The 109965-nt window shown below is 51.9% G+C and overlaps 1 protein-coding gene across 4 annotated transcripts; it reads right to left on the bottom strand.

Moving 5' to 3' along the window:
- Nucleotides 1-3506: 3506 nt before the first annotated feature.
- On the bottom strand, nt 3507-94479 carry Bace2 (beta-secretase 2). 4 transcript variants are annotated; one of them, XR_007110217.1, is made up of 10 exons: nt 93781-94477; nt 57762-57850; nt 49218-49434; nt 45684-45812; nt 44334-44468; nt 42640-42741; nt 39123-39272; nt 36004-36172; nt 7992-9247; nt 3507-6937 (listed from the first exon to the last, which is right to left on the bottom strand). XR_007110217.1 is itself a non-coding variant. In XM_047564321.1 (9 exons), exons 1-9 carry the CDS (start codon nt 94078-94080, stop codon nt 9040-9042), a joined length of 1419 nt encoding a protein of 472 aa, XP_047420277.1. In that variant the 5' UTR covers nt 94081-94479; the 3' UTR covers nt 3507-9039. The 4 variants fall into 4 exon arrangements, 3 of the variants coding, with proteins under 3 accessions (XP_047420277.1, XP_047420278.1, XP_047420276.1); XM_047564321.1 differs by having other exon boundaries at nt 3507-9167; nt 93781-94479; XM_047564322.1 differs by lacking the exon at nt 7992-9247 and having other exon boundaries at nt 93781-94478.
- Between the last annotated feature and the right edge of the window lie 15486 nt (nt 94480-109965).

Raw genomic sequence — 109965 nt, 5'->3', positions numbered from 1 at the left:
CCTCCCGTCCAGACAGGGTGGACTCTCTGGGGTGGACACAAAAGAGCCAGTGCAGATGATGGTGGCATTGCTCTGCTGGGCTTTCTTCCCGAGACTGAGAGGCGTCCTCCTGGGGGAGTGGGGATCAGTGACCTCTCAGCCGCTGCATAACCTGGAAATCACAGAGGCGGGCAGGGAGCTCGGTGACCGGGGAGCGCCACCTGGAGGGCGGGCACGTGGGCACCTTGCCGCCTGGCTCTCTGGGTGGCTGGTCATATTGTAGTGCTTCTCAGCACCCAGGGTGGACGCTGGCTGGAAACGAAGGGACCAGCCCTCCCCAGGGCGCAGTGACGCTGGCCACTGGTAAGGGCAGCAGAAACCTTCTCCCTCTCGGAGGCTGAGTGCATAGGCGGAGCCCCAGAGCAGGAGCCAAACAAACCCTCCCCTGACCACTGCAGCCTGGCCCGTCCGGGTGGACTCGTGGGGACACTCAGCCTGCTCTTGACCTCTCCCTGCCCTCCCTCCTTGGCTGGCAATGGGCTGAGCTGGGCACCTCAGGGACGCTCTTCAGGTCATCTCATCCTGTGAATGCTGAGGTCTGCGTGAAGCTTCTGGGCCCAGGTGTCACTGAGGGGACACAGGCTGGGCCTCCCGGGCCCTGCCCTGGCCTGGCCCTCCTTCAGCGCCTGGGGACTCGGGGACGGAGAGGAGAGGAGGAGCATGTTCTCACAGTGCCAGCTGGAAGGAGGCAGACCTGACTCTTGGCCGCCTGCGGCCCCTGAGATGGGGAGACGCAGTTCCCACCCGAGGCCAGGGCTCTGCCCGCAGAGGGCTCAGGACGCAGGGCAGGATTGCGGGGGCCTGGGATCACCCTCTCCTGCTCCTTCCACTGCGCCAGAGTCTGGGGACCCACGGCCCCGACACTCCTGCACCCCTTGAGCGTGGGGGCTGCGTGGGGGCTGCCGGGTCCTGGGGAGGTCCTTGCGAGGGGGCGCCCCCTCCGACTCTTCCCTCTGCTCCCGGCCCTCACCACAGGACACGGTTGACGGGGGTGGGTGACAGGCCAGCTGAGCCTCCTGCGGTGCTGAGAGCAGAGCCAAGGAGGGTCCTGCAGGGAGCCAGCTTCCGCCCAGCACCAGCGGGCACCAAGCAGGCCAGGCCAGCCGGGCGGGAAGGGGCTGCAGCCCTGGGAGGCAGGGTCGGCCTGGGCCCTCGGTGGCCGGCCAGCTTCCAGGAGCTCACCTGGGGGCAACTGGCTTTGACTCAGTGGGAAGAGGGTTGACACCCTCGGGCTCTGGCCCTGCACCCATCACCAACTTCAGGGACCAGAGCTCAGCAAGGGCTCATGCTGAGAGATCTTTTGGAGTCATAGAGCTTCCCCCTGGGTGCCAAGGGGCTTCAGAAATGGGTGGCCAAGGAATGCCCTAGGGTGGGAGCAGACCCATAGGCCTGGATGGCTGAGGGGACATGGCACAACATTTAGGGGCACTCGGGGAACCGGCAGAGACGACCAAGAGGGAGGGAAAGAAGCAGGGCAAATGGACTGTGGTTTCCATGGTGGGAGACCAGAGGCGAGGCACACTGGCTGAGGATGGGCTGGCCTGAGCATTCCCAGCAGGCTCTGGGGCAGGGGCTGTGCTCACTGTCTGGTGCCTGACCTAGGTGCCCAGGGCAGGGCTGGACAGTGGCCTGTGAGCCCACAGAGGCAGTGGCTGGGTGTGGCTCTGGGCTGGTTTGTATTTGAAAGGGAGACTCCAGAAGTAGCGACCCATCTCTAGGCATTAGCTGGACTCCAGCTCACCACGGCCCAGCTGTCAAAGCAAAATACTGAAAATAAGATGGGTTCGTGCAACCTGCTTAGTGGATGAGATGTGCGTGTGGGAGGACAGGGCCTATCGCTTGGTGCCATGGTGTCATGCTCAGGGCCTTGGCCTATGCAGGGTCGCCCTGCCAGTGGTCTCCCCCCAATCCCTCTTGTTTACCCTGGTCTGTCCTCTCTGTGCCCCTGCCTTCTACCCTAGCTTTTTAAAAAATATTTTTGGTAACATGATAGGGGTTGTTCTGAGGGTGAAATGTCACGATCCAGGGTCAGAATTTGCTGCTCTATAACTCTGTTTCTGTCCTTTCATTTGCTGCAAATGTTTCTCCCAACATTTTGACCTTGTAGCATTTGGTGTTTGCTAATTTTTAGTTTTTAAAAAGAATCTTCCTTTTAATGTCTCACTTGTAACCTTATAAAGACAGTGGTTGAGATCATGGGCCTGATAGTCAAACTGGCATTTTAAAGCCTGGGCCATCCCCCTGACAGGGAGAGCCTGGAGACGTTCTGACATCTCTCTGAGCCTCAGTTTCCCTCTCAACGTGAGAGCCAAGCAGACATGTCCAGAGAACTTTTGGAGAGCTTGGGCTAAATCTGGGGATCTGCGGAGGCTGGAGATGACAAATGGGGGTGGACCTTCAAGATTTACTACATAGCTAGCCAGCATACTCTCAGGATTCTGATAGCAAAGCTGAAAACCTGGCATCCCCAGGCCCTTCTGGAGACATAGCTTACACACACACACTGGATAAAACCTGCCTGTGAAAGCTGCAGAACATGAACAAATTTAGGAGCAGGAACCCTGGACCACAATGCTTCCCAACAGCGCCACCTGGTGGCACACTCCTGGAACCACGCCTGTGAGATCAACCACCCTTGAGCATTGTCAAGAATTCCACACCTGAGAGGGCAGCTTAGAGATGAAAGGAAACCCAGCAATCCTCATGGCTATGAGAAAGTACATGTCCTATTCAGTTTCTCCAGTAACTCTAGCTATGCCTTTCAATCAGGCCTGAAGGATTGGAAATTGCTTTGCCCTTGGGCACTAACAGGTGAGTATTTCCCTACTGTGAAGGGTGGGGTTGCAGCTGGGTCACGACTCTGACATGAGGTGGCCTTGCCCACGGAGCACCCCTGCTGCGTTGGAGAGGTGCCCTCTCTAGGGACTAAGCGGGATCACTAAGTGGGATCCTCACAGCACAAACGATGCCTCGGGCTCTGGGGGTGCAGTTCAGGAGGCAGGCGGCCGGAGAGTGTGGGGTGCAGAGAGGGGGACAGAGCTGGGTTCCACTCCGGGGGACACACTTTTCCAGCTGTTTCCTGGACAGGTGCCTGAGGACTGGTTTCCCACTGGCGACTGGGAGAGTGCGGCCTGCGGGCAGGGGATTGTGGGCGTGAGGACTGCCCATCCCCAAGACCAGGTAGCTGTGTGTTCTGCATTTCTTTTCCGCAGGTGCGTCCCCTCCACTCCCTCTGCGGTCTTCAGGGTCTAAAGTACCTAATTCTTTCCCATTTGGGGCACGTTCTGCATCTTAGTCGTTGAGCGTGTGCCCTCCTCTCCACTCAGCTCTATCTCTGCTGTTTGGCAGAAGCCCAGGTGGACACAGTGGGCATCACAGCCCATGACACACCACCTCAATGATCTCAGAAGTGTGGCCTGAGCAACACAAGTACCTTAAAAACAAACAAACAAACAAACTCACACCCAACAAGTTAGAGTATTATTTATTCAAATAAACCAATATTCTCTGTTTCTTTCCAATGGTATATATCTTAAATCAGTACAACATGTAAGTATAAAAATAAGATCATTTTAGAAAACTCCATTTTTTTGCACAGTAATTGTTTTGACATTTGTCCACGGCCACGGAGCCACTTCTAAGATGGAATGAATATCTTCTTGTTCAAATCACAACTATAATTGAAGTCAGTGTGCTGAAAATGGAGGAAAATTCCAAAAGGGAAATATAAAATAATTTTAAGCATTGCCAGAAATACAAGTTACACTTAAGAATCATGTGTTAAAGGATATAAATCTGAGATATGCACAAAATACATTTTGCAAGGTTCTACTTTTGGCATCTGTTTAGAATTCAGTACAGGCTGGGAGTTCTTCCACCAGAACCAAAACCTCGACTGCCCGTGTGGCAGGTGAGTCCGTCACTTTCAAGGGAGACGAATGGCCCCTTCCGAAGCCCGGACACAGGCATGCTAAACTTTAAGAACAGTCAACAGTAAAAATTAACAGAAATGGTAGGAAAGACATCTTTTTGGGTCCCATTCATTCTCTGAGCACTGAGCAATCGCTACACCAGGCAGAACTTCAGCCCTTGCTGATCAGAATGTGTGACATTGCATCCGCAGTTAGGAAAATGTGTGTGGGGAGAGAATGCCCAGTTCTATACCCCTAGCAGCAAAGAACAGAAAATTGCATACAATTTGTTAATACATTTTATTGTGATTTTTAATATTGATTAACAGACCCTTAATTAGCTCCCCCCTAATCTCAAAAGAAGATAACCTCTGAATGCCCTCTGAACACTTCACTCTGGGATGCTCACCTCAGAAATGTGACTCTTGTGGAACTTCTCTTCAGGGGACACCCGTGCTGCAGCAAGCGGAAACCCACTCACATCGGGAGGCTGCCCACGGAGTCTGCAGACGGCATTTACCAGGAAGAAAGAAGCCTGGCCCTTGGGAGACGCCGGGCTCCTCGGGGCTTGCCCGTCTGTGAGTGTGCTGTGGATCGGAACTTGTCTCCCCGCCCGCTGAAGACCCCAGACAAATATCAGTGTCAGAGAGGGGCTGGTGGCAGGAGAGGCCCAGGTTGCGGGTCTCCATCCAGTGGCCCCACAGTAAACACAGCTGTGTCAGCTTAAACCAGGTCTGCGTCCCACCCCAGTCCTTGGGGTGACACAGCAGTCACTGGCGACGCTCTGTGTGGCCGTGCTGTGCATCCTGTTAGTGACGGTCCCGCCTGCCCCGGCTCATCCTAAACACTCCTCACCCGTGGGGAAGGGCCCGGCCCTTCTCAGTCTGCCCTGGCTTCCAGAGGCTGACCAACACGGATCTAAGCAGGACTGGACGCTGGGATGCTGGGCCAGGGCCACCCTGGGGGCAGGGCCTGGGGGCTGCGGTTCCCCTCAAGCTCTTCTTTCAGGAAAAGAAGTGTGGTCACTCCTGCTGGACCATCCAGTGGCTGGGCTGGCCTGACTTACTCTGCCCTAGAACCCCTTCACAGGAGCTCGGACCCCACAGGTCACCCGGCAAAGTCCCCCTGACCTCAGACTCTTGACCCTGCCTTCCCCAGTTGTCAGGGCACAGCCCGCACCTGCAGCCTGAGGCCTGGGTCCTCTGGGCAGTTCAGGTCTCTCTAGATTTACTAGAACAGGCTTCTAAGTGGGCGACAGAGCAAGTTCCCTTTGCCTAAAGGCGCCTATCTGACAGCGATCAGTCTGAAGGTATCCTTTGGGACATGACTGAAGTGCCCGCTGGGCCAAGACTCTGGGAGTGTCCCTGGACAGCATCTGCAGTGGCTTTGCACAAGACTGAGGGCTGGCCCTCTCTTCTGGCCCCTTCCTGTCCTGCCCCTTCCCGGAGTTGACCAAACGCGGATAACCCTGCACTCCGTCTTGGAGTGGACAACCCTCCCTGGCTCAGGCAGCACACAGGCTACTGGCCCACCTTCTCTTGGGCCGTTAATGCTGAGGTGGACACAAGGCTCCAGGTGGAGCTTTCTTGAAATCTGGGGCCTGGATCCCTAAAATAAATCATGTCTCCACAGATCCAGCAACTGTAAGAGCGAGTTCTGAGGTGGCCTAGAATCAAAGCACAGTACCCCAAAGAATTAAACTGGCTTCCTCTGTCAGCACGCTTGAAATTGCATTATCCCCCTCCCCACTCCCAGAAAGCATTTTTCCAGTTTACTTTTTAATTGATAAAGAGCCATAAGTTCAAATCTAAAAAATTTTAAGCCCAATAGAGATGTGTGGAGTTTTCCTGGCACTAAAAATGTAGTCTCTCTCTTGGCAAACCCCACAAAGCTACCTTTCATTGTGTTGGGCTGTTTTTCTCAAAAAAAAAAAAAAAAATTAAATCTTAGGGCACGTTTTCCCCTGAATGGCTCCATAATCAACTCTAAATGGTTTGTGCAAGAGAAAACATACTGGGTTTCCACCCAATTATTTGGTTTCCACTAATAAGGATAAAGGCTGTGAAACTCAATTACTCCTGGTTATGAAACAGACAGTTTGGCAGTGACTTATTCCCAGGGACATGAAGCGGCAGGAAGCCAGAACTCAGGAAGGGATCTCGTGAGGCACAGCCACCAAGTGGAATGTGGCGTGAAGAATTTAACAGACCCCAATTTTTATCTAAATAATTAAATAACTCCTCTTCTTCCTCCTCTTAAAGGAGAGAGTGAACCCCCCAATTGCTGCCGCTTCTCCAAGCTCCTCCGAGTCCTTACCGCTGTCTTGCTGGGAATCACCTTCACAATTCTGATCACTACTGACCCCAAGGCTGCCTGCAGCTGAAACCTCCGGGCTCCAGGATGAACCAGGAGGCGTCCTGCCCGGTGCCCAGAAGTGCGGTGTCCAGCTGGAGCAGCCGGGGGTCACACGGCAGGGCATGGCTTCTTCGGTACCAGGCACTTGTTCTGGATTCAGAAGAAAGGCAAGAGTGTGTGATGTGCAGGCAGATCTGACGCCAGCGGTTCCTTTAAATTCCCGAGGGGGAAGCAGAATCAACCCCCACCTGGTTTCTTGCTGTTTTTTTTATAAATAGTTCGTTACTGAAGGCAGGGCTTCATTTCAGACTTCTGAGTAAGCGATCAAGACGAGGAAGCAGCCCGCTGCTTAAAATAAGCTGGTTCGCAGAGAACCTGCTCCCCTTCAGAAGCTGGCGAGGCGTCTGGCAACACGCGAAGGCTGAGCTGCCCCTTGCAGGCCAGAGTTGTTTTCCAGAACTTTCCATGGTGTATTGCAAGGTGAAAACGACACCCTCAAAGGGCTGCAGCTTCCCTTCCCGTTCAAAGCCAACCTCTTTGCCGTGAGCCAGGCCGTCTCCATTTACATAATTCGAGGAGGTGGGTGTCACTGTCTCAGTTCAGACTCAAAGTCCAATTTTCAGCTGCCAGGCCTGCCAGGAAAATGTCCCAAATTCAATTGTCTGTTCCACTCTTGTTGCTAAATTATCCTTTGGTAATTTAAGCATTCTCATTAAAATGTCACATTCAATGGCATCCGAGACGCAAAGGTAGGGAAATGGGATACGCAGTAAAGAGCATTATGGCAAACTCCAGCCAAGGCCCTCCTGGGAACCCGACCTGTTAGGCTCTGGTGTTCCCAGAGCGGGGCGTGCTGATCTGCCACGACAGAAACTGTCCCCACTCAGAAACCTGGGGAGCCAAGTGAAACAGGGGGCGCCCATCCCAGAACGGGCGGCCGAGCTTGCCGGCCACACCCTGTAACCCCTCTTGTTATTTCAGGGGTTCAGATTTTCACGGCAAAGGAGAGGTGCCGTCTGGCACTGCTTCACTTGGACACAAAGAGGCCCACAAAACAGGAATCCACGGAGAAGTCAATGAGACAAGACGAGACACCCAGAGATGTCTAGTGCTGCAGCAGTTTGCAAAGATTGGCTCTCGGAGAGCAGAGGCCAGCGTGCAGGGGGCACGTGAGAACACTCCGCTCCCGTCTGTGTGCCCAGCTTCCGCCTAAGGGCTAGCTCAGCTCTTCCCTCACGAGAATCTCACAGATGGTTCTCTGGGCTGCCCGTCTTTGAGCTCACCATGACCTGCCTGGGTGGCCCCCACATCTCTTTGGCATGGTCATGTATTTCTCAGTGTGGAGGTGACTCAGGGACCTCATGAGCAGAGCAGGTGGCTTGAACATCCACACAAACAGCAAGGACACGCCTGCCCGAGGGCTGCTTAGCACTGCTGGTGGGAATCCTACAGTACCTCCAATCCGCCCCGAGGGCAGCGCACAGTGAGTGCTGGACTTGGCACACACAGAAGAGAGAAGGGAGACTGGCTCGGGGCTCCTGATCGCGTGGGGGCACGTAAGGCTGGCTGCAGAGAGTTAAAGGCTCCACCTCTCTACGGCAAAGGCCTCAAATGAGTGACAGCAAGTGGGCGTTGCCCCCCAAATAAGGACACCGCTGAACACCTGTCACCAAAGCCTGAACGCACCCAAGGCCAGCGGCTTTGTCTGAGCGCACCTGGGCGGCCGGCCTGAGCCCCGGTGGTTCTGCAGGTGAAGCACGGGGTACACACAGGGAGCGTCGGGCTGCTCCAGGCCCTCACCATCCTCCCTGCGGCAGTCAGAGTGTGGCCTCCAGCCATTGCTGTTTCCCAGGGGGACTAACCAAGCCCCTTCCAGGGAAGACCTGGGAAAAGAAACAACGGCCAGCAACACAGCACGCGCTCCTCGCCTGAAGCCCCGTTCAGTAACCTGTGCTGAGAGGAGGCGCGCGGTCACGGGCAGGGGGTCGCAGAGCCCACCTCAGCACCTGCCCCTCTCACCTGGCATCAGGCTGCCCCACCCACCCGGGCTTGGGACCCTGGGCACAGTCAAAAGAGGTAGTGCTTTAACTTTCCACAGACAGTACCACAGCCTCACTGGGCACAAAAGAGCAGGCCCCTTTCCCATCTGCCTCAGTGGGAAGGAGACCCCATTCGCAGGATGGGCTGGCAAGGGCCAGGTGACGGCTTCTCCTGCATCAAGTTGGGAAGTCCTCCTGAACCACCCAACCCCCTCCAAGGCCTGGCACAAAATACCCTTAAATACTATTAATACAAAAGCTCCTGTAAGCTCTCGGGGGTTATGACCCATATGCACACACATTGTTCAAGAGGTTAGAGAAAGAAGCTAACTAGTCATGGCTTGCTTTTTTTTCGATGGCACACCTAGACAGTTTGTAGTTCCATAAAGCCTGAAGCCTGATCCACTCCGTTTTGGTTTAGAACGAGGTGTTTTTTTATTACCATTTTTTTCTTGGAAGTAGGAAAGAAGAACCGGAAGCTTTAAGATCAAGAATAATCAAGGTACAGTGAATCTGGAAGGCGTGTGGGGGCAGGACCAAGATTCCGGCTAATGCACAGGGGAAGAAGCCTGGCCCAACCCACACTGCACCCTGGACGTGGGTCCTGGGGAGAGCCACGGTCAAGGTCACCAGAATCAGACGTGGTCCCTCATTTCCACCGATGCCTGACAAGAGAGGACTCATCGTTGACGACCTCAGGGTCGCGGGCCGCGTGCCGGCACTGGAGGGGGATCAGCAGCAGGAGGATCAGGATGAGGAGGATGAGTCCACATACGCTCAGGAGGGCATAGGAGACGATCCACAGGATGGGGTCGTTCAGAGCCTGGGTGGGGACACAGTTGCTGGCTATGTCGTCGGTGGAGAAGGGCCCCGAGATTTCAGACACTGGAGCGCCTGCCACCTCTGAGGAGACAGAAGGGAGAGATCCAGAGCCATGAGCTCAGCGGGCCCCTCCAGCAGAAAGCACACAGAGCACCCCTGGTGACAGCTGAGGTCCCAAAGGCTGGTGTCCCAGTGCCCCGAGGAGGGAGGCCTCCAGGTCGCGAGCCTTCAGGGATCCAGCCACAGTCAGGGCAGCACGTTCCGAGGTCTGCAGAGACCGGGGCTACGCGAGGCCAGGGACCCTGCAGAAGGGCACCCAGGGGCACCACCTCCAGTGCCACACAGGAGACAACAGCTGGGCCTGGGCCCGGTAGCACAGCTAAGCCGGGTTGCTGTTCGTTCTCATGAGGAAGAGGAAGGGGTTCTAGTGGAGCCCACCGGGAAAGCTGCCCCTGGAGTCAGCCTCCCTGCCAGACTCCTGTCCCACATGTCAACCTTCAGCGTCTGGAGGACCCCGGCCCAAAGGATGCAGCAGCCAGTTCATGGCACAGTGGTGACGAGGAGAACCACGGTCTAGTGCCTGCTGCCAAAGACCTGGGTAGCCGGGGAATGCAGGCGGCGGGCCGAGCATTGCGCATCCCTCTCCTGCACTCTGCTGCCTCCCTGTCGGCAGCGGGGGCTCCTGAGCGCACCCGGAAATTGAGAGGGAAACAGGCCTGTTGTCCCCTCTCCTGTACTGACTGCAGAGGCCTCAGAAATAACACCGCCAGGCATTTTAATGTTTCTGTGATTAGAGTCCCAAGATCCTGGGGCCTGCTGAATATCATCCTTTCAAATGAGGAAAGAACAAGTCAAAATAAAAATGGAACAATGGTCTGAAAGGGTGGTTTTAAAACGAGGGAGAGAGCCTTGGCTCTTTAGCAAAGAAGATACATTTTCTGCCTGGTGGGCTTTCTAAGTGCCCAGGCAGAGAAAGGCAAAGAGCAAGGGCCTGCGCGTCGTGGCCCTCGGGCAACCCAAGCCCCAGGTGCCACAGCAGTGGCCAGGCCAGCCTCAGGCCAGCCCCTGACACTTCCTCCTGGGCACTGAGCCTCACTGGAACACGGTCACATCTGCTCATTTCTGTGAGGTCCTTGGTCATTCTTGTGCTGCGGTGGCCGAGCGGCCGCACAGACCGTGAGGTCTGCAACACCTCAGGAGTTCAGCAGCCGGCCCCTCACGGAGGAGCTGCGGCCTGCAGCACCGTGAAAGGCAACTATTTACGAAACATTTTAAACAACTGAAAACAACCCTGCTCTTTACCATGAAGACAATATGTGTCTCTGACAGAAAAATCTGAAAACAGGGAAATAAAAGCGCACTTATAAATTCACCAGTTGGAAATAACTGACTGATACTGGAGAGCGCCACATTTCCCGAGGCATTGATTTTTTTGAAACCAGGACGGGACTGTGTGGTACCTGCTGCTTTGTAAACTGCATTTTCACTTTACACGTGTTAAAAATCGTACCATTTACTTTTTCGCCAGGCTATTCTGCTGCCCACACACACACGAAGCCAATGAAGGGTGTACCACTTTGGTTGCCCACTCTCCCCCCTGTGGCCTTGGCCGTGGTTTTCAGCATTTGCGCAGCGCAGACCCTGGAACAAGAAAGTTGGTACCTGAGTCTGCTCGGACTCTCGGCTTCTGCAGGACGCGCGCCTAGGGCAGCACTGGGGCTGGGCAAGCACTTGCAGGCCTCTCGACGGCTGGCAGAGTGCCCACAGGAAGCCCAGCGGCATGAACGGCCACCCGCGCAGTGCGGAGCGCCTACTCCCCTCCCCCGACAGCACTGGGAAACGAGCCTGATGGCTCCCCACCCGGTTTCCCGACCCTTCGACCCTCTGCTCGTGAGTGGGGTGCTGTCGATGAACGTGGACCACTTACGTTTTTATCATCACGGATTTGTGAGGATTCTTCAGGTGGTAGACACCTTCTCCACTTGCCCGTCTTCCTCAGTAGTCGCGAGTGTATGTGTGTGTGTGTTTGTGTGTGTGTGTGTGTGTGTTTACTTTATGAATGGAGAAGTTTAGCCAGTAAGACGGTGGAAGGAAACGGGGCCCAGGGCAAAGATGAGAGCTCTCCGAATCCAGGAACGCACAGGCAGAGGGAGAAGGGCCAGAGCCGTCTGCTTCCCGAGGAGGAGAAAGCGGGCAGGCTGCTCCCCCACCTGAGACCACCAACACAGCGGGCAAAATATACGCAGAGACGGGTAGCCAGAGCGCCCTGCGCCTGCACCGGCCACCTGGCGGCCTCGGGATGGGACGCAGGCAGAGGCCATTGTCTCTGAGGAAACCGGCAGAGGCCCAGGGAGCCCAGGCTGTAAGCGCCAGGACAGTCACCTTGAGAGATGGCCTGTCTCGAGGGCCCCCTTGGGCCTCTGCTGAGCAGAGATGCCCTCCACGCCTGCGGGTTCTGCGTCCACAGGTTCAGCCCGCTGCAGGCCACAAGTACTGGGGAAAAACTGGCGTCTGTACTAAGCACAGACGGGCTTTTTTCCTGTTGTTATTCCCCAAACGATTCGGAATAACAACTATTTACGAAGCATTTACGCTGCAGTAGGTATTACAGTCACCTGAGAAGACCTGTGCAGTTCCGTGCAAATACACAGGGAGCGGAGCATCCTTGGAATCGGTACCTGTGGGGTCCTAGACCAGACCCGCATACTGAGGGACCGTACAGGTCAGAGAATGACCAAGGCCAGTGTCCACTTGGGGCGACAGGGCTGAGAAGAGTGCCTTCTCACCGTTTTCTGCTTCCTGTTTTCCTGTTTGCTCCTCTCCCCTGAGTAAAGGAGAAAGCAGCAAAGAGTTCCGAGGGCGTCTGCTGCAGCACTCAGAAGGGCCGCCCTCCCCAGGAAGAGAACGCCACCTCCATGAACAGCACTCTGCTCTCCCCGAGGAAACGAAGGAAGCAAGACAAGAAAGCACAGGTGGGGAGTTTCAAGATGGCGGGACAGACGAGGTCGCTTCCCTGGCTGCTCCGTGGAGGGAAACCAGGAAAGCAGACAGACAGCTTCTCCGCCAGGTGGATGAACCACACACACACACACACAAAAAGGTTTTGGGGAAGTTACTGGAATTTGAAACTGGACATTCAAAGTAGATCAGGGACTCAGGAGGCTGAACATAATAAACTCAGGAAGAAATCCCAGCAGCGCAGCCACTGCAGCCGGGCTGGAAGCTCCAGCCAGAGCAGCCGCCAGCCTCCCCCGTGAGCATAGCTGTGGGATAAGGGAATTAAAGGACCAGCATTTTTAGGAGACTTAAGGCGGGTCTGGGTACAGAGCATTTAGAGATCAAGGTCACTGCCCAACTAAACTGAAAGGCCCGCTACACAACATCCTTGTGTGGGATAGAAGCCACCATCTCTCCAGGCAGCATGCAGAGGACAAAAGAAGGAACCACTTTGCCGCTGTGGCGCAGGGGTTGGCAGCTGTGCAAGTCCCAAGTTTGGCCCAAAATACAGGACCAGTAAACGCGCTGCATGACACAGAGTGTGCTTAAGTGACCAGGAAAAAATCAAGCACAGAGAGAGGTTCTCACAGGGCACAACTGGTCACGGAAACCAACCCACCTCTCCCACTCCCCCTCTAAACTGGCTGCTTGCAGCTGGGAGAGATGCCTCTGGCCAGGAACTAGGAAGTGGGATGGTGGAAGCGATTGGAGATCGAACCCGAGACCAGGAAATGTGGGGTCCAAAGGTGATGGTGGCTAAGAATTGGGTCTCCCACCACACAAATGGAACCCAGGAGAGATCCCTGGGTAAAGTCCTCCAGCGTGGACCAGTATGACTGGGCGCTGGAGCTGTGCTGATTAAAACGCTCAGAGCAGCTGGCACTCAGCCAAGAGCCTGGATCCCACCTCAGCCTACAGCCTGCCTCCAGGAGCTCCGCCTGGACCACCGCTCACTCCAGCAGCCCAGAGGGGGCACCAGGCTCAGATCACCCGCCTGACACTGCTGAGAAGAGAAGCCGAGAACCTTCTGAACTACAACAGAAAGAATTCTTTAACTTTCCATCAAGATGTTTTTCTCCTCTTCTTTCTTCCCTTTTCTGTTTAATTGTGACCTGAGTGGTACGTGGACATTTATACGTACTCCTATTTGTTTTTTCTCATTTCTGGCATTTTTGAAGTCAGTTATTTTCATTTTTTGAGGACTAGGATGTTTAACTAGTATATTTTAGTTTTGTCTTATATTCTTTCATGTTTATTTTAATTTTTAAAAAATTTTCACTTTATACATATTTTTTTCTTATCTGTTTCTCTTGATTTTCTTTCTCTCTTTTCTTCCACTAACAGTCAATCTCTACTGTTCTTTTTTTCACTGTTCTCTAATTTTTAACTTCTATTTTCTTCTCCTCCTCCTTCATAACCATCACATCCTACACCACTTCTGTTCTCTCCCTGTCCACCATTTGAAATTGTAAACCCTTTTTCAAATATGCTGTTTTTACTGTGGAAAATAACTGATCACATCATTTCTGTCTATTGTGATAATTAACACTGTACACTTCATAGTAAGAAGTATTTGGTATAACACTGGATATTGTTTGCATTTGTCATTATTATTTGTCTCCCCCTAAATGGTGAGGTACTGGAAACCTTCAGGGACACTACAAGTCCACAGGGTAGAAACTCTACTACCTTAGATTCATACTGCTAGATGGGTAGACACACAAATCACATGAAAAAGCAAGGAAACAAATCACCCCAAACAAACCAAGATACTTCAATAACAGAATCTAATGACACCGTGGTGAAGAAATGTCACAGAAGGAATTTAGAAAGTATGTAGTCAAAGTGGTCTGCAAAGCAAAGGATAATGTAAGGAGTGAAATCAGGAAGAAAATACATAAAGTAAAAGATCATTTAAATAAAGAGAAAGAGATTTCAAGAAAAAAATCAGGCAGAAATATTCAAAATAAAGGAATCAATAAACCAAATTAATAATTCAATAGAAAGCATCACCAACAGACTAGACCACTTGGAAGACAGAGCTTTAGGCAATGAAATATAATCTTGAAAACAAAGTTGACCATGGAGAAAAGATATTAAGAGACCATGAACAGAACTTCTGAGAAATATGGGATAACCTGAGAAGACCAAATTTAAGATTTATTGGGATAAATGAGGGCACAGAGATAGAAACCAAAGGAATGCACCATCTTTTCAATGAAATAATATCATAAAATTTCCCAAAGAATGAAATGGAAAATCAAATACGGGAGGTATACAGGACCCCCAAATATATAAAATTACAACAGACCTACACCAAGGCACATTATTATGAAAATGCCTAACATACAGGATAAGGAAAGAATTTTAAAGGTTGCTAGAGAAAAATGGCAGATAACATTTAGAGGGAAACCAATCTGGGTCTCAGCTGATTTCTCAATCCAGACCCTCAGAGCTAGGAGGTCTCAGAATAATACATACTAAGCTCTGAAAAACAAAAATGGATGCCAGGCAAGAATACTGTACCCAGCAAAATTAAGTTTCAGAATTGATGATGAAATAAAAATCTTCCATGATAAAAGTTAAAAGAGTTCACAACTAGAAAGCCTGTACTACAGAACATATTTAACAAAATATTTCATGAAGAAGAAATGAAAATTAAAAGTGAAAACCAGCAAAGGGAGGAACTACACTGGAAGAATAGACAACCAAAGGAGAAACTAATTCAAAGTAAAAACCAGAAATAAATCAAAATGGAAGGGAATAAAAAAATCATTTCTCAAGAATAACATTGAATGTAAATAGCCCAAACCCAATAGCCTATGTCAATCAAGAGACATAGACTTGCAGATTGGATTAAAAAACAAGACCCAACAATATGCTGTCTCCAAAAGACCCACCTCATAGACAAAGACACCCACAGATTGAAGGTGAAAGAATGAGAAAAAAAAATATAATTCACAAACAAGCAGGGGTTTCTATCCTCATATCAGATAAAGTGAACTACAAGCCAAAGTTAATCAGAAGGGACAGGACATTTCATACTGCTTAAGGGAATCACACATCAACAAGACACAACAATTGTAAATATTTATGCCCCAAACAATGGAGCATCTATGTATGCCAAACAAACCTATATTATATTCTCTAATATAGACCATGTTATGTAAGCTATCACACATGCTGGCATGCAATTGTAATATTACCTTAATATATTTTTAGCATCTGTAGGTTTATTTTGATAGCTCCCTTTCCATTGATATTAATTTTTGTGATCTTTCTTTTTTCTTGATTAGACTTGCTTCACTTTTATCAACTTTTAGCTGTATTATTTCTTCTCTATTTCATTTATTTCTGTTCCTAGTCTTATTTTTCCTCCCTTCTACATAAATTGAAAATAATTTGATTGTTAATCTAGCTTCTTTCTGATACACGTGCTTGAAGTTATAGATGTTCACCTGAGTACTGTTTCATCCCAGAGATAGATATTTTACGTTTTTATTATCACTTAGTTCAAAGCACTTTTTATTTACTTTTCTTGTTCTTTCTTCCTTGACCTGTGAGGTATTTACAAATGTGCATTTAATTTTGAAGTAGTTGACCTGTGGGGGGTGGGGTTCTACATATCTTAAGGTGGTTGATTTCTAATGTAATAAACCATGCAGGAAACACAGTCTGCCTGATATTATATTTTAAAAAAGTAATGGAAATGCTTTTTATATTGGTTGCATTAGGTACATACATGTCGAAACATGTCAAAACTGATCAAAATTGCATACTTCAAATGTGTGCATTTTATTGTACTTCAATTTTTTCCTCAATAAAGCTATGGGGGAAAAAAAGAAAGCACAGATTGTTCTAAATAACTTAACCACACCCCAGGACAAGTCTCAAGAGCACTCAGCACCCAGCAAGGTAAAATTCACCATGTCTGGCATCAAACAAGTAGTGTCGAGTGTCTGGGTCCATTTGGGCTGCTAAAACAGGGTATCAGAGACTGGGGGCGTGGGGGGTGCTTTCCCAAAACAGACATTCATTTCTTGCCATTCTAGAGTGAGGAGTCCAAGGTCAAGGCCCCAGCAGATTCTGGGTCCTGGTTTACACATGTTTTTGTCTTCTGACTGTGTCCTTACATGCTGGAGGGGTGAGGGGCCTCTGTGGGGTCACTTTAACAAGGACACTAGTCCCCTTTCAGGGGTCTCATTCTGGGAATGAGGTTTCAGGATATGAACTTTGGAAGGTTATATGCAGTCTATGCAACCAAGTGTGCAAAGAAGCAGGAAACACAATTCATACTTCACAAAAAAGAAGCAAGGGAACAATTCATAACAAGAAAAATGAGTAAAAAAAAAAGAAAAATGAATCAGCTGAAATTTAGGAAGAAATGACATAGACAAGGGCATCAGAGGACATCATAGCAGTTACTGTCACTGTACCTGCTCTGGGGGCCAGGAGAGGCTGTGATGTGCCAGAGAGGCCTGAGCCGCAAGGCCAGGCACTAGAGGCATTCATAGTGAGTGCAGAGAAGAGGGCACATCCACTTAGACATATCACCATGGAAACCAGGCAAAATGAAACATAGGATATGGAAAGCTAAAGAGAACATCAGTTCATGGGGATGATTTCAAGTCATTAAATTATGTAAGCAGAGAATTCAAAGGAAAGGAAGGGGCAGGAGACAAAAAAATATTTGAAGAAATAATAATCAAAATTTTTCCAAATTTGGTGGAAACCCATAAACCATAGATACGAGAGGTTCAACAAGCCCCAAGCATAAGAATGATGAAAGAGACCTAGTGAATTGCCAAAAACAAGAGATAAGCAGAAAATCTTAAAAAAATGGAAAGAAAACAAATATTACATGCAAAGAAACAAGAATAAGAATGATAGAAGATTTCAGGTCAGAAACAACACTGAGCCACATCTTTGAACTCCTGGGTGAAAACCAATTCCGTCAACCTGGAATTCTATACCCAGCAAAACATCCTTCAAAAATGAACATGAAATAAGAATGTCGTTAAGAGTCACGGGAGCTGAAAGAGTTCATCACAAGCAGATCTACACCACGTCCTTCGAGCAGAAGAGGAGGCACTGGATGGGAACCCGGCTCAGCGTGAAGGAATGAAGAGCACCAAGAGGGTCACTCTATAGCGTGTTACGAAATCTTCATTTCTTACTTGATTTTTGTAATTAATTAATTATTTTTTGTCATAGTGGGGATGGAACATGTCAGGCAAGTCCTCTACCAACGAGCTCTATCCCCCAACCCATTTCTTCTTGTAGACAGACTCCCACCAAGTTGTCCAACCTGACCTCAAACTTGCCATTCTCCTGCCTTGACCTCTGGAGTCATGCACCACCACACCTGGCTCATCTTAAATATTGAATCCCTGAAGATCATTGACCAACTAAAGCAAAAACAATAACAATGTCCTGAGCAGTAGACAACATACAATAAGCAAAATGCCTGATGACAAGAGCGGCAGGACAGGAAGGTAGACTGTGAGAAGCCAGAGACGCCTACTACGAACCTCAGAGCAACTCCTCAAAGAGGTCCATCTCACACAGGAGCCAAGGAGACACAAAGAAGCAAGTGTACTCGATCCAGAGGCTGCAGCGAAGTCATGAGGGCAACAAAGAACCAGTGACAGAAAAAACAAACACAGGTTGAGCATTCCCCACCTGAAGACTCAAAATCTGTACCGCTCCAAAATCCGAAACTCTCGAGTCCCAGCATAAAGCCACGGTGGGAACTTGTACACTTGCTCTCACTGGAGAGGTGCAATGCAAAAGCAGGTGCACCAAACATACTGCATAAAATGACCTTTGAGATGTGCAAACAGTTGCAGAGGAAATGTAGACGGAGGTCATCTTTAGACTCGGGTCCCATCCTCAGGATATCTCGTGTGTTTGCAGATGTTCCAGAATATGACAAACCCGAAAATCTGACTCCTGGTCTCATGAATTTTTGCATTTTTGGATATGGAATACTCAGCCTGAAGCAAGAAGGTAGACTGACACACAACCCTCTCAATCATCACATTACAGACAAAGAGTCTAAACGAAGGGCTGGCAAACCTTTTCTGTTATGGGCAGACAGAAAATATATTAGATTTTTGGGGGCTACATTTATTAAATTATTTTCTTCAACTCCTTAAAAATGTATAAACCATTCTCACACAACAAGCTCTGATCTGGCTTGCAGGTGTCATCTGCCAATCTCTTGTCTGAACACCCCAATGAAAAAATGGAGGTTGTCTTGGCACCAAAGTGAGGAAGAGGAGGACATAATTTTCCTGGTCCTGAACCAAGACTGTGAAAGTATGAAGAATTTAACACAAAAATAGCAGTACCCCACATCTCCTAACCATCACCGTGCACTGCAGGATAGTGTCTTTGAGAAGCAGTGCTGCCCTTTCTTAGTGTATCACAAATGTAAAGCTTTTAAAACTTAATAAAATGTTCAATACTTAAAAAAAAAAAATGCAGGGTGTCAGAGTAGGTAAAAAGCAAGGCCCAACCATATGCTGCCCACAAGACACCACTGTCAACCGAGAAACCCAAATGTGTTGGAAGTGGAAGGACAGAAAAGGGTGTCTCATGTGGGCGCTCAACAAAAGAAAGCCAGAATGGCCCTCCCAGCCCAGGTGGCTGGAGCAAGGAGGACCGTGGCGGGTGGGGAAGGACACAGTGGCTCCATGAATCAGGGGAAGGGCCATCCACGAATGGGAGAAAATCGCCCTGATCGATTTTGCACCTGCTAACAGAACTTCAAGACAGAGGAAACGAGAACGATGGAGCCAAGAAGAAACAGACAAGTCCACAAAAGCAGTAAGAAATGGCAATACTACTTCCTTTGTAGCAGAGCAAGGAAAGGGAGATGACAGATGTCCATCACCAGCCCAGGGGACCAGGCTGGGCTGTAAGGGCCCTGTCGCAGCAGCAGAATGTCCATGTTTTCAACAGCACATGAGCATTGACTGTCATGGACTATATCCCCGGCCATAAGATAAGCTTCAATACAAGGATCAATTCATGTAAACTATATTCTCTGGCCCCAGTAAAATCAAATTAGATATCAATGACAGAAAGCTCTCTGGGAAATTTCTAAATATTTAGAAACAAAATGACACATTCCTCGAACTATAAAAACTCCGGAAGGAAATACAGGAGCAATTCTTTGTGTCCTTGGGTTAAGCAAAAAAATTTTTACTACACCAAAAACACAGTCCATAATAGAACTTCTGTTCCAAAGACAATACTAAGATACTAAAAAGAAAATATCTGCAAGTCACATTTCTGATAAAGGACTCATCCTCAAAATATAAAGATCTCTGAAAATTCAATAATGAGGAAAAATACAAAAAATTGGATAAGAGGATTAAAAGAAACCTCTTTATCAAAGAAGCTGTGTGAGTGGTAAACAGCACATGAAAAGATGTTCAAGAATACTAGTCATTAAGGAAATGCAAATTAATACCACAATAAGATTCTGCTAAATCTCAATTAAAATTTAAAAATAAAAGGACCTCACCCTGAGATGTGGGTGAGGATGTGGAGCAACTGGGAGCCTGTGGGGAAAAGCAAAACGATGAAGCCGGACTTTGGAAAACAGCTGGGCAGCTTCCTCAGAGTGGGACGTGCCTGTCCTGTGGACAGTCACTCCCCTCCTTGGTGTCTGTGCAGGAGAAACAAAGATACACCTCCAGGGGTTTGCACACCATTGATGGTCCTTCCTACAAGACGGCGACTTGTAGAGGCTGCAATCGTCCCCATTTTACAGATGAGGAAACTGAGGGTAAAGAGGGTAGTTAAGATCGCAGAGACCACAGTTAGGCCAAGGGTGTCCGGCTCCTGGTGGGAGGTAGGGTCTCTTCCTGGATTGAGCGGGGGTCACGAGGCTCCCAGTCCACTCTGGACCAGGAGGGGGATTGGCTGGCTCTCCGGTGTGCCACGCGGCTGAGCCGTGAGGGGCGGTGGGCCAGGAGGGCTCAATGCACTTTTTGTGGACACCACGTTCAACTTATGGTTTCCGGGGATGTGGCCCCGTTGTCGGTAAAGGGCACATGCAGCGTTCAGAGCAGCTTTGTTCGTAACGGTGCAAACACTTCGCCTGGTATCAACTCAGAAGTTCCCCACCGGGTGAAAGGAGGTAAACAAACCGTAGTACAGCTACACGACCAAGCCCTGCTCAGAGACGAGAACCTGCAGGCGGCCCACGCACTGAACAACAGGCGGGGCTCAGGATGACTGCGGAGGGTAGGCAGCCAGGCAGAGGAGGGCACGGCGGTTCCATTCACATCAGGTCCCAGCAAGTGCAGAGTCAGCTCCAGAGACAGAAGGCAGAGGGCGGCTGCCAGGGAGGGGCGGCAGCCGGGCCCGGAGGCAGGCGGCACAACCCGGCACCTGGCCGCCTCCCTGCACAGGTGTCAGGCACGCGCACACGCAGTGCTCACGGGGCGGCCCCTGTCAACAGGACCTGTTTATTTTATACCAATCATATCTCAACAAGATGGCTGAGAAATCAAGAGAGAGAGGCGATGGAAAAATAGGTCTCCCATGTCATCCAGCCATGGCGCTTCTGGGATCATCCCAGGGAAGCGGAGAGCGCCTGTCAGGGAGACTCTGCTGGCTCAGGCTGGTGGCTGCACTGTTCACAGAGCTGGGATGTGGCTGAGCCCGTGCCCATCCACAGGAGCACGTCAAGGACATGTGGGGCACAGACGGGGCATTACTCAGCCCCAAAGGGCAAGGGCATCCTGCCGTGCACAGCGGAAGATGGAATGGAGGACGTCACGTCAAGCGAGACAAGACAGAGGGACATGTTCCGCACGTTCTCTCTTCTGTGTGGAAGCTAAAACCTGAAAGTACAGTAGTGTCGCCAGGGACCGGGATGGGGGCAGGCTGGGAGGGTGGGAAGGGGGACTGTGTTTGATCAGCACCTGCTGTGTGCACAATGGATATGTTGCCCAGAACCCCATTAAAACGTATAAACTTAAAAAAATGTCAAAACACAACACCTGGAACATGATCTCGTTTGGGTTAAAAAAAAGCCAACCTCAGCCAGGCAGGTCAGGGAGACTGACTTTAGTGTTGCTCTTAAAGCTGAATGCCCGGGTTTATGATATGTGTGCGTAAGAAAAACACAAACCATCCCAACAAAATAAACTTTCCATCAACACACACATTGCTACCTTGACAGTCAGAAAAGGTGTGTATTTTTCTTTAAGATGTTTTTGGACACAGCCCCTATTAAAGGTCGTCCAATATCAGCCTCAGCTGGAGACAAGGGTCTTCTCCCTTCTGCCAACTAACACAGCAGGGCAGAAGTGGACTTAAAGTCACTTCCAGGGACAGTTTCTGGAAACGCCATCCCTGCTGGTCGGTGTGTTTCCCATATACTACTAATTCTACAGCCATGAGGCAGATTTTAATCCCGTATGTTGGTTTATATACCAGAGTCCAAGGTACAGTGGACGGTAGGTGCGCGGGGCTCTGGCCGGGCTTCCGAGTTGTAGCCCCTAGCTCCCACTAGAGCCGCAGTTCTGGCCTAACTGTGGTCGGTGTGATCGCAACTGCCTCCTTGACCCTCAGTTTCCTCAACTGTAAAACAGGGACAATTACAGCCCCTACAAGACAGTCTTGTTGGAAGGACGACCATTATCAACTGAGGCTCGGTGTTTAGCACAAGGTGCGGGGCAGGGTGGGGCTAGGCAGCTGCCTGCTGTTCCTACAGTGTTATTTATAATGTTTTGGGTTGAAATTTTAATTCTGGCCTTTTCTCCGTCATCCCCACAGGTCAGGACCTGGTTGATAAAAGTGCCCGGGAAAGTCACAGCATAGAGATTTCGATGGTCAGATCTTTTTCCCTTGTAACAGGCAGAATAAAGTGAACTGCCCCTCCAAACTTTTAACTGAGGGCTAAGAGACATGTGCATGGACCTGGTTTACTTGGAAGAATCATCTGGAATTACAGGGGTTCTGGACCCAGGGCCAGTTTCTGCAGCTGTGTGAAAGTCACTTAAAGTCTAGGGACCAGAGCTACCTCATCTCTGTCCCTGGGGTCTCCTGGGTTTGGTATCTTCTGGTCACATTCTAAGTGGATAAGCGGAGGCATATTTCTGAAACTCCGTTCTCAGCAGCTAACTTCCCTATTTTTAATCATGAGACTGCACCAGATGATCCGTTTTCAACCTGCAGCAAGAAAACCTCACCGTGAAATGACTGTCACCATCCGTGATGTGTTTCAAGTTGGACAAGCTGAAAGCTACACAGTTCTTGGGTGTGAAATATCTCGATCTATAAAAAGAGGTGGATGGTATTTCAGAAGCTTTGGAGGCACTGAGATAACAGAGGCGCAGACTGAGCACTCTGACTTGCCCAGCTACAGGCCGCAGCCCGGGCTGCGCAGGCTGGCTCCCCACACTGCCCACAGGCCCCGCCCGGCTCTGAGGGAGCCTGGAATAGCGGTTCTCTGCAGGGGTCGGGGACATGTGGAGGGAGTGCGGCAGGAGGGACGCGTCTGAGGACTTTTCCAACACCCAGGGTTCCTGCACCACCCCGATGCGCCCTGGCTGGAAACAGGGCTGAGGAGGTCGACTGTGTCCGGTGGGAGAGCTTCCAGGGATTTCTAACCAAGGAACTCCCACTGCTCCCCCGACCCCAACCCTTATAGGGAAGCCAGACCCTAGAAACTGAGAGTCAGCAAACGATTGGTATAAAACAAAAATAAAAGACACTGGGAGAGAAGGGAAGCCCCCAACGATTGGGGTTCCATCAACCGGTTAGAGCAATGCTGGAAACTCCTCCTCTTACAACCCACAGTCACGAGGATAAAGGTTACCCCGGGTGGTATCTACTTTGTTTTTGGGTGCCGAGGGTCGAACCCAGGGTTTCATGCAGGCCAAGCTGTGCTCACCACTGAGCAATGCCCCCAGCAATTATGTCAAGAGCCAGGGTCAGGCTGTGTTGCTTAGGCTGTCCGGAGCTCCTGCCTCGGCCTCCTGGGCTGCTGGGCATGTAGGGGCCTCCACGACACCCAGATCTGCCCCAATTTCCAAATAGGTAGCCAAGCCCAGAAGTAAAAGCCCTTCCTCCCCCAGAAGTAGGGGCCATGGCCAGGGTCTCTGCCCAGGTCAGGAGGAAGACTTGACCCTGAACACTAAGAGAGGCCTGCAAAAGCAGACAGGAAGTCTCCACCAGGAAGCTGGATGCTGCGTGAGGTCCACAGAAAGGCCTGGAGAAAAGGGCATGAATCTCCCGGGAGAGTCTGAACCCTCAAACCTCCACTTCAAGAACGGCTGGAGTCTGCGTTCACACAACGTGGTGTAGAAGCCCGGAAGTGCTCATGGCCTGAGGACACGGAGCGAGCAGCCACTAAGCGTCTTCCTGGCTAGACTCTCTCAACCCAAGGCACACTGGACACGCCCAGGGGGAAAAGCAGCACTCCCGCCAAAATGAGCTCACCACAAAAAATGGCAAAGCACCTGAACAAAATCGTCCACCACGAGAGGAAAGTCTGTGGCCAGGAAAATAAGATGAACTCCTCACCAGTGAAAGAAAGGCAGAACACTCATGCAAGAGCAACAAACACTGCATTTGAAACAGTTTCCAACTCAGTGAAACACAAGCAAGAGTTTCCATTTAATAAGTTAATTCAAAGGTTCATAGAAGAAAAGAAAAATGAAGAAAAAAGAAAAGGGAAGCTTTACAAAAAGGAATAAGGAAAGGAACCAACACTCATCAATGAGCTAAAATAGAAAATCCAGAAAAAAACACCTGCCTTCCAAAATTTACTGGAACTATGTGTAATAGTTGTGGGATTTCAAATTGGTAAAGAAAAGACAGACTACTTGATAAATGTTACAAGAACAAATTTCCAGAATGTATAAAGAACTCAAAAAACTCTACACGAAGAATACAAATAACCCAATCAACAAATGGGCTAAGGATATGAACAGACACTTCACAGAGCAATCAACAAACATATGAAAAAATGTTCACCATCTTTAGTAATAAGAGAAATGCAAATCAAAACTACACTAAGATTCCATCTCACCCCAATTAGAATGGTGATTATCAAGAATACAAGCAGGGGGATCCGAGATGGCGGGAGGGAGGCTGCATTCCTTGTCACTCCGTAACTCCGGTTTCAAGCAGAGGATATCTGTTTCTTAGTGAGGCAGTTTTTGCAGTTTATCGATCCCCTGCTGTGATGACCTGCAGTCTGCCAGCATATCGACGCCTTTTTTGAGTGCATATTGCTCACTGTCAGGTGCCTATCATCCGCCATTTACCTGCCTCTCGCCTGTCCATCCCTGCCTTACACCTATCCATCACCCACTGCACAAGGTTCACCTCCCGATCGCCAACAACAGTCAGCAAACTGATCGCCGACCGCCAGTGGAGCCCCAGCTGCCCGCTGTTGCCTGGAAGTTCACTGTCACAGTACCTGCAGGTTTGATCACACATGGCTGCCGCCATTTTGAGACAACAGCCAGGCCCTGTAGGACCCCTGGCCGGACTCACTGAGCCCCGTCTCCAGGATCCCTCAGCCCGACTGATCACTCCCTGCCTCTGGGGCCCTCACATCGACTGACTGCTCCCTGCCGCCAGGACCCCCAGACCAACTGACTGCACCCTATCACCGGGACCCCAGACCGACTGATCGCACCCGGCCTCCAGGATCCCACAACCACACCAAACACACCCGACCTCCAGGACCCCTGCCTGACCAACCGCATCCTGCCTTCAGGACCTCCAGCTGACCAAGTCCACACCCCGAGCTGCAGCTCCCCATTTGCCAACACATTTGGAAGCCAGAGTGGCCATCTTGGATAATCCTGGAAGCTGTAGCTCCGATCTTTAGGTGGGGCAAATCCCATCCTGCGACACCTGCTGGAGACTTAAAGCTCATTGTCAGGTACCTCTCATGCATCAGGCTACTAAAGACTGGGAGGGTTCATTACTATATGACTGTTATACTGTAGATTTTCTTTTTTCTTCTTATAGAAAACATTAAGTTTTTATTTCTTTACTTTTCTTGCTCTCTTTTCCTTTTGTTTACCTGTTCCCTCAGAGTCTCTTTCTCCCTTTTTTGCATGCTAACATCCAATTTCTTTTGATTACACTCTCAACCTTTCTATTATCTAGAACTTCTGTATAATCTTTCCTTATCCCATTAACAGCCACATTCTACATTCCTCTGGTTCCTCTTTGTCCTCCATTAGAAACTGCAGCCCTTATTGCAAATCTGTTTGTTTTATTGAAGATAATATTTTAACTCATTCTGTTTATTATGACAATTTTGTTATTGTCCTCATAGGGGCTATTTGGTGTAGGATTGCATATTGTCTGATTTGGGCACTGCTAATATTGATCTCCCCTTAAAGAAAGGGTTTTGGAAACCTATAGGGCCACTATAAGCCTATAAGGGGAAATCTGCAATACTCCAGATCTGCACTGCTAGAGGGGAAGATACATGAACAACATGAAAAAACAAGGGAAGAAAATGATCCAAACAAATCTAGATTCTATATTAATAGAATCCAGTGACAGTATGGTAGAAGAAATGTCAGAAAAGGACTTCAGATTATACATGATTAAGATGATTCACGAAGCAAAGGATGAGATAAGAGAGCAAATGCAGGCAATGAATGATAATACCAATAAGCTGAAAGAGCACCTGCAGGAAGCAAAAGATCATTTCAACAAAGAGATAGAGATTCTCAAAAACAACGAAACAGAAATTCTTGAAATGAAGAAAACAATAAACCAAATAAAAAACTCAATGGAAAGCATCACCAAAAGACTAGACCACCTGGAAGACAGAACCTCAGACAATGAAGACAAAATATTTAATCTTGAAAATAAAGTTGCCCAAACAGAGAAGATGGTAAGAAATCATGAATGGAATCTCCAAGAACTATGGGACATCATGAAAAGACCAAATTTAAGAATTATTGGGATTGAGGAAGGCACAGAGATACAAACCAAAGGAATGAACAACCTATTCAATGAAATAATAGCAGAAAATTTCCCAAACCTGAAGAATGAAATGGAAAATCAAATACAAGAGGCTTACAGAACACCAAATGCACAGAATCACAACAGAGCCACACCAAGGCACATTATAATGAAAATGCCTAACATTCAAAATAAAGATAGGATTTTGAAGGCCGCGAGAGAAAAGCATCAGATTACATATAGGGGGAGACCAATACGGATAGCAGCTGACTTCTCAACCCAGACTCTAAAAGCTAGAAGGGCCTGGAACAACATATTTCAAACTCTGAAAGAACATCGTTGCCAACCAAGAATCCTATACCCAGCAAAAGTAACTTTCAGATTTGAAGATGAAAAAAAATCCTTCCATGATAAACAAAAGTTAAAAGAATTTACAAATAGAAAGCCTGCACTACAGAATGTTCTCAACAAAATATTCCATGAGGAGGAAATGAAAAACAACAATGAAGGTCAGCAAAGGGAGGAACTACCTTAGAGAAAAACCACTCAAAGGAGAAACCAAGCCAACTTAAAAACCAAAAATAAGCCAAATGACTGGGAATACAAATCACATCTCAATAATAACCCTGAACGTTAATGGCCTAAACTCATCAATCAAAAGACATAGACTGGCAGAATGGATTAAAAACAAAGACCCAACAATATGCTGCCTGCAAGAGACTCATCTCATAGAAAAAGATATCCACAGACTAAAGGTGAAAGGATGGGAAAAAAACCTACCACGCACATGGACTCAATAAAAAAGCGGGGGTTTCCATCCTTATATCAGATAAAGTGGACTTCAAGCCAAAGTTAGTCAGAAGGGGTAAAGAAGGACATTTCATACTGCTTAAGGGAACCATAAATCAGGAAGACATAATGATAGTAAATATTTATGCCCCAAACAATGGTGCATCCCTGTACATCAAACAAATCCTTCTCAATTTCAGGAATCACATAGACCACAACACAATAATTCCGGGTGACTTTAATGCACCGCTGTCACCACTAGATAGATCTTCCAAAGAAAAACCAAAAAAGAAACCATAGAACTCAATAACACAATCAATAACCTAGACTTAATAGACATATATAGAATATTCCAGCCATCAATGAGCGGATTCACTTTCTTCTCAGCAGCACATGGAACCTTCTCGAAAATAGACCATATGTTATGCCACAAAGCAGCCCTTAGGAAATGCAAAAAAATAGAGATACTGCCTTGTGATCTATCAGATCATAATGGACTGAGAGTAGAAATCAATGACAAAATAAAAAAGAGAAATTACTCCCACACATGGAGACTAAATAATGTGCTATTGAATGAAACATGGATAACAGAAAACATCAGGGAGGAGATAAAAAAAAATTCTTAGAGGTCAATGAGAATGACAATACATCATATCAAAATCTCTGGGACACTATGAAAGCTGTACTAAGAGGAAAATTCATTGCATGGAGCGCATTCCAGAAAAGAATGAAAAGTCAACAACTAAATGACCTAACATTACAGCTCAAAGCCCTAAAAAAAGAAGAACAGAATAACAGCAAAAGTAGTAGAAGACGGAAATAATTAAAATCAGAGCTGAAATCAATGAAATTGAAACAAAAGAAACAATTCAAAAAATTGACAAAACAAAAGGTTGGTTCTTTGTGAAAGTAAACAAAATAGACAAACCCTTAGCCACACTAACAAAGAGAAGGAGAGAGAAGACTCAAATTACTAAAATTCGTGATGAAAAAGGAAATACCACGACAGACACCACTGAGATACAGAACATAATGAGAAGCTACTTTGAAAATCTGTATTCCAACAAAATAGAAACTACCAAAGACATTGACAAATTTCTAGAGACAAATGCTCCTCCCAAACTGAACCAGGAGGACATACACAATTTAAACAGATCAATATCAAGCAATGAAATAGAAGAAGCCACTAAAAGCCTACCATCCAAGAAAAGCCCAGGACCAGATGGATTCTCAGCCGAGTTCTACAAGATCTTCAAAGAAGATCTCATTCTAATACTTCTCAAAGTATCCCAGGAAACAGAAAAAGAGGATACCCTACCAAACTCATTCTATGAAGCTAATATCACCCTCATACCCAAACCAGGCAAAGACACATCAAGGAAAGAAAATTTTAGACCAATATCCTTGATGAATATTGATGCAAAGATCCTTAACAAAATATTGGCAAACCGTATCCAAAAGAATATTAAGAAAATTGTGCACCACGACCAAGTGGGGTTCATCCCTGGAATGGAAGGATGGTTTAACATCCGTAAATCAATAAACGTAATCCATCATGTCAATAGACTTAAGGATAAGAATCATATGGTTATTTCAATTGACACAGAAAAAGCATTCGACAAAATACAACACCCCTTCATGCTCAAAACACTAGAAAAAATAGGGATAGTAGGAAAATACCTGAACATTGTAAAGGCTATTTATGCTAAGCCCATGGCCAACATCATTCTTAATGGAGAAAAACTGAAACCATTTCCTTTAAAAACGGGAATAAGACAGGGATGTCCTCTTTCTCCACTTCTATTCAACATTGTCCTCAAAACTCTAGCCAAAGCAATTAGGTAGACTAAAGAAATTAAAGGGATATGAATAGGAAAAGAGGAACTTAAGCTGTCACTGTTTGCTGATGACATGATTCTATATTTAGAGGATCCAAAAAACTCCTCCAGAAAACTTCTAGACCTCATCAATGAATTCAGCAAAATAGCAGGCTATAAAATCAACATGCATAAATCTAAAGCATTTTTATACACAAGCGACGAAACAACTGAAAGGGAAATGAGGAAAACAACTCCATTTGCAATAGCCTCAAAAAAAAAAATACTTGGGTATCAATCTAACCAAAGAGGTAAAAGATCTCTACAATGAAAACTACAAAACATTGAAGAAAGAAATTGAGGAAGACCTTAGAAGATGGAAAGATCTCCCATGTTCTTGGATAGGCAGAATTAATATTGTCAAAATGGCCATACTACCAAAAGTGCTATACAGATTCAATGCAATTCCAATTAAAATCCCAATGATGCATCTTACAGAAATAGAGCAAGCAATCGTGAAATTCATCTGGAAGAATAAGAAACCCAGAATAGCTAAAACAATCCTTAGCAGGAAGAATGAAGCAGGGGGTATCACAATACCAGAACTTCAACTATACTACAAAGCAATAGTAACAAAAACAGCATGGTATTGGCACCAAAATAGACAGGTAGATCAATGGTACAGAATAGAGGACATGGACACAAACCCAAATAAATACAATTTTCTCATACTAGACAAAGGTGCCAAAAATATGCAATGGAGAAAAAATAGCCTCTTCAACAAATGGTGCTGGGAAAACTGGAAATCCATATGCAACAGAATGAAACTAAACCCCTATCTCTCACCCTGCACAAAAATCAACTCACAATGGATCAAGGACCTCGAAATCAGACCAGAGACCTTGGATCTTATAGAAGAAAAAGTAGGTCCAAATCTTCACCTTGTTGGCTTAGGATCAGTCTTCCTTAACAGGACTCCCATAGCACAAGAAATAAAAACAAGAATCAACAACTGGGATAGATTCAAACTAAATAGCTTTCTCTCAGCAAAGGAAACTATCGGCAATGCCAAGAGAGAGCCTACAGAGTGGGAGAATATCTTTGCCACTCATACTTCAGATAGAGCACTAATTTCCAGAATATATAAAGAACTCAAAAAACTCTACACACCAAGAATACAAATAATCCAATCAACAAATGGGCTAAGGATATGAACAGACACTTCACAGAAGATCTACAAGCAATCAACTAAACATGAAAAAATGTTCACCATCTTCAGTAATAAGAGAAATGCAAATCAAAACTACACTAAGATTCCATCTCACCCCAATTAGAATGGCGATTATCAAGAATACAAGCAACAATAGGTGTTGGAGAGGATGTGGGGAAAAAGGTACACTCATACATTGCTGGTAGGGCTGCAAATTAGGGCAGTCATTCTGGAAAGCAGTGTGGAGATTCCTTAGAAAACTTGGAATGGAACCACCATTTGACCCAGCTATCCCACTCCTTGGCCTATACCCAAAGGACTTAAAATCAGCATACTACAGAGATACAGCCACATCAATGTTCATAGCTGCTCAATTTACAATAGCCAGACTGTGGAACCAACCTAGATGTCCTTCAATTGATGAATGGATAAAGAAACTGTGGAACCAACCTAGATGTCCTTCAATTGATGAATGGATAAAGAAACTGTGGTATATATATATATATATATATATATACAATGGAATTGTATATATATATATATATATATACAATTCCATTGCATATATATATATATATACAATTCCATTGTATATATATATATATATATATATATACAATGGAATATTACTCAGTTACAAAGAATAATAAAATTATGGCATTTGCAGGCAAATGGATGAAACTGGAGAATATCATGCTAAGTGAGATAAGCCAATCTCAAAAATCCAAAGGGCAAATGATCTCACTGATAAGCGGATGATGACACATAATGGGGGGTGGGAGGGGGGCAAGAATGGAGGAAGGAGGGACTGTATAGAGGGAAAAGAGGGGTGGGAGGGGTGGGGGAAGAAAAAAATAACAGAATGAATCAAACATCATTACCCTATGTAAATGTATGATTACGCAAATGGTATGCTGTTACTCCTCGTAGAAACAGAAACAACATGTATCCCATTTGTTTACAATAAAAATAAATTTAAAACAATGTTACAAGAACAAAAGACAGGCATCCAGAGCGAGGCAGTTTAACCCATATATCCTACATCTATTCTATACAAGGTAAATTAAACATAAAAGTCATTGAATAAATTTTAAAAACTTTTAGTGAGAAAAGTTATTTAAAACTTTTAAATAGGCAGTAGGGCTGGGGATGTAGCTCAGTTGGTAGAGTGCTTGCCTTGTAAGTAGAGGCCCTATGTTCAATCCCTAGCACCGCAAAAAAAAAAAAAAAAATGTAAATACACAAAGCGAACAATTTTTTATACCAAAATGCAGCATATGGAAAATTTTAAAATTTCACTATTGAGATATGAATTATAGGTTTTCTTAATTTCCCTTCACAGACTTTTATAAGGAAAATCTTTCATAAGATTCTCTGTAAGAGAATTTTCTTCAGGAGAAAGAAAACTGCTGTGTGGTGTTTCACTGAATGAACAGTCAACAATTTGTTTAATCTGCTCTCCTTTGATGGCTTGTTGGCTTTCACCATTATGAGAATGGCATGGTAGTGCAGTTCTGTGATTCCTAAATGGTGTACTGCTTTCCTCATTTATGAACAAAGCTGCTGCAAACCTTCCGGTCAAGACTTTGGGAAGATGTAGACATTTCTCCTTTGCATACACCTAGGGTTAGAATTGCTGGGTCATGAAATAGACATGTGCCTAATTTTAGTAGAAATTGTGGAATGGTCCTTCCATTCACACTGAACACTTCCAGGAACTATGAATCCCTAAATTTAGGATCGAAAAGAAAATCCTGCAAGCCTTCTCCATGCATTATGCTCAATGGTGACACATGAGAAGTACTTCCCTTAGAATAAAGAGAAAATTGACCATTATTATCATTTCTATTCAATATTATCTCAGGAGGTATCACCATAATAAATATAAATAGAATATGTAAGGATTATAAATGACTAAAATGCATTATTTTCAGATTATTTGAGTGTTTTAATAGAAAATTCAGTGACTCACAAAAAAAAAAGAACTCAGTGATATGACTGGATAGAAGATTAATGTACAAAAAAAAGTACATACTTATATAACAACCCACTAGAAAATGCTATTTAAAATAATCCCATCTATAGTAACAGCAAGAACTAAGATTTATTTAGTACATACAGTTTTTATGGGGGAAAAAATCACAACACATTGCAGTATAACATAAAAGAAGAACTAAATGAAGAAATTTAGCACATTCTTGGGGGAAGATTTGATGTAGTAAAAATGTGTATTCTTCCTATGTTAATCTATACAGTGAAGGCTGTCCTAACCAAAATCCCATTAGCACTTCCATCATCTTCACAAGATGAACACAGGGCAAACCTAGCCAGGACAATTTTAAATAAGAACAAGGAGAACAGCTCATTCATGTGCACGAGGATGTTCACTGCAGCACTGTTCATAATTGCAAATATCAGAAACAACCCAAATGCTAATCTACATGGGTTTGGGCGGATAATCTGAGATTATTCACGCGTGAGGATGTGATACAGCAGTTAAAATGAATGTCCTGGTCCTCATATCAACATGGAAAATCCGAAAATGTAATTTTTTTTTCTTTTTGGTACTGAGGATTGAACTCAGGGGCACTCAACCTCTGAGTCATATCCCCAGCCCTTTCTACGTTTTATTTTGAGACAGGGTCTCACTAAGTTGCTGAGGCTAGCTTTGAACTTGCAATTCTCCTGCCTCAACCTCCCGAGCCACTGGGATTACAGGTATGCACCACCTCATCCAGCTAGAAAATGCAACACTGCACAGTGAAATCAAGTTAAAGTATATGCACATTACCACAGCACTCACGTACACTTAAAAACAGAAAGAAAACAAAAGCGACCACAAACCAACCAACAGACCTATGCTTGTTACAAGTGTGTGTTAGGCAGCTTTTATGGCTCCCAATGGTACCTTGATTCCTGTGTCTAACCTGTGCAGGCCTCTCCCACGCTGCAGGAGGGCTGCTGACCAACAGGACAGGGCAGAAGTGATGGCGGCCACTGCTGAGATTAGGTCATAAAAAGACCGTGTTTCCATGGTGGTGTCCGGGCGCACTCTCTTTTGGATCACAGGTCCAGGAGAGGCCTGTCTTGAGAACATTCAGGCAGTTGTGGCAGATGCCCACATGGTGCGGAATGGGGGCGCCCGCCAATCTCCACGAGAGTGAGCTTGGGAGCAGCATCTGCCAACATCAGGTAACTGCAGCTCAGAGTGGAAACGCTGAGCCGGAACCAGCCAGCCCACCACGCTTCCATTCCTGACCCTCAAACTTCACGAGAAACGGTACTAAAGAGCTGATAAGTTTAGGGAAAATTGTTATGCAGCGATAGATAACTAATGTAAATGCTCATCTCTATCTAGCAAAATCGTAAATGAGTAGCAATCATGAGAACAATACTTGTCAAGGTCAGGATAAAGGGTAGCTCTGGGGAAGGTGCTGGGATGAGGTGTTAGCTATGATTTTTCATTTCTTCACGTTTTTGAAAGACATATGGCACAATGCCAACAGATGTTAAATCTGGATGCTCTGTAAGTGGTACGTGTTGTGTACGGTCAGCCCTCCACATACGTGGGTTCTACCTCTGTGAATTCAACCAACCGCAGATTAAAACTACTTGAAAAAGTGAGCCTGGACTGAACACATACAGACTTTTTTTGATCATTATTCCCTAAGTAGTGTGGTGCGACAGCCACAATGTGGCACTAACGTTGTATTAGGTGTTCTGTCTGGAGATGGTTTGGGGTACAGGCCAGGGAGCGCACGGCTTCCCTGCAGTGGTCACCAAGACACGGGGAATGGAGCACCTGAGAACCGGTGTCCTCCAGGGGTCCTGGGGCTGATCCCCCAGGCACTGAGAGACAACTGTATCATTTTCTGTCATTTAGAACATTTAGCTATTACTTAAAACATTTTATAATTAAAAATTAAGAATTTCAAAAAGGAAAGGCAGGATAGACGTTCCATTTCTCAGAGTTCTACGGAGCACCACCAGCCCCTTTAACTGCAGCCCTGAGGGATGTAATTACTTTAGTGGCTAAGTCATTTGCATTGAAGAGGGGACATATATCAGGGTACATTCCCACAGCCAGCAACATCAGATGTTTAGGTGCCAAAGCCTTCAAGACACTTTAAAAAAGCAACAGCACCAAAAATCTTATGTAAGAGCACCTGACAAATAATTCAGGATAAAATGCAGGGAACAACGGGACCTGCCCAGAGACACCCCACATTAAGCCTTTCCAACAGCAATTCGCTGGGGAAACTCGCTGGCGCTCCACTCCGCGGTAATAAGCAAGTGGACCTGAGGACACAGTTGCCATAGCAGCCCCTACTTCAGTGGTGTAGGTATTTAACAAGGGAGCAGAAATGGTGGGCAAAACGGCCTTAGTTCTTAAGATTCCCTCAGTTAAAAAGAAGTAAATCATTCACAGTTGGAAGATAGGGTGACATTTCAGGCAGCCTGGTCCCACTCAGCCCCACAGAGAGCGTTCTCACTCAGTGAGATCACTTAACAGGCTGAAGTTAATGTACACGGAAGAGGGACATCTACTCCTGAGGACGGCAAACGCGGCCGTCTCAAGGACTTCAGGTCTGCTCACCTGCACCAAGTCCATCAAGTGTGCACTCATACTCGGCCAGGTGCCCCGCCAGGTAGCTGTGCCCCCGGGAACAGAATACGAACTGGCCTGAAATCCCGATGGAGTTTTCCCTTTCATATTGCTTTCTTCCTTTTCCCAAATCGTTGGGGCACTTTCAGAAGCCCTGGTGCTGACGGCTGGAATGTCAGGCACCGCTCACCTGCTTTATCTACCAGGGTTCTCCACCGACCAGGTTCAGACTGCGGTTTAGGGGATACAGCCCAAACTTCCTCCCTAGCAATTCAGCTGAGATCATGTGCCTTTACCTTCCTGGCTCCCCACACTCTTCAGCTGGGCTGCAACATAGTGAAGGGGGCAGTGAGGCTCCTGGGGGGCTGGTCCAGCATCCCTCCCTGCCCCTCAGCTCTATCTCATGATTAAGTTCATCAAGTTCAAATTTCCTCTCCTTGCACGACACGGAGAGCTTGCATTTCACTCTGACCCGTGTTTTCTCCTCCACCTCTTTGTCGTCGGTTGTTTGACCCCACCGATGTTTAACTGCCCTCTCCCTCAGCATCTAACCAGCACTGCGTTCTGCCTCGGACTCAAGGTCAAGGCAGCCCTGACCTTCTCAGCCCTTTGAACTCCGGGTCTGAGCCGCTGCAGCTACCCTGGCCACCTCCCTCCATGAGTCTCCAGCAGCTCAACGCACGCTGGCTCCTCTGACTTGCCTCCTGCTGGTCAGCCTGGACTCCCACTCGCTCCTGCCCAATCCGGCCTTAAGCTGGGTGCTGCCTGGACTCCCGTCAGAGCACCTGCTGACTCTGAAGACCCTGCAGGGCTGAGCAGCCTCTCCGCTGTCACATGAAGAGGCGCCAATCCTCAAGCTAGACTCTGCAGAATAACTCTGCTGGGTCACCCCCACACCCCACCCCTTCAGACACGTTTCACAAGAAAAATGGGCTCCCTGGTTTACTGTCTTAGGATTTTGAGGAAAAGCAATGATAGGTTTTTTTTTCTTATTTCATAATGAGGACTTTGTTGAGGGAAAAAATATACATAGCTTATATGTGAATGCTCTTTATTCTCCTTTAACTGTCAAAAAACTGTAATTCAGGGGCTGGGTGCGTATGACCTGGTGGCAGAGCACATGCTTAGCAAGTGTGAGGCCCTGGGTTCCACCCACAGCACCCCGAAAACAAAACACAAAAACCCTGTACTCAACACCACAACCCAAGGGAGCATCTGCGTCCCTGGGGTGGGAGGCCATTCTTGCTTGACCTGAGAGATAACGGAGCGACCCGCGGTTGCTGAGCATCTGCCATGTGCCAAGCGCTGGGCAGACATGTGACATGGATCCTCTCACTGCAGCTTCCCGACAACCCCGCCGCCCGTCCTGCTCTACCGGTGAGACCTGACGAGGGGCCACAGGCCTGCAGCCGTGCTTCCCAGTTAGTGTCCACTCAGCACGAGCAGCGCTCACCTGCACACGGGCTGGCGGCAAAGCCCACCCTCTTCTGGGCTCTGTCGAAGACCACGTAGAAGCCTTCCATGACGGTGGCACCGATCACCAGCGCATTGGTGGAGGGGGAGATGCCGAATCGGTAGCACTGGTAGTTCAGGCCAGTCCCCATCATGGGCTGGATATAAAGCTGTTGGTGAAGAGGAGAGAGAAGCAAAGAAACGGCACCCATCAGGCAACGTCCCAGAACAGTGGCCGTCACTGCAGGCTCGGGGCCCCCGTGGTGCAAGGGGAGCCACAGAGAGACAGAGGGCAGCAAGGTCCCTGCCACCCAGGAGACAAGAAGATCAAAGCATAGGGACACCCGTGCTTATGGACAGGGACAGAAGCATGAGAAGACAGACACACCACCTGGAACTGATGCGGGCACACGCTAACAGAAGGCGTCTGTCTGTCTGTCTGATCTGACTCACGCTGGGAGAGGGACCTCAGGGACCTCGCTGCACTTCCCTTTGCAGGAAAGGTGAGGGGAGCCCTCGAGGCAGGAGGCCACTGTCCCCGCATCACCTGAGGCTGGACATCAAGTGGCTGCTGTTCTGGGGAACCGTCCCTGTGGTACAGTCCTGTCTTGTTGGACCGTCTGTCTGCAGACCCCGCCTCGAGGCCACAGGACCCTGCACCTCCTCCCTTGCTGCTCAGCACCTCGGCAGAGGGTGGCCTCGTGATCACGTCGATGAGCAATGGCGCGGAGCCTGGGGGGTGTCGAAGGACACTGATTCACGGACGCACATCCAACACTGTGCAAACTGAATGTGTGACTTTCATTTGGTCCCTTCTGTGTGCGCCCAGTGGATCTTTCCAAACCATACATTTTGTAACACGTTGGGAAGCTTTAGTCTTGTTGGATCTCAGAACACACTGTCTGCCCTAAACCAAAATAGCATAAAGAGAAAAACTAGTAGTGCTTAGGCTGAAAAAAGTACGTTTTTAAGATTATGTTAAAAAAAAATCAGAATTGCCCTGTTGGCTGAGGCTCGGGTATGCTATTATTTTACTTTGATTTTTTTAAAAAAGATTTTTATTGGTGCATTATAATTATACAGGACGGCAGGATTTATTATGCCCGATTTGTACACACATCGTACGTGTAACCCGATGCTGCTGCACCAGTGGCCCCCTGTCCGTTTGACAAGCCTGGATGGCTGCCCGGGTGTTAGCAAGGGGACTGGCGGTCAGGCCCGGCTGCTCAGGGGGGACTCCCCATCCCCAAACCCTCCCTGAGGGCCACAGCAGCAAGGGGAGCCCACAGAACCTCACTTCCTGACTGATCGTCTCTGACCTCCCCCAGCAAGGGGTGGGGTGCAAAAGGAATAGGGACGTGAGTCAGAAACCAGCACTACAGCAGGGCAAAGAGCTGAACAGAGGAAAGCGTGAGCTGGTCAGTCAACCCCCGAGGCCGCCACGTCCCGGGTGGGAGCCACAGTGAGTCTCCAGAGGGGACAGCTGCAGTTGCCAGGACTGTCCTGTGTGGCCCGACGCTTGGTCCTCACAGCAGCTCCCCGCCAGCTTCGGCTCTGTGGCTCTGGTGGCCGCGACCTGACTGCAGGCCCCACGCTGCTTCCCTGGCTTCCGGGCCTGTCAATCAGCCCTCCTGCCATTTGTTCACCATTTCAAGCTCACCTCTGTCCTCAGGCTGGCTTTGGACACTGGCTACAAGCCACATTGATGGAACAGCGACCAGGTGTGGCTGTTTGACCGGCCAGTTGTTATAAACAACACATTGTTCTAAAGATGCTGAGAATAAATGGTCCTAACACTGTCTGTGTGGGGCACTCCCCTCTCCAAGGTCATCTGGAAGCGTCTTTGGTAAGCGTCATTGCTTCTCCTCCACAGTGGAAAAGACAGACGCAGGAAGGGCCAAGCCACCTGCTCCAAGGTGCATGGGAGTCATGGTACGGCTTCCTCCTACTGAAGTCAGTCCCCCTCCTGATCCCTCAGCCCCAGCCCTTTATCTCCAGTTCTTAGATTCCAACAGGGACACACAGCCAGCAAGCACCTGCCCCCTACTGCCTGCCAGTGGGGAAGGAAGGTGGTCTCTAAATCTCAAGGTGCCCATCTGCATCCTCCAGGAATTAATAACCCATAGAGGAGGAAATGAAAGATGATCTTTAGAAAGAAAGCAGGAGTTGAATGGAAAAAGGAAACCACACAGAATGCATCCTAAATATGTGGCTCCACCCAGACGGGTGGCCTGGAAAACACGTAGCACGTGCTTGAAGGGCAAGTTCACAAACGGTGATTCTGCTCCGAGTCTCAACAAAAGCCGGTTTGTCTGAGCCGGGTCTCAGGAGGCGGGAGGACTCTGCACGCACAGAGCAGGAGGCGCGAGAGGGCTTCCAGGCTGGGGCTGGTGGGACTCAGGCCAGGAGCCAGAACGGGCAAGAGGCACCGCTGGTCAGACATGGCCATGGGCAGGGGTGGGGTGGGGTGGGCGGATCGGCTGCAAAGGGGGAGCCAGCCTGCTGGAGGTGAGGGACGAGCGGGCTGGGGGTCTGGGAGGAGTGAGGGTACGGCCAAGGAAGATGGTCAGGGTCTACTCAGGCACTTAGGACACAGGAGGACTCTGCAGCCACCGGAATCAGAGCAAAAATTAATGACGTCTCCATCCCGGAGTAAAGTGGAGTTGTGGCACCATGACACCAAACCCTCCGCAACAGGGCTCCGAGGCCCCTTCCACTGTGAGGGGCTTCTCTGTCCCCAGCCCTGGAATCTGGTGACCCTGGGCTCCTTTGGAAGGCACTGTGGAAGAGACGGCTGCCAGTTCTGAGGCCAGAGGTCAGGGGCCACGGTGGGGCTCCTCTCTGAGAAAGAACCCCATTGCAATGTCCAAGTCAGGCCCCGGACTGTGCATGAGGCCACCCTCCAGCACCCTGGGTGGGGGCCAAGGAGCCCAGTGCCCCCTGCTGACCAGAGACCGTGAGCAGCCTGGCGGAGACCCGCAGACCTGCTGGCTCAGAGCAGCGGCCAGCGTGTGCCTTGGCGGTAACGGCTGTCCAGTAGGGCGTGACACCTGCAGCGCACGGGCCTCCGCACAGCGCACCTTGGTAAGAGAAGCGGGGACACAGAGGCTCAGCGGGTACCTGAGGCAGGATGGTGATGCGGAACGCTCTGCTGGAGTTCTCGGCCCTCAGGTAGATGGAGATTTTAGGGAAGTAGGACCAAGGCGTTTCGGAATTCACCCAGCATGCCAGCTGGGCCCCGGTCCAGAACCCGGCAGAGAATTCTGGAATCTAGACAAAACAAGATCCCGTGAGAAGCAGGGACCAGTCTGGCGCATCAACAGGAAAGAGCGCCTGGCTTGCCTGGTCCCCTCGCCAGACGCCCACGGACATAAACAGTTTCGTGTGGACACGGTGGCGGAGGCTTCCGCCTCCTGGAAGGTGACCATGAACACTGCTCAGACACGCGGAGCACCGAGCTCACGCCGCGTGGTGATGGCGATGCTGGCCTTCCTCCCCCGCCGGGAGGCTTTCGAGCCCTTCACCTCGCAGACAGGCAGGGAGAGCAGAGAGGAGCCACATCTCGCCCCAGGCCCCACAGCGGTGGGCAGCGGCCCTCTAGAAGAGAGATCCTATTGCCCTCGAGGCCCTTTTGGGCGTCACCGCCCTCTGGATTCCATGACCCCAGCCAGGACTCTGCTCTTCTGGAGTCTCGCAGTCCTCCTCCAGATTCTGGCTCAGGTGCTACCTGTGGGCAAGGCCTCCTGATTCCCCACGGGGCGCCTGTGGCAAGCACGGCCCACCTCTCCTGCAGGCCCTCCTCTGGGGCCTTAGCGCCCCACACTTCCTGGTGTGGTCACTTCTGTTTCCAGCACCAGAGCCTAAGTCCTCCCAGGACAGAGGTCTGCTTGTCCCCACGTTGTCTGGACGCCTACACACGGATGAGACTCAGGAAACGTGGCTGGGGCAGGGCATGAATGGAACCCAGGGACATAAACAGGGCCACCAGCTCCTGGCCCACTGTGCCTCCCACTGTGAGCGGCAGAGCTGCACCCACCTGCTGCGGACCCTGCAGGCTCCTCACACCTGTGTGTCTCCCGGCAACATTGCTGAGCAGCCTCCGCAGCCACCCTCCTCCACCGCCCACCCCTGAGGCAGGGCAAAGCACACCTGGTGTGTGTCCTGCAGGTCACCCGCACAGTATCTCCCTGGGGCAGACCCAGGAGGGAACAAGAGGGAGGGAGGAGGGATGTCTGTCCAGGGAGCTGAGCATGAGCGTTGGGTAGTGGACACAGCCCAGGAGGGCAGCGGGCGGGGGCCACAGCTGGAGCCCTCCCGGCTCAGGGATGGAGAGTTTAGGGACCAAGGTGAGCTCGTGTGGGGCACCCCATACGGCCGGTGGGGTCCCTTCTGGATACAGACCCTGCAAACACTAACTCAATGTCCCACCAGAAGGATCCAAGCCCAGGGACAGAGTCCAGTGTTTTCGCCCCTTGAGCTCTCTGAACCCAGTCTCTCCTCACCTAGGGAGGAAACCAAGGCAGGACAGCCGGAAACAAGGACCTCGCCGGCGGAGGAACGGGCTCGATGGACCGCTCACGCCAAGACAGACAACGCACCCTGGTGGAGTTTCCTCGCCCAAGGCAAACAAGCTGCCCACACTTCTCCTTCCTGATTGGCGCAGAATGAAGTCAGAGGGTAATTTTAGACAGAGCAAGCAGATGTCCTCACTCACTCCTGCTCCCCAGGTCAGGGACTGCCGGACACCTGTATGCGCTCAGGGGGCTCCTGCCTTCTACCCGCAGAGCCAGGCAGTCGGATGCCACCGCGCCACACGCCGACCCTTCCAACTCAGCCCTGGGACACGGGCAAACCTGGACCGTTCAGAAGACCAAGTCTGAAGAGCCCATGGTAAACCCGCGGAGTGTGCTTTTGCTGTCTAAGAAACGGGTCCGCCGCTCCTCATCTCAAGGTTGGTCTGGTGTTCCACAGGCACCCCGACTTCACGGCACTGAAATCCTGACTTAGCGTTTTGGATTCAGTCGATGCCGAGCGAGCCGTGGACGGCCCTGGTCTCCACTGCGGCTGCCCGGCGGCCCTCCCCCGTGAGTCCACCCGAGGCCCTGCGCCCTCCCTTGCCGTTTCCCTCCGTGGCCGCGGACCTGCTTCTGCTCTTCCCACGCAGCTTCGGCTCAGGACAACTGGAGTCCCTCTTGCCCCACGTGTCTGCTACAAGCTGCAACAAAGTGACACTCAAGCATCTTCTTGGACTGGCAGGACACCAGACCCACACTGGCCCCCTGGCTTTGCGTAGGAAAGGCTTATTTTTGGTGATCTTGCAGAGATGGCCTCAAGTGCACAGATGCCAGGTAAACACCAAGTAATAAGAGGGGTCCCAACAAATTGCAGCAGTGCCATCGCTGAGTGTCACCAGAGCTCTCCTTACCGAGTGCCGACCATGCACCAGACTGGGGCATTTCCCCCGGATCCCTCAACGACCTCAGAGAGGGGGGAACGGGGGCCCCTAGAGGGCAGCTCTCTCCAGGCACCCAGCCACCAAGTGGACACCACTGGGTTCCACCTGACCCCAAAGCTATGTTCTGCCCAGGGCTTTTGCACATGCTGTGTTGTCCTGACTGACCAGAAAGACAGGGGGACACTGAAAGTTCAGCAGCCAGGTCCCAACAGCCATGATTTTAACTGTCCTTCTGAGCATGGTCATGAAATAATGATCAGTTTGGCCAATAGACCTTTCTCGTCTGTGCAACAAAATCATTCCTTCCACAGACGCAGGAGAGAAGTCACACAACTTGGACGAAGGCCAGAGGCGGGGTGTTCCAGCCCAACGCGTTCTGATTTAAAGGCCGTGCATTCATCCTCCTCACGAGTCACTTGAACTCGCAGTCGCGCACAGAGTGAAGCACTCCGGCCGACCACAGCTGTGTCTACAGCGCAGGTCCCGGGCCACCCGCCACAGAGCTGCCTGGTGCCTGCCTCCAAGTGACGGTGTGGCGTTTGTGCCGATGCTGGGCACAACCCAGTCCTGTGGAAGCCTGGGCGTACAAGGTCACGCACACGTGATACTTAATAACGAGAGGAAACCACCAGGTCCGGTTCACCTGCTGGTGCCCTGTGCTTTTTAGGGCTGCTTTGGAGCTCACCCCTTCCCCAGGTCGTAAACGGCAAGCTTGCTGTAGAACCGAGGCTGGCCGACAGCAGGACCGCCTCCCAGGGCGCGAGCCCTCCGCCCCTGACTGCCCTGTGCCGCCAGGCTCCTCTAAGCACGTGCCACCACATGGGCACAGCCGTGGCATGGCCCAGCCAGGCATCTCTGACTGCTCCGTCCTCCAGTGACGGGACTGCAGTCACATCGCCAATCCTTCCCACCTCAGGTTTAAAAGGTATCCACCACCTTTTAAAGAAGTACCGAGCAGAACTGCACATTAGAGCCGACTGCTGAGGTTAAGAGGAAGGTGTTATTCGCTGGGTAGCATCAGAAAGCAAGACTGTGAGCCCTATAATAATAGTCTTAAAAGTCTACCCCTGAACACCCTCAGAGCACACAGAGCAAGACCCTGGAGACTCTACCACAGTGCTGCTCCGGGCGTGTGACCACCACCCAGGGCTCCGGAAGATTCACGAGCATATCGAGACTCACCAGGGACGTGCGGGCCACGGCCTCCACCACCGCGTCGAACACCTTCTGGGGCAGGCGCAGCAACGTGGTGCCGCTGTCCACGATGGCCTTGTCTGCGTTATACTAGACGGGTGGGGGGAGAGGGCTTCGCGTCAGTGCACACTCACGCCAGCATGGCGCACCTGCCACTCAGAGCTGCCCCGAGCCCTCACCAAGGACCCCCACCCCAGGACAGAGGGAAGACCGTCTCACGCGAGAGGCTGACATGGTTTATTAAAGCCACCTCTACACACTGTACCACGTCGACCTCCCACCACCCGACTAGTGGAGGATAGCTTCCCAATGGCTGCCCGTGTGTGTCTGAGAGGAAACTGGACAGCGTGCGTGCGCATACGCACACACACACAGCATTGCCAGCCCTGTCCCCACCTGTCACATTCTTGATGAGAAAGGGGGTCAGTGGGCCAACCACAGACCAGCCACTGCATCCACTTGGACACAACAGTTTAAGGGAAGCTGCTTGGGGAGAGGAGCAGTCATGGCCAATCTGAACCCCCTACTTTTAAGGCAAGCTCGTGATTCCCTTGGCCAAATATACCAATGAAGTCAAAAGGAAATGAACTGGAGGAGGGAAGAATTTTAAGAAAATGAAACATACCAACTTGTTAATATTATGTTCAAACACGCCTATTTTCAGTTTAAAAAACTAATGTGAAATTCAACTCAACCTGCTCATAAAACTATGTATTTGTGTTCTTGTATGAAGAGTAAATACGTGACAGCCCCCTAGGAAGCCAGAGCCCAGAATCACCCAGGTGCCCTTGCTTGCTCTTTTGAGGGAGGGGTGGCATGTAGGGCAGGCAGGAAAGAACACAGGGCCTAGGAATCCCACCTGGAGACACGTGCTGTGCGCATGCACGCGCGCGCACACACACACACACACACACACACACACACACACACACACGGGGAGCTGGCGCTGCATCTCGAGGCCCCGCGTTTGATTCCATCAGCGGATTGTTAAATGTGGTAGTGCCAGTGCCGTCAACACGGATTTGGGGCTGCAACACTTCACAGCCAAAGAGACCCAGGGGCGTCAGCCTTGGTTTCCGGGTGTCTGCTTGTGAGCACTCATGGTGGAGGGTGGTGAAGGGCAGGGAGCCTGGAGGGCAGGAGCACAGGGACCCACCCGGTCATCACGGGCCATTCTGAAAAGGCGGAGAAGGCCGAGGCTCCTCAGTCACAGTGCTCGTGACGTCGCATGTGCCCCGAGAGAAGCCCGGGAGCAGTGAGGGGGACGAGGCAGTGAGCAGGAGACCCGGCCTCACACTGTGCGAGACTCTGGGCCGGCCACACCTGCCTCCTGCGTCTGCACAGGGTGGATCCAGCCGATGGCTGTTATTGTTCGTGTTTGCTGAATTCTTGTCCCCTCTGTCCCCCATACTGATACAAATCTTCTTATTTTATCCTCCACAGTGGAGGCCAGGGATCCTCCGGCCAGGTCACTCACTGCCCGCCTTATGCTAACTTTGCCCCATTAAGCCAGGGGGTCTTGGGGTTAGAATTCATGGATTAAACTTATCCACAAAGGCCCAGTATCTTTGCACACAAGGGTCCCCTGACTATCCTGTGACACACAAGCCTTCTGACATCCTGTGCTGGCTCCAGCTTGCCACGCATGGGCCCAGACAAGCACAGCAGTGGTGGGTGCTCACCTCTGTACAGTCCAGGTTAAGGCTCTGGCCTCCAATTTCCAATTTCAGAATTTCTATCTGATAATACCACTCCTCCTTTATGGGGGTATACCAGATGTCTCCTTTATACAAACTGGGTTCGATTCCACCCAGGACCTGGGGAGAAAGGTTATGGTGTAAGAGGAAACAGACAACGGCTTCCACAAAGAAGCACTCGCTCATGGGCAAATGCTCGAGAGTTAAACAGGGAACGTTTGGGACCACGACTCCAGGGCCAGCCAGTGCCACATCCTGGTGTGATCAAGACCCCGCAGTGGTGTCCTTATCTAAGGGAAGCACACAGGACTCCAGCTTCTGTTGAGACCTCCATCCCAAACAGATGCAATAAAATGCCTAGCGGCCCCGACAGAGGGCTTTGAGTACCCTGGAAGGCAGGGATCAGGGAAGCAGAGCACAGAGCTTCCCCGTCACAGCGGCACCCTGCAAGGGTTAGGCCACCCTGTCCCCTGGGAGCGGGGAATGGAGCACTGGGAAGCAGGGCACAGTGGTACACACCCGTAATCCCAGCCACTCGGGAGGCTGAGACAGGGGAATCACAAGTTCAAGACCAACCTCGACAACTTAGTGAGACCCTGTCTCAAAATAAAAAATAAAAAGGAGGGGAGCTGGGCTGCAGCTCAGTGGTAGAGCAGCCCTGCGTTTAACCCTCAGTACCAAGAAAGAAAAGAGAAAGAGAGGAGAGAAGGGGAGGGGGAGGAGAGAAAAGACAAGACGGGAGTATTGGGGGCAGAGCAGGTGGACCATCAGCAGGGACAGTGGCTGGGACTGCGGCTGGGCATGGCTCTCAGGGTCGGGCAGAGGGACTGGCCAGCTCTCCCTGAGAGGGCCCTCCTTGTGCATCTTGTCCCTCTGCCTTAGAGGTCTGGGGCAGGGTTCCCCAAGGGAAGCTCCGGCCACAAGGTATCTGCGGTCGGTGGCCTGGATTGCGTTTCCACGCTAAGCGCCTGCTGCACGTGCCGAGTGCAGATGTCCCTTCTCCTGGGGGTGCACAGAGCCCACCCACAGCCGAGCCCCGCTGCCACAGCCCCTCTCTTCCTCCTTGCCCTTCCCCACTCCCTGAAAGCCGAATGCTTTCAAAGGGCGATAAAGACAGAGTGAATGGGATCCGGAGAAGATGTTTCAGATGGTGGCATGATCGGGGGGTTAAGAGTAATACCCGGGCTTATCCATTTTTAAAGGTTCTATAATTAGGATCATCGAAATGTTATGGTGCCTGTGTGTCTAACATTTCTCCTCCGGATTTCAATAAAGCTGAAACCACCCCATCAATTTGTGATTTTTTTCATCCCTTTAAGACTAAAAGATACCCACAAGACTACCTCCGTTGGTACCAGATCCGGCTACTGGCAGTCCCGCCCCACACATCTGCATGGAGAAGATGTTGGGGATCTTTGCTTGTGTCACCAGGGAATCGAAGAAGGTCTTCAGAGAGCTTGATGGCTGAGGAGGGCGAGAAGAAGGACAAGAGCTTCCTGAGTCATGGCGGAGACGAGGTGACCTGCGGAGGCACCACGCACCGTCCCCGGTTTTCTGGGTCTTTCAACTTAGAGTCTTCCCGCTGAGCCACGAACCGGCTTGTGGTGAGGTGCAGGAACCCCAGCAGCGCGGCTCCGGTGCGGAGCTCGCCTTTGGAAGGGCGCCGTCGTGAAAGGAGGCGGTGCTTCCAGGAGCGGGGCAGACGCTCCTGGGCAGGCTCGAGGGGGCGAGGGACAGCAAGGGAGGGGGTCAGAGGAGAGTGGGGGCCTGACCTCACACCCTGCAGGGTGCCAGGGACGTGTCTCCAGGGGCTACCGCTGCTCTAGAGCTTGCTCACCACCCAGCTGCAGCCCCACATCAAGGGGCTGGTGACCGGCCCACCAGGACAGCGAGGCCCTGGCCCCAGGGCCTGCAGGGCACCTGGGCCCTGTCAGCGGGACTCTGCCGTCTTTAGGAAAGTGTCAATAAAGGATCAGTGAAAAAAACAAAACAAAACAAAACAAAACAAAACAAAACAAAAAAAAGGATCAGTGAGCCCCTGAGTTGAAAAGGCCGGTGACCCAGGGGAAGGGGAGTGAAACTGGCCAACTATGCGCACGCCCGAGTAGGTGCCCATGAAACCCGCTTCTGGGGAAGGACGGGCAGCCAGGAGAAAGGGCCAAAACCAGAGCCTGGTGAGTCCCTGACAGACTGCAGCAGCCTGCCTGCTCTGTGCGGCCCCCGCTCGTGGCTGCAGGTGCAGAAGACACCCCATTCCTGCAGAAGGCCTCAACGGGAAGAGGGAGGGGTTCCCTGCAAACAGCTCCAAGTGGGGCGAGCCGGGGCGCAGGCAGCCATGGAGGAAGGCACTGACGAGATGCTTGAGTTCAGACAACAGGGAGCATCTAGGTAAGCCGGTCGGGGGTGGCGGGGTCAGCTTTAATGCCAACACAGCAATGAACTGCAGAGGCAGAGGCTGGAGGCGTCCTCTGACCCCTGCGGTCACTCCTGAGGAAGGGTGACTTAGCGAGTGAGGACTGAGATCACCACGCTGGAGGAGCGAGCTCAGTACCAGCAAGCTACGCCTCTGCTGGCTCACTCACCCGCATCTGGCCACCAGCTTGCTACCTGCAGTAGAGTTACATGTCCAAACACGGTTTTTAGGTCACGGGGGGACATGCAGCCTCTGCGGGAGGGTGGGGTCTGGCTGCCTTCCCAAGAGGCAGCAGGGCACACGACACCACCTGGGACTCAGGCCTGGCTCCGCCCTGCCAACCAGGGTTGCCTTTGCTTCCTGTCCGATAGCCATCAGCTGCCAGACCTGTTTGGGACCTAAGTGGGACAGTGCACGCAGTCAAGGCTCTGCTATCATTCTGCTGAGCCACTTTCCACTCCAACCGGACCTCAGGATTCAAAAACCAGGCACCGCTCAGGATCAACCCCAAGGGAGCCTCGTCCAGTCGGTGCGCAGCAGGACCCCGCATTGTAAGCAGCCCTGTGGTGGTCATGACGCACAGCCTTGGTGGGGACACCTGGGGCTGGCCAGGGACACCACACACAGTGACCTCCCCTGAGTGCTTGACACCCTGTTCCAGAAACACTGGACGCCTGGCTGGGAGCACGGTGCTGGTCCTTCCACTTGGTCCAGTCCCTACAGATCCTATTACCGGCTCCTCCAACTTGGGGAACATGAAGCCAATTGTTAGTCATCTCAGAATTTCATAGATGAAGAGATCAAAGGTCATGTGGGGAGTCTGAATAGCCCCCCAAGACCCCAAAGTAGTTTGTTGTCACAGAAGTTTCATGCTCTATTAATTACAGATAATTGAAATTTACTCTATCGTCTTTAAAATAATTAGCATAAAATCAATCATGCTCACACCTTTCATTTCCAAACAGCCACATAAAGATGAGATTTCTGCCCAAGGTCACACTGTCAGTGAAATTGGATTTTCGGAGGTTTTTTTTTTTTAATTACTTTTTTAGATGTTGATAGACCTTTATTTTATTCTTTTACTTTTATGCAGTGCTGAGGATCGAACCCAGTGCCTCACACATGCTAGGCAAGCGCTCCACCACTGAGCCACAATCCCAGTCCCAAAATTGGATTTACTAAGTTTCTACCACTCTGCAGATCTGTAAGTTCACCCAGGCTGCTGAGGACAAAGGGCTGCGGGCTGCTTGTAGAGAGGGCGAGCTGTGTGCTGAGTGAAGGGCCGGCCTCTCTGACCCCGTCCCCACATGAAGAGGCCACAGCCTTACTAGGTATGTGTCACAGGCCACTGACAGCTTGTGATGGTCTCAGCCCCGTGCCTGACAGGCGCCCGGAAAGTTAGCCTTTCTCCTTCGGAAGCCAGGGGTTGGCCCTCCACCTATGTACTCCCACCACACACCACTTTCTAATAAACTTGAACTGGAGTAAATGTTTCCACACGATGGGCAAACTGGCCTTCCTTTCTGGACCATCATGGGACCACAGGATCTGTTGCCAGAGCCACTGCACCCCCTTCTCCAACGCTGAACTCTGCCTCAAAGTCCAAGGCTGCACCAAGAAGCCAGGTGTAGGGCCCAAGGCCAGCACTACAAGAGGGACCCGTCTGCTTTTCTCAAGTCCAGGCAAACCTGCCTGCCAGACTCTGAGAGCCCAGGGCACACCCCTGGAATCGAATCCAGATTGTTCTGGCAACACTTCCTCCTGGAAATGCACCTTCCTATCTCCCTCTTCTGCACACCATTATTTCTTTGGGGTTGGCCCCAAGTTCAAATATTTGCAGAACATCCAATGCTATCCTGCACCATGCTGAGAAGACCATGATGCTACTGAGAGCGAGGCCCACGGCCTTCCTGGCTCACATTGAGGGGCTGGCCATCCCCAGGGCACCTCTGCCTGTTCCTGTTCCAACTGTGTCCTTGGAGGTTCATGACAGGACAGGAACATGATGCTTTCAGCTCAGGAAGGGCACCTCCACCTGCTGGTGTCCCAAGACCACCCACAAGCCCCATCTTCACGTGCATGTGTGAACTAAATACACACGGGTTTTCTTTTAATCCTGTTCTAGTAGAAACTCCTGGAAAAAACCTCCATAATCAACACAATTCAGATTCTGCTAACATGTTTTAGCAACAGAACTAAAAGAATCAAAACAAAAACAGAAAAGCTAATGCTATCTTTAAATCCTGCAGGAAGGTCCCGCCGAGAAGTGTCCCCACTGCCTTTAATTGTACAAGTGCTCGGAACTGTGCGTGAGCGCTGGTCTGCTTCAACCGTGGATCCTCGCGGGGTGTCTTCAGGGGCAGCCTCACCTCTTAGCCCTGAATGGCTGGTTTTCAGAGCCTCATCCCTCATTTATTAACTTAAGTAAATGACTGGAATCCCTGGATTTGCCTCACCTTGGCCAGGGTGGCATAAGCAAGTCCAAGAATTCCATTCCATTTGATCCCAGGCAGAAAGAAATTCTCCGACTTGAAGATAGTGGCAATGTTGACGAGGAATGAACTGTTGAAGCCCTTTGGGATGGTGACCACGTCCTCCCCCACGAAGCCAGTCCAGCTCCCCTGTGTGTACTTCACAGTGACGTCGAAGCCCTTGAATCGATAGGTGCTGGACCTGCAGAAGGAAAAGAAAAGTCCGTTGAATTCTGCGCACAGAGCCAGGTTCCCTGACCCACAGAGGCAGAAGGGTGGTCACCATGGACAGGACAGCTGTCCCCATCACAGCCTGCTGTGAGCAGCTCCTCACGACCAACAGTGCCAGCACTGACAAGGTGACCCTTTTCCCAGATACGATCACTCGCATGCCGACAGGGTTGCTGTGCCGCAGGAAGGGCGGGTCTGGATTATCCTGAAACTCTCAAGTATACTTCTGTCCTCACACCCACCCACGGATAGGGGCCTCGCTCCACCACTTCAGCCTCCAAGGAACACGACCAGATCTGGACATCTGCCTGGCTCTCTGGCTTTGCAGGCACACGCTGCTGCTCTGTGACACAAGGGTTTGGAAGCCCAGAAGAAGGCTTTACCAGCTCTTCCAGTAGGTATTGAGCTCAGATTCATAATATGACCCATGTGACAAAGTCCAAGCCCCTCCCTCCCCGAAGCCCAGGTCCTTCCTCCTCAGAACCAGCACTGGTCCCAAAGTCACAGGTCCTTCTCAAAGCTCTCCCGATGCTTCAAAGCTGATTCCACTCATATCTAAATGCTGGCATGACCCAGAACCTGGGGCTCATCTGATCCCAAGGACCACAGTTACTGACAGAATAACATGAACAAGGGAAGGCGATGGACCAGGCAGATGGCAATCCCATCCTCTTCAGAATCATCCAATGAGGGCAGACCTAGGCATGTGAGTACATAGCATTTCAGGTAGAAGGAGAGTCAACTGGAGCTACTGTGGGGAAGAAGCAAGACGGCGGGAAAGCAAGCGACTCCTGGTGAGAGAGGCCTCTCAGACAGCAGGACAAGGAGTCCTGTAGCTCTCTGAGGAGGCGAGGAGAAAACAGCAGGTGTCAGAGTCCTGGGGGTCCATCCCTATAGTCCTTGTGTCCATGTGATTCTGAACACTCTCAGGCTACAGGAAGGGACCTAAGGAACTTCTCTAGGCAGACATCTGGGCATTCAAACCAGAAAATGACCAGGTTCCTAAGAAAGTGTCAGATCACCAAATCAGCAACTTTGGAGGGCTCTTGTGCCTGCAGTTCCATTCCACTCTGCTCCAACAGGAAGTCTGCACAGCAGCAACACAAGCTAACACGTCTCTGTTGTAGGAACGAACACAGTCTTGTTTGGAGTCAGGGAAGAAGTTAAGTCAGAGATGACATAATTCTGTATTTATGTATATTTATTTATTTTTTATATAAAAATGCTGGCATTTTATATTATTTATATATTTCATAAACTATACAAATATCAGCCAATTTAATTTGTTAATGGCACTTCTGAGAATCTGACTCTGAGGAAATACTCAGGAACAGATATGGTCATTATGTTTTATTTATAAGAGCAAAACAGGTGGAAACAAACCAAGTGCCTAGTAAAAAGGAAACAGTTCAATAAATTATGGTACGTCTGTAAGATAGATTATTATGCAGGAACGTAAACACGGTATTTCCTAAGAAATTTTAAGTATCGGAAAAATTAAGTTAAAAGAAAACTTTGTTCCTGTGGTAAAATATTCAAAACTACTTATCACAGTCAATTATTAGCAGTGGCCGCCCCTGGGTCGTAGGGTTTGATGGAGAGATTAACCCATCCTGGTGGTTTAATCGTGCTGTAACTTCTGTATATGTGAGTTTTATAATCAGGAAAAAATGCTATTTAAAAAAAATGTCTGGCAAACAAATTTCAGTGAAGTTTAATTTATTCTCACTTTTATGACGGAGAATAAACTAAGCAGGGTGTTGAATTTTAATATCAGTTTACCATTTGCGTTTCCTCCACTGTGGTCCTAAAGTAAGAGAAATACTGAGTGAATGTTTTGTACACACGCCTCCTGAGAAGGGGCAGGCACAGAGACAAAAGAGTGCGAGCAGCAGAGCCCAGCACCCTGAGCCCCCACTGTACCACCAGAAGTCACCAAGTATAGTGTAGTGGGACCTTTGGGGCGAGAGTATCTGAGGATGGGTGGAATGCCAAATTTCAGGGTCAGTGCAAATTCAGATGGACCTGGCACACAGGAGGGCATGCACACATTTATGTTCAATGCCAAGAAAAACACTGAATTATTCAGTCCCTTTTGACACTTTGAGGTCATTCCTCAAGTTCAGAAAAACCACTGCTAACATTTTGAAATGCTTGGAGCATGTGGTTTAGAAAGGCGTCAGCACACTTTCTCCACGAAGAGCCAAGAAATGAGTGTTACGGGCCCTGCACATCACATGATCTCTGTCACGACTACTCAGCTCTGCACCTGTAACGTGGAAGCAGTCACACAATCTGAGGAAACGGGTGTGTGGCTGTGTGCCAATAAAACTTTATTTATATTTATAAACACATCAGCTGGTCAGATTGGGCCAGTAGTTACAGTGTGTCAACCCCCGGGCTAGCACCTTAGTTATCTTCCCCAAACAGGCTCAAGGGCCCTTTTGAAAAGGTGTTCTGTTTTTACTGCCTCTAGTCTGTGACCAACTCCTTGGAATAGGAACCTGAGCCAGTCTGGACATTAGTTATTAGGCATGTCTTTTATAGTTTCCTGTCCAGATTGCTGACCCCTTACACTGTTCTGGATATTTCAGTGTCATTTGCAGAGAGGGGGTGACAGTCGGTTACAGTGCCTGGGTTCAGGTACAAGTTCAACCACTTGTAAGCTGCATGACCTGGGCCAACTCATTCAACCTCTCTGTGCTTCATCTTCTTCAACCGATCCATGGGGACCTAGTATCAGACCTCCTGGTGTTCATTATGCCCATATGAGACCTCGTGGGGTTAATTATGTGGGGTTAATTATGTTATTAAGACCATGAAGCATTTACAACAAAACCCCAGAACATGACAGGGACGTAACAGAAATAGCTGCTATTATTTTAATTATCTAATCACTTGCTGCCTTCTCCAATCTATGAGCTACTATTAGAAAATTCAAGATTTTTTTCTACAACATGTTCCTACAGAGCTACTAATACTGAGGACCCAAGCCATCTCATTCCAAGCTCCACCGCCCCATGGAAAGGGGCAGCCCTTGACGTAAGGAGGGCGGGGCAGTGGTGGAGCGTGCAACCCCCCGAGCAACAGGCTCCTCACGGGGAGCCCTCTGTGCTGTGCACCAGTGCTGTCCAACAGAACCTGCGGTAGTGACAGTGACGTTCGGCACTGCTGCTGCCCAACAAGGCAGCCACACGTGACTACTGAATCTTGAAATGTGACTGAAGAACCGAGCCTTTGTTTCACTGAACATTAATGAATTTAAGCGTAAATGGTTACATGGGGCCACTGGCTGCCCTTACAGAAACAATTCAAGGCGCTGTGAGAAAGAAAATTGATTCTAAGCCCTTCTCTCTGGGTTTCTTTTACTAAACCTCAAAGAGCGGAGCCCTGAAGAGGAATCATAAGCAGCTCTATGGATTATTAGCATAGGGTTTCCAGAACTTTAAATTAAACAAAAAGTTCTTCCACCTTTATTTTCTAACATATCTTTTAGCACTGAATAGCCAACTGCTCTGTACATTAATTAAATACACTCGGAGAGAACCCCGGGTGGGCTTCTCATTCGTAACGTCCATTCCGGGTGCTCAGAGACGACCCTCTGCTGGGGATGTGGGTGACAGCGAAAAGTCCAGTCACAGCAACAGAAGCACTTTGAATCCAACTCAGAAGACATTCTGCCTCTAATAAGAGAGCCCAGGGGATGCAGGATTAAAATGCAAATCAAAGAGGAGACGGGAGCTGTAGAGCAGCTTATTGTTTTAAATGAAGCCCACCAGTGTTTCCAGAAAACACAGAAGCTGCAAGGGCAGATTCAAGAGAGCTGAGACCTTGGGTGGGCTCTGGGTCTCCTGAGCCAGGAAATGCCCAGCCTCCCCTGGGGTTCTCCTGTCCTTTGCAGGGCTGGAATCCACCTATGGGCTGGGTGACCTGGCCCAGATGATCGATGTCCCGCCCACTCTTCTGTAAGTCTGGAAGTTAACAGAACTAACAGATGAAGCCCCGGAGGCCCAGCACAGCTCAGTGAGCCTGCCCGGCCTAGTGATTCTTTAACAGCCTCAACAGTGCCGAATACTCATGGGGCCTCTAACAGAGCTGGTCCCCTCCTGGGAAGGACAACAGCAGGCATAAGAAAATACCTAAATAATCAGGCAAACAGATTTGTCACCGTTACAAGGAAAGGCATTTGATCTGTGTCCAGTCTGCCCTCGCAGAGACGTCACCAGGGGGGTCTTCTATTCCCACTTACAGGCATTAGTCACAGAAAACAGTTGGCTCCTTGCTGTACCTTCTCTATGGGCTTTGCCAGATGCAGTGCAGGAATCAGGAAATTTTAATGGGACTATACACTTCATTTCCTAACTAGATCAGCAGAGGATCTAGGGGTGCACATACTACCTTCCCCTCAAACCAGTGGGTCAGGGGCTATTTTACTGGCTGAAAAATACATTAAAAAAAAAAAAAGAAACACATGATCTTTCCCCCGACTGTATGGTAATTCACCGGAGCATTCATGACCATAAAAGAGAACTTCTCACAGAGACTCGCTGTGCCAATGACTCACAGCAGCCCAGCACCTCATTCCATAAATCAAAGCCCTCCTGCCAAAAGCACCAAGCCAAACCTCCTATTACGGTACAGGGCTTCAGGAAACATTCAACCTGAATGCCCAGGGACTGCGGACTTGAATCAGAGGCTCGAACCCAACCAGAAACCCGATTACAGCCAAGATCAGAGGCCTAAGCACACACCGAAAGATCACGGCACAGGGAGCCACGTTTCAGAAAAAGTCCTGTGTCAGACACGGAGAAGGGAAGAGAATGCTCGCTCTGCTCCCACCGTGGAAGGGTTGAAAGTGTGCCTTAGGCCCAGGCCAAAGTCAGGGCAATGCACCAGACACACTAGCACGATACGAAGTCCATCAAGAGAAAAAACGGGGATCTTAAAATAATGCATCTGTGTCGGCCACAGGCCGCATGTCCAGAAGCTTGGAAAAGGCCTAGGAAAAGAGAAAGTAAGGTTAACTCGAATCCCAGAAGGGACCGACCTGCAAGGCTGGCATGGGTCAGGCATGTGGCCCAGGGCACAGCACCCATCAAAGATCACAAGCGCGGTGCTTCCTGTCTGACTCCAGAGCCCTGCTGAGCAGTGGTCTCCTGAAAAGAGGCAGGACCAGGGGGCTAGGCCGGACACGGTGCTGCTTTACATGCAGCAAACTCAGCAGGACCCGCCCAGCAGGCAGTGGTGGGATGAAACTGACCACTGAGGGCAGCCTGGGGCTCTCCCTGGACATGGTGTCTTCTTATTTCTCTTTATTTACTCACAGAAGGAGAAGCAGATCAGAAAGTGGGGTGGTCGGGGAGCTGGCAGTGAGGCCTTAGTCTCCCGCAGGGTGAGCAGGCCTGGCCGTTCAGGGAACTGTGCGCCCACGAGTTTGCAGGGGCAGACGGGTCAGAGAAGCCCGTTCTTTGAGTTTGGCAAAGGGACCACCTGCCACCTGAACACAAAGCTGGCTGTGTGCACAAAGTCCACTTTGGCCAGCCGACAGGGAGGTCAGAAAGACCTGGTCTCCTGGGCCTGCGGAGAACTGCAGCTCCTCCCAACAGCGAGCACAGCAGGGCCCACGGGCAGGACGCGAGGTTGTGCTGTTGATTGATTAATCGTGGCGCACATCAAGGGACGGTGTGCGGTTTGGCAGTGGTGACTGTCATTTACCCCTGGGTGTTTCGACCATGGCAACGGCACGGGGCCTGGGTGGAGAGGCCCATTTGACGTCTGTGGAACCGGCAACCGGCAGCTGCCAGAGGACCCCAGGTACCTGTGGGCTAGCGGTAACTGCCACGGTGCAAAATCTGCAGGTTTAAACCCAGAAGTACTGGGCACACCACCTTGACCTGGCTCTCCTCTCTCTGCTGTGACTTAGGTAACAGATGTGTGATAAGCAACGAAATCACTTGGGATGTGAACCTCCCGCCTCTGTGTCCTGAGCACCCCACCCCCAGGGGAGCCTGAGTCAATGTGCAGAACAGACCAGAACCTGCTGCAGAACCACACAGGAGTAGACGGCTTTGTCACCCAGAGAGCGGTTCTCCGTGGGGAAGGCACCGTCCCCTGGGGAGAGCGGTGGAATCTCTGGGGGCACTTATGGCCACTGGTGGGCCAGCACCAGGTGCACTGGCTATCCTAGAAGCCCTTGTCCCCTCCCACTCCACGTTCTGAGCCCCTCTGGGTATGCCCTGGATGGGAACTCACCTGAGCCCAGGATGTGTCTCCCATCACATAACACTGAATATTTTCTATGTGGGTTTAACAGAAATTGGATATTAATTGCTGTGTAAATAAGGTGACAGGTGATACTTTTTTTCTTTGAACTTTACCAGGATTCTTCACCATTTAAGAAACAATGTCAGCAACCCAAGTCGTGCTGTGAGTCTGAGTCCTACTCAGTCCTCCCTGGTCAGTCTATATTGGAAGCAGAACAGCCACAGTGAGACGCACACAACCTCCAGCCCCCCGCCAGGGCCTCCTAGTGTGGTGGAGCAGAGGTCACACCAAGGTATGATTACCTTACTACACATCCCTTTCCTTTCCTTCCACCCGTACGGGCTAAGTATCCTTTATTTGAAAAGAGTTTCAGATTTGGGTTTTTCTGATTTTGGAATATTCACATATTCACAATGCAACACTCTCAGGAACGGAGCTCAAGATGAAAGCAAAGCTCATTTGTTTCCTCCGCACCTTGTGCACGCAGCCTGAGTGTCACTTTGCAGTATTTCTGGTGCCCCTGACTTGACCACCACCTGTCGCCTGAGGCCAGGAGTGGCGTGTCCACCACTTGCACGGAGTCAGTGCTCAGGAAGTTGTGGATTTCGGAGCAGTCCAGATTTCTGGACCAGGGGCGCTCCACCGGTGGTGCCCACGGGCCATCAGAATCACCCGTGGGTCAGCCTGCAGCTCGCGGTTGCTTCATTCTGGGAGGGCACTGTCAGGAGGAGGCCGTGGGGCTGAAGGCCGGTCCAGAAGCCGGCAGGTGGGCAGGCTCCTGCCTCCTTGACCTCCCGGGCCATGTGGATAAACGGGAGGTTTGGACCAAGCTGCTGTCCTGTCCCACCACCAGGCCACCCAGAGTGAGCTCTTTGGGGGCAGAGGACATGGATGAACCTGCAGCCTGAATGGGAAAGGGCGGTGTGACCCCTCCTGCACCCTGGGCAACCCACCCACTTCTGCACCGTTTGCGGGGGCAGCAGCAGCTTCTGGCACATACTGATCTTGGTCTTGAAGCCGTCCCGGGCCAGCGCTACCCTGGAATGCCAACGATGGCATCGTACAACACAGGGTGTCACATACTACACTCTCAGGTCCTTGTGGGAGGGGCCACTGCCTGGTTCTGTGGCTCTGTGAGGCTCCACGTGCCCTGGCCACTGCTCCCCTGTCCAGCAAGCAGCTGCAGCTGGACAGAAGGACGCCACGTCATTCCTGCACCAAGTGGAGTCGCAGGGCAGCCCACGCAGCACCGTCCTGGGTGCACGTCCTCTGCCACTTCTTCCTACACCCAAGTCTTGCTTTATTCAACTGCTGAGTCTCCAGAAGCCCTGCACCCAGCCAGAGCTCTGCTGGGGAGTCCTGGGCCCTGCACTGGGCACAGCTTGCTCTTCTAGAGACCTCCACTCTTCTCTCCAGCTCTTCTCACCCATAGCTGCTTGTGTGGAGCCCCTTAGTGCTTAGTGCTTAGTGCTTAGGCCATGTGCTTTGTGCTCAGTACCCTGGCTCTTTACCAAATGAGCCACTGACTTCTTTCCCCACACGCCTCTGGCACAGCGATAGTCCTGTGAACCTGTGAGCCGTACCCTAACCCTCCTGAACAAGGGGGCAACATGGAGGTGGCTCTGGTGTACCTCTGCCCTGCCAGGAATGCCACCTCTCACACGGCGCTCCCGGCCCTCGCCTCCCCGACACACACGGAGGCCCCACAGCTCCTGCAACTCCTGTGTGACTGTGAAGCCTTTTCACGAGAACATGTATAAGGTGACTCTCCTGTGACTGCAAGGAGGCCGTTTAAGGGGAGCTCTGCAAAATACCCACATGTACATGTATCTACATGTGTACATGCACACATATGCTCAGGCACAGAAACAGACATGAGCACAAAGACACATATGTGTGTGTGCACATACATATATACATACACACATACCCCTCTGAAGGTGACTCAGCCCTCTGGCTGGTTTGTTCCAGTATATTCTAAATGCCAATTCATGTGCCCCACCCAGCCCGCCCCGCTCTGGACCCATCGCTTACCTTTCCGCGTCAAAGTAGGAGTCTATGTAGGAATGTGGGGCACCTGCCACGGCGAAGTTACTGCTTCCAGTGTCGACGAGGATCTGTAGCTTTTATTTTTTTAAGGAGACAAAATGGAAAGTATCATAAGGCAAAAAGCTTGTGCTGATCGGGGGAAGCTGCGGTAAAACTGAAATCGGAACCGTCCTGGAGAAGCTGCGGCAGAGCGGGCGCGGTGGCCCTGCCTGGGGCACACAGCCTTAGCAACAGCGCGCTCAACAGCTGGCTCCCCTCCTCAGCCGCCGGCACTTGCTAACAAGGCGAGCCCCCAGCAGCCCCCAGCAGCCCCCTGCCCCAGCTCTGCCCTGGTTCCCTTCCCAAATCTCTCTGGGAAAGCCAGAGCTGACGTGGCCTTGCCTCCTCAGGAGCCTCTTGCTGGCAGCTGGGGCCCCTCACCCCCTGCAGAGTACCTGGGGACACCTGCCACAGTCCTTCTGTAGCTTGACTACGGAAAAAATTTTGTACAATAAAAACTCAAGATCTGAAATGCTTGGTGAGGGCTGGCGTGGTACGACCCAAACCAAGATGCAGCAACTTCCGTTATCCCCGAAAGGTCCCTGGGCACCCCTTCCCCAGAAGCCACCAGGCTCTGACTTCTATTACCATAGAATGGCTTCGGGGCTCTTGAACATGCTGTGAGGCCACGCTCTGGTGCCAGGTCTGCCCCCAAGCCCAGCTCTTCTCTCCCGGAGTCTCACAGGGGATATGAATCCACCATCCTCTTCCCTTTTAGGGCTGAGGGACATCCCTCCACACGCACGGCAGCGTCTGCTTCTCTAGATGGAGGTCTGGCTCTTTCCCGTTTGGGGTTGTTATAAATGAGGCGGCCGTGGACGTCCCTGTCTTTTATGGACGGAGGCTTCCATTTCTCTTGGGTAAATGCCCAGGACTGAAACCTACTGGGTCACAGGGTCAAGATACCTTTCTAGTGTTTTCTAAATAACTGCGGAGCAGCCCTCCAGCACAGAGGTACCGAGACACACTCCCGTGGCGCCGTGCCAGGCTCCACTTGGCTCATTCGCTTGTATCTTCCCCCAAACGTGTTGTTGTTGGCCTTTCATTTTTACCACACCAGGGAGAAGGTGGCATCTCGCTGAGGCGCCCTGCACCTCCCCAGGGACCAATGCCACCGAGCTACTGCCTGTCCACAGTTTGACCCGTGCTCCCGAGTCAACCATGGCATGGAGGGGAGGAGGTGTGTGCTGCCCGTCTTTGTGTGCCCAGCACCATGCCAAGTCCAGGCACATGGCGGGCTGTTCAGAGAACGAGCACCGTCTCTGGAAATACAGAATAGGTAGAGAGACCCCCGAAGGCTGAACATCAAGTGTAAAAGCTAGAGATGAGGAAATGAGAACAGGCAAACTTTGATCTAGCATCATCTCATTGACAGGCTGCTGCCTTGGCCCATGCCCTCAGTTTTGCCAAGTCCAGCACTTTCTATCCCCCTCTTACTCCACCTAGAAGCAGAATTTGGCTCAGTTTCAACCCCTTCTCCTGGAAATCCTCCTTCCCTTAGGACTCTGGAACACCAACCTTCCGAATATTCCTCCTGCTTCTCTGGCTCCCCACTGGCCCTGCTGCCCAGGGTTCAGCACAGCGTGGCTTCTGCCCTCTAGACTCACGCCCTCATGTCTGCCAATGCCTTCCCTCGCCTGTGACCCCCAAGCTCACGTCCACTCCATTCCTGACCCCTGGACTCCAGGTTCCACCTGCCCAACAACTGCATAGGTATTTCACAGCCTTCTGGTGTTGAAACCCTAACCTCACACTGTGAGTGGATGCTGTCGGGAAACAGTTAAGATGACATCCGTAGGGTGGCCCACACAGTGTGACTGCAGGGAGGAGAAAGCCCAGGGAAGACAGAAACAAGCAGGAGATGCCCGTGACCACCGAGGCAGGGGTCAGAGCTGCAGAGCCCAGAGCACAAGGTCCCACAGCCACCACCAGTTGAGGAGGCAGGGCAGGCTTCAGAGGGAAGGAGGTCCACAGGAGCACCAGAGAGCTGCATTCACGGATGTCCCTTGGTGTCTGGGGGATTGCTTCCAGGACCCCTGCAGGTACCAAACTCCAAGGAAGCTCAGGTCCTATATACTATGTGACAGAGTATCTGCATATAACCCACAAATCCTCCCATTCTAAATGCAGAATAAATGACTTATTAGACTACTTATAATACCAACATGATGTGAATGTCATGCAAAGAGTCGTTAAACTGTACTGTTTAGGGAACAATGACAAAAACATGTACAGAGGGCTGGGAATGTAGCACAGTTGACAGAGTGCCTGCCTCACATGCACAAGGCCCCAGGTTCAATCCCCAGCACAAAAAAAAAAAAAAAAAAAGTGCACAGATTTGGTACAATTTTGTAATCATTTCCATCCATGGTGGTTTGAATCCTTGGATGCAGAGCCTAGAGATGCAAAGGGCTGAACTGAACTTGGAGTCTACTGGAGAGGAACTGGGGAATGCTGAGAAATTATCGTATATATTAAATCATTAATAACAGGTTAAAACAAGAGGGTAAGCTGGGCCTCATGGCGCATGCCTATGATCCCAATGGCCTAGGTGGCTGAGGCAGGAGGATCACAAGTTCAAGGCCAGACTTAGCAACTTAACAAGGCCCTAGGCAACTTAGTAAGACCCTGTCTCAAAATAAAAAATGAAAAGGGTCAGGGATGTGGCTCGGTGGTTTAAACACCCTGGCTTCCATCCCCAGCACCAGACAAGGATAAAACAAGAACGCGTGAAGGAGACCCACCTGCGCACCAGTCTCACTGAACCAATCCCTCCTATGGGGCCAGCTGCCCTTTTCTTCCTGCTCCTAGACACTATATCGTCCAAGGCTCACCTCCAGGCACACCAGACGCGCTGTGCAGTTGTTGGTTAATCCCTTCGTCTTCTAAGAGATGGTCTGACCCATGTCCATGCAACCACACACATTTTTCTTAACCCTATCATTTCCTGTGTTTCATTTCTGTTTTAATGTTTCTTACTTTATGTTTTTAAATCTTTACTTTGGAATTCCCTGGTTTTTAAGGATTCTTGTAGTTTGCAAGCTTTATATCCATTTTAACTTGTGTTGGTTGTCTTACACCTTTACCGGCCGCCTCTAACCTCTTCTCTGAATTTCACGACTTAGAATGTATCTGTGGGCTCCCCACTCTGAAATCTGACAAAATGTGCACCCTTCTCAAGCTTGGTGATGGTGTGGGGGGGTATCATAAGACAGGGAGGGACGGAGAAGTGGGGATTACGCGTTGCTTTGAATTCTGTGTAGGTCTCTTCATAATTTCACATCGTGCATTGGAGCATCCTGCTCTTACCTATCTGCCTGTGTTTTCACCCCTCGCCGGTCCGTCTGTCTGTGTCGTCTTCCTTGGCTGTCCTGGATCACTGTGGGTCTCTGCCCAGGAGCCTTTCCAGGGCTTACGCTGCTTTTGCACACTCAAGGTCTGCTTGTGATAACCAGCCTTCCCCCCAGCTGCTCAGGGGTCACCTGCTGTCGCAGGCCCATGCTGGCTCCCCCAGGTCCCTAGAGGGAGCTTCTGCTGGGTATCCCAAGTCCCCTGTCAAGATGGCCATCTCCAGTCCCTTCCTGTTCTGGATGCTGCACCAGGGTTTGCCTGGGCTCTACGAGCCCGAGTCGGGTGTTCCCCTTAACACTTTATTTATAAGTCTCTCAACATCAAGTGCTTGTGGGAAATCCGAGGCCTGCCCTATTCCTCCTCATTACGAGTGGCTTTCTTTTTCTCCCTGGATGCCTGGAGATTTTTCCTTGGCTTCTAAGTTGCAGTTTTGTGCATCGTCTTCATGCTGGTTGGCTGGTTCAACTTTCCTGGGCAGCGGGACCAACTTCCGCACTGCTTTTCTGGGGCTGCAAATCACCCTGGCCTGGGTGTCACAAGACAATACGTGCTTAAGCTCTCAAGGTTCTGGAGGTGAGACGTCAGCAGGGCAGAGAGCCCCAGAAAGACTCTACGGCAGCGTCCTTCCTGCCTCTTCCAGCTTCCAGCAGAGACCAGCAGGCCTCGGTTTCCCGCTCACTCTGTGCTGACAGGTGCCGTGACCTGACGTGAGCACCTGTCAGCTGGCCACACTGCCATCTTCCAGGGGTGCCTGTCTCTGAGCCTCCTCACTGCCTGCAGAGCTGGCTTCCACAACACCTTTGTAGCCAGCTTCGGGGTGACTCGGGAGCTGAGGCCACGTGTGGGGTCTGGGTGGAAGTGTGAGGCCTGGGGTCTTAGCCATTAGAATGGGTTCCAAAGCACACCCTGTCCAGGGCCAAGGCTGCAGCTGCCCAGCGGGCACCAGCTGGAGCTGCCGTGGACTGACACACACACGTCACATGGCCTGTCTCCTCACTCTCTCCACGTCAAGTGGAGGCAAGATGAGCTCTGAAGGTGCTCAGGAGAAGGGGTAAGGGAGGGAAAAGGCTGAGAGAGGAAAGCAGAGCCCGAGCCGCTCAGGATTTCTTCCTGGGGCAAATCAGGGAGTTCTGGCTTTCAAGATGCCGCGTGCAGCTTCGCCTCCCACAACACTAACTCCTGCACAACAGCCGGAAATGTTTTTCTTGGTCACTAAAAGTCACGGGTAAGAAAAGCTGTGGAGTCCTGACGGGAGCCGCGGTGCCCCAGGCCCACTGTCGGTCTCAGAATCACACCATGTCACCAGCGTTTCCCGGGTCGCTCTGGCAACCTTGCACCCAACAGCTGTAAGAGGCATGTGAGATGGCAGCACGGCCCGGCCGCCCAGCTCCGGGGGCTCGGAGGCAGGCTGCCATTCCACATCCAGGCCTGGCGAAGGCGGCTGCAAGACTATTGTCCTCCACACAATAGCCCCAGTGCCCGGGAGCTTTCAGGACAGACGTTCCGCCCTGCTCTCCCGGGTCTGGAATTCTACCCCCGCCTCCCACCCTCACGAACAGGGCTTGTTGACACCCGTCCTGGGCTTTGTCGCTCCTTTGCAGAGGCAGGAACAGAAGCACCGAGACAGTCAGACCCAAGCGTGGGCTGCGTTATTTACACCGACGGGCTCTATTGCCCAGGAGTTCAGGACAGTCACACCTTCCCGAGATTTCAGTAGAAGTCAGCTTTCAAGAAAATTCAGTTCAGTCAGTGAAGGTCATTCCCAGTTCTCAGAGGACAGAAATGGCCCTGAATAAACAAAGCAGGCTGGAATCAGGAAATCCAGGGGCAGGAACCCCCAGGCTGAGCTTCAGGGTCAGAGGCATTCATGTCAACGCCATTTTCTGCCCACTTCCCACACTGGGTGCTCCAAGACTGCAGCCCCACCTGTGCAAGGAGTCTCAGCTACCAAGGAAAAAAGACCGTCAACAGCCTACACGTTTCCCAGGATGCACCGAGACACCTGGGACTCCAGCACTCAGCGTGTGAACTTGCTCCAGACACCTCACCCCGTGCAGCCCAGCAAGGCGATCTGCTGCTGTCTTCACCCAGAGATTTCCAAAATCGCGACCTGAATCTTTGGGTTCACTTCACACGCACGCATTCCTGCATACACACGCACACTCGAGTGCATACCAGCCTAGCCCCAGGCCACGTCGCACAGACTCCTAAAGGGACCCCGAAGTTGCATGTGGTCTCAAACTCAGGGAATGCTTTCACACATTCAAAACATGACCTGACATGACTCAGAAGCACACAGGACATCACAGAGTAGGTACTTTCTAAGCAAGAAAAGCAGCAAGGCCTGGAGAGGTGGGAAGGTCCAACAAGGCCCGAGGTCCCACCTCCTGCCCCCAGCCTCCCACACTGCAGAGCCTCCTGCAGAACCCCCACTCCGCCTCCTCTGGCACAGAGCCTGTAGGAAGCCCAACCCCACCGGATGGGTCTACTGTGCCCACCTTCATCCACTTTTAACTCTCCAATCCCAGCGCTCCGAGGGCCCTCCAGGCAGGCGTGGATCCTCCCTGTGCAGGGCCTGGACAGGAGCTGGAGTAGTAATGGTGTGTGTGTGTGTGGCGGGGATCCTGGCCCCTGCAGAGTCCAGGATCCAGAGGAAGGCAACACACCCCCAGCACCTGCCCTCTGAAGCTGGGATCCAAATAGAGTAGCAAGGTAGAGCCGCAGGAAGTGAGCAAACGGATTGTTGGTCAACTTCTTAGAAGCAGCAAAATCCAAAGCCTGCTCCCTCCAGTCACTGCCCTCTTCCCCGCCACAGCCAGGCACCCACTGCAGGCCACCACGTCTCAATTTCTCCCTTCCTTTTTGGTGAGCACCCTGCCAAGATGGAACTTTCGCTGTACCCACCATGGCCGGCCAAGCTCACCAGCAACCTCGGTGCTTGGAACTCCTGAGTGCCTCCCAGCCCATGCTTATCTGGACTGATGGCAGCCGGTTCCTGAGACGCTTCAGAAGTACTGCCATCCTGGTTTTCCCACCTTCTCTGACACAGGTACCTCTTCCTCTGCCTTAAGTAGAGAGGGTTCCAGAGGATTCCACACCCAGGGCCCGGCACACCATTACCACACTGGAGCCCAACCTCTCCCACGACAGCCCCTGCAGGGGGTGCCCACTGCGACAGCAGGACACACACATGGTTCATCTCTCCATCCCAGCGTCCCAGACAGAGCCAGGGCCTAGTGAGCACCCACGGAAGAGTTGTTGAGTAACTCAACGAAAGCCAGGGTAAGCGCCTTCCGTGGAGGGGAGACGAGCAGGAGCCCAGGAAGGCTGCCGGCTCCCTTGCCAGCAAGTTCGAACAGAGCACCTTCCAGTTACGAGCAAGGCTGAGAAGGCAGAAGACCGTAGGAGGCAGTGTTTGGAAGACAGGAAGGAAGACGTGAAGATCCTGCTGCCCCACAATGACAACCTTTCACGGTGGCACGGAGTTCTCTAATAAGCTCCCCACGAAGGAGATGCAGGTAATCAGAAGCAGGAGGAGGCAGAGACGACCATCATGCCCGTGAGATGAAGGTGGGCCCTGGACGAGTGGCGAGCGTGCGCGGCAGTCCTCCTCCGTCAGGAGCCCTCAGAACACGAGGCAAAACCAGACCTGGCTGTGACAGGCAATTACAGGCCGTCGTGGTGAGAGACCAGCCTGGGGAAGGGGTCGCTCGCTCACCTCTGCCTCTCCAGGAAGCTAGCTCCCCTCCCCATGGGCCCTACCTTTCGGGTGGTAAGGAGCTGCCCTAGGAGTCTGACGCTCCCTCTCGAATGTCACCCGTGCCTGTGGAGAGAGCCTCTCTTCCTCTCTGTCTCTGGAGCTTGCTTCATGTTAGAGACCCTGCACGAGGCCTTCTGCTGAGTAGAGGAGGGAACTTATTTTTTTAAGAGAGGAAAAAGCCCCAGCGATAGGAAGGGTCTAAGATGACACCAAATAACCTGTGAATGTTGAGAGCACCTGTGGAGCAGGTTCCGGATTTGGAATGCTGTTTTCCTCTGGGCCTGCAGCGTGAAGTCTGGAGTTCTCCCCTACGAGGGCTGCCTGCTGCTTCTTGACAGTCTGTTTCCCACAACAAGAAGACAGTCCGGGCCACCTTTGTGCCTCATGAATCCCACCTGCTTCTTGAGCAAGATGACTGGCTGCAGGCATGGCTTGGGGCAAACCGTGACCGCAGACCTTTCCAAGGCAGGGTCCCCCCACCTGGGAAGAGGGTGATGACCACAAGTGCAGCTTGGACCCAGGTAGAAAAACAGTCAGCAAAGTTCAGCTGTGGTACCCACTGGCACAACTCACGACATCCCAAGGGACGTCCATCTCCAGCCCAGGAAACTGGCTTATCCCAGAGCAACTGGAATCTGAGAGATTCTTCAGGAAGGTTCCTTTAGGAATGTGCTTGGGCACAGCCAGGATTCTCCCCCCACGCCTGGCCTGCTGGACAGAGCTTACTCAATTTTATAAAGGCATGTCCTAGGGGCCTTTTGTCCTCTTTTTTTAAACTTTGGATATAATTAAGAACACCTTGTCCAAGTCTGTGTTTCACTGCTGCTACAGACTGGGAAAATCACAGGCAATGGGGTTATTTGGTGCACGTGGCTCTGGAGACTGAAGTCCAGATGGAACGGCTGCATCTGGTGAGGGCCATCCTGCCAGGTCGCAGCACAGGGGGCTGCACAGGAGAACCCACCCCAACCAGCGGCCTAAGTCCATCCTGAGCAGAGCCCCAGCCGCCTCGCACCTCTGGAAGACCCGCCTCTCGACACCATTGTGAGGGCCAGAAGGTGCCAACAGGAGCTCGAGAGGGACCGCACACCTCCCATCCTTCCAACTGGATGAGGGCTCCTGACAAGGTGCACACAGTGCCTGTCTCTGTGGTCAGGCAGGGTCCTGGTCCTGCAGACAGCCTCCAGCAGGAAAGAGGAGCCACACCTTCCCCCACAGCGCATGCCCTGATGCTTAACACCCACGACTTCTTCTATTGTCCTTTAACTTCTCCAAGTGGCCATCTCTTCCTTCAGTGAGCTTTGAGGGCAAAGCCATTTTCTTAGTCCATCTTGGATGGTCCCCAAGTGCCGTCAATGAATTGGAATGCATTAATCCCTTGTTCCTTTGGAGGCAGAGTGTGGTGGTTGGATGTGAGGTGTCCCCAGAAGTTCCTCTGTCAAGCAGGAAAGTTCAGAGGCGAACTGACTGCATTGTGAGAACTGTGACCTCGTTTGAATGGGTCGACCCTGTGGTGACGGGAGCAGATGGCCATGGCTGGAGGAGGTGGTCACTGGAGGCTGCCCTGGAAGGGGGCGTCTTCCTATGGTGCCCCCCTCCCTCCTTCTCTGCTTCCTGACCCCGCGAGGGGAGCAGCTTCGCTCCTCTGGCCCTGGCCCCACGATGCGCTGCCTCATACTGGGCCAGAGCAGTGGAGCTCCGTGGACTGTTGCCTCTGCAATCGTGACCCCCCAAACAAACTTTTTCTCTTCTCAGTTGTGCTTGCCAGGTATTTTGGTCACGGCAATGAAAGATGGCAAAAACAGGGGGATCTACACGGCGTTGGGAGCAGAGGGGACACAGATAAAGAAAGCCAGCTCGCCACCTCCTGATACGTGTGCAAAGAGGTGTTTAGATTCTTGACAGTTGGCTAACCTTGGTCAGCCTCCCAGTTGCTACATAAATAACCGCAGATGTACTTCCTAAACGTCCGAGCATGACCCAAGTCAGAAGCAAGAAGATGGCAGGGTGGCTGGGGCCCGCAGCTTCCCTGGTCTTCTCCTACTTCAGGAGCGAGCCTGTCTGGCATCGGGGGCAGGCCAGGAGTGGCAGGGAGCGAACACTCCCGGGAGCAGCCTGTAGCCCAAGCAAACCTCTGTATAGGAGGGCCTTCCTCAGTCAGGGGCAGCCCCCAGGGTACCCTGGGTCTCCCTGAAGTCCCCAGTGGGACGGGGTTCCAGCGGCCCACTGCGCAACTCACTCCTCCCTGCCTCACTCCCCAGCCCTGGGCTGGAGAGAAAGGACAGCCTTCTGTTCAGCCACAGTCTGAAGCTGTGTGCCCACCTCGCCCCAGCTGGCTGCTGTTAGTGGTGGGGCCTCTGGGGGGTGATTAGGTCACCAGGGCCACAGCCGACCAAGTTGCCCAGAGAACTTTCTCATTCCGGCCACCTGAGGGCACAGCAAGAAGACAGGGCACCGTTCTGTGAAGCAGGAAGCGGCCCTCACCAGAAGGCTGGCTGTAGCCCTCTGGGTAATCCGTGCAGCATCTCCCAGTGAGCTAAGATCCCTCCTGAAGACCACGGGTCACCTGACTCGGAGACCATGATGGAAACAGGCAGAGAGCGGTCTGGAGAGCCAGGGGCCTCCCAGGCCCAGAACTTGGCTGAGCTGCGGAAACCTGTGGAGGGACTGCACCTTCGTCCCATGTCCCTCATAATCGTCAGCTGACGCATTGGGCAATAACCAACCCTAAAAGCCATTTGTTCCTCAGCACAATAAGGTGAGTGTGGCATCAGGGAAACCTGGGTGGCCCGCCCAGTTGGTGACCCACCTGGGGGTCCTCAGACACCACTCTCTTTCTCAGCAGGTTCATGGACAGGAGAAGTGGCAGATAATCTGAATAATGGCTCCCTTAATGCGACAGTTCCCGACTGCATTAGTGGCCCACGTGCCGGAGGCAGCCCGCAGGCCCAGCTGCAGCCTGCGCCTTCCGCCCCACGCAGGCTGTTTGCCCTCGGTCCTTCCCGGGACTGTCGGCGCCGACTCCCTTCATCGCGGTCTTTCAACCTCCACTCGATGAAGTGAGTCTCATCGACTGAAGCACATCTTGTTGAAGAAAGCAAAAGCTAATTGCCACGCGCCATTTCTCCCCGATCTAAAATTAAGGTTGTTTTTTATCAAGGAGGGAAAAGATCATTTTCAAGAGCCCCACTTAACATGAACAGCTGTCACAGAACTTGGCTGCGAGGAGGCCGATGACACACTTGAATCCGGCCGTGCGTGCACGTGCGGGCGTGTGTGGCCTCACTCTGCGGCAGGGCTCCCACCAGAAAAACACATGCCGGGAGACGTGGGGTCCCAGCCGCTCCGGGGAAAACCAGGCCCCAGGGGACACAGATAGGGACACGGGCTCAGCTGCGGGCTCTGGAACGGGTTGCAGCCTGCCACCAGTGCCTGGCACGGGCAGGTGAAGACTGGCTGCAGAGGCCGAAGTTGGGAGCAGTGGCATTCCGGGTGTGGGAGGTGCCTCCTCCAAGAACCTCCACCGTCACTCAGAACCAAACCCCAGGTCAGGATCCTCTGGGAGCTCCACTGTGCCTGCAGTTGCAGCCCTCCCTCCTCAGGTGAGGGGGCGCTCCGGAGCAGGGGAAGAAGACCCTCCGCGTTTGCAGACCTTTCAAACAATTCATCCTGGTCAATGAGGGTGTAAAGGACAAATCCCTGTAAAGTGTGGGGTAGATTTTCCCAAACCTGAAGCCAATGCCCTTGAATACATGGGTGACATGTCCGTCATGGGATTCACAGGATGACAGATTCAAGTTCGTTTTCTAGCCCTGGTCCTGGGATACAGCTTGCTAATACTCTCTAAAAGAAAGCAGAGTTGTATGCAAAAACACTGGCTCTAGGGCTGTGAGACCTGGATTCAAACCTGGGCTCAACCTGCAGCCGGCTGTGCAGTCTCTGAGGTCTACACGCCTTCTCTGAATCTCAGTGCTCTCCTGTCAGCTGGGGTAATGACTGTTGCTCTGAGCAATACCTGAGGCCACATATGTCATGCCCCTGGAAAGGACCTGGCACCTAAGGGTTCCAATCACTCAAAGAAGGGCAGGGAGAGGCTCTCTTCCAAGGCCAGTCTCCCGAATGCCTCATAGCTGAACCTGACCTGGAGCAGAGTATCATCAGCCCTCTGTTCTTCCTCTACCTGCCACTAATCTGGACTCAGTGGGAAGGGGTGTGCCCCACATTGCTGACTGGACACAGGACAGTCAGAGGTCCTTCTACCATGCACATGGGCTGGTCCCCATGCAGGTGATGCTGGGATGGACTCATGACTTGGAGGAACAGCTAGGGGTGACCACAGCAGAGGTCCATCCAGGAAGGTCCAAGCCATAGGCCCCACAGACTGTCATCTTGATGTCTGTGTTTTCAGCCATCTTAGCCGTCTTAGCCTGCTGCCCAGGCTCCTCTGATCCCTTTTCCTTTCCCTCGGCCCTATTTCTGAGAGCCTGTGTGTCCTGACTACCCTGCTTACAGTGTCTGTGGAAGCCAGATCTCCCCACCACTTCCTGGGTGACCCTGGCAGCTTCCTACTGTAAACCACCCCCACCCTAGCACAGTGCCTGACACAGAGAGGGCTCCACAGAGTCTTGGGAGATGAATGCATGGATTGGTGGGTGGATGGGTGGATGAGTGAGTGGATTGATGGGTGGATGGGTGGATGGATGGGTGGATGAATGGGTGGATGAGTGGGTGGATGGATGGGTGGATGGGTGGATGGGTGACGATGGGTGGATGGGTGGATGGATGGGTGGATGGGTGGATGGGTAGATGGGTGCATGGATGGATGGATGGGTGGATGAATGGGTGGATGGGTGGATGGGTGAGGATGGGTGGATGGGTGGATGGATGGGTGGATGGGTAGATGGGTGCATGGATGGATGGATGGGTGGGTGGATGGGTGGTGGATGGATGGGTGGATGGGTGGATGGGTGGATGGGTGAGGATGGGTGGATGGGTGGATGGATGGGTGGATGGGTGGATGGATGGGTGGATGGGTAGATGGGTGCATGGATGGATGGATGGGTGGGTGGATGGGTGGGTGGATGGATGGATGATTAGGAGGATATCAATGTCACTGAACCTATTTTGCCCAAGACCCTCAAGTCCAGTTAGTGTGAACTCTGGCCTGGGTTTTCTGAGGGCAGGGTGCCCTCCCTGGGTTTTGGTGAGTTCTGGGGTCTCACAACAACAGGTTCTTCTGATTGGGATACTTGCCCCACCTTGCCTTGTATGGGCACCTGTGGCAGCTCTTTCTTCCCTCTGGGTGCCACCTTAGTGTGTGACCCCCACTGTGGCCTTGCCACCGCCCACCGGGCCGCCCCTTCTGCACTCTGGCCACAGGGGTGCCCAGCCCCACAGCTCCTCTGGGAGTGGGGAGTGATTCCCAATGCTTGTGGAGTCTCTTCTCTGGGCGATGAAGACACCCAACGCAGACTGGTGACAGCCACACAACTGTTCGTCCACACTGAAAGCCACCAGGCTGTGCTCTGCAGTGGGCGAATTCCATGTGATATGTGATTTTTATCTCAAGCTTTAAAAATAAATTTCAAAAACAAAAATTAGGGCTGGGATCATAGCTCAGTGGTGGAGCGCTTGCCTAGCATGTGTGAGGCAGTGGGTTTGATTCTTAGTACCGCATAAAAATAAACAAATAAATAAGTAAAGGTATTGTGTCCGTCTACAACCTAAAATATTTAAAACAAAAAAATTAAATCACACATAAAACGAAAGCCTCCTTGTTGCCTCTGCTGAACCAAAGGGGCACCAGGCAGCCTGTGACACCCTTCCTCCCGGGAGGGACATTCATCTCCTACCCACCCCAGAAGGCGGGAGCCTCAGAGTCACCCGGGCTTTAAATACCTCTCCACCCTCGAGGAACCGGCGAGAGATGGACCCGTGAGTGCCACCACTTCCCCAAGGGTGGGCAGGCACACTGAGGGGCAGGGGAAAGAGAAGGCAAGCCCCAAGCCACACCCCTGAAGAGCTGTGGCTTCTGTGGCACACACCTATCATCCCAGCAGCTAGGGAGGCTGAGATAGAGGATCGCAAGTTCAAAGCCAGCCTCAGCAACTTAGAGAGGCCCTAAGCAACTTTGCAAGACTCTGTCACTAAATAAAATATAAAAAAGGGCTACGGAGTGGCTAAGTGGTTAAGTCCCTCTGGGTTCAATCCCCCACCGAAAAAAAAAAAAACAAAACCTGTGGCTTCCCAGGTCTGTGTGCTGCTTCTGTGTGCTGCGCCTCGGTTAGCGCCACTGATACCCCAGGCCCTCCATCCACACCGGCCGCAGAGAACGAGGATGCCAGTCACACACAAGTCCTCCTCAGCTCCAGACAAGCCCCCAGTGCCCTAGAGCCAAGACTGGTACCAGGCTGCCAGGCCAGTCACCAGCAAGCCAGGGGCTGAACCAGACACAGGGGCCCTCTGACCACTGGACCCAGAGCCCACAGAGCCAGTTACACAACTGAGGAGCTGACCCACCTGGGGAGCTGTCCCACCTGGGGAGCTGTCCCAACTGGGGAGCTGTCCTACCTGGGGAGCTGACCCACCTGGGGAGCTGTCCCACCTGGGGAGCTGTCCCACCTGGGGAGCTGTCCTACCTGGGGAGGTGTCCCACCTGGGGAGGTATCCCAACTCAGGAGCTGTCCCACCTGAGGAGCTATCCCACCTGGGGAGCTGTCCCACCTGGGGAGCTGTCCCACCTGGGGATGCTGCCTACATGTGCTGCATCATCCTCCATGAGCCTCCAGGACCTGGTTCCCTCTGCCTCTTGGACATAGGAAAGACTGAAAGTGGGAAGGAGTCTGAAAGCAGTGTCCTGTTGACCGAGATCCCACAGGTGAGAGCCACAGGACAGGAGGAGCATGATCTTTTGCAACAGATCCACTCCATGACATGGGCTGGAGACGTCCCCTGCTTGGACAGCATTCTCAGGGGAGAGACCAGGGTAGCAGAGGTGGACAGGAAGAGAACAAGTTGCATTCTGTCCATGCAGGACGCCAGGCTCCTGCAGACCCGCAGGGGCTGTGGCCTTTCCGGAAGCCTCTGAGCTTCCACAGTCTGCCTCGTGGCAGGAAGTGAGCCCTCTGATTAAACAGTCATGTGCAAGTGTCACGGGCTGGACTTCATTCATTAATGTCAAAAAAAAAAAAAAAAAAAAGGCCCCTTTTCCCAAGGAAAGGAAAGACCCCGCTAGACCACGTCAAAGAAAGTGAGCCATTAAGAAGCTCACTGGTCCCTTGGTCCGACAGTGACAGCAGGGACAAGAGGAAGCCTTTCTCCCAGAAGGTTAGTCAGCCTTTTCCTGTGCAGAAGCTGAAGCCCCCAGTGTCCCAAGAGCCTGTCCCGTTTCCAGGGATTCAGGAGACCCAGCGTGCACCTCCAACACTGCTCCGCCCACACGCCTTCCCAAGGCTCCAGGGAGTCTCCTCCGGGGGAAGTCTTCACGCCCCAAAGGCCTCTTCTGCTCGAGTGGTTGAGAAGCCACTTCAGACCTGAACTTTCCGTAACAGGACATGGTTACCTTCACTCTGTTCCCAACATTTTTAGTGGATGGGGGGAACATTGTCTGCTGCAATGACAGGAGAGACTTCAAGTCCCTGCTGTATACTGGTCAGCCCCTCACCCCTATTCTAAGTATTAGGTGTCCTTTATTTTTTTCTTAATTACCATAAAATACACACAACAAAACTTACCATCTTAACCACTTAAATGTACTTCAGGGTCATTCGGTCATTCACTCTGCAGCCGCCACCTCCATCTGCAGAGCTCTCCTGACCTGGTGGAACTGAAGACCCACCCAACCGCCCCACCCTCACCAGCCACTGTCCCTCAGCTTGACCCCTCCAGGGACCTGGTGTAAGCGGCACTGTACAGGAGCTGCTCTGTGGCTGGTTCCTGTCACTGGCCTGTGTGCTCAGGGCTCATCCACGTTGTAGACCGTGTTGGTCTTTCCCTCCTTAAGGTTCAATTCCATTCCACAGTGTGTCACTCTGGCCTGGGTGTCTGTCCCCACAGAGGTTGAAATCCTCGCCCCCAAAGTGATGGTATGAACAGGTGGGGGTCACAAATAATGGGATTAGTGGTCTTATGAAAAGCCCCCCGAGAGCTCTCGTGAGGTGCGATGAGAAGTCTGCAGTCTGCATGCCAGGGAAAGTCTCTCTGGGACCTGCCATGCTGGCACCTTGCCCTCCCAGCCTCCAGAACAGCGAGGAATGCATTCACACTGCAGAAGCCACACTGTCCAGCAGCTGCTGCAGCAGCTGAACTAAGACACGCGCGCATACCGCGGCCCGTCACTCAGTTGTCTGTGAGTGGACGCAGGGGCTGGGCCACCTTCTTGCTATTGTGAAGGACGCTGTTGTGAACGTGGGTGTGCAAATATCTCTCCGAGCCTAGACTCTCCTTCCCATTCTGCAGGGGAAATTCATTTCTCAATAAACACTTAGTAGCTGCCAGGTGCCAGGCCGCAGAGAGGAAGGGCTCCAGCGTCCTTCCTAGCATCCAAGCCTCCCCTTTCCTGACAGGTATCTGTCCCTGTTGACCTGGATGTGGGACAGTTCACACGCTGGGAGTTAACTTCTAAGCTTTCTCCTTGGCCACTCAACACTCATGGAAAGTTACTGCCCCTCTGTTTACGAAGGAACTTCTCAAGGCAACGACTGATTTTAACACTATGTAAAACACAGAAGTAGTAGGAGGTAAATGGAGAGGTGGCCTGCTAATCACGCCACCCATTATTTTGAATTTTGCACAAAGATGAGTGAATAATGACCTCACTGTATTTAAAAACAGCCTTCTGAATGACCTTGTAAGGCAAGCCCCTGGGAGTTAATTTTATCTATGAAAATACATCCTCAACAGCGGACTATGATTAAGTGCCCTGGAAACCGGAGATGGACGTAAGCTCTCAGGGCCCCAGGGGCAGGGGCACCTCTTAGCAGCATGGACGACTACACAGGAGTGTGCTAATGGCAATGACTGCCAGGGCCCCCAGCGTCTAACTCCACGCAGAACGCTGTGGTCTGCCTTTCACTGACACCTGAAGATCTGAAACTCACCTCCCATCTCTGGTTCACTCCTCACCCTCTGCTCAGCCCCATCCGGAAAGTGTCACACAGAAAGGCTGCTGTCTGCCCCCTTCCCTAATTCCAGACCAGTCACTTAAGAAGCAGGCTGTTTCTATGTGGTTCATAAGACGCTTTGATGTTTTTTCTTGTTAAAGTCACAAGGGAAAAAAAAAAAAAGCATTTTAATGGGCATATGGCAATCAAAGATATCACTCTCTGCTAAAAAGATTTTTTAAAGCCTGCCCCAGTAAATTCTTTTCAGGAAAAACATCAAGTCTCCACGCATTTTTGCATTTTTACGGTGTCCTATACTTTGAAAGGATGCTGACCTTGAAGAGGAATGACAGGAGTAGCCCTCTTCTGTGTCTAAGCCAGTGCAGCAGAGTTTTCCTAGCTGTGGTATAGAATGGTCACAGGGAGGTCTTCCAGAACATTCTAGAAATGGGAGAAAGCAAGGAGACTTGGGGAAATGGCAACGCGTGAGCCTCGGCAGATCCCCGACTCGCAGGTGGAACCTGAAGTGCCGTCGAGGCGCCAGACTGAGGAGCCGGCACCACAGGCGGCGGCCTCCTCCCTGGCACGGGCACCCTCACCGCCTGCACAGCAGACCTGGTCCCCCCCGCAGCACGGCGATCCCTCCTCGGCTAGGATCACCCCACTGGCTTACAGGCGTGGAAGGAGAGAGCGACTCCGCCGCGGCAGCCTTCCTTGTCTGCCGTTGTAGAAACCCCTGGAGGAATTCTGCCGCGGGGCTCCCAGCCGCGGATCGCTGCCCACTGCACTGGGGCCTGCTACCCGTGGAGATGGTTCCTCTCTCCCTCACGAAGCCGTGCTTACCGCCAGACTTCTCTCCCCTGGCCATCAGGACCCCTGCTTCCCTCCGCTCCCCTCTGGCTTCCAGGACCCCACACAGCCTGGCTCTCCTCCAGCCTCCAGTGGTGACTTCCGGGCCGCTGCTCAATACCTTCTCCCAGCTGCCAGCCCAGGCCCCACTCCACCCAGGCTTGTGCACGGGCATGCACCTGCTCACCTGGCTCTGACGCCAGCCACCCCTGCACGTGGGCTCTCAAACTTGGTGCCTGTCTGGGCCTCTCTTTTGAACCTAGATGCATACTCAGCTGCTACCGGACAGCTGGGTCTGAGTGCTAGAGAAGGCATTTCCAAAACCACATCCTACCCGCTTCAGCACGTGACCCTTCCCAACAGCAATCCCACCCCACTTTATATGACCTTATCTCCCGCAGTTCACCCAGGGTGCTCTGTCACCTGATCTCCTGGGGTCCTCAGGAGGTAGTGCATGTGTGCCTCAGGGCCTTCTCATTGCTGTTCCTTCTGCTTGGAATACCCTTCCCCACTCTTCTCCCTCCCCCGCTTCTCTCCTGCCCTGGTGCTCCTGACCCCAGATGCCCTCCCTGGCCATCTGCACAAATTAGTGGCCCTTCCTGGCTCCTGTCTTCCTCTGCCTGTGCCTAAAGGCTTCTCACAGCCCCTACTCCACCCAAACTGCATGTTTACAACACGCCCTTCCAACACGCAAGCGCCATGTGGGTAGGTCTTGTGGTCGCTGCCCAGTGCCATGTGCTCCTGTCCAGAGCAGGCCAGGAGAATGCCAAGGGCACATCGAGCTGTCCATGCCATAGACACGCACAGCAGAGTCACTGCCTTGCAAGACAACTAGACAGGGATTTTTCATGAACATGAAATTTAAAGGCTTGAAAGGAGCCTGAGGGGCCATCATTTTGTCCTGGCTGATAACTGGAATCACCCGGGAACTTGAGAAACATGGAGAAACGTGGAATCTCTGACCCAGGAAATGCGGCCTAGAATCTGGAATCTGTACCTCAATGAGGTTCCAGATGAGTGATGACAGCAGGTGTGGACATCGCTGACGGGCCCAGGAGTGCCACTCTGCTGTCACTGTCACCGACAGGTGACCACATTTCTCCTCAGTCCTAGGTCACAGGGGTGCGTCACTTACGCCCCGGCCAGTTACAGTCTCAGTGCCTCTGTTTCCCAATGCCGTCCCTGTTCAGTGTAATTCAATAAGTGCTTAATGAGACCTAGCGGTGGCAGGAGTCAAGCTCCCTCCTGGGGACAGACACCTCACAGGTGGGACTTGAGGCCTGTCCTCATGGAACTTCCAGCTGGCTAGCACTTCACTGCCTGACTGCCCGGTGGTCCCCTCTTCCACCTGATAGCTTGTTGGACGGCGTCCGACCCAGAGCCCGCAGCACCCCCTCTGATGGATCGGCAGGCTGTGCACACCCTGGAGCGGCTCCATGTCACCCGTGGGTGAGACACCGGTACTGCCTTCAGGTCCCCTTTGAAGTCACCGTCCTTCGACAACCCACTGACCAAGCATCTAACTACAGCCACGTGCTGCATGCCTCAGGCAATGAGACCGCGTACGTGACCGGGTCCCATAAGATCATTGGTGGAGCTGAGAAATCCCAGCACCAAGATATCGAGCCGTGTGCAAAGCCTGCATGCTTGTGTGGAGCTGGCGTCGACAACCCGTGCACACAACTAGGTACCGTGCGTGGCAACTGGGGATCTACGTACTGGCTGTTAGCAGTTCACTTACTGTACACTCCACAGTCTTCGTCAGCACGCGCTCTTCCACCGTAGCGGAAGCTCACTGTGCAACAGTGTGCAGGTGGCTGCCTCCCCTGCCTTGCGCTTCTGGACCGTGCCAGGGGCCACGGGGAGCCACTGACCCACGCCACCTGAGCTCGCGTGAGTGGACTCCAGGACGTTCCCCAGTGAGGAAGTCGCCGGGCTGAGCATCCCTCGGAACTCATCCCATCCCCGGGTGCCACATGCGTCCCCGGCTTCTGTGCATGTCCCCTCAGTGCTGTCTGCAGCATGACACGCTCAACAAACATCCATCACGGTCGTGGAGGGTCACCTAGCACGGAGACCTTTGAAATAATTCAAAGTGAAATGTGTATTACACGTTTTACCATGTCCTAAAACATTAAAAATCACACAGAAGCTGACTGCAGGCAGAGGGGATTTGCCCGTAAAGGTTTCTCAGTGCCCCTGCCCCGGTCCTGACCAACCCAGCACTGCCAATGGTCAGCATTCAACCGAGATCTCACAAAGACTGAATTTTAGTCATTGTCAATGATACTGAAAAATGTTGGGTTTGCTAGTTTGAAAAATATTGATTATTGTTTAAAATGGCCAAAATTAACTCAAATTTCATCTCCTTCACTGCAGAATAGATCTTTGGAAAAGAGCATTAAGTACAGAGTTTGAAATAACATCTCACCACACCGTTTCCTGAACTCTGATTTATACAGGCAGCGTCCTGAGCCCTACAGAGGGCAGGTGGCTCACGTGAGCCTACCTTCTCTCTATCCCACCTCAGCTCCCGGGCCAATTGGAGACATGAGCTGGCTGCTCTGTCTTAAATCTTCTCTCCCCCAATGAGTCTGCCAGGTCTGCAGATCAATGAACTGCCAAGTCAGAGGTGCAGGTAAGAGTCACAGCTGAAAGCCCCAGACTTTTAAGTGCTGGGTTTTGTACCAAACACTCCGATTCTTTTTGTTTCAAGTGTTCAGCAGCGTGGGCAGCTGGGATAGCTGGCTTTAAGTGAAGTCATAATTTTCTGATTCACCTGAATGTCATGATTTTGCCTGAAGTGGATGTGTCTTGATTTGTGAAAAACAAAATCGACTTAACCCTATTGTTCCCCTTAAAATTGCCTCTGGGTGGCAAGAGCTGGATGGCTCAGTGAGTTTCTGTGATGTTAACACACATTTATTGGAGAATAAGATTCACAGGACACATGTTCTTATGATCCAGAAAATAAAGTCAGGTGGGACGTCAGCACAGGGACCGTGTGCGCCAAAGTCCCGGAACGCAGCCACCCAGCTCGTCACCCCTGCCAACACAAATTGGTCTGGCAAGCAATGCTGGAACAGGAAGACTGAGGGAGCTGGTCACCCTCATTGTCACGACGTGGGCGTATGAACAGTGTGTGGCAGGGGGAATGCCACAGGCAAGGGCCTGGCTAGCAGCTGCGGACAGTGTGTAGGAGTCAGCTTGGGCTGCACGGCCAGATGGCTTAAATGACAGAAGTTCTGTCCTCTCCGGATCTGGTGCTAAGTTCAATGTCAAGGTGTGGCAGGTGACCTCTCCCCTTGGCTCACAGAGGGCTGCCTCTTGCTGCCTGTCGACACGGCCATCTTCTGAAAGCATGAGCCCGGTGTTTCTCAGGGCATCCGAGTTTCTTCTTATAAGGAACAGGCAGACTGGATCAGGGCCCCCCCTGATAACCTCATTTGCCTTAGTCACATCTGTAAAGACCCTATCCCCAAACGGTCACTCCTGAGGCACTGGGGGTTAGGACTTCAACTTGGGAATTTAGGAGACACAATTCAGGCGTGATGGGGTGGAGGGTGGGGGCTGACCTGGAGCAGGGATTAGGCCCCGGACCCACAGCCCACGGGTTTCACTCATTCCAAGACCCTGAGGGACACACACTCTGACATCCAACCCAGAGAGAAGAGAGTCGATGAAGAGTGTGGAGTCCAGTCTCTTGGCTCCTCACTGCTAGAAGTGTCTACAAACCAACGGAGGCAAACTGAGGTCTGGGTTAAGGGTCCAAAGGTCTGGACAGGCTCACCAGCTGTGGACAGGCCCCCCAGGGATGCAGGGACGGGAGCTCCCTGGGAAAGTTGCTCAGGGGGACTTTCTGGCAGGGGCCATTCATGCAGGTGGGGCTGGGGCAGTGGTGGGGACCATTCCCATCACCTCCACCTGCAGGGCAGACTTGGCCTCGCTGGGCCAGGTGAGAACCAGCAGGAGCTCGAGGAGGAACTTCTATCAGAGGCTGGGGTCGAAGAGGGAAGTACTGCTGCCAAAGTGGGGTGGGAAGGGGAGTGGGATCTCCATCGCCTTTCCTCTGGCCCCAGTGTATTCAATCAGAGGCCAGAAGAGGGACCCTGGCAGTCGGCTTCCCTGGCCCAGGACAGAGGGGCCTACTCCCTGGACAGCCGCAGGTGATGCAATGTGCACTGCCGCCCGCTGAAGCGTCCCCAGCACCTCTCTGGACAGGCAGCACTCGGTGCTTCCTCCTGCCTCTTCTCTCCCCTGGGGAAAGTGGGGAAGGAGGGCAGGTGTGGCGCAGGCAGAAGGGAAGTGAGAGGGGCCACCTGCCTCACCCACACAGGCAGGAGCAGGGGTGAGGCTCCCAGAGCACCTCAAAGACAGCGCGTGGGTCCTGGCCACGTGCAAAGAGGAGAGCCACGCACACCCATGGCTCTGCACGGGTCCTGGCCAGGAGTCCACGTCTGAGATTTAACGAGGTTCTACTCTGGGTGTGCCCAGGTGGAGAATGTGATTCATGATGGCCAGGCGTGAGGACACAGGAAGTGAACTGAGCATCTACAGACACCTGAGACATTCCAAGAACCGACTGGGGCACCAGGACCCACTGACTCGGATCAGCGATGGTCAGTTCCTCCGGAATCAGAGGAGGCGCGTCATCTCCCTGCAGGGCTCCGGGACCTCACAGACAAGTGACTTTGACAATCTGGGGATAAACTGCTGCATCGAGAAAATACCTCCACGTATTCAACCGCCCTGCCTGTGATTCTGCCTTGACACCCCTCTGCCTGCATACTCTGGGTGGGGCACGCTGTGAAACCCGGCAGCTCAGCGGGCTATGCAGAGGTCACAGGCTGGGGCCAGCCAACCTTTCCAAATCCTGGCTCTGCTCCCATGGACTGTGCCATCTCAGCAATGTAACCTGTGGGTGCCTCAGTTTCCCCACCTGCCAGATGGAGATGAAGACTTGCAAACTCTCGTCTCCCCTAAAGCCCATCCGTCGCTCAGGCAAACTCATCAGAATGGTAATCCTTTTCTCCAATTTGTTGGTTAAAAAGAAAAAAAACCCTGAAATTACTGGGAAGATTTTTATGTAGTTAGAAATTACGTTTCCAGGTTATGGTTTTAAAGGTGTGTTTTAGGCAGTAAACTGACACCCCTGTTGGTACAAATTGAGTCACAGTGATGTTCACAGACTGGCTCAGGACTCGCAGAGCAGCCCAGCACGTGGAGGGCAGCCTCACTGTGCTCGATACTGTGTCTCACGCGCTGCTTCTCTTTCCAGCGCCTACCAGGGAGCAGTGCTGCTGGCCATTTGCCACAACAACAACACTCAGCAAATCTGGAACTGACTTTCTGGGAAATAAAAGCATGTAACTCATCTTCAGAGATCTTATTTTTAAAAAACAAACCAGATCGATGACATGTTGAGGGCTGGAACAGAAGCCAGGGACAGGCTAAGCCAAAAACACGTGGGGGACAGCAGCCCAGCTTGCTGAGTACAGAATGGAGGAGTCCCCTCGAACCCAGACCTGTCTGGTCCAGGCTCTGTCCACACACAGCGCTGGATTCCCGCCTTTCAGCACCTCTCTTTCCAACGTGAAGGGTCAGCCAGTAACCAGGACATAATGAGGAAAGTCTCTGTGAGTCAGAGACCATGGCAGGTACTCGGAAGAGGCAGACAAGACACAGGCATCAGGGAAGAAGTGTCACCCAGATCATAACTCATTTCCTCAGAGAAAGAGAAGGCAAGCAACTCTGAAACATGAGACGCAACAGAAAGGAACTCTCAGAGAAGAAGAGAGTGCTTGAAAACTCAAATCATGGTGGCAGAAATGAGTGCAGAGAGTGGAACTAAAGACACAGAGATGAGAAACGGGAGAGGCCAGGCTGGAAGGCCCAGTGTGCACACCCAGGAGGTCAACACGAGAGGACAGGGAACACTGGGCTCTGAACTAAGCCTTGGACATCTCTAGGCTGCAGAGGCTCACCGAGCGCCCAGCACAGAACACCAGCCAGAACAAAAACCCAGGCTCTGATGGTGCAGAAAGTTCCAAATGCCAAGTTGAAGAATATCTGGGACGTTTCCAGAAGGACAGGGAACAGTTGATGGACAAAGAATCGGGACTCACACCCCACAGAGCTGGCCCAGGGTACCAGTGGAGACGATGTAAGAAGAGCTCTGGTCAGAGGAGCCAGGACTGCGAGGGCTCCCAGGGCCCAGAGACTCCCCCATGGGGTGGGGACCTGAGCTGGTGACAGACGTGAGGGACGACAGACGTGGGAAACAGCAAAGCCACGCGTCACTGGCTGTGCCAAGCCCCTGCACCCATGAGGAGCCCCAGCGCGGCCGGGTTGGATGTGAGACCTGACCTGGAGTCCTGCCGGCCCTGCAGCCGATGCTGGGATCTTTCGCTTCCGCTCACAACCCCAGGACAGTGAGCGTGTGTCTGACAGACAGAGATGAGCAGCCCCAGAGGAGCACCTGCTCAGGAGAGGAGGGGGCCTCACCCTCTACAAACATGGCCCAGCCCACAGGCTGACCACCAGCACCTGAGTCCCTCCAGGGGGGTGGAGGAGCAAAGGTGGACAACAGAGGACCCGTGTGCCACACTGCTGGGCACCTGCTGATCAGAGGATAGTGACGGATACAACTCAGGCGCTTACATCTGTGCTGCGGCCGCGTCACTCAAGGGCGGGAGTACACTGAGTAGCTACTGTCGGTCGGTGCGCCGCTGTGGGGCCCTCGAGACCCTGCGCCAACCCAGCTGGCAGCCCACGGCTTACCTGGGCCAACTGGCACCGCAGCTCCTCTCCTGAACACACGGCCACTGCAGGGAGTGTGTGTGCCCTAAACAGACGCAGGCAGGAACAGCGTGAGGACAGAGAGGTGGTGCGCCAGCGTGGGGCACCGCCCGTGACCGGAGCCGCGGGGTTGCTGCGGGCGGTGGTGAGGTCCCGCGTGAGCGTGAGGGGTGCCAGGACCTGGCGGTACCCAGCGCCACTCATCGTAAATTGACTTAAGTGTGTTGTAACTTTTTTAAATTTTAATTTTTAACCTTCTGACTTTTTGTAATGACGTTTTAGCTTGAAGTACACACCGCACAACTCTACAAAATAATTACCTTTTTATGTCCTTATTTTGTCAGCTTTTCTCTATGTTTTAGTTTTCAAGGACTTTTCAGACACATGCATTCGCTGAGGCCTTCACAGGGTCAGGACCGTCGGGGCCACTGTCTTCTCCTGGCATCTTGTCCCACTTGAAGGGGACGCCCGGAGGGGCCCCTCCTGAGGACCGCCTGAGGCTGTCTGCAGCTGGCCTACTGCTCCACAGGCAGAATGAGCATCCCTGGGACAACAGGCAGCTCAGCAAACACCTCTGCCAGCGCCACAGCTTCCTTGCCACCACCTGGTGTCACGCACTGTATGTGATTGTGTGAGCTGTACTTTTTTTTTTAAGTTTTAACAATTTATAGATCAAGAAAAAAAATTCCCTTAGGAAGCCTTATAAGTCTCATTGCTAATTGTATCAGTGTATTTTTATTGGTTGGGATTATAAGGATTTTATTTTTATCCATATTTTTACCAGCACATCGTATTTGTAGACAGTGGTGGGATTTGTGGTTACACATTCCTACCAGCACACAACACAACAATCTAAAGTGGCCATAGCACTCCCTGGTATTCACTCTTTTCCTCGCCTCCTTCCTCCCCTCCCTTTCCTCTTGCAAAGACTTCCTCCCATTCTATAGGTTCTCTCTTCACACTCCTAATTGTTTCCTTGGCTGTGCAGAAGCTTTTCAACTTAAGCCATCCCATTTATTAGCCCTTGGTATTATTTCCTGAGCCTTTGGGTCCTATTGAGAAAGTCATGCCTGTGTCTATCCGCTGGAGCGATGATCCCACATTTTCTTCTAGGAGTTTCCTGGTTTGTGGTCTAACTCCAGGTTTTGTGTTGACTTTTGCGCAGGGTTGGAAACAATGTCGAGTTTCATTCTTCTGTAGTGAGTAACCAGTTTTCCCAGCACCATTTGCTGAACAGGCTGTCTTTTCACCACTGTATCTTTTGGCACCTTTTCAAGGACCAGATGACTGTTCTGTGTGGGTTGTGCTACACTTTTATACGACTGGCAGTGCAATAGGTTTGTTTCCACCAGGGCCACTGTGAATGCTGAGTAACGTGTTCCTGGGCCACACAGGGTGGCAGCACGTCACCAGGCGACAGGAATCCTTCAGCCCATAATCGCTGTACAGGACCAGCATTGTAAGCTGTCAGCCACTGACCACATCATTCTGCAGAGCAACTCTGTACTTAAGAACTGACATTACAAAGAGCACAATGAAACCTTGGCGTAGTGAATTCTCACCTGCGAAACACTCTGGGGCTCTCCTTTGGTAGGTAAATGTGTGTATGGATCACAGGAAGCTCCCCATCTGAAACCTGCCACCTGTTAGGTGAACATGCTGCGGTTGGAGGTTTTGAAGGTCCTTATGTTCCCAACACTTGATTTTCAAAGGCGGTTCTGTGGTTTTGTTTTAACCTCAGACAGTTTCCCTTTCCCCCAGCCATTCTGTCTTGCTTGATGCTTTACACATCACTCCTTCCTTTTCTGGAAGAAGTTCAAAGCATGACCCAGCCATGCGAGGTGCGCTGCCCAAGAGGCTCTCGGGGTGAGATTCTGAATCACACAGCAGCTCGTGAGTCTGAGGACAGTTTAAAAACCATTCCATGACAACGGGGCTGTAGCCATGCTCCCGGGACACTCGGCAGGGATAGCAACCGGCCTCATTCCTCAAATGTGGGCCTCGCCTGCACCGGCCATGCAGGCACGCGGAGCCCACCACTCCTGTGCGGAAGCACCATGCCGAAGGGTTAGACCTCCTCCCTGCCAGGAGCCTCCCCAGGCGGCAGCAGGAGAGTTTCCCCTCAGCGGAGCCTAGTTGACTTGACCTCACAGAGACCCCTAGGGATGAGCCCCTGCTGCCCCCACCTATTCCTGTCTCCACTGCACACAGTCCCTATCCTTGACTCCTTAGGTCTCCTAAATAAGCCACTCGTGGTCATGCCCTCCTGCCGTCAGCAGGGGCGATAAGGTCTGCAACTCTTCTCAGATAACCTACCTCAGAGCACACCTTCGAAACAGATGGAGGAGCTTCTGCTAAGGCAGTGTCTCCGCTGTGCCCCACACAGGCGCTCGCCCTGAGCACCTCCTGGGGACGGTCTGCCCGTCCCAGGCTCACCCGGAGCCAGTGGCCCCCAGCTTCTTGGGGCCAGTCTGACTCTGACAGCACCTCTCAGTGACATCTCCCCAGCACCTTTCTAATGCTTTACCTCCAACACCATGTCCAGGCTGTGACGTATCCTGGCACTTAACCAAAAGAGCTGTGTGCTTCCTTCCCAGTCTGTCCCCCCTACGGGCAGAGACTGCATAAAAATAAGGACCATCTTTGTCTAGTTGACTGCTGGGCTCAGAACAGGCTTGGTATACAGTAGGTACTTAATAGACATTCTGAATAAAGATGTGCAAGGGAGCCCAGTCTCTGGGTCTAGTTCCAAGTTCTCTCTCCTTTCTGGTGCCCGTCACTCCAGTTAGCAGGCACCATCAAGCCTTTCAGTAACTCACTGTCACGAACAAGGAAGGACGGCAAAACCGTGGCGGTCAGCAGGTGTCCCCTGCTGCCCCTCCTCGTGCCTGCGAGTGGCTCCCACTGGACACTCCGCCCTCGCTGCCTGACAGCTGCCAGGTTAGCACGTGTGCCAGGCACTTGCCGGGGCTTCTTGCTCCTGGCCCTGTGTTCACTTTGACCAGATCCCTGTCTGGCTGGGGCGTCGTGTGCACTGCAGAATGCTGAGTGGCACCCCAGCCTCCACCTGCACAGGTGGCATCACCCAAGTGAACACTCAGATGTCTCCAGGCAAGGCTGGGGTCCCCTGGGCAGCCATGATGGCCTCAGGCCGAGACCCACCAAGCTAGGCCAGTTTGCGGGGAGGTAGAGCTCTATTCCCACCCCTCTAAGAGGGCGAGGAGGTCAGGCAGGTGACAGGAGCCCCAGCAAAACGGGCTGAGGTTCCTGCGGACCTGGGCTGCGAGTGCCTAGCTGCTTCCCTTTTGTGTTGTTCTGTTTGACTTCCCTGATTTATTTCCTGGAACTTGCTGGGCTAAGACTTGTGAGGCCCTTACCACGTGGCACTACCCTCTAATGTAACAACCTGGTTCACGTCTCAGTGACAATGAGGTGCAGACTGTTTCACGTGTACGATATCTGCCTTCTTGGGAAAGCACTAAGGAAAGAGAAGGCCTCAGTGCACACACCGGGGACCCCCTGGAACCCTCTTCTCATTGCTGTGGCTGATCTGCTCTCACGGTGACCCTGCTGGAACGAACAGGTGGGCTCTGAGGGACAGCACGTTAGAACACAGGTGTCTGCAACATCTGTTTTGCCAGGTGAGTCTGCCCTCCACCTGCTGATTCTCAGCCTCTGCTTGGGATCCCACGCAAGCGGCTGTCAGACCCACGAATCACAAGCACTGAGCACTCGACCGGCCTGGGACACCCCATTTAAATGGGTGCAGGGAAGGACGCTCCAGCGAGCACAAGCACCCCACACTTGCCACATTTCCATTTTTGCTCTAGGAAAAAAAAAAAAAAAAATGACCACCCTGTAATTAAAGGGAGGAGGCAGCACAACAGTGTTTCTGGAGCCATTTGTGACGATGTCTAGCCCGCCAGAGACAGCTAGCTGCCCCAGGGCCCGAGGTCCAGTCTGGTCTGGGGAGGGCTGTCTGTTGAGTCTCATGGCGAAAGGAATGTCGCTCGTACCTGGCACCTCTCCTTACGTTCCCTGTGCTCCCTGACAACTCGTTCTTCTGGAGTCACGACTGTCGCTCGAGGCAGGCTGGACATTTGAAAAGGTCACCTTCAGCCCCAGGACTCAGAGAGCCTGAGCCACACTGGCTTTAGGCCTTGACACCTGGAGAAAGCATTCCTCGCTTCCGACCTGCCCAGTACAAGGACGCCTCTGGAGCAGTCCACCTAAGAGATTCCCAAAGGGCAGAGGGAACCCTTGGCCAGATGACACGTCTAGGAAGGCCACAGAACAGAACTCTGGGCACAGCCACCACCGGCAGGGGCTCCGACCTCCATCGTGGCCCCCAGATAGAGTCCAAGCACAGGCCTGGGGGCTGCTTCAGGGGGCTTGAGGGTTGTGAAAAAACGCAGCTTCTCAGCTCAGGTGCAGAGCCTCACCCTCGTAGTGTGGGCTGGGTCCTCCGTTTTCAACCAGCTCTGTAAGGTGTTTCCAGTCCTCCCCCTGGTCAGCTGACTGGGGCAGCAGTGTCCCTAAGGGTGATCCGTGAGCCAGCAGCAGCCCCCTCCCCTTGCCAGGACACTGACTGAGATGATTCAGCATTTCGGCAGATCCTGGGTTCCCTCCTGCAGAAATCCAAAGCAGCGCTGGGCTGGGGGTGAAAAACCGGGGCTCGAAAATGCTCTCCAATAGAACAGAGCACAGTTATGGGCTCTTAGAGCTTCTAGAAGGGACCGCAGGTCGTTTGTTCTACAGGTGAGGATCATGAGACTCAGCTTCCAAAACCCAAAGTCCAGCAAGCAGCAGATCTGGGATCTGCACCCAAAGCACCAGATTCCTAACCACTGCACACCATAGTGGCTTCTGCTTCCTGATGGATTTTCTGATGGAAAACCACTTACGAGTTTCCTTAGGAGGCGCAGCTTGCAGTGGAGAGGGCTCTGGAGGCTCCATGGAGGCCTCTGGAGGCTACACCCGCCTTCACCCAGAAGCAGCTTTCCTTCCAACAACGAATCCTCCCTCCAGTCAGAGCTCCTGAGCTCAGACAGCCACTAGCTGGAAAACTCTGATTCAATTCTTTCACCTTTTGCTCCAGGGTGTGACCTTCCCAGAGGGCTGCCTTAGAGGTTCTCTTTGGCTTCTGGCAGAGGGTCTCCATGGGTCTCTGGGCCACTGCCACGGCCATTTCTGGAGCACTCGTTTTGGAGGAGCAGTGAGCTGCCGTTGGAGCACGAGGCTGCCCTTAGCAGCCGGGGTGAATCCTCCTCCCCTGCCCCTCGAGGTGTGAGGTGGCGGCGTGCGCTTCCCCGGCCTTTTATGGCGCCCTGGAATGATGAAGCCGGCCCATGCATCCCCACCTGCCCTGGCAGACAGTCCTCTTTGTCTTCCCAAAATGGCAGCGCTGAGATCGTGTATTTCTGGGTACAGGTATATGATGCGCCGTATAGTAAAAATCTGGAAATGTCCACCCTGAAACCCGTGTTGGACAGCGAGCGCTAACTCAGAGGCAAGTCCGCTCCTTTTGTCTCCCTAATGTGGTTATGTCTGCACTCCAAGAGCGTTTTTTCTTCTTTTGAAAATTCTAAGAACAAAAAAGTGACCATTTTTTATTAAGTACCAACAGGCAAAATAAAAAATAGTCCATTTGGGCCAGGAAGGCACCAAGAGGAGCCCCGTGACAGCCTATCCAACCATCACGTGTGCGCACACACACAGCTTACAGAATATGTGACCCGTCCTCTTCCTCACGCCTCACCTGTACGTGTGCATTCAGTCAGGTGAGTGACAGAAGCCACCATGGGCTATGCACCTGCCTCACAGGTAGGTTCTGTTGTCCAGGTGGTATCCCTTATTATGAAAGAGCAAGGAGCCCCAGTGTCTGCCACGGCTGGGCAGCAGAGCAGGGTGACCAGGAGGCGGGAGCCATGACACACAGAGGGCGGAAGACCATTAGTCATAAATGGAGACTGGGATGGGATGCAGTGGTACTCTGCTCCCTGCAGGCAGGGCCATCCAGTTCCTGCAGTGCTCTGCAGAAGGCAGGGCAGCAGCCAGCAGCCACCGGGCCATCCCGTGGCCCCAGCCTGGGGGGACCTTCCAGGGGACGAGGCTTGACCCGCTCTGAGATACTGAACAAATCCCAGGGCACGCTGTCAGATGGCTTGGGGCAGAGAAAAGGGGCACCCTTGAACTTCCCACAGGTGATACAGTTGTGTACTTCCAGTACAAGGGAGAACCACTCGCTAGTCATATATGGTACACCCCCCAAAACTCACACTGGAATTGTTTTTTTAAGTTTACCTTTTTAAAAATTTTTTTCACACATGTACATAGGGTAATATGTCCCATTCTACTGTCCTTTCCACCCCCACTGCCCCAACCCTCCCCTCACTCCCCGATGCATAATCCAAAGTCCCTTCATTCTTCCCTGCCCCCACCCCCACTATGGATCAGCATCCGCTTATCGGAGAAAACATTCCGCCTTTGGTTCTTCTCATGTTAGAGTTTAATCCCCCCAGGAGTAGGAAGAGGTGATCAGGGCCCTGTGGTCATAAATGAGTTAACCCACTCCTGGGATTAACAGAGCTAGCTAGGTTATGGTGTTCTCTTGGTTGTTCTTTGGTTTTGCAGTCTTGGGGATTGAACCCAAGGCCTCCCGCGTGCTGGGCATACGTTCCACCTCTAGCCCTAACGAGTTATCCTGAGCGGTCTGTGAGAACAGCCAGTTTGGTTAGGTCTCTGCCCTGTGATGCTTGTGCCGCCTTGGGACTCTGCCAGCAAGAAGGCCATCACTAAGATGTGGCCCCTTGATCCAGAGCTAAAGACGTGAGCCAAAACAGCTCTCTTTTCTTTATAATTTACCCAATCTGTGATACCATGGTTAAAAGCAACAGAAAACAGACTCAGAGAGGAATAGCTAAGCCTATCCTTCCCCTTTTCAGTGAGCAGGGGTCAGCAATCAAGGCAGGAAGAAGCGGGCCCACACCCGCACCTGGGCCGCAGCAAGGCTGCTGGTGAAGAAGGCCGCGGGAGGGCAGGAAGGAGCCCAGGAAGCGGGAGGGCGTTGATTTCATACTAAATATATCCTGATTCAGCAGGTGCCTCACAAAGTCTTTAAAACATGAAATACACAAGCTTTGAACTCTGTGTTGTTCCCAAGAAGTGTTTTATTAGTCGGAGGTGTTTAAATATTGCTGACCTGAGATCGCGCGTTGGATGTATTTCTGCCATTACACACTAATTTCAGCAATTCTAGAATGAGTGCATCATGATAACAGACGTATTAAAATTTTCAGCAATTACTCTCTAATGGGGAAACCAACACAGAAACAAAGAAAAGCCGCAGAAACCCTCTCTCCTCCTTTTCCCATCCCCCAGTGCACGATCTTGCCACAGGCTCCACATCAATCCCACACCAAAACCACCATTTGCTCATTGCTGCTAATGAACATTACACTTGAAAGACTAATTGAAGTTATCGGCAATTAAAAAGTGTGATAGAATAAAAGATACTACAGAAAGATAAACTTATAATGAACTTGTGGACTGAACTGTGTCCTCCAACGTGGTACAGATCCCGCACCACTTAACAGGAGGCTACTTCTGAGACATGCGTCATTAGACAACTTTTTCATTGTGCAAGTGTCATGGAGTGTGCTTACACCAACGAAGACAGCTGCAGCATCTCTACACCGCGCAGGTTACAGGGCCACCATAGTATGTGCACCCTGTCATTGCCCGTGGGGTGACTGTCTGCCCAAGAACTGTCCCTGGAAGCTTTTCTGGAAAGTGGGTCTGTGCAGATGCCTAAGATAAGGTCAGGTAGCCTGATGACTCGGTCCTTAAAAAATGAGAGGCATTTGAACACAGAGACGCCAGAGGGAGAATGTCACACCAACATGGAGGCAGAGGTTGGAGCAGTACAGCCGTAAGCCAGGGACGCCTGACAGCCATCAGACACAGAGAACAAAGAAAGGAACCTCCCCTGGAGCCGCCAGAGGTGCGTGTTCCGGCTGACACCTTGACTGAGAGAATAAACTTCAACTGCCTCTTGCTGTGGGGTTTGTCAGGGAGGTTGGCCACTTGCCACAGGCACAGGTGGGACACTACAGCACCCAGTCATTCCCAGGGACAGGCGGGGATCAGCTCAGAATGCAAGTCAAATAATGGCATGGACTTGCAGGACGTCAAGAGGGTTCACTGAAGTGAGCTGGGCAAAACATTTTAACCTGAGGGGCTGCGTACAGTTGGGCAGCAGAGCCCAGAGCCCTGGCCTGGCACGTGTCTGGAGCTCCATCCCCAGCAGCACCAAAAACCAAACAAACCACAACAAAAAGTCCATCATGGTGCAGCACACACAACAGGCAAGGAGCGAGGCAGCTCTAGATGCTGCAGTGGACAGTTCCTCCAGCTGTGCCCCTCCAGTGCTCTGAGCTGATCCCCGCCTGCCCTGCCCATCCTCTGTAACTGAGCCTTTGGTACATTCTTCCACCAAAGCCCGGAAGTTGCTGCTCTTCACCTGAAGGAGTTAGTGGCAGACAAGATGTGACTTTCTTGCCATCTGGACTTCTGAAATCTTATCTTGCTCTGTTGACCTTAATAGTTTACCACCTCGGATTTGTGTTCCACGGAAAGTCCTCTTGCTGGTCACTGCCTTCCTTTTTCCAGGCTTGCCTCAGTCAGCTTAATGTGACTTGGGAACCACGGAAGGGTTACTTTGAAAAATCCAAACTTCAACTCTGTAGGCTTGGAACAAGCTTTCAATCCAAACTCTCCCAGTTATTAACTAAGAGGCTGATATCCAAACACAAGCACCAAAATAATTCCTTAGCTGTTCACATTCGAGCTTAAAAATGAAAACAGATTTTCTGGCTGTTCATCCATATTAGTGGAGATAACAGAAAATCTTTCAACAGAAACCCCAAACGCTTTCATGAAGCCTCTATAAAGTGTGTGGCTACAGACCTTTCCTATCTTCATCTGGATTTACTGTGTTAGCATCAAAGTTTTTTTTTAATAATGGAAATTGCTATAATTATAATCACTTTAGAACACCATTATTATTATTAAGACCAAATTGCATGGTTCCAGCAGATGCTGGTTCTCCTGTTGGAGAGAAGTCACATAATGGTATCAGTGTGCAACCCGGCCCTCATCTCCATGCCAACGCGGGCCTGCCCGCCAGCGCACGGCTGTGCGGCTCTCACTTGGGCTTCTGGGCAGATGTCTGTGACTCCTCAGAGAGTCGGGCAGAACAATGGGCCCCCAGTTGTTAATTAGAGCATCCAGGGAACCAGCACACTTCCAAGGGCTGGCTTTCCCGCAGGGCACAGGGATCTGCCCGCTTCGGCCCTATCGAACTCCTCCCTCAGTTTCTTTTGCATGCATTCCTGGATCCAACCGTTCGCTGTGTTCTTCAAGCTTTGCCCTAAAGGAAGGAGATGGGGCAGCTGGGGATGGGGAGTCCAGCTGTGGTTTCACATTAGGTCCCTGACACTGTGAGGGGCAAGTCTGAGGGATCTCTGGTTGGAAATCAGTTCGAAGTCACAACCCAAGAAGTCGGGAGGCGAGAGAGGGGGAGGGAACAGGGTGTGGCTGGGGGCTGGGAGGGGGTGCTAGAGGCCAGCTCCCTGGGTTCCCTTCCTTCCTCTGTTGCCCTCAAGTCACTCAGCGGCTCTAAGTTCCAGTTTTCTCATCTCCCAGAAGCATGTAAGAACCTCAGGGGTGGGAGGTGGTTGGGATTCCCAGGAAAAACGCACCTGGGAGAGACAGCAGTGTCCCTTAGGCACAGGGCCCTCAGGCACTATGCACGTCTGTGAACTCCCGAAAAAGTTCTGGTTATTTAGTACTTGAATTTATGATTCTACTTCTCTTTCCAACTAAGCAATTTTTATTTTAGGCTTCAGAGAAGCAGCAGAGAATAAATGCATGACTCTTGGTCACTAACGAAGCAGGAAAATTCACTCAGGGTTCAGAAGCCACCTCACTGCTGCCCTCTCCGGCCAGCTGCAAATGCCCTGCTGGTGATCAGGACATGTCAGGGCAGGACAGGAGTGAATAGGACGTACTGCCACCAACACCTAAGGGTTCACAGTAGGCCTGCAGAAAATCACATACAGGGATCTTTGCTATAAAGCAGCTGAGCTCTAAATCAAGCCAGGAAGGAGGTCCCATATATTTCACTCCCTATCAAATCTAAAAGTTACATCCATCTTTATAAAACAGCCTGCCCTGAAAACACGCTGCTGTTTGAGAAATAACCTTGATCCAATCACCTCCTTGGCTATGATAAAGATATGAGCATAGGCATTCAATGTGTTCCATTCTGTTAATTAAATTAATTAAACTTCATCATTTTAAAGGAAAGGTCATCGAATTAATTAACAAAAGCAAGCTATTACTTATGAAATCTTTTTTTTTTTTTTGAGAGAGAGAGAGAGAGAGAGAGAGAGAGAGAGAGAGAACAGGAAAAGTATCTTTTATTGCTTCTGGAGACTTTTTCTCTTGCACTTTGCTCTGCAGGGAGGGCTTCTGGTTTCCTTTATCACAGCCCTGGAACTACCAGAATCCACTGTTTCTCAGTGTAGAGAAGTCCCTTCTATACTAAAGCCAATATGAGCATTTTTTTTTCCAAAAAGGTTTACGTTTCCCAAATAGGGAGTCATACAGGGCCTGTTCCAAGAGGTTTCACAGGACAGAAAAGTCCACCCCAAGTCCCGTGGGACCTTGTGAGAAGCAGTTCACAAGGTTCCCACCACCACGTGGGGTCCTCATGAGGCCCCACTAAGCCTCCTCAGCTGACTGTGGCCCCATCCCCCCCTCCAGTCACCTCCCACGCTTGGAGATAGCAGAAAAGGCTCACCCCATTCCCACCAAACAGTTAGAATCATTGTTGAGCAGAATAACACACTTTTGAAGGTTATTTTTCTTTGTTAAACTAATTAAACAACTACAGAAGTTGTTCAGTCGAGTTTCCTTTTTAAAAAAAGAATTAGCATGGCATATCTTTCCTCTTTAAGTCTTGAATAATTTAATTAGAATTATACAAAAGTCTTGCATATGTTCTATTTATGGGCAATCATAGCGGAATTAAAACCCAAATGACAATGTTAAAAATAAAAATAAAGTCTCTTTACAGCCTGTGCAATTGAACAGAAAACTGGACTTCGCACGTGCATTAGGTGGTCTGAAGGGAGGAAGGGGTCACAACTCCCGTTAGGCTTTTTCCTTTTTCTTTTTCTTGTTCTTTTTCTAAGATGAAGAATTGGCGCAGTTATTCCTTACTACCAAAAAAATGTTAATAAATGAACATCGGAGGAAGAGAAAAGGAAGGCGCTTTGACTTGACCTGGTCTCCCGTCGCCTCGCTCGGCCGTCTTTTCCTCCAGTTGCTCGCCTGCGCTTCGTACTTCCCGGCCACACGCGGGGAGGTGCCGGGCTCCGTGCGGAGGGGCAGCGAAGAAGCCAACAGACCAACTCGGAGAGGAAAGCGGGCCAGAGCAAACGCTGCTCGCTCCACAGGCGACGAGCGAGCCACCTCGGAACCGGCTGCTCTTAGCTGAGCTCATGTACAAATCCCTTTAAAGGGTACTGCAGCTTGGATGCCGGCCACGAGCCTCTTTAGCCGTGAGACAGCATGGGGGGCAGGGGACTGGAGCACGAGGTGATTGCTCCCAGCCTCACAGCATCTCACCCAAGGCTCCTGGTACCTCTCCCGCGGGAACGAGGTGTCATTCGCAAGGAGGAAATCTCGCCGGAGGCGCATTACAGGTCTCTCGCGGACCCGCCACACCAGGGGCGCGGGGCTAACAAGTTCTGAAGCACTTGGCACAACCCTCGGCCGCGCCCAGGAGCAGGACCTGCCATCCCTGCACCCCGAAAGCGCGCGCGCGCCCCCGCTCCCCTACCCGCAAGCTTCTTGGCGCTCCCCATTCTTCTCTCCCTTCCAGCTGCCGCTTTGGGGGTGACGTTAAGGCGCGCTAAGACATCTCTGGGCACCTCCCCACTCTGCCACCAGCCCCCGAAACGCCCGCGGCTGCAGCCAGGAGGACTACGGGGACCGCGGGCGCGGGGTCCGTGGGGTCGGCGAGCGCCCACCGACCTACCTTCTGCGGGGGAGTCCCAATCAGCATCTCCAGGTAGTAGCCGCGGCCAGAGTCCCCTTGCAGGTTGTCCACCATGGCTAAGAAGTTGGCATTGGCCCCAGCGGGCTCCATGGCGAGGGCCAGGCCATCAGCGCCCGGCAGCGCGGGGGTCCCGGGCCCGGTGGCGGGCGAAGCCGGGTGGCGGGTGGCCGAGGCCACCTGGAGGGGCAGCGTGAAGGGCGCTGGGGCCAGCGCCGGGGTCGCGCGAAGGAGCCACTGGGCCAGCAGCGGCAGCAGCAGCGTCCTGGCCAGCGCGCCCATAGCCGCGGCGGAGCCGGGAGGAGAGCCCTGCCCGTCCGGCGCGGGCTGCTCAGCGACTTGGCGGGCACGCCGGGCTGCGGGGCAGGGCTGGCCGCGCACCGGGCCGGCGGCGGAGGCGCAGGAGGGGCGGAGGAGCCGGGGAGGAGGCTCGGGGGAGGCGGCGGCGGCGGCGGCGCCGGAGCCGCCCCAGCCCGCGCCTCCAACTTGAGCAAGTTGGTCGCCGCTGCCCCCTCTGGCGGGCGCCGGCCGCCCCGCAGGGCCCCTCCCCCGCGGCCAAGGTCACAGCTGGGCGCGGGGTCCCGGCGCCGGCCCTGCCCACTCGCTAGTCTCGGGCCGCGCCTCTTCCCCGGGAAACTCGAGTCCTGAATTTCCTCGGAACGCGCTCCGGAGGCCACGGCCCACGGATGTGACGAGGCTCGTCTGATTTCAGAGGGAAAGTTTCAGGAACCCTTAAAGGGGCAGCGAGGGCCCGAAATCCCCGGCCCCCGCCCCGCGCCCGAGGGAGCCGCCCTACCCCTGGTCCTGCCGCGGCGGGGGCTGCCGGGCGACTTGGGTCAGGGAAGAGAGCAGGAAGCCGGGAAGGGGCCGCGAGGCTCCCAGCGGGTCGAGCCTCGCCGCCCTCCAGCGCCTCTCCTGGGGCTGCTGCGTCTCGGGCATTTCCCGAGCGCTGCCTCCCCGCCCCCACTCCCGCCCTCCTCCTTCCCCGCCGCGCGGCGAGCGGGCCGAGCGGGAGTGGAGCCGGGGAGAGCGAGCGCCGGGGACCAGGCGAGGACGCGAGGGCTCGGACATCCTTCGGGGTAGGGGGCTGGGCTGCCGTTTGCTGCCTGCCGGACCTCGCCTCCCCCCGGGCGCCCTGCACTACCCGCCACTGCCTTTGAATCTGCACTAAAATGCAGAGGAGAGCCTACTAAGGGCCGCTCTCCCTCTCTCCCCAGGAGCTCCTACAATTCACCTAGTTAGTAAGTTGCTATCGGGATCCAAAAGCAGGGCTGCCGCGTCTACTCCCCTGCCATTGAACCCCCATCCCACTGCCACCTGCCCTGGCGGATTACCTAATTAATACTTGCTTAGCCCTCTACACCAAATCTGCAAAAATGCTCTCATGCAAGCTATGAGGCTTATTTTATTTTAGGAACCGAATGCAGGGGGGACAGTTACACTAAGTCATTGATTTCTACTGAAACAAGGAATAGAAAAATCTTTTCTGCCTCCTCCAGCTAAATTGTGCTGGCTGTTTTAAAAAACACACAAGCCCATCTTCAAAGAGTGAGGAGGTGGGAGCCAAGCTAGCCCCCTCAGGGCCACTTCCAGCCACTCACTCTGGCTTCGGTATTTGTTCCTGTCTTCCCAATGTTAGAATCACATCTTGCTCTGCAAAGGACCCCTATGTCAGAAACCTTCAGCTGTATTGATTTTTCGATGACTTTAACTATAAATCACATTTTCCCCAAACTACAGCCCGACTGTAACAAATTTCCAGCTATACAAAGAAAAGCCAAGTTGGAACCCGTGATATAACCTAAATTGATATTCCCCATAAATCTGCATAGTTATTCCAGACCTATTATATTCATATATTCACATTTCAAATTCAAGGTTGTAAAGGAAGTACAATTTTAAAGAAATGATTATTTATGCTCCCTGGTGTCCAGTCTTGAGGGTTCAGAAAGACATCCAGAGAGGTCTCAGAAGACTATAAGCCTTGTGAAAACCACGTGGAATTTATTAAGGACATTGATATAAGGGCTACGTGATGTATAAGTCCAATATTAAAGACATTTGCTCTCTAATAGTTAAAAACCACAAGGGAAATTTGTGAAAAATCAAGTCTAATTAGAGTTTGTACTTGAAACTCCAGAGTCCACACAGTGTGAACGTTCCCGAGCCTTTGACTGTAGAGGACAACTTAGGCTTACAGGTAGACAGGTCCTTGAAGATGCAGGGAAGAAGTAGCACATGCAGTTTGAATGAACAGAGCTGCCTTGTCAGAAAAGAATGCAAGCCGAATAGACAGTATTTGGTGACTGTCTCCTTGATTGACTGTTTTTATGAATGTCTCAGAATTCTTGGTCTCTGTTGGGGCTGTGGTGCTGGCTGGATTTGAGAAACAATAGTTTTACCTTCCAGGTGTTAGAATTGAAGGGGTATTTATTTGGCAGTCCTTTTGTGGGGTAGCACTGGTTTTCCTTCATCAACCTTTTCCTTTCCCAATAAAGAATTCTCTTCTTTGATTGATAGTGCAGGACAGAGCAGTTGCCCCGCCCCTCCTGGCAGCATCCCAGACTCCTCCTCCTCCTCCTTGCCTCCTCCTCTCAGCCTCTGGGAGCACCTGCATTTTCAGCAGCAGGACCTCCCTGGTCCATTCAGGAAAACAAGTCTACAGTTAGAAGCCCTCCCTCCTCGAAAAGAGAACATGTAGCCTGTACAGCTGTGGACAGGGGTGGGTAGGGAGCGCCTCCCTCCAACCCGAGGGGCAAATCAGCGACTCCTGGGAGGAATATTTAGCTGTGTGCCAGAGGAACTGGCATCCGGTGGCCCTGGGGTGTTCTGCGGGTGCTCATTGGCTCTTACCACTTGCTCCAAGTTTCTTTCACGCCAGCTCTTTGCAAACTTGGTGTCACCTCTCCTTGACACTCTTAAAAATTATCCAAGGCCCCAAAGAACTTTGGTTTACATGATCCAAACTAGAAATTCAAACTAGTCACCAAACTAGGAATTCAACAAATTTTAACAAAGTGTCATCATTCATTTAAAATAACAATAACAAACCTATTATGTAGCAACACAACTAACATTTTAATGGACGCTTAGTATTTTTCTAAAGAATAACTGAAAGGAGTGGCATTATTTTACATTTTGCAAATCTCTCCTCATGTCTGGCTGCTTCTGCATCTAGGCTTAGAGGCCCTCACACCTCCTGAAGCCCTGGAGAAATTCTGTCCAACTCTCAGGAGGGAATGAGAGTAAAAGGGCCCATATTTTAGTGTAATCATGAAAATAGTTTGAGATAAGGGACTCCCTGGAAGGACCAGACCCCACCTCTTTGAGAACCACTGCTTTATACTGTCTTCCTTTTTGTGTCATGTCATTGGTGACATTTGATGGACCAATCTTTTGTATCAGGCACTGTGTCTGTGACTGGTAGGAAAGGCTGAACAGGATCTGGTCCTTGCTCTTAAATTTGCAGACTAACTCAAATCATCTTTCTTCTTGGTCTAGCTCAGCAGCTCCCTCCTTTCCAAAAGGACTCCAGCCGCCCGGCAGACCAGTAAAGTCTCATCTGTTGCTCTCTGCCTTCTGAAACTCCATTTTCTGCCTGCCTCCTAGATCCTTCTCAGCAACTCTGAACATGAAAGGTTCCCACTTCTTATTTTGTTGAAACCTTTCTTGATCTTACTCCTCTGCAAATCACGTCCACATCTCCCTCCCTTTATAGTCACTGTTCCTGCAAGTGTCCTCTTCGTTCCTTATCAACTTCCTCCTCCCCCAACAAGTCTCCACCCACAAGTCCACAGGGGATGTAGACATTTCTCAATCTATTCTTACTCAACCAGTTCACCTGCCACCTCAGAAGAATGTAAGTCTTGTAAAAAAGTACACGGAATTTTTCAAGAGTGAGTCCACGGTACATGGTGATATCACTCATTTTGCGACAGAATTAGAACAGGTGATTCTGTGCTACTTCTGCAGTTTCATGTCTGTTAAACATCGCTTAGAGGGTCTTGCCGGCAACTCTTTCTTCCCTAGAAGTTTTCTCAGTTCCCATTCTCTTGGTTTGGGGCAGGATGCCAGAATTGCCAGATGTTGAAGTGCCCCAGGGGAAATGGGAGTCTGAGTCTGAGAGAAATGAGTTATCCCTGTCAGATTGAAGAGACTTGTGGTCCTGAATTGATTTGGAAGTTCCAGTGTCCCTGAGGTCTTTCATACCGTAAGAAAGTCAGTCTTCACCATGTCTCCTGAGAAGTTCCAGAAACTGTGAACATCTCTAGTACCGAAATGAGGGTTTTTAAACTTCACTTCCCTCCAGAGGGAAGCAAGGTCCCTTAGACGAGGCTGAGTTCATAAGCGGAGAGAACAGACCCTAGAACATCTCTCCACAGCAGACAGCAAGGATGTTACCAGACACTGCTGTCAGAATCTGAGGCAAAACCAGGACAATTTACACACCACCAAAGCAATAACTGCAATGACTCAAAACACGTCCGTTATGTTGAAACATATTTGTTCATAATGTTCTTTTTAAAAGTACATTGATTATCTTTGAAGAGTGCTTGGGAACCCAACTCATTATTTTTAAAAGCTGGCAAAGAAAGAGAAAGAATGGAGCATTTATTATCTCAACTTTGCTGTACAAACTACACCTCCACATAACCAAAAAACTGACAACAGCAAAGTTCTTTTTATAAAAGGTTTGCAGGTAATCAGTGAAGAAGGCATGATCGAATCCGAATGCTACCGTTGCAGGCCCCCCGAGTTGACAGGTCTAGGTAGGGAGCATCAGGCAGAGGCCGGGGGAGGAGGGCCTACCCAAGCTGGAAATGCACAGTGCTTCCTGGGCTCTGTTCTTGCCAAAAGAATAAACCTGAGTCTGGCCAAGCCCGAACATCATGGGATGGCAGCGTGTCTCCGGGCCTGTTGCGTAACTGAAGTTTTATGGACACACAGCCCACTCATTTGCTTAAGTGGTTGCAGTAGAGACTGTATGTCCCCCGAAGCCTAAAATGCTTAATGTCTAGTTCTTCTCAGTGAAGGTTTGCCAACCCCTGGTATGGATCAAAAGGGTCCCAATACCTCTCTCAATCACTTGAAACTTGTGGGCCTTATGTGGATGCTCACTGGAACAAAAAATGACAAAGTTATTCATGAGACAATTAGAGATTTCAACACTGGTTGGATGATGTTATGATATTATTGTTAGCATTTTAAAGCATGTTATAATGGTAGTGTGTGTGTGTGTGTGAGAGAGAGAGAGAGTGTGTGTTCTGAGGCAGCGGAGACATGTGCTGCCGTATTGGGATGAAGGATGGTTTCAAGTTGCCCACTGGTTCCTGGCAGTGAACCCTGTGAACCATTTAACCCTGATGACACTGTCAACCCCATCATTACATTTTTGAAGATAAACCAAGGCACGGAGTCAATATTTGGTGAGTTGAGGGAACAGTATTCAAAATCTTGGGTCAGACGTCAGTTCCTCTGTTCTTCGTCAGAGGGCTAGGGCCACTCCTTTGATGTAACCTTCCTGGATGTCCCAGAACAGTCCAGCTGGAGAGGACCCAGAGCACCCCTCACAGATGGGAGACACAGAGGGAGGCAGGACCAGGTGATCGTGTAACACGGGTTCACTGGATGCTTTGACTATGTACCTCGTTGCTTTGAAACTTAAATGTTTTTTCTTTCCCCAACCTTCTTTTCTCTGACCTTCTCCCTGATCTTCTTTTCCCTAAACTTCTCTTCCCTCATCTTCCTTTCCCTAACCTTTGTCCTCATGATCTTCTTTTTCCTGATCTCCTTCCTGATCCCTCCTCCCTAATCTCATTTTCTCTGAGTCACTTCTTTTAAAAAAAACCCTGTTCCTGCTGAGGGGCAGAATCGCAGCCTCTGGGACAGGAGTCCACTGTGTTTCTCCTTTGTTAGCAAAGCAATAAACCTTTTCCTTTTTCTCAAAATCGTGTCCTCGTTATTGGATTGGCATCAGGGACAAGGACCGAGCTTTCAGCAGCAGTCCTGTAGACAGCATCCCCTGGCACTAGTTCGGTGGACTGGTGGCGTCCCCACATGCCAGAATTAGGCCCGCATGGGTGAACAACACCCAGAAAGTCCTTCATCAAAGATCGCAGTCTTGCAGGAGGCAGACGAAAGGGGCATTTTCTGATTAAAAAGGCCACTCTGGCTTCCACATGAAAGAGATTGGGGTGGTGTAGCCAGAGAAGGCCCGTTAGAAAGTGAGTGCGAGGATCCGGGAGGCTGGTGGCAACGGCCACAGATGGGGGACCTAGCATCAAGTGTTTAGAAGGCGAGGTCCTCCTGACACAGGCAAGAAGCAGCAAGGGATTGTCCTGCTTTGGGGAGTGTAACAGTGTCCACTTGACGCTTTGAATCAGCCCCTGCTGCTCCGCCTCTGAGACATGTTTAAGATGGACACCTTTCTTTCTCTTCCTCTCTCCCTGCTCCTCCCTGGTCTCTCTCCTCCCTAATCTCAGGGGAAACTGGATCACCTTTCCTCCCATCCTGGGCAGAGCTGTCTGTGCTGAGCACACATCCGCCACAGGAGAGTAATCCAGACTTTGGGGATGGCACAGAAGGTCTCAGGAATGACTGTCTCCCAAATTAACAAGGGAATGTCAACTCCAGCAGAGAACACGTGGAATGCAGCCCCCGGATCACCTCTTTAAAAGCCCCTGCTCCTGCTGATGGGCAGAATCACAGCCTCTGGGACAGGAGTCCCCTGTGTTTCTCCTTTCCTAGCAAAGCAATAACTTTCTTTTTCCTTTTCCTCAAAACCATGTCCTCAAATTGGCATCGGGGACAAGGACCGAGCTCTGGGTAACAAATGCCCTGCCTTGAGATATCTGGATGTGATCCCCATCCCGCCTCGTCCTGTCCTCCAGCAGCGGGAGGTGACATTAGTGTCGCCATTTATAAACAGAAACTGAGGCGCGTGAGCACTGAGCTCCTGCCACACCCCAGGACTCCAGCACTCTGAGTCAATTGGCTTTCCATCACGGTGACAAAATACCTGAGACAATCAGCTTGGAGGAAGACAGATTTATTTTGGCTCCTGGTTTCTGAGGTTTTGGTCCGTGGTCAGCCGGCTCCAGGGCAGCAACATCATGACAGAAGGCCATGGTGGAGAAGAGCTCCTCAGTTTGTGGCATCCAGGAGGGGCACAGGGAGGGAGGGGAAGGGACTGGAGGCAAGATACAGTCCTCCAGGGCATGCCCCAAGGACCCACGCCCTCTGACTAGGTCCCTCCTCCTGCAGTGCCCCTCACCCCAGGAGTCCATTCAGCTATGAGGAGTCCCTCAGTGGATTCACCCACTGCTAAAGTCGGAGCCCTTGATCCAGTCACTTCCCGAAGCCACACCTCTGCACCCTGCTGCAGTGGGGACCACGCCTCCAGCACAGGAGCCTCTGGGGTTGTTCCAGATCCACACCATAAGAGCATGATGGACACCCAGGCACCCGGAGTTGACAGCTTGTCTAAGGTCACAGGAAGTCAATGACTGCCCAGATTTGCACCGGGTCAGCTGGCTTCTGAAGCCTGTGTTCTTTTTCTAATCCATGTGGCCTTGAGCACATTTTGGGACAAAGGGAAGTAAGCATTCACCTCTGACTTTTTCTAAATAACAACCTTCCTGTGTGCATTTAAAATGGATTCCCATTTACAAAAAGCCACACTCACTTTTGAGACACATGGGTTGAAATAAACAGGGCCATTGTCTTAAGGTACATCAACGAGGTCCCCTGCCGGGCAAGGCCTGCCCTCCCACTGCACCCAGAACATTTCCAGCCCTCGTGCAGCTGAGAGCCACTTGCCCAGGACCTCGCAGATGAGAGTGGACTCCTCTTTGGATCAGTCAGCGTCCTCCTGGAACTGGCCGCTCTCTAGCTGAGCGCCTTTTAAATCATGAGGACTAGTTCCTGCAAACGAGAAGGCGAGCAGAGGGAGAGGCCTGGGTGGCGGGGTGGGGTCCACCTCGGAATGTCTCGCTGGGCTGCTCTGCCTCTTCCCACTGCTGGCAAAACTCTGGAGAAAGACAAATTCGTGCCTGTGCCTGGGAAAGTCTGTTTTGACAGGGGCCAGCTGGAGAATGGGACTGTCCCTCTGTGTGGATTTATGACAATTGGAGAGGGGATGGCGTGAGGAAGAGGAGATGAGGAAGAAAGGCAAGAGAAAATGCAGTCACCTGGAACCCACGCCTCACGCCTGCCTGCCCGGGGGACCTGGTGCTCGGTGGAGCTCCTGAGGTCCTATGCCAACAAGATGGGTTTCATGTCCCACTGGAGAGAGAAGCACCGTGGGCCCTGGAAACAGCCCCCGCCAAGCTCGAGGCACAGAACTGTGCTTCTCACCAAGTTCAGAGAATTGCACCCTCGAGGTCTTGTGGTGGGAGCTGAGGGAGGGGGCGGTGAAGGACCTCCGTAGCCGGGCAGCCGGGCCTGCCTGTGCACCGAGCATGGGACCTCAGATGGCCCCACGGGCGTCCGCTAGGTGATGAGCACAGGGCCTGGCCGGGCCCTTCTCAAGCAGCAGGGACCCAGAAGGCACCTGGGTGCTGCAGTCCACTTTAGGAGGGACGTCCAGGAGCAGGGACGTGTCCAAGCATGCTGGCCCCACTCTGTCCCTGCCCTTGACCTTTCAGAGATGCCGCTCAGGACTCATCAGCAGCGAGGGACTGGAAAGGCAGTGGGTGGCTCTGCAGCCCTGGGGAGTTCCAGTAACTCCACTATAGCCCCCCAAGGAGGGTCCATCCAGCCTCTGCAGAGCTGCCCATTGGTCTGACAGCCTTTACCACGCCCCGTCCTCCATCCCACCTCTGCACTGCGCCCAAGGAAATTCCATCTTCCACTCTCCCAAGGACTCCTCTGCCTGGGCGGCAGAGAGGCCACACTGCCTGCCACGTCGATCACTCAGAGTTTCCACTCACCCAGATGTACAGTCCCTGAAAAGCCCCCGCAGCTGAGCCTCACAAACAATTCCAACATTTACCCCCAGAGAAACTTCAGAAGCTATTGTATCAAGGAAAGAAGAGCTTTTACTGTTAAAGTGAACAATGGGAGCCCAAAAGAATCATTGAGATAAAAACATTATTTTTGAGCTTAAAAATAAAACTCAGGAGAGGCAGTAAGGGAGAAGAGCAGAGCTCAGCCATGATGGCCGGTGGCCAGTGCAAGCCCATTCAGGGCAGCTCGGCCCCAGGTGCAGACAGGAACCGTGACGGAAAGATGGGAAGCTGGCCTAGGACAGGTGTCCAGGAGACCTGCTCTCTCACATGGTCACGGGAGGCCAGGGAGAGAGCAGCAATGGGCCAGGGAGCTGAGAACCACAGAGACCAGAAGTCCATGGAACTGAAGACAGATGGAGAATGCTCTGGAACTGCTGGGGAAGAGATTTTTAAAGATGTTTAGGAATTCCAAAGACAAAGAGAAATTGTTTGAACTTTCATGTCTGGCTGGCCTGGAAGCCTCTCCAGAAGACAGAATGGCAGCGGACAGCAGGACGCCAGAACTGGAGTGGAGAGGAGTCATCCCAGAATCCATCCCAGCCAGGCTGTCCTTCTGTGGGTGGGAAGGGAGGGAACCACGGAGTGCCTAACTCATGAAACCCTCCGGCCAAACCAAGGGCATGCACGGGGAGGGAGTCCAGAGGAGGAAGGAGAAGCCTGCGAGATACAGTGGCCTGCAAGCCAGGGAAGTGAACCTGAGCAGTGATTGACAAGACCTCAGACTAATGCAGTGGGTAAGGACTCTTGGCACCAAGGAGTGTGGTGTGAGAAAACAAGCCACAGGGTTCCAGGTTGTTTCAACCATTTCTGTTGGGAGGGTGGGGGCAAGGGAGAGCTCTCAGAAGGGACAGAGCCCCTCAGGGTAGCCTGGGTGGGGAGCATGGGGAGGACTCAGTGGGAGGACGGAGCGGGGCAGGGTTTGCCAGCTCTGTGCTTCCTGTACACCACTCACCCTCTCACCTGGGCTTCCTCCCCTGTCCATGGGAGACAAAACCCATTCCCACATGGCCACCAAGCTGGTGTGTTTCAAGTGCTGGTCACAAGGTATTGTTTCCATTAATAATTGTTGATGGAGACAGGATAAATATATTTTTAAACTCTTTTCAGGAAATGTACCAGAATCCCTTCTGGTTTGCATTCTGGGTTTGCAATGTTGAATTCCCACTTCAGGGGCTAGCCTGGGACCCTGTGGAGGAAGACCTGAGGAGCTGGTGTGGGCTGGACCACAGTGAGTCACATGTACGGTCCAGGATCTGTCTCTGGCTGACCTAGATGGGCTGGGCTTGGAGGGTGGGGTTTGTTTGCTTTTTTCCTGGAACACTGGGCTCCTCCCCATCAGGTGGGTAGAGGTCCTTTCCAGAGCCACAAGAAGGCCTAACAAAGGAAGGTGCCTCGTTAACAGGCTTCCTGGGACGCGCAGCAGGATGCACGCCTGTGTACACAGCGTGATGGCAGCTGTAGCTTTGAGACCACAAACGCAGGCCTGGAAGGGCAACCTGCGCTGTTCCCACCGCTCGGCTGGCTATCCAAATCCTGCAGAGAGCTGTGCTCCCGGCGTGAAGAGCGAAAAACACAGAAGGTGCTTCTCCCACCCACCTGGGGCAGTTGCTCCTGTCTGAGGGCCACCTCTAGAATCTCAGGAGAAGGCTGACCCGGCTCCGTGGGGATCTGCACATGGGACCAGGCAAATCCATCATCCAACCTCTGGAGCTTCTGGCTGGGGGAGGGAATTTTATCTTCTGGGATTCAAAGTCAGATAATCACTTACTTTATTTATCAGCCACCATAAGGCAGGTTCTTCTAGAATATGTCTCATTCAATTCTTAGGCTACTGTGGGCCATGGTTATTATCTGCAGTTTACACATGAGGCCATGGAGGCCCAGGGAAATTAAGGCACGTGACCCTCAGGGGTGGAGACCTTGAGCTGGGCATGTAGTTCAGTGGTAAAGCACTTGCCTAGTATGCATGAGGCCCTGGGTCCAGGCCCCAGCACTGTTAAAATATGTGTGTGTGTGTGTATGCATATATGTGTGTGTGTGTATATATATATATGAAATATGTTTTACATATTATATAATGTATATATATTTCAATTAAAAACAAATACAGTAGAAAGAGATGGAGACCTTGGATCTCAGAGAAATGAACCCACAGTATAACTTCAGGAAGAATTTGAGGGTAACATGTTTCTTCAGGTTTTTGCTTTACCATTATTTGTAGATAATTTTCATTTAAGAAGCTTTTCTAATTTGCTCTTGAAAGAAAACCCTCTGAAATACTAAAATACACATGCTTTATAAGGATGTGGACCAGAACTCTCTGCATGGAAAGCTGGCCCGGTCTCTGGAAGGCTGGCTGCTCTCTGCTTACCAGCGGGGCCATGTGTCCATGAACTTGCCTTTTCTACTGCTGGAGTGCTTTCACTTTTCAAACTCCTTGTGTTAGATCTTGGATAGATGGGGTGTTTTGTTCTTGAAAGTCCAAGGTGAATGGTAAGCTCTCATCCTTGAGTGTCTGTCGTCACCACATTAGCCTTGAACTTGATGGAGACCAAGTGTGAACCCTGGGGACAAGCGTCCAGAACCCGAGGAAGGACAATCACAGGTAAGAGAACAATCTTTGTTCAACATCCTGGAACAGAGCTGGCCTTTCTCAGCAGTGTTTGAGGCTGGGCTGGCCACTGCCTTTATTCACTTTCCTGAGGTCTCCTCTTCTTGGTCCTTTTGTTGGTCCTGGTGTTCTCCACCTCTTAGTGTTGGAGACACCAGGGTCCCATCCTGAACCCTCTTCCGAGTCCCTGTCTTTATCAGCTTTCTGTCACCATAGCAAATGCCTGAGGTAGTCCATGACTGGTTGGCCCTGCTGTTTTGGGGCCCACGGAGAGGTAGCACACCATGGTGGAGAACGTGGTGGAATGTTCTCTCATCTCACGGATGGGACTTAGAGAAGAGGAAGAGAAGGAATACCACGTTATGGTGGGCTTACGTGGCAGAGGAGGCTGTTCCTCATGATGTCTGGGAAGCAGAGAGAGAGAGAGAGAGATTCAGAGAGACGTCCTCTCCAGGGCATGTCCCCAGAGACCTAAGGACTTCCCACTACACCCCACTTCCACAAGGTTCCACCACCTCCCACCTGGGGGCCAAGGTTCCGGTACCTGGTACTTTTAAGATCCAAGCACGCGCCCATCCTCGGCAGCCCTCTGGGCCCTCACCTAAATGGCCTCCCCCAGGGTGGCGGGTGAAGGAGTGCCTTAGTTTCTGGCACCAGCTCAGATTTCTGGGAACCCAGCCCTCTTACACTGACTGACCACCGAGGTTTCTAATGCACTTCTCCAGGTCGACGAGATCAACATGGAACTTGGATTCACTATTCCCTCTCTCCCCTCGCAGGTCCCTGCCTGCAGTCTTCCCCCCTCCGTTAAGGACCCCGGCCATCCTTCTAGGAGTCCAGACACTACACCCTGGACAGGTCTTGACTTTTCTTTCTGCCACACCCCACACCCCGTGGTCAGGAGTCATGATGGATTTGTCTTCAGAAATTACCAGAAACGGAACAGCTCACCCTTCCCTGCCCCTGGCCTGAGCAGCCATCTCCCCCAGGCCCTAACTTCCTGGTGCTCTCAGGGCTGGCTCTTGTCCTCATGGTCTGGTCTCTGCCCTGCTGCCACACGATTCTGTTAAAATAGGTCACACGGTGTCACTCTTCTGTGCAAAACCTTGCAATACTTTCCACGGGGCCATGTCCTCTGGAGGTCCCCAAGTAAGAGGAAGAGGTCCTGAGGCCGTGGGAGCCTCCTCCCTGCCTCCCACATCTCCAGCCCCAGGTCTGCTCTCTGCTGCTCTTGGGAATGCTCATGGTGCTCTGCCAGGCCCCTGCTCTCCCTCTCCCCCTTTCCCTCCCTCCCTCCCTCTCTCCCTCCCTCCCTTCTTCGTTTTCTAGCTCTTCAGGTTCCCTCAGGGACAATGTCATGACATCTTTTGTGGCCTCTTTTATCTCTGAGGCTGGCTGGCTCGGGAACCTCAGGGCCAAGCATTCCAAGGCCTGCATCCCAGGGCCTGCCAGGGGGAGGGGCCTGGTGCAGGGGTCGCTCGCTGCGCACAGCATGGGACAAACTTCACCTTTATTAAGTCGGTCAGCTCTCCCAGGAACCCCATTTTAACAGAAGAGGAAACTAGGGTACTGGAGGGTGGTCCCAGCCTGGGGTCTCAGTGGTCTGGGGAGTCTGTATTTGAGTATGTCTTGGGAAATGCAAACCCCCCCAGACCTCAGTAAGACATCAGCGCCTCCCCGCTGCTTCCGATGAGGGATTGGAAGACCGGGCTGTTTCAAGGCCTGAGCAAGGTGCCTCGCCGTATCCGTGTTTCAGACACGAAGACGATACTGAGGCGAGGCGACGGCGTCAGTAAGGGCTGCTGCTGGGTGGCAGGCGCGTCCCAACGCCCACCTCCCAAGCCCCTGGCCACCCCTGAAGGAAGCCCAGGCTCTGGGGCTCCATGGCTTAGCTAGGGCTTCCTCACTGTTGCTCTGCGACTGTGTGACTGAAGTGACCTTGGGAATGGGTCTTCCCCAGCTATGCAGTTAGGGTCTGCCTGCCGCGGGAAGGCTCCCAGGGCCGCCCTGGCCAGAGGCCTCGCCTCCTCCTTCACGGATGCTCACACACACACACAACCTCACACACACACACACAACCTCACACACACACACAACCTCACACACACACACAACCTCACACACACACACACCCCTCCCCCATCCCCACACATGCACACACACCCTCAGGGCCCACAACCCTCATCACACACACAGAAAAACAACCTCCACACCCCACCACAGCCCCACACCCTCAGCATACACACATCGCACCAAGACACACCCCACACAGGACAGCACACACCAACCCACTCACTGGTGGGTCTCAGCCCATCAGCAGCTAGCCGGAGGCCATGGGCATCTGCAGGGATGAAGGCCTGCTGTGGTCACCTGGGCTTTCACTTGACCCTGTCCCCTGCTCCTGGGTCCTGCAGTCGCCCCAGCACAAGGACAGTCCTGCACTGTCATGGCCTCTCCCCTCTCCAAGCCCACCCACTCCCCACTGGGGGGCTGGCGAGTGCCGGCGCTGGTTGGGCTGTGCAGTGGGGTGGTCGGTGGGACCGGGCATTTTCCTGGACACAGACTGTGCAGCCCATGTGTATGGTGGTCCCCTGATGCCATCGTAAGAGGATCTGTGGGCATGGCGTTGCTTTCAGACTGGGGGTGCTGCCTCCTGGCAGGTTTCCCCCACTGTTCCCCGCCCCCGGCCCCCACTTGCACCCCTCCTTTCTCTGTCCCTGCCTGGAGAAAGCAAAAATCCTGGCAGCCATGGTGACCCTGCGTCTGCCACCCTGTCTGGCTCCGAGGAGTGACTTTTCTGAGCTGGGGGAGGCGGGGCCTCTGAAGCCTCTGCCTCAGGTCCCAGGGGTTCTCTCCACGCAATGCCGGGGAGGAAAGCACGCGGAGGCAGAGGAGACTCTTGAGTTACGCCTGGAGTCTGGGGCGCGGCGGTTCCTGCCCATGGCCGCAGAGGCTGACGCACGTGTGCACCCTGGCTCTTCTACGCCATTGACACGTACCAGCTCCTGGAAGGAGGCAGGCCTTGCCGTCCACGCTCACAGGTGAAGAAACCAGGCCTGGCTGGCACAAGGCAGAGCCTGGCTACGTGCTGGGCAGGGGCCTGTAAGTCTGGAGTACAGAGCCAGGCCCTTCTGCCAGTGGTGGTGGTGGTGTTGAGGGGCAGCTGCGGCCTTCCTGGGGATGGCAAGCCTCCCAAGGAGCAGCACTGTGGAAGCGGGTCCCACCCCCACTGACCTTGGTCCTCGGTCTCACCCCCACAGACCCCTTCTGTGGCTCCGCGGCCCCGCCCCCTCACATGGCACCCTGTGGTAGGAGAAGAGACTGAGCAGGCAGGAGGAGTCTTCCCTAGTTGCGAAGTCGCAGCCGGGCCGGCATCGCACAGGCGAGGATTTCTGTCCTCCGTGTCTTCAGACCAAGCGTTGGAGGGTCGGCATGGCAGGCGGCTCCCCTGAGCTCCAGACATTTTGGAGCCTGTGGCTTTGGCTTCCAGGGCTGAAGGGACTAACTGGGGCTGGTCTCAATCCCCTCACGGAAGTATGGAAACAGTTAGTGAAACTGCAGAGAGCCTTGGACCAGCACATAACCAGGCCGGCTCAGGAAGCCCCCGACAAAACACAAAACAAACAACAAAACACGAAAGGCTCACTTTGGTCGGTTGGTGCCACGTGGTTTCAGAGAGGGGTTAGTGGCACCTGCCAGCCCTGGCTTCTGGCTCCCCGTGGTTGTGCCCCTGTGTACCAGGTATCGAAAGCTTCTGCCACCAGAGAGGGTGCAGCCAGACAACTAGATAAATCCCCCAAGCCAGTGGCAGAGGAATGTGAGTCCCAGAGGAAGCTGGAGAAACCGCACCTGCGTTCTCTGCAGTGGCTCTGTTTCCTTGCACCCTTTGAACATCCCATATTATGCTAACGATGCTAATTAGACTGGTGGTCCATGACCTTTGGAGGAAGAGACTTGACCTCCTTGCTCAGCAGGAAGAGAACAAGGCAGCTTTCGGGAGGGACAGCCCCTCAGGAGCCCCAGCAACTGTCGAGCCCCAGTCCGGAGGACAGTGTCCAGAAGTCCTCGGCTCTGCCGGAAGGCAGGGCTGTCAGCTCCTCTGCAGCTTTCTCGGGTGTCACCTGCTTCATTATCCCCTGGCAGGGCACTCTGGCCTCCGGAGCGTGGATGGCTTCCAGGATACACAGGCGACGCCCTCGTCGTATTATTTAATAGAGTTGGTCCATTCAAGCAGTGACTCAGTGACAAACCTTTGGCTGCTGCCGTCTCAAGGATCCGGAGGTCAGGTTGTACAGACCTGTCTCAGGAGGCGGGGCCCCAGGCCTTGACAGGCAGCCTGGGGTAGGGCAGGTGCCAATCTCCAACACTGTTCCCGGAGCTTTGCTGGGCCAGGCACCCGGTTTCCTCTCTTCCCCTGCCCAGGGAGACCCCATGCTTTCGTGCCCGGGGAGCTGAGCCTTTTGAGGGAGGGTACCAGTACCCATCAGGGCTAGTGGGGTTCCTCTGAGCACCTCTGCCCCTCTGTTCAGGGACACCTCTGTGCCCTGT

Source organism: Sciurus carolinensis, chromosome 9 (assembly GCF_902686445.1).
Source record: "Sciurus carolinensis chromosome 9, mSciCar1.2, whole genome shotgun sequence".
Taxonomy (NCBI): domain Eukaryota; kingdom Metazoa; phylum Chordata; class Mammalia; order Rodentia; family Sciuridae; genus Sciurus; species Sciurus carolinensis.
The sequence above is the reverse complement of the archived record's forward strand: the minus strand, read 5'-3'. Positions and strand labels throughout refer to the sequence as shown.

What these genes read in the sequence shown, in the direction of transcription:
- Bace2 (XM_047564320.1), bottom strand. Translation starts at nt 94,080, where the DNA reads ATGGGCGCGCTGGCCAGGACGCTGCTGCTGCCGCTGCTGGCCCAGTGG. An exon ending in CTTATGCCACCCTGGCCAAG is followed by an intron (nt 45,813 to 49,217) that starts GTGAGGCAAATC and finishes CGCCCTCCTCAG; the next exon opens with CCATCAAGCTCTCTGAAGAC. An exon ending in GTACCAACGGAGGTAGTCTT is followed by an intron (nt 44,469 to 45,683) that starts GTGGGTATCTTT and finishes CTTTCTCCCCAG; the next exon opens with GTCCTGGGTGGAATCGAACC.